Genomic DNA, 125,014 nt, shown 5'->3' on the forward strand with positions numbered 1-125,014 from the left:
ATCTTGGGATCATGATCTCGGGGTAGTGAGATCGAGCCCCAAGTCAAGCTCCACTCTCTTTCTGCCCCTCCCCACCCCGGTCTCTCTCTCTCTTTCTCTTCTCTCTCTGAAAAAAAAAAAAAAAATCTAGTGATTAAGAATCGGTGAAAGCCAAGGACCTTGCCCAGGTAGTTGCCCCTGCCTCAACACATACCTTGACACACAACACTCATTTTCTGGAGCCCTAGAACGCCACGCACCCCAAATGAATGCATTTAAGTTAATGCATTATTTTTACACTGAGCTGAAGCTGCTGACTAGGAACCTACAGAGAAGCAGCAGGGGGTTGGACACCAAACTGAAGCTCACTTCTAAGGTCATAAAGGTCTGATTCCCATCAAGCAAATAATGGCTAAAGGGTTTCTTGGGGCAAAGATAAGTTGGGGTCCTGGAGGAAGAGAAAAGAAATAAAAGGTGGATCCTGTTCTCAAAAAGCTTGATATCTGAAGTATAAGGACATAATAAGAAGCCAGGCGAGGGGCGCCTGGGTGGCTCTGTTGGTTGAGCGTCCGACTTCGGCTCAGGTCATGATCTCACAATTTGTGAGTTTGAGCCCGGTGTCAGGCTCTGTGCTGACAGTTCAGAGCCTGGAGCCTGCTTCGGATTCTGTGTCTCCTTCTCTCTCTGCCCCTCACCCACTTGTGCTCAGTCTCTCTCTATCTAAAATACAAAAAAAATATTTTTAAAAAAGAAGCCAAGTGAAAAATAGTACATATTGTATGATTCCACTGGTATGAAATGATAGAAAATGCAAACTATAGTAACAGAAAGCAGATCAGTGGTTACCTGGGGAAGAGGAGGAGAGAAAAGGGGTAAGAGGATCACCAAGGGGCATGGAAAACTTTGGGGGTGATGGGTATGTTCACTATTGTGATTGTGGTAACTATTACTTATATGTGAAAATATATCAGATCGTATATTTTAGACACATGCAGTATTATATGCCATTATACCCCAACAAACAATACTTTAATAATATATCATTTGTATATGATTAAAGGTATTTCTAAAAATTAGCCTATGTAACATACTGAAAATTAAAAAAAAATATGTCTGGGAAAAAATTAATTCAATAAATACAATGGAGGACAAGACCATCAGGATTTTGGACTTTTATAGAACCTGGAAGTTTCCAGAGATCATTTAACTCAGCAATTGCAGACCTGGAAAACTGTTTTTAAAAATACTCAGGACTGGCCACACCCCAACCAATTAAGTAAGGATTCCTGGGTGCGCAGTCCTGGCATTGTTTTTTAAAGTGATTCTAATGTGCAGCCAGGAATGAGAAGCAGTCAAATCCAAACTCCTCCCTGACACAGGAGGACAGAGAAGCCCAGAGAGAGGGTGGGTTTGCCCCTGACCACACAGCCACTGGGTCCCAGAACCCAGGGAGGACAGCAACAGGATCTCAACGCCACTGGGTCCTCAAAACCACATTTTCAGCTCAAGCTAGGATAGGGCACCCCGTGCATTTCAAGCAAATTCTTGGCATCCAGACACGCTCAGGGCTGACAGCAGGAAGAATTACTCAGAACCTCAAAGGTGCATTATTTAAGGACTGTGCTAACACGTGAGAAGGGATGTTTCAAAACGAAAGCTTCCTTTTGTTCCCTCAAAAATATCTGGTATAAGCCAGATAATACTTACTGAAAGAATCTCAGCAGATGGCACCAGGCGCTCTGTGGGGGACAGGGGCAAGTTGTTACTTTAGAAACTGGCACAGTTCTCAGCGTTGGGACGAGTCTATCTGGCACTACAGGGGCTCTTCATTGTGGTTTCCAGGTTGGCCCCAGGCAGAAGCGTGAGTGGGTGAAGTTTGTCTTCGTGGCTACTGCTGTTCTGTCTGTCTCTCACCTTGGCTCCTGTGTGGGTGCAGGGGTGCCCATGGGACCACACATCTCACCTGCTCTGCCTGGGCCAGCTAGCCAGGTTTTAGGTGGTTTCTCAGCTCCCTTCTCATCCAAACATGTCTGATTTCCAGGGTCTCATCCCCTTGGGGCTTTGCTTATCCATCTCTGGAAAACTAATTAAAGTTATGATGTTAATACACAATAATTGTTTTAATGAGTTATGTCCTCCTCACCCCCCAGTATATTAACTAGATTCTAGCAAGATAACATATCTGGGAATTCTTTGAAATGTTATATAAACATAATTACCATTTGGGGCAATCAGGAGAATCAAAGTTTTAGGCGAAATATATAATCCCTAAAAATTTCCAAGCAACCTGATGGGGGAAAATATACCAAGATTGGGGGTTTGCCGTAGAATTCCTCAAATCACATCCCTTAGGGAATTCCCTACAGACTGTGGGGCCTCACAGAATGCTTTTCCTGAATTTGTCTATTCTTTGTTCACTGCATTTTGTGCTCATTGGAGATGGCAGCATTTATCTTTCTGGGAAACAGAGAGCCACCTTAAAGACACTACAGTGGAGATAAAATGTCAAGAAATTCTGCTCACAGGGCTTTATAATTATTACCTAGTTCCTCTTCTGCATGGAAGGCTGGCACTGGCAGGGCAGCTTGCCTAGCCTTAGGGACAAGGGCCTCCTTCCTTGGGGACTCAGTACTGCAGCTTGAGGCAAGAGGCGCCCTCAGTTCCTGTAACTCTGGGTCCTCCATAGCCCTTTCTTCCATTAGGAAAGCTGAAATTGGAAAGCTCTTGCTGGCAAGTGGCAGCTGCATGTGGTACGTCTTGTCCCTAAAGAGGGGTGTGGCCAGGTATGTAATTAACCTTCCTCTGGGGAAGCAGAGTCTGCAGGCAGCCAGGAGTCCAGAGCCCTCTGGCTTCATCTGTGAGTGAAGCAGCAAGGTGAGGAGGGAGAAGGTAAGCACCATCCTGACTCCTGGGAGACGGGGAGACACGGGGCACTCAAGCTCAGGGGAAAGAATTAGGCTATTGGCACCAGGGTGGCCGCCAACACTGGTCCAATGCTGTTGTTTGGAAGCCTGATGTTTCCTCCTCTTGCCATTCAGAGTTTCACCAAAAATAATTTTTTTTTTAAATGAGTGGCATGATTGCACAACTGGTAAAATAGCTTTGTATAACAGTGACAGAATTTTTGGCTTCTTTGGATGGGTTTTCTTTGAACGTTTCACCTTTGTTTTCACAAATCCTCTTAGTGTGGAATGGCTTAGTTCACTTGGACATTTTTTTTAAGCCTGTGTCATGACCTAACCCAGATTAATTTTTAGATGCTGTCAATGGCTTCCTCAAACTTTTAAAAAGCCAAGTGAATGGGGATGGTCAACAGAAGTATGCAAACATGAAGTTGTTGGCAGAAGGGTGGCATATGGCCCACAGTGATTTATAAAGTACTATCCTGTCTACTTAAAAACCAGCACCTGAGGATCCTGAGGCAGCCCCTGGACCACACCCGTCCCCCATCCTGTCTGCTCGCCTTGGGCAGGCTGGTGGAGACCTGGCTTGAGGCTGCAAAAAGAGGGCTTCTCTTGATGCAGGGGGGTGGTGCACCTGCTCTCTTCCTGGCCCTGGCTCCCTTGACCACTCTACTTTTCAATGCCCCTGATGTGGATTTGGCATCCCAGTACTGTTGTTTCTGAACATACATGGGGTTCGGGTGTGTGGATACATGACCAAAGAGGTACAAGTCAGCCCATCCTTTCTATTTGCTGGGAAACTCCCTTCATCAATCTTCAAGCGATATGTTGAACACTCTTTCACAGAATCCCTGTGTAAACAAGTCCTGCGGAGGACAGCCTGGCCTGGGGAGCAGAAGACGGGTCTCATGTTCAGGAACCTGGGTCCTATTTTCAGCTCTAATTCAGCTGTAATGGAATTTTAAAGCCAGAGGGAGCCGGAAATATCAGTTGTCCCAGTGGATTATTAATAACACCCCTTTCACTTTAAAAAAGACTTGGCCTGAGCAATAAACTATATGTGAATACAATACATGAAAGATCAAGAGTAAAGTGAGTTGTCCTGCATCTCAGGATTAGTTGGTGGCTGAGCTGGGTCTGGAACCCAGGCCTCCCCACACCTCATTCTGGCCTCTCTGCCAAGTCACTCACTCCCTCTGTGACTCAGGTTCCCTGTGGGAAGCACTGTATCTGTACAGCCCAGACGGAGAGCTGGTAGATTTATACTGGCTTGCCAAAGAGAAGTTCAACATGAATGCTAGGGGTTCAGGGGATTGTTCATCACAAGGTCAAGTTACTCTATTTGCTTCAGGGTCTAATGTTAGCTTATGGCCATGTTTGGATAATGATAGAAGCTCTTTTAAAAATAGAGAAGTTAATTTTTACCCATCTTCATATAACTTATTATAATTTGCTTCTGGAAGTTTTGATACAATGTGACCAAACATGAAAACCCAGCCAGATCTTTCAGAACTACTCTGTACTTTGATGTTAAAACAAAACCAGAAACAATCTAAAGCAGACACTGATCTGTTCTAATCTCTTAGTATATACTGGGCACGAAATTAATAGCTGTCATTCTAGCCAGTAGATCTAGAGGATCACGATGGAAGTTTCCTGGAATTCTTAAGGAAATGACAGATCTGCTTAGATAGTCTAGTCTTCACTGATGTACTTTCATTTCCTTCCTGTGTGGTTTCTCTCTAAGAAAACGTATATAAACAATGTCCCTAGCTCTTATATCCCCTCACTCCTTTCCAAATTTCTAGTCTACTGGTTCCCAGGAGTGAAATATATTTTAGAAAAGAACTTTAATTTAATTTTACTTATGCCTGTAAGTGTCTAACCCTTTATTATGTATTCTTCGTGCTCTTTCTGGGGGGTAGAACAGCATCCTTTGGAGATGGCTGGCACTGGGGTGTATGAAGCAGGACTGGAGAAAGTGGGAGGTCCTCTCCTCTTTCATTAACATTATATCCGGTTCAGGTTCCACAATTTAAAAAGGAGGAGAGTCCTTGGAACTAGCTCAGAAAAACTCCTAGATGACTAAATAATAATAAAACCAAATCCATAAGGAGGGGCAAAAGGGCCTGATGTTATTTAACTTGGACAAGACTAGAAACTGATTTGATGATGGTGTTGAAAAGCATGGAGGGTGGTCATGGAGGTCAACCATCAGCCATTCACCTGGACAGCTGAGAGTAGACAAACCAAGCCCAGATATTGGTGGGGGCTACAGCATGAAGGGTATTGAGTGAGTCAGGAAGTAGTCCCTCATTATGCAAAAAAATACCTTAGAAAGAATTATACAGGTAAGGTCTGAAAGATGGGGCAGTCAAATAACCCTTTAATTTTTAAAGTCTTTGTTTTGTTTTGAGGCTCATGTTAACGTATTCCTTAATTCATAGTACACGCAAGACCCTTCTTAGGTTCTTAGGTTTTACATCTTATTCTATTTTTTCTCTCATTCACCCTCTTTCTTGCTCTTGACACCATATTCTTAAGATCTACCTATGTTGCCAATTATATTTCTAATATTTCTAATGCATTGTTTCTAACTGCTTTTTATTGGTTTCTTATTTATATGCACTCTTTGCTTATCGAATCCTCTGGACATTTCTGTTGTCTCCAGTTCTCACAAAGCATGCCATAATGAATATACTCATATGTATAGTTGAATACCCTTTAGATCTGGTTGACGGGGAGCAGGGGAAGGGAAAGGGGTAGGCTAGATGACCTATGTTTTCTTTAAGCAATGCGGAATACTGAATTGTCCATAAGATATGGGGACACATGATCTCACGAGGTCTAATCTAGTATTTCAAATATTTAGAAGCTTTTCTGAGTTCCTTAGTAATTTACTAAGACTTTAATAAGAGACTGAAATAATATTCTGGAACTTAAAGAGTGTGATCTTCAGTGATCTCCCCTTCTCAATGTCATTTTCTTCAACTTGGGCTAGTCAATTCTGGAAGCATTTTATTTCTCTATATTGGTCATTGATTACCTGGACAAAGCAAATGCAATGTTCTAAGAAATCATATTAGTCATAAGGTTGAATAAAGTTTCTAAACTGTTTTGCTATTTTTTAAAGTTTATTTATTTATTTTGAGAGAGAGAGAGAGCCGGCACACATGTGTAAGTAGGAGAGGGGCAGAGTGGGGAAAAGACAGAATCCCACGCAGGCTCCATGCTGACAGCACAGATGTCGGGCTCAAACCCACAAACTTCGAGATCATGACCTGAGCCAAGATCAAGAATTGAATGCTCAACCGACTAAGCCACCCAGGCACCCCTAAAATGGTTTGATATTTTAAATGTTTATTTTTTTTTTTTTGAGAGAGAGAGAGAAAGAGAGCATGAGCAGGGGAGGAGCAGAGAAAGAGGGAGAGAGAGAATCCCGAGTAGACTCCATGCTGTCAGTAAGGAGCCCCTTGCAGGGCTCAATCTTGATATTTTAATGATTGCAAAACCTGATGGCACTCAGTTGCCGGACATTAGATCCGGCAAAACACAGTTGCCAGACATTAGATCCTGAATCACCAGGATAGGGATTAGAACCTTAATAATGATACACTGTATTTATATAGTGTTTATAATTTATAGTGCTATTCATAAACATAATTCATCTGATTGAATCCTACAAAAAAACCTGTGAGATAGGTAGGGGTAGGATTATTATAGGTAGGTAGGGAGAGCTTCAATTGTAGACGAAGAAATGGAGGTTCAAAGCAACCGAGTTATCCAAAGTCACTTGGTGATTTAAGTGACATTGCTGGAAGCAGAATGTGGGTCTTCTGCAGTTCCATCCAGCCTTTCTGCATCATCATGTCTAATGCTCAGAGAAACGACCTACTTTAGATTCAGAGTTATCCCCTGAGATGGACTTTCTGGAGTATCTGTTTTTTCAATTATTTTGTGATGTTAATGAGAAGGCTGTAGCCGCACACCCTCTGTTTGTCCCATTAGTTGAACACCTGTTCATAAAAACAACTCAACTGGGTAAAAAAATAAGGGCTATATAATTGAGTTGCATGGCAACAAGCAGCATGAATGGTTGGACTTTGGCATACTTTGGAGCTCCAGAAAGTACCAAGTGCATGTCATTTTATTCATTACCTAATTACAGTCATAAAATAAGAATGGCGGTTGGACCATTAAAAAAATAATTGATTCCAGTAGGTTTGCACGAGGAGATAATTCCATTCTTCAGAGTCTTTTCTAGACATTTCAAAATGTACAAATAACCTGAGGAAGTTATAGCTGCTTGCATTAGACAGGTTACAGAGGCCTACATGAGCAATACCATGAAACTCCCTAATTATTGTTCCTTGTTATGTAATTAGGGCTCAGGCAAAAATATCGTAGAACCTGGTACACATTTTCAAAAAATTAATCATGGTGAAATGTCCCCAGAATTACAAATGGACAGTCCCTTTTCAGAGTCAGGCACTAGAAATAAGAACCTCTTCAGAAAAAAAAAAAATCTAAAGTGACTAAATGGCTACAGAGCAATAGGACAATTCTACTTGATTCTCAGTTATCTGTGTGTGGCTTCACGGTATGAACCTTTGTGTGTGTGTATGTGTGTGTGTGTGTGTGTGTGTGTGTGTGTGTGTATGTGTGTGTATGTGTGTGTGTGTGTGTGTGTGTGTGTGTGTGTTTTAAATAGGCTTAACACTCAGCACAGAGTCCAACACAGAGCTTGAACTCATGACTCTGAGATCAAGACCTGAGCTGAAATCAAGAGTCCAATGCTTAACCAACTGAGCCACCCAGGTGCCCTTCACTGTATTAGATATTTTAAATACCGGACTGATTTCAGGGTACCTACGTGGCTCAGTTGGTTAAGTGTCAGACTCTTGATTTTAGCTCAGGTCATGATCTTCTGGTTTGTGAAATTCTGCTTGGGATTCTCTCTCACTGTCCCTCCCCCACTTGTACACACGCATGCTCTCTCACTCTGTCTCTCTCTCAAAATAAATAAACAGAATACCAGAATGATTTTTATCATCAGTGTTTAAATTTTTGAGCACCCCTCCTCTTCTATGTAACAAACATACATCTCCCTACCCTGAAGCCTATTCATCTAATTAATTTAATTAATGTTCTAAATCAAACAGAATTAGGAAGCCAAATAAGTTACCACAAATGAATAAAATAACTTAACACATAAAAAGCATATTTATTATCTTCCATTTTGACTTACTTGTGCCATTTTTCCTGTCCACAAACTGTTTAGAAAGTTAATCTTTTTGTTATTTGCTTCTAACATTAGTAGTGTAACTTTCTCTTTATGTTTAATAGTTTTCTTTAGAAAACATTGAGATTCCCTCTGCCCACTGCCTTAGCAGAAATCTATTTGTCTGATTTCTGGTGCATTAGGGCATCAGACATTTTCAAAGAGATTTGATAATTCAATTTACTTCACAAGTCTCTCCCCTCCTGGATTATCTGGTTTGAAAAGCTCTGAGCACATGGCTGTGCCTGGTGGAAATCTCTAGTGCAAGCCGTATTTGTTCCTTTGTTTATATTTGATCATAGGGCCAAACTTTGTTTGAGATGTAATGAACATTCACACTTACTAAGCATTAGCACAACCATAGTAACAATACCCAAAGCAGGCAGAGGCCCCAGCATATTCACCCCATCAGACAAATTTGTATCCTACCCATTCAAACTGGAATAAAAAGGAAATGTCAGGAAATTTGAAACTGTAGTGTATCCTCTTATTTTTAACCACAAAGCTGCAACAATAGGTTTTCTTAAGAGCAAAACGCAGCCTTCTGTTCATTACCATGGTTAGGTATGTATGTTTCCGTCTTCTAAGATTCTAACAGAACTGCATCTTGCTTATCTGTAACAGCAGTACAGATACCTAAATTCAACAGGAATGTTTTTACTATCCCTCACTTAAGTGAGAAGTTTAACATTTTACATATAAGGGGACCAGTATCCAGGTTTGCCTGGGACACTTGAGGTATGCTGTTGCCTTGATGTAATTACTCACAGCACTTCTTTTACACATATGTGTTCTAGATTAGATGGCAAATTATGTGGTCACGTTAATTTAACAGGCTGAATATTAAAAAAGCACCTTGGTTCAAAATGTTTCATGGGCTCCTCAGGTGTCCTTTGAAGTAGAATCCAGGCACAAACTGTTCAGCAAACCAGGGGCATAGCCTGTAATGGGCCACAGCATTCCTCTTTCTTGGGTCAGTGACATTAGTAAACTGTTGATGAGGAATAACATGATAATTTAAACCCAGGCCGTGCTGATCACAGAATTTCAGAGGAGAAATGATCTCAGAGGTCACCTGGCCCAACATCTTCACTTTCCTGGGTGAATAAATCATTACACTTTTGGAAATATAAATGTCATTTTACAGTCTTCTAAGTTGTTTCTTGAGCAGAATCTCACTGAATCACAATTACAGTAAATAGAAAAGGAAGAAAGCTTTTCACCACATTTTGCAGAAAAGAGAAGTAAGTTTTAAAAAAATGAAACTCAGCCAAGGTGATGTGACTATTAAGTAGAGGAGCTAAAAGTTGAAATGCAGGTCTGACTCTTTGCCCAGTGCTCTTTCCAATATCCTATACCAGTTTAATATTTTCATTCATTAATGAAGATTTAAAATATATCCTCTACATATAATCCATTAAAGATATACAACACTCCCTCTCTAACTAAGGCTATACACTCAAAAGAATCTTATTTCGGCTTCTCTCTTTCTCCTCCCACCTGCAAAGAGCTCTGGCCAGCAACTCAACTGTTCTTGTCTGACAGCACCTTTTGGTGGCTGGCCCAGGAAATGCAAGGCACAAAACTTTTCCTATCCCCTTCTTTATTTTGCCTTGGGTAAAAGGATGAGGAGAGGACCATGCAAAGTAATCTCTGGGTTTTTCTTTATTGATCATTAATTATGTCTCAGGTAACCTACATGTCACATCGGTGCTTCTCAACATTCCCCTTTGTCCTCTTTCCCCTTCTTTATTTCATCTATGACATGAATATAGCTCTAATGACTGTGCCTTTATAAGAGATGGGAAAGTCATAGTTCCTAAAGTGAAAATAAAGTTCAACCAGCAGGCACTCAATATGTATTCACTGCACATCCAACAATGTGTCTGGGACTATTCTGGATACTTGAGATACATCAGGGTTGTGCTATAAACCTCTAACTTCCTCAAAGTTTCCTGAAAACCCCTTCGATATCTGCACAGAACCTCATTTCTGTAAGCCAAATCTTAATTAAAACTGCTTTTTCTTAAGTATTTGCTTTCAAAGTAAAATGATATCTTATGAAACTTCTTGAAGATATTTCAACAGGATTATTTTCTACTTTTCTTCTGTAACAAATATGTAGCATTTTAGTTACACTCCCTCTTGTGGGTTAGCCTGGAGTTCTACCTACAATTTATCATGTTCTGTCTAGAGAAAATTTCTTCTGAGTTTGTAACAATCATGGTAGAGATTGACTTTTGGAAAAGCAATCTGTTTACAATATGGAGATCTTCTATAAGGAGATTACAGAAATGGGGTTGCCTTCTTTCATTTGCCCATTTCTTTCTTTCTTTCTTTTTAAAGCTTATTTATTTATTGGGGTTGGGGGAGAGAGAGAGGACTCCAAGCAAGCTCCATGCTGTCAGCATAGAGCCCGTCACAGGGTTTGATCCCATGAACCATGAGATCATGACCTGAGCCAAAATCAAGAATCAGATGCTCAACTGACTGAGCCACCCAGGCCCTCTGCCCATTTATTTAGAAGGAGGTAGACCAATATTCTGCTTATTTCATATCACAAAAAAGCCTGAGGTTTTATTATTATCTTGAACTATTTCCCCATGTTTCTACATACAAAGCTTTGACTTAGAGTATGAGTTGGGCTACCAATGAAAAGAAGTCAATGTGTACACAAAGAATTGTATGTGCAGGGTTAATGATTAGTTCACTGCTGGAAGTCATTCACAGACACTCCCCACACCCGCCCCCACTACTGCCTCCAATATCTCTTTATAATATCTTGCTATTTTCTATAAGTAGCTGTAGAAAGTCTAGACAACTGAGGAACTTGTTTCAACAACAGCTTCAGGAGATTCCTTAATCAATTCAATGTGACACTGTAAATCTAGCAATTAGGTAGCAGCAATAGTCACTAAGATCCAGCTGGCCTGGTTGAAGCCAACCTTTATATTCCATTCTGTCAGATGCCGAAAACTATTCATTTGTACACTATATTATTCACATAATGTCATCTTTCAATTTATGTCTGTACCAATTAAAGAAGAGCATGTGTGGAAAAGAAAGCCAGCCTGGTTGGTGGTGCTGCTGGTATTAACTGAAATCACTAATCCATTTAACTGGGTCAGAGCCATGTTGGTCACCAAGGTTTCGAAACATGTCACAGGGAGGGAGACATTGCTGCCAGGCTGGCTCCACCCCACAGGGAAGCCAGGGTAGACACAGGGCACTGCCTTACTTTTGTCCCAGGAGGTACCACCTGGCTTTACTGCTCCTCTTTCCACAACCACCATCAAGGTTCTTTGGTCTACATGGCTACTTAATGCAGAGAGGAAATACAGTGTAGTGGCTAAGAACACAGATGCAGAAGCTAGACATTCTGGGTTTGAATCCCTGCTCTACTACTCACTACATTTGTATTTGGGGAAAGTTATATACATCTCCTTGGGAAAGGTATAGAAGTTTCCATTTACATCAGTTTCTACATGTATAAAATGGAGACAGTAAGAGTGCCTATCCCATAATGCTGCTTCCTCTGATGATTATATGAGTTAATGCATCTAAGATGTAGGACTATGCCAGGTACATAGTAATTGATCAATAAATATGTTGTTATTGCTGTAGCAGGGATGAGATTTCTGTATACAATTCAAAAGATAGGAATCTACTCCATGCTGTTTCAGGCAGTAAGGACCAAAAGATTAGAAGGCTGGAAAGTTATTTTTTTCCAATGTAATGTTTTGGTTTTGAACATGGTCAGTCCTGGTTGTTGAAAATACAAAACAGTGTTTTTCCAACTTATGTCCTAAATCAAGTCATGCCAGATGCCGATTGGTTAAGTTCAGGTCAGCAAATAATGAGCCCTATTAAGTGCCAGATACTCCTAATGAATGCTGGAGAGATATAAATGTTTAAGAGATGACATACCCCCCCCCCCCACAGAAGAGCATATAATTTAGTGGGGAAGACAGGCCCAGGAACAAATTATTTTTTTAAGTTTATTTATTTATTTCGAGAGAGACAGAGCATGTGCACATGGGGAAAGGGCAGAAGAGAGAGAGAAAATCCCAAGCAGGCTCCATGATGTCAGCACACAGCACGATGCAGGACTCAAACTCATGAACTGTGAGATCATGAGGTGAGCGGAAATCAAGAGTCAGACACTTAACTGACTGAGCCACCCAGGCGCCCTCAAATTATTTTAAAATGATTTCAATTTAGTCATTATTCTCTTACGCCAACACAGCCTAGAAAAATCTACCCACCAACTCATAGAGTATTTGTTCCTACTTATATTTAACTCCTCGCTACTCATCTTCTGATCTATTAATGCTTCCTCATTAATAGATGAAAGGATAAATTGAGAAGTGGTGGTGAGATGAGCAAAAAAAAAAAAAAAAAAAAAAAAAAAAAAAAACCAACAACTAAATTCAAATCAACGCACAATGTAGAAGTGCTAATGAGAAAACATGCTTAAGATATGACATCCTCCACCCTTCTATCCCCACCTCGTTAGTTTTGAAAACTTCCATCCAGAAATACATCTTATGATGGAGCAATATAGACAGGTTTTGCTTTGTGTGTGTGTGTGTGTGTGTGTGTGTGTGTGTGTTTAAGGTTCTGATTTCAACCCTTGTGCTTTACCATTCCAGAAAAATTTTTAAAAGAAATTGGCTCAATAGGTTAAGTGTTCAACTTTGGCTCAGTTGTGAGTTCTTACAGTTTGTGAGTTCAAGCCCAGCATTGGGCTGTCAGTGCAGAGCCTGCTTGTGATTTCCTCTCTCTCTCACTCTCTCTGCCTCTCCCCCACTCACTCATGAATGTGCTCTCTCTCTCAAAATAAACTTTAAAAAAATAAAAAGAAATTGCAACTCAGAAAGAGTGAAACTTATAAACTGTTCTTACCAACTTGCCACCCAAGAGACACTCCACTGAACGCCTAGCTCACAGTTATTTAAAGAACAATATCTTCCATAAGCAAGCACTTTATAGTTTAGGAATACTTCCCTACAATAATATCATATGAACTTTTTTTTTTTAATTTTTTTTTTTTTTTTTATTTTTTTGGGACAGAGAGAGACAGAGCATGAACGGGCGAGGGGCAGAGAGAGAGGGAGACACAGAATCGGAAACAGGCTCCAGGCTCTGAGCCATCAGCCCAGAGCCCGACGCGGGGCTCGAACTCACGGACCGCGAGATCATGACCTGAGATCGTGACCTGGCTGAAGTCGGACGCTTAACCGACTGCGCCACCCAGGCGCCCCATTATCATATGAACTTTACAACAAAGCTGTGAGCTAGGTGAAGGTGTGTGTTACTATATCCCTTCTTTACATGAAAGAAATGGAGGCTCGGCAAAGTGATGTTTTGAATGATCAGTGATGTGGAAATGTTGGGGTTCAGAACCGATGGCCAAGAAAGAATTCTTGAGATGTCTTGTGTGCAAAAACACAGTTTTATTAAAGCACAGGGACAGGACCTGTGGGCAGAAAGAGCTGTACTGGGGTTGTGACAAATGATTAATTATATACTTTCAAGTTGGGAGGGGGTTAGGGATAGCATTAGGTCTCTAAGAAATTTTGGAAGCAAGTTTTCCAGGACCTTGAGGGAGTTAGCTGTTGTTAAGAAAAGGTCATTTATTACTGTTTAATAAAACTTTAGTCATGAGGGGCACCTGGGTGGCTCCGTTGGTTGGGTGTCCGACTTCGGCTCAGGTCATGATCTCACAGTGTGGGTTCGAGCCCTGTGTCGGGCTCTGTGCTGATAGCTCAGAGCCTAGACCCTGCTTTGGAGTCTGTGTCTCCCTCTCTCTCTGCTCCTCCCCCACTCATGCTCTGTCTCTCTCTCTCAAAAGTAAATAAAAATAAAAACCTTAGTCATGAGACCCTTCAGATATATATCAGGGGGCCATATGCTTGGAGGATGATTGCTAACATATATTTGGGGGGTAGAGATAAAGGAAGTTTCCAAAGGAATTTTTATATATTAAAGGAGACTTAAAGGATCTTGGAGGTCGGGATAATGTTAAGCTAATATTGCCTTTGGCCCTGAGCAAAGTATTAACATCCAGGCAGCTGAGTTCCTAGAGGAAGGTCACTATGCCAGGTTCAAAGACTTGTCAGTGGGCTGTAAGTAGCAAGGAAATTTAATTTTTTCTTTTGCCTTTGTTTCCCACATCAGTCAGTATTTGGGATTTCTAACTGCTTGTCCTCAGGACTATATTAACTCAAATTTCATTCTGCTCTTAATTCTGCTGGGTTTCCTGGAAGAGAGGGGCTTCTAAGGCAAGAAGAAAGAGAATTAAGAGGAATGCCTGGAAAGTTGTAAGCTGAATTAGCAACTACACAAAGCACACATAAAAGGACACATCAGGGGTGCCTGGGTGGCTCAGTCGGTTGAGCATCCGACTTCAGCTCAGGTCATGGTCTCACAGTTTGTGGTTCGAGCCCTGCATCAAGCTCTGTGCTGACAGCTCGGAGCCTGGAGCCTGCTTTGGGTTCTGTGTCTCCCTCTCTCTCTGTCCCTCCCCTGCTCGTGCTCTGTCTCTCTCTGTCTCTCAAAAACAAATAAAAATGTTAAAAAAAATTTTTAAAAAGCACACATCAGATATACAGAACTTAGAAGAAGGCAGCCCTTCATATTTTTAAGCCTTGGGTTTCCAGCTCCCAAGAGAGATGTAATCCCAGAGCAGGGCTGAAACATCGAAAACCAAACTGATGACCCCTTTGCCTGACAAACCTTGGTGGGGATAAGAGGTACTTGGAATGGTGTGGCCCCTGGCCACTAGCTGGAATGGCAGGAACTCAAGTACAAGTTGGCATCTCAGTCTTCCTGCCTCATTGAGTCAAGAGCAGCATGTTCTGGGAGAACAGCGTGCTTGTCATTGTGAGCTGGCAGGTGGTTCTGCATGTGCCCGAAGCTGTTACCCTGAGTCAAAATTTAAGAGCTCTGATCTTATGGACAAACTTGAACAAATCTCCCCAATTTATCTGCACCTCAAACAATGGAGTCAGAACAAAAGTTGGGGGGGGGGGTGAGTTACCTTGGTGTTAAGTAGACACTAAGGCTTTCCCAGGAGGCACGTGGAGGTCTGCATGAAGGCTGCAGTAGCAGCAAAGGGGATGACGCTGGAGAGACCACAACAGGTCAGCAGTGCCTGTCCCACGCTGGGAAAGACTGGCTGCTGCCAGCTCCAGTTCTTCAGTAAATAACAGACAATGACTCACATTAGAGCTCAATGATGCAAATAGTTGATTCAGTGATATCTTAGAATCTGTGACATCAGTAGAGCATAAGGAGAATATATTTTAAAGGCATAAATCAATCTTGTTACTCACAACCCCACAAACTGCCTTTACTGCTAGAGCCAGAATTAAAAGTAGAATTCTGAGTCTTCCTCCAATGCTGCAGACAAGTTAGTTAACCTTTCTTAGCAGCAAAAGAGGACTAATTCCATTCTGATTACTAGGAGAGGATTGTGAGAGAAACCAAGAGAACAAATTGCTTTTGAACTGGAGCTCAGCATTCCATGCTCATGGTATGGCAGTCCAAACACTTGAGCACATTATTTGGTTTTACAGGTTTATACCTATTTTAAATCCACCCCCTAGTAGTCTTTCTTAACACTTCCTGTCTATCCCTTCATCCTTTCTTCTTCTTCTACTCAGTCATTTAAAATCCATATCTGTTGTTTCCATTCAGACACTTTGATATGCACTTTGGGTGGCGGTGGGGGAGTGGATAATTGATATGGTTAACATGTTTTATTTTGTTTTGTTTTGGTTTGTTTTGTATTAAGTTCAGAATCAAGTCCTGACTTCCAGGAGCTCTGTAGAAGGGAAAATAGGAACATTTCTAGCATAAGACAGACAAAAGATCTACAATAATTGGTTTTCCATACATCTTTTGTATTGTTTTTTGTGACCCATGGAAATAAACTAGTCTGGAGACAGAGTGTAAACTCTCAAAAAATACTTCAAATCTCCTGCTGGGCTGGAACAGGAAATGCTTTTAAACAGTAAACAGTAAACATATGGAACCTTTTAGCCCCAAGAACTATGCAAGATGAAAACATAAATAGCTGTGAGAGGTTTAGATATTACTCATGGATAAAAAGAATACATAACAATTTTGGCAAAAAATAAGTTTGACAGCACACGTATCAATGAGGATGTAGACCAAAGGAAATGCTAGACACTGTTTGTAGGAGCACAATCTTGTTCAACAACTTTGGAAAAGAAGTTGATATCCTGTTGAAAAGTTAAAAGCCACGTATCTTATGACCTGTTTCACTCATGTATACCCTAGAGAAACCTCTTGGATGTGCTTCAGAAGGCATATGAAAAAATGTTCCGAGAGGCAATGTTCATAATATTAAAAAACTGAAAACAATCCAAATATCCACCAGCAGGAAAGGGACTAAATATAGTATATTCACAAGATGGAAACACTACTGAATATGAATGAACTTCTCTACATGCAGAAATATGGATGCATCTTGAAAACATGTTGATGAAAAAAGCAATTCACAGAATAATTATGTATAGTATAGGGGTGCCTAGGTGGCTCAGTGGGTTGAGTGTCTGACTCTTGATTTCGGCTCAGGTCACTATCCAGGATCATGGTATCGAGCCCCACATCAGGCTCCATACTGAGCATGGAGCCTGCTTAAGACTCTCTCTCCCTCTCTCTCTCTCTCTTCCTCCTTCCCTCCTTCTCTCTCTCTCCTTGCCTCTCTCCCCCACTTGCTCTCTCTCTCTAAAAAAATTTTAAAAAATAATATATATAGTTATATAATATAAAATATACTATATTTTATATTATATACATACTATAAAATATACTATATTTTATATTATATATACTATATACTGTATTACATACAGTATATAGTATATATATACACTATATACTATATTACATATAGTATATATACACTATATAAAAAATATATGGTATATATAAAATATAGTATATATAAAAAATATATATAGTATAGTTTATACTACTTTTATACAACTCAAAAATATACAAAGCTAAAACAAATATGTTCTTTTAGGGATCCATACATAAGTGATAGAATCTAGTTTAAAAGTTAGAGGAATGATTAATACAAAAATCAGAATTTTGATTTCCTCCAGGGGCAAATAAGCCAGAGGGTGGGATTGGGAAGGCAATGCAAGTAGCTTCCATAGTCTTGGTAATGATTTAATTCTTAAATTGAGCAGGGTTCATTAGGGTTAATTTATGCTTCATAACTCAAATGTATATTACAAATACCCTTTTGATACCTAAATGATCTTTGAGTGGAAAATAAAAGTGTACACTTCCCTAATCTTCTGGGTAGACTTGATGGAAAACTTCCATCTTTTCCCTGAAAATGTAATTTGGTACCAATACAGATAAAACTCTGGGCAAGATGGATCATTAGTCTGATCAGGGATGTCTTTTTAAGAAAAAAAAAGTTTCTAATTTCAACATACTAAATGCTTATTATAGAAAATGGGGAAAACCAGAGAAACATAAAGAAAAAAAGGTATAGCATCTGTAGACCCACAATCTAGGTATAATCACTTTTAACGTTTTGTTATATTTTCCTCTAGTTTTTTTAAATATGTAAAACTAGAATTGATATAGCACTTAAAAATATATATTTTCCTATTTCTATTTGGAATCCTGTTTCCCTGAACACAGTAGTGATGCTTTGTGTATACAAATATACATTTGGTGTATTTGTAGTCTAATGTTCGGTTTTAAGTTCTAGTACACAATTCATCCATATAAATGATAACTTAATTTTAGCATTTTTCTGATTGGAAACTTTAAGAAATTAGAGAAGGATAATCATTTGTCAAGTTTTCCCAGTCCTTTCCACTATAATTTTTAACTTCTAAATCAATTACAGATATTTATATGAAAAGACGGAAGGAATCTTTCTTTCGATGATCTGTTGTCTTAGACTCTGATTTCAATGTAAAAATACGTTTTTCTGAAATATTTTTAAAATGGTTTTATATTATTTCTAAAGTTTTGAAAGCAGGGAAAAATTTCTCATGATAATTCATAATTTGAAAGGCATTTTCCCCTTTCCTGACCATACGCACAAAAGATTAATAGCATGGTGTCTAAATGTTTTTTTCCCAAGGTATATATTTTTTATTTTTAAAACTTTATTCCTTTAAAACTACCTCAACCTACACTCAAGTGTTGAGATGATTGACAGCATCAGAGGTAGAAGGTATTTTAATGCATTTTTACAGCTATAAAGTATAAGAAGTTCTAAACACTTATCATTGATTTTAATGATGAAATTGTGAAATCTTATAGGAGCTGAAATACTCTTTATATCTCTCCCACCCTGGATTCCTAAAATTGTTCTGATTCAGAAGGACTGTGGTGACACTGGACATTTAAAAAAAAATTTTTTTTTAATATTTATTATTTCTGAGACAGAGAGAGACAGAGCATGAGTGGGGGAGGGGCAGGGAGAGAGGGAGACACAGAATCTGAAACAGTCTCCAGGTTCCGAGCTGTCAGCACAGAGCCCAATGTGGGGCTCGAACTCACAAACCATGAGCTCATAACCTGAGCAGAAGTCAGTTGCTCAACCGACTGTGCCACCCAGGCGCCCCATGACCCTGGACATTTTTACAGGTGACTCTGAGTCCCCACCAGACATGAGCACTACTGCTCCATGCTTAAGGACATTAATCAAACAAAAAACAAAAACAAATACTCAAACTAAAATTCTCTTTTGAAAGCAGCCCTCATGTTAGCCTGGGAGGCAGATCAATATTCCACTCCTATCTGTCAACTTCTGGGAGACACTGACAGCTTGGATGATGTCCCTTGCACCCTGTCCAGAGTAGTTCTGTAACTGATGAATACGGGAGACTCTAACCCCATCCAAAGACCCTCCAATTCTCTTGTGGATAGAGGAGCACATTATTTTTCTCACTTACGAAAATACTAAATGCTTCAAGAGCCCATTGCTTCCTGAAAGTCCACAGTGAATATAAAGGGGATTTGGGCTAAAGAAAATTGGGAGATGGCCCTAAAAAATGATTCAACGGCTTTTTTTCTCTTTTGGCCAGCTCACCATGGGACTGTTTCTGAGGAGTATCTACCACTGATAACCATTTGGTTTGATATTAATGGCTTTACAAAGAGACCAGATGGCTGGGAGAGGGAGAAAATGGTAAATATGAGCCCACAGCAATGTCAGAAGGTTACCAGTTTGTAGCACTCTCTGTGAGCTAGTTCATATAATAAATACCTTTAAAATAAATAACTACAGGCTTAGGGGACAAGGGTAAAACTGTCTAACCAGGTGTTGGAATTCATTTAGGAAAGAGCCAGCAGTTTTCATTTAACCTCTTGAAAAGATTTATGCATGGCCTTTCCAACCACAAAAGAAAACACAACCACAGGACAAATTACTCTTGGATGTTTCAGAAGATAGAACTATAACCACAGCAACAATAGAACTTATGCAGAGATTAAAGTTTAAGAAGCTTTAAAATATTTTTAGTTCTTTTCATCTGCAAGTGTTTAGACTACCTTCAGAGAAGCTTTTCAACAGTTTCCTCACTGGAAAGAGTTGAGAAGTTTTATAAAGCCAAGGTTACTGGGGTGATTTGGTTTTTAAATTTCCTTTAAAAGAGAGGGAGAGAAGAAACCAGTACCGGCTGCAAACACTTGTCCACCAAAGAGGACTGAGATAACAGAAACTGAGTTTTGTGGAGAAACAGTAGATAGATCTGACTATAGAGGTCAGATCTTTCGTCCTCATTTCTAGAAATCAAGCTTGTTTGTTTGGTGTACCTTGGAGAAATACGTACTTTCAAACGGACTGCCCACGAGTCTCCTTAGCAGCCGAGCAAGTCCAGTGGCCCTCAGCCAAGTAACCCAAGGAGTACTTCAAAGTCAACCGGAAGCTACCCATGAAACCTCATACAAAGTCCTGTAATAGGAAGTCACAAAAATATAAGAGAAAATGCACCTGCTTAAATGTAAGGACAGTAGCAGCCCTTGAGTTATCTAATAGCAAATGTGTAACAGAGAGAAAGAAGTACATGCAGAACAGTCCTTGAACCTGAGTCCAGTTTAGAAATCCATACCTTTGGTTAATACTTCTGAAGGACTGAGGATCCTACAAAGAAGCAAAAATTTCACGGAGAAGAGGCAGTATCATTGTGTCAATGGAATTAGCTGGAAACTTTCTGGGGTAAGAAATCAGAGGCTGTCATTTCCCCTCTCCTGTGTTCTTTTAGGCAAAATGAACAGTGGTGAGTGGTTCCAGTGGGCAGTTTTGGCTGGAACTGGTATTCTAGAAGACAGTCAATGCTCATTCAAAAGCCCCTGCCTTTAAACTGTTGCCCTCCTGATTTTTTCTGCCAAACTAAAGATATAATGGGCTGCTGAGAAGGGTCTCGCAGAGCACAGGACTGACACTGAAGCTAAGGCTTTTCAAACTCCAGGGTGCTGGTCACTCACTGGGCAACGCTGGGAGAGTGAGTCTTCCTGTGCCTCAGTCTCCCTGTGCCAACATCCTGGGCTGTTCCAGGAGAGGACCAGAGAAGTTAATCTCCAAGGTTCTCTCCAGTACTGAACTTCTGGGTCAAAGAAAAGGGGAGATAGGTGCCAACAGGAGAGGAGGCATGTCTGACCTGGCTTAAGCCTGTGAGCACTGTGACGGGAGCCATTGGTACAGATTTTTCAATGGGAGGGCACATAACACCCTAAAAACAGCAAGATTTCACTGTAATAGGACAAGTGCCTTGAGCCCAAGACTCTCTTACAGTAGAATGGCTTCTTGTCCTACCTGAAAGCCTCTTCAAGTGGCCCAGAGGAGAGGTAAAGACATTTATTAGGGAGCACAAGCTGCAGGTCACAGTAGAGAAGGTTGTAACAGCATCAGGTACACTATGCAGGTAGATCAGTGAAGTGTGGCTCCTCTCCAGGCACCAACCACATCAAAACCTACTCAGGATTATGCTGGATGATTTTGCAATTGTTTGTTTAAACAACAAACCAACGTGATTCCCACACTTGTGCATGTCTTTTACTGTCAGCAAAGTCAAGTCCTGACCTGTTTGCACCAAACCCTCAGTCAAGGTCTTCAAGACTGTAACTTCCTACACCTCCCTACATCTTAAATTGTGAGAGGCGGGAGGAGGGGTGCACATCTGCCTTGTTTGTTTGTTTGGTTTTGTTTCGTTTTGCCCCAGCTCAGAGGCCATTTAAGTATGGAAAGGGTGCAGCAGGAAGTCGTGGTACCCAGAATTTCCTAAAGCGATGTTTGGCTCTGAAGTAAGGAAAATACGAGAGACTTTGAAGTTGGTAATGAAGCGGGCTCTCGACCACGTACGCCCTGCTACAATGTCCAGACAGCGCTAGGCAGTGAACCGCGCGTTGAGGGGAGGCTGTGGATTCTCGGCTTTAGTTAGAAAAACGGGGGTGGAGGGGTGGGAGGGATGGCGAAGCAGGCTGCAGACTGACTCACACAAGCCCTCAGGTGAGCATTTCTCCTGATGTTCTCAGCTACCGGCCTTGAGAACTCCAGGAGGGAACGACGTGAGAGCGGGAGATGAAAAGTGCGGCTCCAGGCGCCCCCCCCCCCCCCTTTAAGAAGTAACTGCTGTCCGGGTCATTTCTTTGTAGTAGGGGTGGGGTGTGCAGCCCTCCTAGGCTAAACCACGTTAGAGACAGAACGACGCGTTCCGGTGAGGTGTGTCCCCACCCCCGCGATCTGTCAGGGCTGTCCCTTTGAAGGCGATTTTCAAAATCGCCGCCGAGCCTCCTCCGCTCGTTCCTGGGAGCCTCCGGGCCAGGAGGGCGCGTCATCGTCCTCCGCCTCCCCGGCCCCGGGCCCCGCGGAAAGTTGCCGTGAGAACCGCCGGGCAGGCCCGGAGGCCGGAGGACGCGCGGCTCTGCGGTGGGACCCTTCGGCGCGCCCGGCCAGGAGCCCGGGGACCCGCGCGACCGTGCGCCCGCGGAAGGGGACAGCCCCGCGCGCAGAGGTGCCGAGCCGGCCGCGCCCGGGATCTCCGTCCCTCCGCACTACCCGTCCGCCCGCGGCCTCGCTCACCGCCGCCGCTCCTTCCCTCCCCGCAGGCGCGCCGAGACCATGTCGGCGGAGACCGCGAGCGGCCCCACCGAGGACCAGGTGGAGATCCTGGAGTACAACTTCAACAAGGTCAACAAGCACCCGGACCCAACCACGCTGTGCCTCATCGCGGCCGAGGCCGGCCTTTCCGAGGAGGAGACCCAGGTGAGCCCCGCACGCGCCCCGACCCCCTGCCCGCCGCGGCCGTCTCGCGAATGCGGGGTCCCCCTCGCGCTCCACTCCCACCTCGCCGCCCTTCCCCTATCTTCCGTCGCTTCTGCCGGCACCCCGGGAGTTCAAACCCCGCTGCGCTCCACCGCCGCATCCCAGCTTCCCGGCTCCGGGGGCGCCCCGTCTGCCCCCCAGTCCCAGCTCCCCCAGGAACCATTCAGAAACCTCACGATCACCCTTCCTTCATCCGTGCGTTTCCACTCTCCCCACAGCCCGGGAGAAACGCGCTCTTCTCTCGCCAGGTTAGGAGCTGCGTCCCTGGTCCACTCTCACCGCCCCCCCCCCCCCCAACCCGGCACCGCCACTCAACTTCTCCCCTGGGCTGTGGGCGCAACTTTCGGAAGAGGTGCCTGCTTGCGCTCTCTGAGCCCAGCGCCCTCAAATGTATTCTCAGCCAGAGTCTCAAAGCTGGAAGGGACCTTAAACGATCAGCTATAAACTCCGTCCTGGCTTTGGCAACCCAGGAAACTAAGGTCAAGAGGGAGAGAACCGCCAGGATGGCAAGGGTCTTTAAGCTTGCTCTTTCTACCCGGTCACATTGCAGCTTCCCCTTAGCTGCAGAGCTAACATTGCATATATCGAGGGAGATTTCACATTTTAAAAAATTCCAGTCTTTTTTCTGGAGTTTTCCAAGAAGGTAAGCATCTGACATCACGAGTGAAGGGATGCATTAGATTGATGCATTAGATTGATGTATCTATTTTTAAAAGCACCTGTGTTATTGGGAAATTTGTTTAGGGTAGATGGTGAATGCAATAATGCCCATGATTATTAACCTTCAGGTGCAATGTTGACCCCTTCAGCTGCTTGTTTTTTAAAACCCTGTCCAGAGTTTATCTGATTTCTATTTTCCCTTTGGTCATGGAAAGACAATTAGTTATGCATGAAGATACTATTACTTGGAACCACTCTAGCATCTCTCCCACAGGAGCCCAAAGCACTTCCACACTCCTAGTCTCAACTCTAGAGACATTCTCATTCTTCCCATTTTATAGATTAGAGCATCAAGCACTTTGACCTCTCCTCATATCGAACCATACTTAGGTGAGGCTTTAAAGCTTGTAAAGGGTGCTTCAGTGTATCGTCAAACCAAGACCCTGGACCCCAAGTCTAAAATGACTTTTACTAATTAAGCCAGATGCACTTTGGAGAAATTGCCCATAGAAAATCCGGCTGTTCCTAGGTCAGATAGAAAGTCAAGTGTATCTGTTTTTAGCAAAGGGAATAGCTGTCTGACTAACCAGAACTTAATGGAAGATGACTTACTGTAACCCAAGTCTAACAGTTCATGTTTCTTGGAACCCCCTGAGGAGGCAGCCTGCTGAAGCTTTATCATTTAAAATCCCACACTATATGTAGAAAAGAAGAGTGATCACAGAGATAAGAACTCATCTATTAAAAAGAAGTCTGCGGATTTATTGTGGGCACTGTACCAACTAGGGGTCTGAGCTCTTCTCAGCCTCTAATTCCACCACAGATCACCCTTACCTGTAAGGCAGAATAATTATGTTGCCCTTTGTGATGACTGATACTTGCCAGGTATTGTTCCAGTCACCCTCCAAGTATTAAATCACTTGTCACAACAGTGCTATATGGTAGGTAGTATTAGCTCAGTTGGACAGATAAGAGAACCAGGGCACAGAAAGGTTAAGAAACTGGCCCAAGGCCACAACTAGGAAGTAACTACAATTTGAACCATGGCAGTCTGAGTCACAATCCAGACTCCTGACTACCTTGTTGTCTTGAGAGAGAGAGAGAGAGAGAGAGAGAGAGAGAGGAGAACCAACTTGGAGAGGGAGGGGAGGACTGAAAATTCAATTTACATTGTATTTCTTGCCAGGGGGATGGGGTGGGGTGTGGGAAACCATACATTACACCACAGTCATCCTGGCTATGTTCAATCTTTTCTTGAGATTCACCTTATATGAAAGAACTGAAATGAAATTAGGCGAGGGGCAGGAAGAAAGGGCACCTGATTCTTTCTGTGATTGAGGTCAATTCAGACTTGTGATGGAAGGTTCACCTGCCCCCTTGGGCAGCTTTTCTCCGTTGCCTCTCTTCTGCCCTCCTCAGATGAGCAAATGGTAGATGCAACCCTGAAATGAATGGGTGTGAGGTGAGTCACCTCAGAGCAGGGCCTCTGGCTTCCTTTTCTTGCCATGGGGCCACCACCTTCTTCCTCCCTGAGGCTGCCACAGTTCTGCTTGCCCCACCCCCACCCCCCCCAACAGCCTTCCTGTGTAGATGCACAAAGCATCTGAGACCCCAGAGCTCAGAGGGAGATAAAATTTAGCAAGTTCAGAGGAAGAGTCTTCCTCGGGGTGTCTGCCCTCTGTCACTCCTTCCTTGGTTGGGTCTCATTTTCCAACTTCCCATCCTTTCCACCCAAACTCTTTCCCAGCTCACCCCACCCCCGTGTGCACTGGTTGGTAAGAATGGTTTCTTCTTTAATCTTCTCAAACAACACTTATACTTTGAAAAGTGTCTTCTGGAGATATAGTGCCGAATGGTGAACTTCCAGGTGTATATAAAATTATTTTTATTTCTGGAAGGTTTTGCAGGGACTCTTTAAATAACTCCATGAAGGCCAGGGTCTACTGGGCTTACATATAAGCTATGTCTGGTATCAGCACATCCCCTATTTCTATTCTTTATCTGTATTGCCCCTTTCCACAGGGAAAGATCACCAAAGCCAAAATAGTATTTATTTCTCATGCCTGATCCCTCACCCCTAACACCACCCACCTCAAGAATTGGAATCATATTCTTCAATTTCATAGAACAAGTACTACTTTAATAGAAGACAAAGAAGCATGAGATGCTTCTGTGAGATAGTTAAGTAAAGCTGATTCACATTGCTAACACTTTGGCAGGGGCAAGAGGGACTAGAAGTTTGAACCATTCTCTGGGTGCTCTGATGACCTCTGTATGACTGTCCATCCTAGGACAATGTTCTCTGCTATGGGGAGATACCTGTAGGAATGGAGAGTGAGGTGAATGGTGCTCTGATGTTTAACTTTTTAAGTTGCATTTGCTGGGATCCTAGGATCGGTTTTTCTCATGACAGTAAAAAGATATCTCCTACATTTAAATTAGATAAACCTTACAGAATCCTAACCCCTGTGCCTCTATTATTTTTAAGTTAGTGTGAGAAGGGGCTGGGAAAGCTCTTCTATCAGTCCCGTGGGAGGTCGGGAAGATCTGCCATTTTCTATTATCACTGATTCAAGCTAGTGTAGTTGGCGTTGGTTCTTAGAGAGGTTTCCAGTATTTTTTATCTCCTCTTAATGCCCTGGGACTATTCCCAGAACTCAGTGGTTTTATTTGTTGGCCATTTTATCAGTGGAATAAAAACCTCTAAAGGTCTCCCCGTGAAAAGAAGAAAATGTTAGTTACTAGAGAAAAGGACAGGAACAATATTATTTTGCCTCAACCCCTCCCAATCACAGTGTCTAATTATCATCTCTTCACTCAGAGTAAATAAATCTCCATCAATGGGGTGAGGTAATGAGGGCATTCATTTATAAGCCAGTGAGGGATGAATGTCTTTCCCAGGGGATGACTGAAACAAGGAAGGGAAGGATAAAGCCAGGTGGAAAATTAGTATTGATGCGAGTGAGATGTGATAAGGTTCAGCTCTTAAGGGGAAAAGAAGCAAGCAAGGTGTTTAGTGGTTTTTGTTGGAGAGCAGCTGGCTTGCTAAATTATAATAAACATACTTGATTTAAAATATAAAATCTTTAGAAAAGCGTTGAGCTTTTCTTGAACCTCGTCCCATCCCCCAACACTAGGGTTCACTTTGTTAGGCATTTGGATGCCAACTCTACAATTGACAAATGTGGTCCTTGCTGAAGTTATTTTTGGTAACTGTACATTAATATTCATTACTAGTAGAAAGGTATGGGTGGCTCTTCTGAATAAGGCCAGCTCAATCATTTTGTCTTAAATGAATCCTGATAGAAAATGAAACTTTCCTCCTCCAAGTTTTAATTAGTCAGTCTTGAAAACGTGGCCATTTATTCAGCCCTAGTAACTGGAAATCCTATTGAATCAGACCTTGTCGCCTCCAAACCCCCACAGAGCTACCTCATTAGTGAAACTAGAGCCGTGCTGCTCCCACATCAGATTCCAGAGTTAACTAAACACACGCAGATTACAGAAGAAAATGCACCTACCATTAGCAATAGAACTTTGGTTAAAGCCACCAAAGTTACATGAGTTCTCTTCTCCCTAAAGTTAGTGATCTCCAGGAACAGAAAATGGCACCTGGAGAGCAACCTTCAAAGAGAAGTCTCCCCTACAGGTAGTCTGCTGCCCCTGGTTTTAGATTACTTTTCCCTGCTGCCACCCCACAGTACAAAGTATAAGACAACTGGTCTTGATAGCCTTGTAAGGCATTTTAGTGTGTAAACTCTGTTGTACAATTAGGGCAAGTTATAAGTATGGTCCCATGCTCTTCAGCCAGCTTAGCTTTAGTGCAGAGCCCTAAATGGTTCTGTGGCCCCACTCCCTCTAGCTCTACAGGCCTTGACACCTAGAAGCACTCCTTCCCCAGTGTTTCTCACCCTTTCTTCTGATCTTGGGCTTATGCTGAACTGCCTTTCAGTTCCCTAGATCTCTGCGGAGATGAGACCTTCCCCAGCATGACCCTAGAGCCCACCCTATTTGTCCTGAGGATGAATCTGCATCTGGCCATACTAAGTCTGAGCCCTCTGGATATTTCTTACCATACCATCTCCATCAGCACAGCACAGGTCTGGTGTCCATCCTATAGCTGTGTTCTTTCTGATTCTTTTCTGTGCCTTCATGTGCTTACCTCTAGAATAGGTGAATTTAAAAAACCCCAGAAGGGACAGTAAAGACCCTCTAAGCTTACCTCTCGAGTTGAACTGACTGGCACTGTTTTTAAGGAGCTTCCTCAAGTTCTCATAGCCAGTTGATCACTATAGAGCTTCCTATTGGTAGGACTCGGGACTACAGAGCCCCCAGTGGTCACCTACCCAAGCAACTTGCCTGTTTATACCAGCGTGACATGAAAATATCATCATTCTCAATGTATGCCATGATGTGTGAAAGGCTGGGAAACAGAAGAATAAAGCCTGGTGGTCTGACTTCCCACAGGGCCCTCTGATTCATCCTCTCCCATGAGGATCAGTACATGCTGCTTGTTTCCTCACTAGTTCCTCTTCAACGTTGTTTTTCAGAAATCCCAGTTTCCTCCTGGACAACCTGATCCATACCCTAGCCTATTCCCAACTCTTATCTCCTCTTATCTCCTTTTCTTCTCTTTGCAGAACCCTCCACCCCTCAGTAGCATAATAAAAGGCAGCCCCACAACATAAAAAAGTGTTTTAGGGGCACCTGGGTGGTTCAGTCGGTTAAACGTCCGACTTTGGCTTAGGTCATGATCTCACGGTTTGTGAGTTTGAGCCCCGCATCGGGCTCTGTGCTGATAGCTCAGAGCCTGGAGCTTGCTTCAGATTCTGTGTCTCCCTCTCTGTCTGTCTCTCCCCTACTCACACTCTGTCTCTGTCTCTCAAAAAATAAACATTAAAAAAACTTATTTAAGTGTTTTAGCCCTCACAGGGTATCATGTCTAGAAGCATCCCATCTGGGGCCTTCCCTAAATCCATGGTCTCTTGTGTGAGATGAGAGTATCTGGGTCACACAGAGCTAGAAGATTCTGAGTAAGCTGGGAGGGCCCACTCTACTCTCACTGCTCAGCAGCCCTGCAGCAGGAAAGTTTGGGCTAATCTATTCCATGGATCCCCAAGAAGTGCCCTGAGGTTGCCCAGTACTCTGCTTTCCATTCATTTTATTTAACAAGTACTTACTAAGCACCTCTAATGACCAGGGTCCTTGATGAGATCACCACACATGGCTGAGATATAGTGGCTATAGAGATTTATCTGGGGCATCAAGGAGATGCTTCAATTTCTTTCTTTCATTCAAGAAACACTAATTAATCTCTGTTAAGCCCTTGTGCTAAGGGCCTAAGTATGCAATCAATGATGATAAGATGAATACAGTCTCTGCTTTCATGGATCTTCTAGAAGGAAATGTAGACTGCAAACAAGTGAATAAACATAGTAATTCCAGATATTAAAAATTCTGTGAAGGTAACAAAGTATTAAAATAGAGAATAAGGAGATGAGTGGAGAACCCATTTTAGATCAGGTGGTTAGGGAAGCCTTTGTCGAGCAGGTTCTATTTAAATAGAGACCTGAGGATGAGAGGGAGATCATCAGGTAAAGCATGAAGATAGAACATGCTAAGCATAGGAAATAGCATGTGCAAAGGTCCCAAAGCAGGGAAGACAAGTATCACAATGAGAAAAACCATTCCCATGGACACATTCCTTGCTCCTCCTTTCCAGCTAGACCACAGAGGCTACCTTGTAGAAAGGGAAGGGATGTTTCACTTGTTTAGTATGTGACAAGTAATTTTATACATTTCCCTCCTCCAGAAATGGTTTAAGCAGCGCCTGGCTCAGTGGCGGCGGTCGGAAGGCCTACCCTCAGAGTGCAGATCCGTGACAGACTAAGGAGATGGTGGGCACCAGCAGCTTCCCTCCATGAAGACCATCCGCTGTTTCTCTCCTCAGCTTAACCAACCTTTTTTGGTTTTTCAGTGTAGTGCTGTGTGTTCCATTGTTAGCTGTCCTGCTATTTAACACAATGTTGTATTTTTTAAATGTACATAACTAGAAATGAAAATGACAATAGGAAGCTATATGTAGCTTCTGTGTAAAGAAGTGTCTTGGCTGGAAAGTGGTGGGGCTTGCATTTCCCTTTGGGTCTTGATGATAGATGGTGTGAAAATCATCTGGTTTGCTTCTGACCATCACCTCCCAGTACCAATTTATTTTTGCCATCCATTTCAGAGTAGGCAAGGCCTCTGTTGAAAAGATAACATGACCAAGGAGGGGGAGCATTTCCTTCCAATTCTACTTTCCTAAGTGGTTTTCCTTATGTTGCATTTAATACATTGAAATTAAGTGAGAATACAGAGGGAGATTTGAGTCATTTGGATTTCATAAAGCACTTCCTTGGATTATAGCTGCATTAACTTGGAAAGAACCCAGTTAGGCTGGAAGACAGAAACTCCACCTGGCAGAAGATCAAGTAAGAAAAAAATCCACAAAAGTCTTGAATTTACCTTATTTAAATGCATTTGTTAAATGTATTTTACTAAACAAAATGAACTGCTTTTTGTCTCTGAAATGATATTCTAAATAAAAGCCTTTTTGTTGAAAATGCATTGAGTCCTCTCCAGATTTTTAACCAAATAAGCATATCAAAGAGAAACAGAATAGCTCCAACACAGGAGCAGACTGACAAAAGAGCTGTCATTTTCTAAGTCCTTGCTACTCAAAGTGTGGTCCAGGCTTGGCATCATCAGCATTAGCTGCAAGCTTCTGAGAAATGCAGAATCTCAGACTTCAATCCAGACCTACTGAATCTGGACCCGCATTTTTAACAAGGTCCCCAAGTGGTGTATATGCACATGTGAGGGTGAGCAGCACATTCTCTCAGGCAATTTGTGTCCATTTTCTATTACAGCACATTAAATACCTAAATAGTCTATCAGTTAAGAGTGTATTTGATTACATGGACCAGTAACTCAATTACGACGTATTAACCAAATAGGCTTTTTTATTTAATTGATTACATGATTGTTTTTATATGGGATAGCAGCAGGTAAGTGACTCCCTGATGTTGTCAAGGACCTATGGTCATTCTTTCTTCCTACTTTGTCATCTTTAACATGTAGCTTTTGTGTTCATGGATACCAGGTGGATGGTTGGCCATTGAGTCTGCATTTCAAACAAAAAAAAAAAAGAGGGGGAGGGGCAAATGCCAGCTAAGTCTCTGCCCTTTACAAAAGGTTTCTTGGAGGCCCCCACTTAGCAACTTTCACCTACATCTCATTGGCCAGAATTGAGTCACATGGCCATGCCTAAATGCAAGGGAGGCTAGGAAAGTGAACATTTTTAACTGGGCATATTGCTGCCTTGAACAAAACAGGGTTCTGTTGGTTAGAAAGAAGAAGAGGGTAGATATTGGAAAGACCACTAGCAGGGTCGGCCAACCCAACCTGGAGTGACAGTAGTCTACACTTCTGAACTCTTACCCACAATGCAGGCACAATTTTTTTCGATCTTTAAAATAAAGAGCCCATGGCACAAAAACAGACACATAGACCAATGGAATAGAATAGAAACCCCAGAACTAGACCCACAAACGTATGGCCAACTCATCTTTGACAAAGCAGGAAAGAACATCCAATGGAAAAAAGACAGTCTCTTTAACAAATGGTGCTGGGAGAACTGGACAGCAACATGCAGAAGGTTGAAACTAGACCACTTTCTCACACCATTCACAAAAATAAACTCAAAATGGATAAAGGACCTTAATGTGAGACAGGAAACCATCAAAACCCTAGAGGAGAAAGCAGGAAAAGACCTCTCTGACCTCAGCTGTAGCAATCTCTTACTCGACACATCCCCAAAGGCAAGGGAATTAAAAGCAAAAGTGAATTACTGGGACCTTATGAAGATAAAAAGCTTCTGCACAGCAAAGGAAACAACCAACAAAACTAAAAGGCAACCAACGGAATGGGAAAAGATCTTTGCAAATGACATATCGGACAAAGGGCTAGTCTCCAAAGTCTATAAAGAGCTCACCAAACTCCACACCCGAAAAGCAAATAACCCAGTGAAGAAATGGGCAGAAAACATGAATAGACACTTCTCTAAAGAAGACATCCGGATGGCCAACAGGCACATGAAAAGATGTTCAGCGTCGCTCCTTATCAGGGAAATACAAACCAAAACCACACTCAGGTATCACCTCACGCCAGTCAGAGTGGCCAAAATGAACAAATCAGGAGACTATAGATGCTGGAGAGGATGTGGAGAAACGGGAACCCTCTTGCACTGTTGGTGGGAATGCAAATTGGTGCAGCCGCTCTGGAAAGCAGTGTGGAGGTTCCTCAGAAAATTAAAAATAGACCTACCCTATGACCCAGCAATAGCACTGCTAGGAATTTATCCAAGGGACACAGGAGTACTGATGCATAGGGGCACTTGTACCCCAATGTTCATAGCAGCACTCTCAACAATAGCCAAATTATGGAAAGAGCCTAAATGTCCATCAACTGATGAATGGATAAAGAAATTGTGGTTTATATACACTATGGAATACTACGTGGCAATGAGAAAAAATGAAATATGGCCTTTTGTAGCAACGTGGATGGAACTGGAGAGTGTGATGCTAAGTGAAATAAGCCATACAGAGAAAGACAGATACCATATGGTTTCACTCTTATGTGGATCCTGAGAAACTTAACAGGAACCCATGGGGGAGGGGAAGGAAAAAAAAAAAAAAGAGGTTAGAGTGGGAGAGAGCCAAAGCATAAGAGACTGTTGAGAACTGAGAGCAAACTGAGGGTTGATGGGGGGTGGGAGGGAGGAGAGGGTGGGTGATGGGTATTGAGGAGGGCACCTTTTGGGATGAGCACTGGGTGTTGTATGGAAACCAATTTGACAATAAATTTCATATATAAAAAAAATAAAATAAAATAAAATAAAATAAAATAAAATAAAATAAAATAAAATAAAGAGCCCAGAATAAGAAACACTAACAGTCATTCAATATACAAATGTTTACAAGATCCCATTAAACGTCCTTGGCAAGCTTCCTCTCCCTTTACCTTAAGACATTTCTTCTGTAAACAACACACAGCAACCCAGGGTCTGAAAGAATAGCCTCATCTGGCATGTTCCCCTGCAACCTAATTAGTGGTGCCCTCAGCATCTCTCAGCACCAGGGCTGGATGCTGACATCACTTTCTGGAAAGAATAAAAGGAGAAGGTGGAGATGAGGCAAGGATGTGTGCACATAATAAATACCTGCATAGAGAGAACTTTCTTTACTTTCACAGACAGTGGCTAACAGGAAAAAAAAGACTCTGGGCAAAGCAGATGCAGAGCATAGTGATTTACCCATGTCAGGTCCCGAAAGAGACACTAAACCATGTCTAAGACCCACGTCAGAAGTCTTTCTAGCACACCAGAGACATGATTCAAGAACAATGCACCCAAGACAAGAGGTGTTAACCAGTTGGGCAGAGAGTATACCTTGGCACCAAGAAGCACCATTTGTGACAGAAGGATCACTTCCTGTGTTCACCAGGCCCAAGAGTCAAGAATGGCACATGCTGGGAGAAAATGAAATTCTGTGTCCTTTTAATTAATTAACTAGTTTGTTTAAACAAGTGCCAAGTTTTTTATTTACTCATTTCTTGCATTTGAAGTGCTCCTTAATGGTATCCTTGGCTTGAGAGTCTTTGCCGTAGTCCTGAGCTACCACACAACTGCAACCAACTGTTTTCTGGTTTTCCCTCTCCAACAGTTTTATAGAGGCCTACCCATTCCCTTAGTTTTGTGTTGTCATCAACCTTAATTAGGTGGATTTGGTGTTCAGCACAAAGGGCCTCCACCAACTTGACATACATTGGCTCATCACAGTCGGATGCAAGCACACCAGATGGGCTTGGTGCTTGTCTAAGGCTTCGGCAGCTTGGGAATTCCCTGTGCTAGGCCATCATAGATGAGGCCAGTCTTCAGCACTTCTGGTAAAGCAGTATCAACCTCTATTATACCACCAGCTGCAATGCCTTCCTTGCCCCTGGTGGTGGGGAAGAGGTAGAGGTGAATCTTGAATGTACTAGAGCCTCTGCTTTGGAGGCTCAGCAGTGACAGGGAAAGTCAGTGCCCTTTTAAATACAGATTTGTTAATAATACTAACCTTCCTGAGTTTACTCTTTCAACTGTAATACAAGGATGGAAATACTCTGCTTCAAAAAAAGCATTTTGTAAATAGTAATAATAATTACTATTGCTATAAAGTGCTAACAAGAATGGGGCAAGGATCATTTTGATGCCTGAGAGAAGTCTTAATGAGAACCCAGACCTGTATGAGAACCCAGACCTGTATGTGTCCTCTGTATGGGGACACCCAGGGCCACACACCAAAGTGATAACACCCACCCCAGACTGAGAAAAACTGCACAACCCCTCTTTCTTCACCTGGTGTCCCAGTTCTGCTATTGCATATAGTGTTGGCTGCTTAGACCAGTAATACTCCAAACACCTTTCTCTTTTACCACCTTTCTCTGGCAAGGCTGTAGAGGCTGGAAAATTGAAATACTCATTTTTCTAACCTCACTTGGAGCTGTGGTGGTCATGTGATACCCTCTGGCCAGTGAGGCTTAGGATGAAGATTTGGGTGGGGTTGGGAAGGTGGGAAGCTTGTGGGAAGAGTTTTGCATTTCTTGGTAAAGAGCACAGGGGCAGCAGGCTGTTTTTCCTTGTTTGCCTTGAACCAATTTTAATTGTTAATTGTGGAAGTAGAGATAAGTAAAAAACAGAAACATATAATAAAACCAACAAAATCCATAAAATTTACCCATGATTCCTCTACCCAGAGGTAACCTCTTATTAACTTCAATATTATGGTATATTGAGGGGAGACATGTTTTTAACGTGGTTTTTTAAAAATTGTTTGTGGGGCGCCTGGGTGGCGCAGTCGGTTGAACGTCCGACTTCAGCCAGGTCACGATCTCGCAGTCCGTGAGTTCGAGCCCCGCGTCAGGCTCTGGGCTGATGGCTCAGAGCCTGCAGCCTGTTTCCGATTCTGTGTCTCCCTCTCTCTCTGCCCCTCCCCCGTTCATGCTCTGTCTCTCTCTGTCCCCAAAAAAATAAATAAACGTTGAAAAAAAAATTTAAAAAAAATTGTTTGTTTTGAGAGAGAGAGAGAGAAAAAGGGTACCAGTAGAGGAGGGGCAGAGAGACAGACAGACAGACAGAGATGGAGAGAATCCCAAGCTGGCTCCTCACTCACAGCACAGAGCCTGACATGGGGTTCAGACTCACAAACCATGAGATCATGACCTGAGCCGAAACCAAGAGTTGTCTGTTAACTGACTGAGCCACCTCAGCGCCCCAAGTTTTTGATGTTTTATATCAGAAGTTCCCAGGGTCACCTCCTTGGATGTGATTAATTTCCTAGAATAGTCCACAGAACTCAGGAAAACAGTTTACTTACTAGATGTCCAGTCTGTTGTAAAGAATATATCTCAGGAGCAGCCATATGGAGGATATAGAAGGTAGGGGTGCTGAGCTTCCATGACCATTCTGGGCACACTATACTTCCCAGCACCTCCACGTGGTCACCAATCCTGAAGCTCTGTGAATCCTGTACTTTTGGGATTTTATGGAGGCTTCACTATGTAGGCATGATTGATTAAATCATCAACCTTCAAGAAAGCTCCATTACACAAACGACCTTGCAATGGTGATCCTTTAGGGGATGAGGAAGGAGCTGCTTGAGCTGTGTTTTTGGCACACAGTGGACTGAAGAAACATTTGCTTCTATCTGCTCTCTTCTTCTTGAACCCCTTTACATTTGGGGAACTCCTCCTACTTCATATGGTCCTGGTAGACCAATTACTCACAGCACCACAGAATCCCCACTCTACTCAGAATCAGACATGTGACCCAGGTTGGCCAATCACAATGCCATACCCCAGTGCACACCGGGACCCAAACAAGGTATGGGCTCTTGACCTCATGTGGGCCAAAGTCCTTCACCAGAGTTTTCCCAATTGGATCTGGAGGGGTAGTTCTCTATTATGCTCTTGCATGGGGAGTTATGAGGATAGAGGCCTAGGGTTGCAAGCAGTCATCTACCCAACCATATGAGAAGGGCACTCTATAGTGGAAGAGAATGAAACCAGGCAGAGATGGGAGTTTCAAAGAGAAGGCAAGAGGGAGATCAGGTCCTGAGGCCCTGGTTTCCCACTCTTCCCCTGGGCTACCCAGCCTTCCTGGCTCTGTGAACTAACGAATTCTCTTCTTGCAGTATATCTGTCATTTGCAGCAAAAAGAATCCTGACTAATGCCAGAGTGAAGAAAGGGAGAGAGGAGTGTATAGGAGAAGGAATATCTGCTACTAGAATAATCAAGAGTCCAGGAGAAACAGGAAATCAAAGTAAAAAACTAACCAGGAATATATAGTCCAATAAACCTTGAAAATAATTGGGCAGAGTACCAGATTATTCTCAACTGATGGGGACTTGAGAAAAAAAATAGTTTTGCACATTAAAGGACAAGATGACAAGTAGATAATTTATGGACATCAGAACATAGCTCTTTGAACTAAGTGCAAATGTATATTAGACAGGAGTTAGTCACCTTCGTGGGGACAATTTGCTACTCTCTCTTAACCCTTGCCATCTCCACATAGAAATTTTGCTCCACATATTCCACTGTCCACTAAACGGTCATTTTAAAACCTGATACCAACTGTTCCAAATGTGTCCCTGTCCAAATTCAATGCCAAAGTAGCTAGTCATAACAATGGCAATAAGAAAAATAATTTGAAACTTCACATTCTTTTCCCATGATGGAAGTACTGAGAGGTAGTGAAGTGGACATAAGTCAGGCAAGGATCTGGGACATCAGCCACTGCTTATGTTGGCAAGGCAGCAGAATAAGATTTGGGGTTTTATGAAGCCTGGTGCTATGTTGTTGTGCTCTTCATAAACAATTATAGGCATGAAGAAGTATTGGTTTCTAGAGACCTTCTCCTTTCTCCTTCACCATCATTTGTATGCTTACAGATATTTAATTTTTTTTTCAACATTTATTTATTTTTGGGACAGAGAGACACAGAGCATCAATGGGGGAGGGGCAGAGAGAGAGGAAGACACAGAATCGGAAACAGGCTCCAGGCTCTGAGCCATCAGCCCAGAGCCCGACGCGGGGCTCCAACTCACGGACCGCGAGATTGTGACCTGGCTGAAGTCGGACGCTTAACCGACTGCGCCACCCAGGCTCCCCATGCATGCTTACAGATATTTAAGTGCTGCCACACTGGGGATGTGCTCCTATGAATATAATTTTCAGTGTGGGGGCACCTGGGTGGCTTACTTGGTTAAGCATCCAACTCTTGATTTCAGCTCAGGTCATGGTCTCACAGTTTGTAGGTTCAAGCCCCATGTCGGGCTCTGTGCTGACAGCACAGAGCCTGCCTGCATGGGATTCTCTCTCTCTCCCTCTCTCTGCCCCCCACTCTCTCTCAAAGTAAATAAATAAACTAAAAATTTTTTTTAATTTTTTTTTTCAACGTTTATTTATTTTTGGGACAGAGAGAGACAGAGCATGAACAGGGGAGGGGCAGAGAGAGAGGGAGACACAGAATCGGAAACAGGCTCCAGGCTCCGAGCCATCAGCCCAGAGCCTGACGCGGGGCTCGAACTCCCGGACTGCGAGATCGTGACCTGGCTGAAGTTGGACGCTTAACCGACTGCGCCACCCAGGTGCCCCTAAAAAATTTTTTTAAAAAGATTTCAGTGTAGCGGGGTACCTGGGTGGCTCAGTCAGTTGAGCATCTGACTTTGGCTCGGGGCTTAGGTCATAATCTCGCAGTTCATGGGTTTGAGCCCCGTGCCAGGCTCTGTGCTGACAGCTCAGAGCCTGGAGCAGCCTGCTTCAGATTCTGTGTCTCCCTCACTCTCTGCCCGTCTCTTGCTCATTCTCTGTCTGTCTCTGTCTCTCAACAATATACAAATGTTAAATAAAATTTTTTAAATTTCATTGTGTCTTTTTATGAGTTTACCACCTTAACTTGGAAAAACATAAGAAACATTAGATTTGAATCTCAATTTATGTAACTCCTCCAACTACTTACATATAATGGCAAAATGACTCATAGTTCATATGACTCATTCTTAGAGTTCCAGATTAGCAATGCAGAAGGATTTTCCTATTCTTTCTTCCAGATGGAAGCTCCCTCTCCCCACTTGTTTCTTAAAAAGCTTTTTACATGGGAATTTGGCCTTGTCTGGGAGTGAAGAAGACAAATTTCTGGGGCTAGTGACCCTAAGGATAAGAATCCTCTGGAGCATAGGAACTACGATCCAGAAGCCTAGAATTTTTTTAGGATACAGACTGTATATTCATGTATGAGAAGGCAAGTGCACATGTATACTTGTGTGGCTAGAAGAGAGTGTGGAGAATTCTGTGTGTCCCCTTTACCCTTCTCCCCTTCCAGTTTCATCTGAGGAGATGGCCGCCCAGCTATAGATGAACTTTTCTCACCTCTCTTACTGTTAGGTTTTTTTAGCCATCCTCCAAGATGCCTCTAACAATTTCTGCCTCCTGGTATTCACTCCTTTGCATAGTCCCTTCCCACATTGTACCAGTGTTGGTCTGTGTGATGATGTGTCACTTCCAAGATTAGGTTAAAAGACACTGCAGCTTCTCTCTGTGTCTGTCTGTCTTTGGGATTATTTGCTCTGGGGGAAGCCAGCTGCCATGTGAAGCAGCCCTGTGGAGAGGCCCATATGGCAAGCAATTAAGGCCTCCTGACAACAGCAAGTGAGGACAGAGGTCTGCCAACAACTATGTGAGTGAGCTTGGAAGTGCATCCACCAGCCCCTTTCGAGCCTTCAGATAACAGCAGCCCTTAAAATATAACTACCCAGCTAAGCTGCCCCTGAAAACTATTTGTTGTTCTAAAATGCTAATATTTTGGATCATTGGTTTTGCAGCAACAGATAACTAAAGCACTAGGTATGCCAAAGGAAGTGATGTGTGCTATTTCTGGTTAATGCCTCTAAAAATAATATGTGTGCCCTCTTGTTCTCTTCCCACTTCCCTGAACTAGAATGTCACTATGGTAATGAGCTGTCTCAGATTGTGTAGGTGGCAGCAGCACCTTAGAGTTTGGAAGGCAACAAAACAAAAGGAGCCTGAGTCTCCATATTACTCAAAAATACCTGGTACAGCTGCATTAACAATCAACCTCCAATCTCAGTGGCTTAAAAGCAGTGTTTTATTTCTCACTCCCACAAATATGCTACAGCTCTGAGAAGTTTTTCAGGATGGCTGTCCTTCATATTAATAATGCTTCCATGCAAATTTCAGTGACAGGGAAAACATGGGCAAGTAAATGATTCTGGCACATCCCACACTTACATTTCACTGACCAAAGCAAGTTGCATGATACCATCTAACCCCAAGGGGGCAGAGAAGTACAATCCTCCCTTATTTCCAGAGAAAGGAGGCTGGGAGTATTTTTTCAACAGAACTAATATCTACCAAAGCCCTCAACACCATCAATCACATCAGCCCTGGACTCCTATCCAGGAAGGAGCCTAATAGAGAAATAAACATTTGTTTGGTTAAGTTGCAGTGTTTGGGGATCTCTTATTGCAGAGCCTAGGCAATATCCTAAACATAAAAGCATATCGCTATTAAAGAATGGATCTAGGACCTGCCTACATATTAACTGGTTCTAAAGTTATTGACAAGGAAAATGAAGGCACACAAATGGGTAGCCCTATTTGCTCTTCCAGATCTACTGTCCATCCTTTTCTACCTTATTCTGTGGCCAAGGAGGGTGACATTCACTGACTGTCTCAGCCAAGCTCCTTTCCCTCTGACTATTGGTAGAGTTTAGCCAATGATAGTCACTAGTAGGAAGATCAGAGTAGGAAGATAAGAGTAGAGTAATGTCAGGGTATTTTTTCCCTATATATCCAGAGTCACAGTTTGACAGTGACTATGTTCTTCTAGCAAAGGCCACAGCTGCTGGCAGGAGGCTCTCTCCAAAGCTATCAATCTCTCCAGTTTCCAATAATGTCTCTCTCCCTTTGACTCATTTGACCCCTAGAAATAGTGTTTTTAGCCTTAATGTTTCACTGCCCCTTGTTGGTTTCTCTTGATACTCTCACATCTTTGTAGAACCCTTTCATTAATCATCTGCAATAACTTCTGCCATCTTTTTCCTGCCAGTACCCCAACCAATACAATACATTTTTCCCTCAAATTATAGCTATTAGTCAAAACAGCCAATGACATAAGAAATGGACAGACATGAAAGTCTCAAAAGGATGATTATCTTTTGGATCAACGACATAATAGTCAAAGCAAACAGGCATTAGCACTCAAATCTTACAGTGCATGGGAGAGATAGCCCCTTTATTGACATCATCAACATAGTGAAAGCCAAGTGGCATCTTAAATATTTGTGACTATCCCAAATCATTCTAGCAAAAAGCTATGTGACATACTTATTCTAAAATTAAAGCTTATCCCCAAATATCTCCATTATTCATTTCAAATATCACTGACTTACCAACTTAATTCCTTAGTTGGAGTTCCATTGAGTTCAGCCAGGAAGCTCTGAATTAGAACATGGAATTTGCCAGGTTTCTGTTTCAACAAGATCCAGGGAGCCTCCAAAATCCCACAGGCCACAAAGAACACTGCTTGCAGCCCAACTTATTCCATGGTGAGAGAAGAAAATAAAGAGAGAGAGAGAGAGAGAGAGAGAGAGAGAGAGAGAGAGAGAGAGAGGGAGGGAGGGAGGGAGAGAGAGAGAAAGAGAAAGAGGGAAGGGGTAAAGGAAGGAAGGAAGAAAAGGAAGGACGGAAGGAAGGAAGGAAGGAAGGAAGGAAGGAAGGAAGGAAGGAAGGGGGAGAGAGAGAGAAAGGAAAAGGCACAAAGAAAGAGGAAGAGAAGAAGGAAGCAAGAAATCTGCCTATCAATTTCATCATCAGCAAATAAGGAGCTTCCTCTTCCAAATTAAAAAACCAACCCCTCCCCCCAAAAAAATCCTCTCATGTGCCCCATCTCAAGGGCACAAAGGTAGGGGACCTAGAAGAAAAAGTGGCTTTGCTTTCAAACACATCTACTTCCAATGGGGCATCTGCAGTGGCCAAAGGAGGAGCCAATAAGATTATGGAAGATGGTTTTTATTCAGAAAGAGATCTGGGATAGAAACTCCTCTATGATTGAACAACACAGTTGAGAAGAAAATGAAAAATATCAGATTCTTCATCCATTCATTAAATATTTTCCGGGGTGCCTGGGTGGCTCGGTCGGTTAAGCGACCAACTCTTCTTGATTTCGGCTTAAGTCATGATCTCACAGTTCATGGGATGGAGCCCCATGTTGGGCTCTGTGCTGACAGCAAGGAGCCTACTTGGGATTCTCTTTCCCTCTCTCTCTCTGCCCCTCCCCCATTTGCATGTGCACATGTTCTCTCTCTCTCTAAAAATAAATAAATAAACTTAAAAAAAACATTTTCCTATTCTAATCCAAAACAACGCCAACAAAATCATGTGTATTTCTTTAAATGCTTCTGGCTATAGGTGACTGAATATCCAGTTGAAAGTGGTTTATCAGGCTTTCTATTGTCTCGTATTAAAAAGGCAGGTGATTCCAGGTTTGCTTAATTCAATAGCTGAAGTTGGCTAGAGCTCTAGGTTATCCTCTCTTGGATCTTTTCTCCATCACCTCATGGTCCCAAGACACTGATCTAGTTCCAGGCATCACGTCCCACATAATATCATCCAAACGCAAGAAGGAAAAGCCCTGGTTTTCTCCTTAGACAACTCTCATTTTATCAGAGAGGAAAGCCTTTTCCCAGAAGCCCCCTTTCCCCTCATTATCTAGAATTGGGCCACATGCTCCATGAACCCCATGCCTATAATTGGTGAAAACAGCACTTCGAACAGAATGACACATAGCAGGAGCTTATTAAATATTTGTTGAATGAATGAAAGGTGAACTGGATTACCATGGTTGCCTTAGACTAATTACAGTCCATCTCCTGGAATCCATTTTTGCAGCAGACATTGTCACTTGATGGCTCAAGAAAAGTGTCATTTTCTTATCAAGGAAGAGGGAACGAATGACTCTTGGGCAGTAAGCCAATAGCGAATGCCACATTGGGCCATTTCTTCTTAAAGCAGGGAATAAGAGCAACCCAGGAAAGGGCTTATTATTTTCTAATGGTTACTTTGAAAAAAAAACAACTGTTTTTGGATTTAAACAAATCATTCATGCAAGAAGGTACCTCATTAGCAGAAAAGTTACCATATTCTAAAGGGAAATTGGTTTTCTATTTTTTGCCCCACCTTAGGCCTCAATTCCTTCAGCATATTCTCTCTTGGCCCACCCAAACCCAGGCTAGGTTAAGTGTATTTCCTGTGTATTATCAAGTACTGCTTACCTCCTCATAGTACAGCACTTACCACACCGATTATACTTCCTGTTTATTTTTCACCCCTGCAGTAGCAGCTATGATAGGTACACCAAACTCTGTTTCCTTTCTTTTGCACCCAGCTACATTTCCCAACCTCCTTTGCAGTTGGGTGTGGTCACTGACTCAGTCTGGTGGAGGCAATGTGGGTAAAGTGGTGTGAGCCACTTGCAGGCTTGGCCATAAAAATTAGCCATGTGATCTCCTAGTTCTTTCCTTCCCACCTGCTGGCTGAAGGGAGAGGGCTCTGTGGGCACAGAGGAATGTGGGACAAGGAATAGCTGCCTGGAGTGGAATACCTGTCCTCTTTCCAACCTGAATCAGACTGAGATGAAATGCTGAAGAGTATGGTTTATTACTGTGCTAAAGCCACTAAGAATTAGGTGCTCATGAGTGTGTGTGTGCTTTTGTTACAGCACTTACCCCCCACCCCCGACAAATACAATTACCAATTAGAATGAAAGCTTCTTGAAAATAGAAGCCTTTGCCATCTTGATTTTTTTGTTTGGCTCAAGAGGTGGGATGAAGCGGAGGGGGATGGGGAGAGATGAGGGGAAAGAGGTGGGATGAAGTGGGCTGTGATCCACAGGGAGGAGTTAGTGGCAGCGAGTCAGGTGGCTGAAGAGGGCCAGAGAAGGGCCTCCAGGGGCCTCGGGGGCAGAAGGTCAACGTGAGGTGGGAAGAGGAAGATAGCTTTGTGCAGGTTTCAGCTAGCTGGGGTAGAGGGGTGTTTGTCTCCTCCTTTTTGCATGGACTTTGTATGTACTTTATATGGGTATTCCTTGGCCTAGAATAGCGTCTGTCACGTAATTGGCACTTAGTACATTTTTAAATGAAATTAATATAATTCTTTCGACTTGTTATCAAGGGGCCACCATGTGCCAAAATTGCTTTAACTTTGTAATGTTATCTTGGTAATTTTTTGTATCTCCTCCTAGCTCAACGTTGAAACTTAATGGTAAATCTCTTTAAAAGGGGATGGAGTTACCTGAGGTGATCGTCCTCCTTGGCAGCAACAGAGGGAGAGAAAAAGCTGCCTGTCAACTTTTGAAACTGCATTACTGGGAAGAAGACACCCCCTATCCCCACCCTGGGATAAAGTGAATGGTGGAAGCTTTTCTTCAATTTTTAAAAAATTTATGTATGTATGTATTTATTTATTTATTTAAAGAGTGTGAGCAGGGGAGAGGCAGAGGAAAAGAGTGAGAATCTTAAGCAGGCTCCATGCTCAGCATAGAGCCCAACTTGGGCTCCATCCCATGACTCTGGGATCATGACCTGAGCAGAAATGAAGAGTCAGATGCATAACCTTAACTGACTGAGCTACCCAGGTGCCCCTTATGTGTTGAAAAGGACACTCAAAACATTAAAGATCAAACGGACAATGTCGACAAGGTGCCCTAATGTAAAGTCAAGTGAGAAGGGAATATTCCTGCTGTTATTCCAGGCACACATATGTGCTGGCATTGCTGAACCTCTAAACAGTATTTGTTAGTGGCTTTTGAAATACCAATGATATCAACTAGAGTATCTCTTTAAAAGTGTAAATTCTGAAAAAAAAATAAATAAATAAAAAATAAAAGTGTAAATTCTGTATTTTTAAACCAGCTCTCCTGCTCAGAGAAGCAGGAGAAACATTGCTACCTACCCTGCTTTTTCTTTCTTGTATTATTGTTTTTCACTAAGTTAATTGGAAAAAAAATTTAGCATCTCCCATTCCATCAAATCCCTTTAACTAGCTAATGTCCATGCTAGGAAAAGACCCAAAACCAGCTACTGGATTTCCTTCCTGCTGGCAGTGGTTGGGGTGGGACAGTTACAGGCACCCTCTCTGGCCTCTGTTTTTATTCATTTTCTTTCATCCCTCAGCTGCAAAGCATTGCTGGTCCCCTATCTTACAGATCTTCACAAATTTCATGCCGCAAGGAGTTTGGCTCAGGTTAGGTAGTTGCTGACTGCTTTTTCATCTCAAAAATGACCACTGGAATTCTCACTGTTGGTAAGAGTGAAAAATGATACAACCACTTCAGAAAAACCATCTGGCAGTGTCTGCTAAAGTTAAACATATAAGTGACCTATCTCCCAGCAATTCTACTCCTAGACACATCCCAAGAAAAGGGAATGTTTTGTCCACAAAAAGGCATGTATACCAATGTTCGTAGCAGCTTTATATATAATAGCCCCCAAACGAAAACAACTCAAATGTCCATTAACAGGACAATGGATAAACATTATGGCATATTTATATCATGAACTACTACACAGCAATATCATAAGAACAAACTACAGATACATATAACAATACACATAGCTCCCCAAAACATTACCCTATGCAAAAGAAGCCATACACAAACCAATAAATGCTGTATAATCCCATTCATATAAAGTTCAAGAACAGACAAAACTAATCTACGGTAATATAAATAAGAACAGGGCTACTTCTGAGTGAGGGAAGGGGGCTATTGACCTGGAAGGGTTATGAGAGAATTTCTCTGGGAAGAGGGAAACATTCTAAATATTGATTTTGCCTGTGGTTTCACAGATTTTTATATATGTAAATCACTCAGCTATTTTTTTAAAGACTTGTGCATTCTACTTTATTTAATTCCAGAAAGATAGATGGTTTCCATGGCTCTCCAGGAGCAGATCCACACATCTGCACTTTCCACTTCCCTACCCATTCTTGTCTACCCTTCCTGCACTCCACAGGCCTCTGCAATTTTTTGTGTTCTTACTTACTGGAAGCTTCTTGAAGTAGTCAGTCCCTGCTTAGTCTCCTTTCTAGAGTTGCCTGTCATTGCTATTGTCGTGAATGGTGCCAAGGCTGATGGTCCTGTGTGTTTACTGGCATCACCCGCCCCCCTCCCCCAAGAGTAGGTTACCAGCTAGAACAGCACAGACTTGGCCTTTATAGCCTAAAGTAGCTGTTGCTGATCTTTTTTTTCAATAGTTCTTTTAAATCTTCTAATTTTTATTTCTTCACCAATTTGTATCTTTTTCACAAATTGCCTATAGCTTTTCGGGGTGAATGAAAAAAAAAATACCAATGCTTTGGTTGGTGAATTTAATCAGGACCACTGTGATTTGGGACACAAGCCCAGATAGGTTTGCCAAACAGAGTGATTGTGGTGCCAGAGGAACTTGGTGATCCACTAGCAGTGGAGGATTTACAATACCAAAGGCTGGGACTCCGGAAGGCCAAGATTAAAGCCGGTTAAATAAACCTGAGTGTTACAGTCAGAGAAGAAACACAAAAAATAGAGCATAGGCCCAGTGTAAAAGGCCTCACATTTCTAGCTCCTTGCATCTGAATTTTTTGCTCAGAACTTCACAAACTATAAAATCCAGGTTTTTCAGGGCAAAAGTGCCAACCCATTTGGACAGAATCCAACTTTTGTTCCAAAGTGGAAAAATGATTGTCTGCCCACAGTTGAATCACAGTAACCTAACCCAGAGAGAGAAAAAAATATGTTAAGCCTAAAGTATGCCCTCTTTAAAGTACTGAACATTCTGAGTCACCCACAGAAAGGAAAATAGCAGTGAATTAGAGGAGAGATTAAGGAGCCATCTTGATTTGGAAGAAGACCTGTCCTTAAGGGCAGGCAGCTTTCTTTGCCGATTCCCGTTACTGGAAGGAAGATAGAGAGGGCAAACGGTCACTTTTTGAGTGAAGGCAACTTGCTAAGGAGTCATGATCCTCTAGGCTGCTGGTTCTCCACCCTGGCTGCACACTGGAATTATGTGTGGATTTTTGAAAAGCTCCGAGGCCTGGATCCTACCCCAGAGATTCTGGGGTGTGACCTGAGCATCTGGATGTTTCAAATCTCCCACCTGGCTTTAATATGCTGCCGAAGTTGAAAACCAATGATATGTAGACATATACAAACCAATGAGATATAATTTACCTATAAAATTCACCACTTTAAAGGCATACAATTCAGTGGATCTTCGTATATAAAGAGTTGAGCAACCAGCACCACTATATAATTTCAGAACATTCCCATTACCTCAAAAAGAGCCTCAGTATCTATTCAGTGCCTATTCCCCCTTCCTTCAGTGTTTCTCCTGGAAAATATGAATTTTCTGTTTTTATGGATTTACTTATACTAGATGTTTCATCTAAATGGAATCATATAATATGTAGCTTTTTTGTTAGGCTTTTTTCACTCATCATAATGTTTTCAAAGTTCATCCATGTTGTAGCACATACTGGGACTTCACCCCTTTTTATGGCTGAATAATTTTCCATTGTACGGGTAAAATACATTTTGTTTTTGCATTCATCAGGTGAGGGACAGTTGCATTACTTCTACTTTTTGGCTATTATGAATAATATGGCTATGGACATTCACATACAAGTATTTTTGCAAGTGTATAGCTTCATTTTTCTTGGGTATATACCCAGGAGTAGCTTTGCTGTGCCATGTGGTAGTTCTATATTTAACTTTTTTGAGGAACCACCACAGTGGCTACACCATTTTACACTAGCAGTGTATAAGGATTCCAATTTTTCCAGAGCCTTGACAAAACTTGCTATTTTCCATTTTTTGTAAATATAATATGAATGGAGTGGCATTCATTGCGGTTTTGATTTGCCTTTTCCTAATGATTAATGCTGTCAAGCACCTTTTAATGGACTTATTGGCCAGGTGTACACCTTCTTTACAAATGTCTATTTAAAAAAAGAAATGACTATTTAAATCCTTTGCATATTTTTATATGAGGTTATTTGTCTTTCTATTGTTGAGTTGTAAGAACTCTACATATTCTGGATTCTACACCCTATCATATATATGGTTTGTAATTTTTTTCTCCCATTCTGTGAGTTGTCTTTTCACTTTCTTTAAAAAAAATTTTTTTTAAATGTTTATTTATCTTTGAGAGAGAGAGAAAGACAAAGCATGAGTGGGGGAGGGGCAGAGAGAGAGGGAGACACAGAATCTGAAGCAGGCTTCAGGCTCTGAGCTGTCAGCACAGAGCCCAACGCGGGGCTCTAACCCACAAACCATGAGATCATGACCTAAGCCAAAGTCAGACACGAAACCAACTGAGCCACCCAGGTGCCCCGTGTTTTCACTTTCTTAATGCATAAAAGTCTTCAGTTTTGATAAGTCAAATTCACCCACCTTTTCTTTCATTGCTTGTGTATTTTGTGTCATATCTAGGCCACATGAATTTTGATAACACGTAAAATGGTCACTTCTTTTTCTTTAGCTGTTTTAGGCAGCATCTAAGATGGCTCCAATGATCCCTGTCACCGGATGTTCATGCTGTTGTGGAAACCCCTTCCCTTGACTGTGGACAGGACCCTATCACAAAAGTGATGGGATGTCACTTTGAAGATTAGGTTCAAAAAGACTATGACTGTCTTGCTCTCTTTTGCTCACTCTCTTACTCACTCTGAGGGAGGCTGCTGCTATGTTGTGAGCTGCCCTCTGGAGAGGCCCACCTACCAAAGGACTGAGGGAAGTCTCTGGCCAACAGCTAAATCACCAGGAGCTAAATCACCCACCTAAGCTGTACCACGATTCCAGATTCCCAGAAGCTGAGATGATAAATACTTATTTTAAGCCACTGAGTTTTGGGGTAATTTGTTACATAGCAATAGAAACCTCAAACAATGACTTTTTGCAAAGGCAAAATGAGGGAAATTACTAAGCTAAAGACCTGGCAGCAAAGCACTCTTGCCTGTAAAGTTAAAGTGAATGGAATTCAGCTGATCAGCCAAACAGTATTCACCGAGCCATCACTACACAGGTGGTGTTATTTACTAATGGGATTTCCAACCAAAAAGATATATAACATATATTTAATATAATGTATGATATGCATGATAGAATGATATAATAAACTACACGTAACTAATTTTAGTTCAGTAAACACCTGTATCTCTGAAACACTCATTCAGAACATCTGAACCATTTTCTCTCTTCCCTTCTTCCCCTTATTCACAGCTGTTTTCACTACTTCAAACTGTGAAGTTACTGAATACAAGTAATTATATCTACATAAGCAAGACCAGGTTAGAGAAATAACTTAGTTATCTAAATAATATACACAATAAATAACGTGACTATATCACTCGCTCCCATGGCAGTCTTGATTTCAAATCTTTCTCATGGTCTGAATGTGTCCTGTTTGGGGTTCAGAAAACAGGGCTACCACATATATACCGTGAGGTCAAACAGTAACTATTTGGAATCTCTTACAGGTTTATATACTTCACTTCTATTTCAACTAAGTCATTTCATTTGCACCAACAATTGGGAGCTGTGAGTGTTACTGAGTGAAAACTTTACCAAGAATTTGAGATGCTGTAATTAATAAATAAATCATAGACCATCTTCAAAGCCCAGAAAGTTCCAAAACAGGAGCAGCAACTTAAGAGGTTCTGTGTATGGATTTAGCTGAGTCTAAATAAGGATAATAAGGAACTTGCCTTACACTGTCTGAGGGAAAAGCCAAAGCAGGGTCACTTCTAACACAAATCCCAGACAGATGGGTTGTTTTCCTTTGAGGAGCTGAGCTGCTGGCTGAAGAGAAGAGAAAACCTTTGACATTCCTGTCCTTGACAACTGTTGTTCCTTTCATCTTCTCTCATAAGGAATCTGCTATGTTGTCCAGTCCTGATGCAAAATACTTATTCCAAAAAAGCACATGAGTGTCTGGTCTGGCAATAAGAAGGGGCCTTTCCTTTCACTTTCTGCTTCTTTGTACCATGCGCTCTTTAATGCTTGGTGGAGGTGTGGGGGGCGGGGAGTGGAGAGCAATTAGAAATGGAGAGACAGGAATTTGAACCTTGAGTCAATTAAAATTAATCTGTCTTTTCAGAGCCAGAACGTTATTTGGGGATGTTAAAAAGCTTGGTAAGGTAGAACCCGGTTCCATAAATGTGGACTAAATGCAATTTTGTTTCAGCACAGTAAGCATTGACTGAGTGGCTGTGAGGTGGCAGACACAAGGCTGGAAACTGGGGTTCAGGAATGAATTATCCTGGACCTGCTCTCCCTTGGTAGATTGCCCAGCATCCAGCCCCAGCATTTTAGCTGAACTCCCAAGGGCCATGTACTCAAACCTCATACAGTACAATTGCACCCCCCCCCCAAGTCTGCATGCACCTTCAGAACCGAACTCAGCTTCAGGATCAGACAGAAGCTCAGATAGGGTTTCAATAAGGTCTTTGCCTTCCTTGATTTTAAGAGGTGCAAAGTGTACAAGCTCACCCCATTGTGAGATGTCCCGGCAAGATCTTCTTGGCTGCTCTGCAGCTCATTTGGGATCAGGGATCACCCCAGAGCTACTTAAATGGGAATTGGAGAGGGAAAGGTGATCATTCCAAGTACCCAGTTCTCCATTTTCAGCACACAACAGAAGGCTGGCTACCAAAATATCTTGTTGTGATCCAACTGTGGCAGTATGGACCCCTCTTTAGAGAGAAAATGCTAGAGGAATAGAAAAGTTTAGAATGAACGGGTTAATGGCCTTGACAAGATTTAGGGCTGCAGGGGGTGATAGAGAACACCTTCAGTCCCTGCTGGTGGAAGCAGGAGAGAACTGGTAGAAGAGTGGACAGCCGAAGCGAAGAGCTTATTCTCCCTTCTTCATCAGCATGGCACCTTCCAGTGGTGAGCCAGCCACCAGGGGCCCTGGGACTCCAGCCCAGCCAGCTGTAACACTGGGGAAGATACCCCTACTGGATTGAGTGGAGAATGAAAAAAGCTCTCATTGAACAACTCCCATAAAAGAAAGTTGATATGGGGCACCTGGGTGGCTCAGTCAGTTGAGCATCTGACTTCAGCTTAGGTCATGATCTCACGGCTCATGGATTCAAGCCCCACATCTGTCTCTGTGCTGTCAGCACAGAGCCTGCTTCAGATCCTCTGTCCCCCTCTCTCTGTCCCTCCCCTGCTTGTTCTCTCTCTCTCTCTCTCTCAATAAATAAATAAACTTAAAAAAAAAAACACAACAAAAGAAAGTTGATAGGCTCATACAATACCATTTCCACAGAAATAGGGCCTATGTATCCTGGACAAAATTATGAACTTTTGTACTGGTTTCTGAGGCCCTTTCATACTTTATTTTTTTAACTTTATTTTTAGAGAGAAGAAGAGCATGCAAGCGGGGGAGGGGCAGAGAAAGAAGGAGAGAGAGAATCCCAATCAGTCTCCACACCATCAGCACAAAGCCCGATGTGGGGCTTGATCTCACAAATAACAGGATCATGACGTGAGCCAAACCAAGAGTCGGATGCTTAACCAGCTAAGCCACACAGACACCTCTTATACTTCATTTCTAATTTTAATTTCCCTTGGGAGATTATGATCTTTTCCTTTTCCAATTTTCAATTTTTTCCATCAAAACTTAACTGTCTTGTATCTCATTCCTTCAGGGTTTGCACTCTGCTGAGTAACTACCAAGGTAATCTAAGACATCACCAAATAGCACATTTACATTTTAAGATTGACTTTGTTGCCTCAGCCTAAAGGTTTTTGGATGTGAAAATTTTGGATGTGGCATTTTGGTGTAGCAGCCTCAATGCATTAAGGTTTCTGCCTCTTCTCCACCCCCACCCCCAGCACAGTAGTAGTAATATGATGATTTCTATTCCTGCCCTATTTAATGATTTGGACCAAAACTGTTCCACTTGATGAAAAACAGTTTTAAAATTCCATCCATTCTGATGAACTATGTTCAGATATACCCAATATCTCCAAAGGTGAACCAAAAATGTAATAGTTGGCATCGACTGAGAAGGGAAGTCTTACGATTTAGCAGCAGGGATGTGACCATCATGACCCTACAGGATGAGAACTTTCCTCAAAACTGGCGAAGGTTTAAGGAAGAACAGTAAGAGATTGTCAGAGGACACACCTTCTCACTCCACAGGTATTGTGGAGGACACAAGAGAACATACTATCAGATAGCTTAAAATATACTAGGGGAAGTAAGGCAAATAAAATATATGACCACATAACATTTTGAAAATGTGGATTTCTTCCTTTTCCTCTGTAGGGCCCCTTTCTCTTCCTTCCATCCCAGGAGGCTCTGATCTCATTGCCTTGGGGAACGGATGTAGCAAGGAAGAAAAGAGATACAGTTTGAAAGTAATTTTGCTCCTTGTTCCGAAATCTTAAGCCCTTAGGAAATCCTCAGGGTGTGGCATTGTGGGGGAGATTAAAGAAAGAGAGCCTGTGTCATCCCCAGACTAGAAAGGTTTGTTTATAGATGGGAGTAAGGGGGCAAAAATGAGAGGTCACGGATTCCAGGAGCAGAAAGGATCTGTTGCAAAACAGTCACTTACTAAGGAAAGAAAATCCCAGAGAAAATGGCTGTGTCTAGGCAGGCAGGATCACAGGCAGTCCTGGCAGAGACTCCCATATCCCATTCACAGCAGAAAAGCAGCAGAAAGCTGGAGGATCTGTAGGGAACATATGGAAAAGGGATAACATGTCTTGGCAGTAACTGTGTGGACCAAGCCCAGAGGACCTTCCCTGCCCCACCCCACCCTCAAGCCCCACCATGCAACATCTTGGCACTGGGAGGCTCCTGGAACCCCAGAAAGGTGTGAGGCTGTTTTTCCACCAGCTCTGTGGAACAAAGCTCAAGGTTAGAAAGTAAGCTGAGTTACAGAGAAGAAAAGCATGTTTTACATAGACTGAGTTTATATCCACGATTCAAGGCAGAAAAGGTGGTGAGTGTCATGAGGGAGAAGTCTGTGAGTGGCCCCAGGGCCAGAGGAGGTTGGGGTCAGGTTGTGGAGAGCAAGTTTGAATTCTCCTAGATTACCAAATTTCCACCACAGAGGGAGTTAAGAAGCTTGTTCTTTGCCTGAGCAAAAACTGTGTGTTCTGACGAAGTTAAACGAGTGATTGCTGATCAACGAGATACTAACAATAAAGCACTTTGTTAAACACCTTCATGTATGTTTATTGATGTGGTGAATCCTTTAATGAGAATCACTAAGATACAGCCTTTATTTACGGAATCAACTGAGGGAGATTTGGAATTTCTCCTATAAGGCTGAGATTTACTTCTCTGAGTAGATTGATTGAATGTTCATGATTGTTAACCTAATGAGAAAGCTTATTTTGGCAATGGGTGTGAGACATTCTATTGCTCTCGTTTTGTTCTCTTATTCCCTTGCAAAATAAACAATGCCCCTTTATGCAAAGTAAATGAAGAATCAAAAGCATGTTTTAGCCTGATTTGTGTTGGATGATTCATTTCCCCCAGGAATGTATCTACCATGTAGCAATCTCCTCTTCCACCAATTTACTTTTTCTCATTAATTAATAGACTTTAATTTTTTGGAGTTTTAGGTTTTCAGAAAACTTGAGTGGCAAGTAGAGAGTTCCCATATACAGGGATACCTCCTTTTATTGAGCTTCACTTTCTTGAGCTTTGCAGATACTGTATTTTTCACTAGTTGAAGGTTTGTGGCAACCATAGGTAGAGCAAGTCTACTGGCACCATTTTTCCAACAATATTTTCTCACTTTGTGTCTCTGTGTCACATTTTGGTAATTTTTACAATATTTCAAACTTTTTCATTATTATTATATTTGTTATGGGTGATCTATGATCAGTGATCTCTGATGTCACTATTATAATTGTTTGGGCCACCAGAAACCCTCATAAGATAGTGAACTTAACCAATAAATGTTGGTGCGTTCTGACTGTTCCACCCACCATCCATTCCCCAGTTTCTCTCCCTCTCCTCAGATGTCCTTATTCCCTGAGATACAACAACAATGAAATTAGGTAGACTAATAGCCTACAATGGCCTCTGAGTGTTCGAGAGAGGAAGAGTCACACATCCCTCACTTTAAATCAAAAGCTGGGAATGATTAAGCTTAGTGAGCAAGGCATGTTGAAAGCCAATAGGCTGGGGGCGCCTGGGTGGCGCAGTCGGTTAAGCGTCCGACTTCAGCCAGGTCACGATCTCGCGGTCCGTGAGTTCGAGCCCCGCATCAGGCTCTGGGCTGATGGCTCAAAGCCTGGAGCCTGTTTCCGATTCTGTGTCTCCCTCTCTCTCTGCCCCTCCCCCGTTCATGCTCTGTCTCTCTCTGTCCCAAAAATAAATAAACGTTGAAAAAAAATGAAAAAAAAAAAAAAAAAAAGAAGAAAGCCAATAGGCTGAAAGCTAGGTCTCTTGCACCAGTCAAGATGTGAATGCAAAAGAAAAGTTCTTCAAGGAAATTAAAAGTGCTACTCCAGTGAATACACAACGGATAAGCAAAATAGCCTTATTGCAAATATGGAGAAGGTGGATAGAAGATCAAAACAGCCACAGCATTCCCTTAAATCAAAGCCTAATCCAGAGCAAGGCCCTAACTCTCTTCAATTCTGTCAAGGCTAAAAGAGTCAAAAAGCCACAGAAGAAAAGTTTGAAGCTAGCAGAGGTTGGTTCACAAGGTTTAAGAAAGAAAACTGTCTCTGTAAAATAAAGTGCAAGGTGAAACCACAAGTGCTGATGTAGAAGCTGCAGCTAGTTAGTCAAAAAATCTAGCTAAGAGAGTTAATGAAGGTAGCTAGAATAAACAACAAGTTGTTAATGTAGATGAACAGCCTTATATTGGAAGAAGATGCCATCTAGGACTTTGATAGCCAAAGAGGAGAAGTCAATGCCTGGCTTCAAAGCTTCAAAGGACAAGCCTTCATTGGCCTGTCAAAAGTTTGGCCTTTAAGAATTATGTTAAATCTACTCCACTTATGATCTATTAATGGAAGAGCAAAGCCTGGATGACCGCACACCTGTTTCCAACATGGCTTAATGAATACTTTAAGCCCCCTTTTGAGACCTAATGATCAGAAAAAGAGATTTCTTTGAAACTATTACTATTCACTGACAATGCACCCAAGAGCTCTAATGGAGATTCACAATGAGATTAACATTGTTTGCATGCCTGCTAACACAACATCCATTCTTCAGCCCGTGGATCAAGGAGTCATTTTGAGTATTATTTCAAGTCTTATTATTTAAAAAATACATTTCATATGGCTATAGCTGCCACAGGTAATGATTCCCCTGATGGATCTGGGCAAAGTCAATGGAAAACCTTCTGGAAAGGTTTCACCATTCTAGATGCCATTAAGAACATTTGTGATTCATGAAAAGAGGTCCAAATATCAACATTAACAAAAGTTCAAAAGAAGTTGATTCTGACCTTCATGGATGACTGTGAGGGGTTCAAGACTTCATTGGAGGAAGTTATTGCAGATGTGGTGGAAATAGCAAGAGAACTAGAATGAGAAGTGGAGCCTGAAGATGTGACAGAATTACTGCAATCTCGTGATAACTGAATAGATGAGGAGTTACTTCGTATGGATGAGCAAAGACAGTGGTTTATTGAGATGAAAGCTACTCCTGGTGAAGATGATGTGAAGATTGTTGAAATGACAACAGATTTAGAATATTACATAAACTTATAAAGCAATGGTAGGGTTTGAGAGGATTGACTCCAATGTTGAGAGAAGTTCTACTGTGGGTAAAATGTTATCAAATAGCATCATGTGCTAGAGAGAGATTATTCATGAGAGGAAGAGTTGATCAATGTGGCAAACTTCACTGTTGTCTTATTTTAAGAAACTGCCACAGCCACCCCAACCTTCAGCAACTACCATCCTGATCAGTCAGCAGCCATCAACATGGAGTTAAGACCTTCCGCCAACAAAAAGATTACAGCTCACTGAAAGTTAAGATGATGTTTACTATTTTTTAGTAATAAAGTATTTTAATTAAGATATGTACAGTATTTTTTGTACATAAATGCTATTGTACAGTTAATATACTGTAGTGTAAACATAACTTTTATAAGCACCGGGAAACTAAAAAACGTATTTGTCTCACTTTATTGCAATATTCACTTTATTGTGGTGGTGTGGAATGAAACCTGCAAAATCTCTGAGATGTGCTTGGACATCAACACAGCTTACTTTTTATATTAACATGACAGTTACTATTCTACTGCTTTCAATAATAAAGTTTTAAGAAACTCTTGCCCAAAAAGATGAAGTTGCAAATAACTTTTGTTATTGACCTGAAAGTATTCCACTGGTCTCATCAATTCTCAAAGGCTCCTTCCGAAATTCTTGCCTTGCTGTGTCTATCAATCTCTTTCCCAGTCCTAATTGAGCTCCAAACTCATAAATACCTCGCTACTGCTCTTTCCTTATTAGATTCAGTTAACATTCTATGAAGGTAGAGATCTCCCTTACCTTAGTAAGCTATAAACTCACCTTTGCTTTGTTCACAAGCTCTTTGGTAGTACTTTGAGGAGAAGCATTTGACAGTACTATTCTTACTACCATTTTATAAGAGAGGAAATTGATGCCCAAAGAGTTTAATTTATCCAAAGACAGAGAGCTAGTAAGTGGTAGTTCCAGATTTTAAATCCTGCCATTCTTCTTCTAGAAAGTACACTCTCAGCTACAAGTCTGTACTTCCTCCCCATATATTTGAAATCATACAATACAGTCACTTATTCTTTCTCTACCCATGGTCAGCCATGTGGTAATCATCCAAGAGAAGCCAGAATTCAAAATGGCTTCCTGAGCTAGGCTATGTTTTAAGCTTGCTGAAGCCAGGAATGTGCCTTCAAACTATCTAAACCCTGATCCACCTCCACTTGCTTAAATTGTTACAAAAAAGAGGTGTGTTACCTGGGGTCTGTTATTGCTTTCCTTTGATGTCCACCTGCCTGAGCCACAGCCATTCCGGCCCTTTTTACACAGTGGCTGCCTGACCACCACCATTGTGTCCCTGGTATCCTGGGGTGACTTTGTTCCCTGCCTTGCACTGAAAACGAACTGCTTCTTTCTGCGCGCCCCCCCCCCTTCACACAGCCACCGTTCTCTGTCCCCAGTCTTGTGCCTGCCCTGTCTTGCAATCCAGCCCACGATGCTCAACATCCTGGAAGTTCTAGCAGACCACGCCTTGGCAACAGAGAGCAGGCAGGCAGATGCATGCTGCTTCGGGTGGGGAAGTTTCCCATCTGGCAGCCCCTTCCAGATAGAAAAGAAGAACCAACACAAATTATGAAAGATTATGTGTCTTCAGGCTCTCTCTCCTTATGCTTGTGGTATGTCTCTGCTGCCAAGGGAGGTCATGGGCCAGGACTTCCTCAGATGGGTCCTTAGGAAGCAAAACCCTCTGGAAGGGGGACTGGGGAGTTAGGTAAGGTGGAAGGTTCAGCTTTGTCAACAACCAGTATACTCCTTTGCCTCAATTCATGTAGGTTCTTACTGGCCAACTGGTTTAAAGGTCAGGTCTGCTGTGGGATGGCTGTGGGTTATCACACAAGTTGAAAAAAGGGGCTTAAAACACCTAATTGAGGGAGAAATGTCTGCCAGATCATTTAGCAGACCAAAACCAAGGACATCTCACGAACCTATGGAAATCAGTCTGCTGCAGTCAGAACCCCTTGCCCCTCCCCAACCCTTATTGGCATCAATCTGCTGCTCCACCAGCTTATTTATTGCCTGTTTCAGTTAACTATTGCTGAATAACAAACCAACCCAAAACTTACCCCAAAATAACCATTTTCCCCCTGACAATTCTGTAAATTAGCTGGGCACTTCTTCAGCTGGTCTTGCTGCAACTTTAGTGGGTGCACTCAGCAGAGGGTGAGCTGGAGGAGGGGCCCAAAGATGAGGTCTGAGAAGGCTGAACTTCTCCATGAGGTCTCTTAAAGAGCCTGTGTTTCTTCCCATGCAGCATTCCAAGAAGGCAGAGCAGAAGTCACAAGGCCTCTTGAGGCCTGGGCTCAGAAGTCATACAATGTCACTTTTGCCACATTCTCTCAGTCTAAGCAAGTCATGGGCCAGCTCAGACTCAAGGAGTGGGCAAGTAGAACTCCACCTCTGGATAGGGTTGTGTTTCACTGGGACTATAACTGGAATCACCAGAGGGAGTAAAATCCATTATCCAGAAAGACATGAGAAGTTTCTTAATACCCACTAATAATGATTAAGAAAACAAAACCTCCTTACTATGTACTGGATATGTACTTCACAAGAACCCAAGGAGATACATGTTACAGATGAATATTTCGCAGTGCTCCTGCTCCATGTGGAGAGGAAGAATTCCCCAGGAAAGAAATTCCTGCTTTTAGCCTTCAGCCACCCCTATTTCTTTCTACCTATGGGAGCAGTGACTCCTCTCCTATGCATCTGGGAGAAGGAGTGCATTTCTTCTTTCTTGAGATCTCAGATCCATAGGCAGAGTGCATTCTATCTGCTCTGGGGATAGGTGTGCCCTGTGGAGTAGTCCTGCCAGGGGCTCAATTCAACTAAGGAGGATGGGTACATTAGCAAATCCATTTGGTTTACCAAAATCACATTTCCAAACAGCTCTGTCCTTTGTAAATGAGTTATTTTGAACTCCAACTGCCTGGGTTTCTCAATTGTTTCTGAATTCAGGGAAGAAAAGGAGGGGTGTAATTTATTGGAAACTTTCCAATCCCAACCTTAAACACTATTAGCTCCTTGTCACTGAAAAGGTAATTTGTACAAGGTTGCATAGCTAATATTTGGTAAAACCTCATTCCAGGACAAGCCTCCTTGACCCCCTCTCTCCCTGACTGCAGAAAGCCATTTAACATTTATGTCACCATTTTCCTTCCTTCAACCAAATCCAGGTTAACAAGTCTTCAATATCTTCTTCCCACTTATTCTTCACATCTCCTATGTCAAGGAGGCATGCTGACCTTTGAAGATTCAAATAGATTTATCTTGAAACCCTCCTGTGCCATAGTGTGATGAAAGTCCTGAGTTCTTCCAATACCCCTGGGTTTGGGGTGAGAGCACCAGTTTATCTTGTAGACCTTAATTCACCATTTTGTACATGCTATTGCTTCACACTCTCCCTGGACATGGAGTACAGACATGTTGCCTGGATTTCCCCCTTAAACAACCCTAATACCAAACACCTGGGAGCAAACCAAACCTGACTGAAAGTACAGTGTTGGGGAAGTTTTGCATTGTCCAGGCTCCAAAAGCCTCTGCTAAGACCTGTAACTGTCCATTCTTGCTCCCATTCCACTTTGCACTTTATTATGTAAAGCTTCAAGCACATCTAATAGAAATGAGAACACTATAATGAACCCTCTGTTCCAATTGCTTAGTTTGAACAATCAACTCACACTCTTACCCACTCTTTTGTTGGGATTATTTCAAAGCAAAGTCCAGATATCCCTTCATGCACAAATGTTTCAGCATGCTTCTCTAAAGAACTGCTTTTGAAAGCATAACCCCCATATCAGTATCATCCTAAATATAATTAATAGCAATTCCTCAATGGCAGCAAATATCAAGTCAAAGTTCACACCTTCCCGGTCCCTCTTCTCTCACACACAACCTCCCACCTGGGGCTTCAATCACACCTAACAGTGACAACATGCATGTGTTAATCTTCAGCAGACAGATCTACTCGCCTCAACACAGACCCATTTAAAGACTGCCTACCTGAACAAGGCTGACTGTCCTACTGGGCACAGTAGGCTCAAGGCTTACAGCTCACGGTATTTTCAGAAGATCACAAAATGTTGTAGTTTTAAGAGAGAAGGAAAAAATAAAGCTAGCAAAAATGTTTTTCAATATGTAATGATAGTATGTCCATCTTTATATGAATTCAGTCATAAAATGTAATTTTTCTTATTATTTTAAGGAAGAACCCAGAAAGGCAAAAATGTCTAGGATCCATGGAGGTCATAATACGGCCCCTACACCTGGTACCTCCTTTGAGGCATCTCAACGCCATCCTCTAAATCTAAGTGTCCAGAACTGAACACATGCTTCTCTACTCTCTTCTTCTGGCCCTCTCGCAGGGAAGGTATAAATTATGGAAATAAAGATTATCCAAATGAGGACACACCCAGGCCATTTATTTAGAGCTTGTTATTGGGAGTCAGCCATCATCACTTGCATTTGGCAGAGACTCAAAGGCAGAGGAGTCCTAAAGCTTTGCAGGGGCGGGGGGGAACAGGGAGAGGTGTGGAGGAGGATTTAAGTATGCTCTGACTCAAGGCTGCTGGCATGCGGAAGTTGGGGATGACCTAACTAGAAACAGGGCACCCTATGTGACTGGCTTAGGGAATATATTTGTCTTTCTCCAGTTGGCCCTATGTTGGAAGTGGGGGCAAAAATAGGCACCAGTAAGGACCATTGACCAGATCCTGATCATTCTGTTCACTACAAAGGTTGTGGTTTAGATTCCTGACCTGGTTGCTACAAAGGTTGTGAGTCAGAGTTCTATTGTCATATTTGGACAGACTATTGTCCATCTGTATATTCAGACTCTTACTTCTATCTTGTTTCATAAGCTAGAAATCCAGGAATTATCGTAAATGATTCCCATTTCCCCTCACCATATACAACCCATCACCAAATCCTCAAATATCTCTGAAGTTTGCCACTTTTTTCCATCTCCACTATGGTACCACCAAACTATTTTCATCTTCCATCTGATCTACAAAATAGCTTCCTAACCTGGTCTACATACCTCTACTGTCTCCTCCCCAATTTATTTGTCAAAGGCAGTTTCCTAAAAGGCAACCCTGATTATATTATCCCTACACATAAATTACTTCAACAGCTTCCATTGGCTTTAGGATAAAGACTAAAAGTCAACATGGCCTCCAGGGCCCTTCTTGGTCTAGCTCCCATCCTTCTGCCTCTTCTTGCATCATACAACCCCAATTTTTCCTCTCTGTTTGAGCCAAATTTTCTTTCAGTCTCCAACACACCTATCCACCTGCCACAGGGGATTTACTAGAAGGCTGTGGGTAGCTCCTGAGTCAAAGGAATAGGTGAAGGGCCAGGGTGGCTCCAGGGACACAGGTGGTAGGAGCAAAATGAAGTCTCATCAGGGTACTGCTATTGGGAACTATCAGCTCCAACTATACCCCTGACCCCAAGCAGCACTCTGCACAAGATCCAAAGCCCCAGAGGACAGTTCAGTGGGCTTGGCCAGTTTAGGTCACATGCTCATCCCTTGGCCAGGATACCTTGAATACAAGTCCCGGTAAAGCTTAACAATGAAGACAAAGTAATTCTCCAAAAGAAAATTGGGAGTTCTTACCAGAAGGAGGAGAAATCGATGCAGGATGGCCTTCAAATCAACAAATGTCCACTAAACACATGCTCCCACTACATGGACTGGCTTTCTATCTCCTCCTATTTGGTTAGTTAACCCTACTCAATTTGTAGATTCCAGCCCAATTGTCCCTTCATTAAAGAAGCCTTCTTTTGGGGCGCCTGGGTGGCGCAGTCAGTTAAGCGTCCGACTTCAGCCAGGTCACGATCTCGCAGTCCGTGAGTTCGAGCCCCGCGTCAGGCTCTGGGCTGATGGCTCGGAGCCTGGAGCCTGTTTCTGATTCTGTGTCTCCCTCTCTCTCTGCCCCTCCCCCATTCATGCTCTGTCTCTCTCTGTCCCAAAAATAAATAAAAAAACGTTGAAAAAAAGAAGCCTTCTTTTGTCTTCCTAAGGGGAAACAAAGTTCTCTATTCTGTTATTTCATTGCATTATCACCTCTTCATCATAATACTTACTACTGCTGTAATTTTATATTTATTTGTGAATTTTTGAATTCTATCCCTCTCAGTTGGCTAAACAGTCCATGAGAGCAGAGCCCACAACTGTTTGGGTTAGTATGATTACCTCCAATGCCTGGTACAGTGCCCGGCAAAGCAAAGAAACTCAACAAACATTCATTCATTGTATGAATCAAGCCATAAAGATATTTATTTTCCCAGTGATATAAACTATGCCATTCCCCCTTACAGGGCAAAAGGAGCTAAATTTTAAATAATATTTTTCCAGTTCATGCTTTATTACATAATTTTCTTATTTAATCTTTATAAAAATGCAGCAGGAACCCATTTTACACAAAGAAACAAATACAGAGAGTTAGGGAATTTGTTCAAAATCACAAAACTGGGTGCCTGGGTGGCTCAGTCGGTTAAGCGTCCGACTTCGGTTCAGGTCGTGATCTTGCAGTCCATGGGTTCGAGCCCTGTGTCAGGCTCTGTGCTGACAGCTCAGAACCTGGAACCTGCTTCTGATTCTGTGTCTCCCTCTCTCTCTGACCCTCCCCCCATTCATGCTCTGTCTCTCTCTGTCTCAAAAATAAATACATGTTAAAATAAAAAACAAAAAAACAAAATCACATACCTGGTAAATGATCCATGGGGGATACTAACCCAGATATGCCTGATTCAAAAACCCAAGTTCAACGTTTATTTATTTTTGGGACAGAGAGAGACAGAGCATGAACGGGGGAGGGGCAGAGAGAGAGGGAGACACAGAATCGGAAACAGGCTCCAGGCTCTGAGCCATCAGCCCAGAGCCTGACGCGGGGCTCGAACTCACGCACCGCGAGATCGTGACCTGGCTGAAGTCGGACGCTTAACCGACTGCGCCACCCAGGCGCCCCTCAAAAACCCAAGTTCAAAACTACTATATGGTATTGCCTCTCCATAACACTAGTTATCTCCTTAACACAAAGCATTGGAGATAGAACTCAGGCATCTATAAAACTGGTTTTCAGATAAATTCATTTTCATGTAAATCTAGATATATATTAAAATTTAATTTCATTTATAAAATACTTATCCATGGAGAGAATAAAACAATTAAATTTTAAAAACTCTGGGAAGATGAAATTTGACAGAGAATTACAATGCTTACCAAATACCTTGCTTTTTCTGTCATTCATGATAAATGACATGAAGTAACAGAGATTGGTGCAGGTGTGATTATTTAAGGTAACCCATTCTCTAAATTTCATCTAAAGATTATAAAAAGCATTTCAAGTTGTCTCAAAAGGCTTCACCATTTCAGTGTTATTTCTTGGGTAAGGAGGGGAGACTGGAAAAGCAACACAAAGAATTATTTCAATTCTCAGGACTTATTAGAGAAGGGACTGAGCAGAGATCAGCTGCTGGGGAACACAGATCTCTCCGGGAAAGGGAAAACAAACCCAGCAAATACAAGGAGTGTTTCTACAGGTCAGTCAGAGCAATGAGACAGCCAAGATGCTTGTGAGGAGATACAGTAAGGATAAGGCAAGCTCTCATTTTCTCTTTTATTGCATGCTCAAGTCCCCAAACCGGCTAAAGACAGGATTACAGGTAACAGCAGGAATTACTATCGATGGTGTTACTAACAGTGGTGTTCTCTGGAGGTCTCACATGGTTTTTGAGGGGATGGGGAATACAAACTGACAGGATCAGAAATGGGAACTAAGTCACCTAATATGTTTTCTAGATACATAACTACAGTGCGACTGATGTGGCTTTCTGTGCTTAACGCATAAGGGGTTCTGCCAACTCGTGGATCCTCGGAGAACACTGTGTTTTCAGAGCAGCTGGCTTGACTTTAAAGACATTTGGATCGTAATATACAATATGCACAGGAGACCTGAAATGGGGGAAAAAGAATGCAACCTGAAAAAAGATGAACAGAAAATGGAACTCACATTCCTCAACCATCCACTACATGTTAGGCTCTATGATATTATGCATTTTTGATTTTCATAAGCACCCCACGAAACAGGTGTCATAACCCTCACTGTACAGGTAAGGACAAGAAGGCTCAAGGAACTTATAAAAATGACCTGTGGTCAAATCCAGATTCATGTTATCTATCAGATTCCAAAGCCTTTGCTCTTTCCACAGAAAGTTAATTCTGGAAATTTTTCAGTAACTTGCCAATGTTAAAACCAGCCCAACAGTTCTCTGGTGAACTTGAAGAAATCAAACTTTTGAAATTTCCACCCTCAGCACCTTACCACCAAATAATAACTTTGCCACTTGGGTAAATCCTGAGGACTTGATCTTACTCTTCCCTTTCCTTTGTCAATGAACAGAAAATGAGCTTCATTTCATTGTTGTTGGAATTTATTTCTTTTAAGGAAAAACACTTGATAAATATTTTATTATGTAAGAATTAACATATTTCCTGTTCCCTAAGCTGAAGACTTCTATGACTTTTTCAGTTTCTCCTAGGTTTTCCTGATGATGCTTAAAAAGGGGTGTCAGGTATTATCTCATGAAGGAAACAAAATGAACTGAGGTTCAGGCAAATTAAGAAATCTTCTAGGAAGTAAGTAAGAATTAGACACAATTTCTTCTTTATTAAATGTATTTTCTTATCTATTTCAAATAGGTCGCATGATGCAAAACATGGAAAAATATAAAAGCCTATTTAGTAAAAAGTAAATCTTTGTCCTATCCCATTTACCTTGGGCCCCCACAAGTAACCATTGTTACTAGCTTCTTGCATACTTTTCTGAGATGTCATAGGTACCTGCAAGCCAATACATGGCATATGTGTATTTTCTTACACAAACTGTAACATATTTCGTGCTCTGTTCTGTAACTTGCTTCACTTAACAATATGTTAGATAAATAATCCCACATCCATACTTACAGAGTTGTTTCCTAGATCTAAATTTCAATACTAGTCCACTAACCCTTTAACTGTTGCCTTAGATTTGCGGTAAAACCACAGATTTGTCACAACTAATGTAACAAGTGAGATGTTTTTGAAAATTTCCTATATTCTTACAATTCTTTTTATTGGTCTTATTAGGTCAATTTTTCCCTCTCCCTAGCACCCCCAGCCTTCCTGCCCCATATTAGTTTTAAAATGACATACCTTGTATTTGGATTAGCTAGTTCCTGAATTCTGGCAGATATTTTGTAATGGATAGCAGCATAAGATACTGGCCAATGGGCATCACGGACAGGTAGATAATCTTGATGAAGAGGCTTGGCCTCAGCTAGAGCTATTATTCGAGGGCTAGGTTTGGTTAGCAAGGCAGCACGGGATATCTGTAGTAGAAGCAAAAACATGCAAAAATAGATTTCAATTTTCACATCTCCCTCTCTTTACAGCTATGCCCCGAACTGAGTCACCATCAGATACAGGTTCTCTCCTGGATTATAGCAGCAGACTCCTCCCTGGTCTCCCTGCTTCCATTCTTGTTCTGTATGATCTAGCCTTTTCTACCAATTACTGAGGGAGAGAATGAGCATTTTAATGAGTGCATTTCATGGGCCACACAGTGTTCTAAGTAGGGCACCTATATTATTCCCACTCAATCATCATAACAACCCCATGAGATACATACTTTCTAAAGCCCAGCTCAGATTATGTCACTCTCAGGGTTTAAAACCTTCCAGTGGTTTCCCATTTTGCTATGAATAACATTTAGACTCCTTACTGTGACCTCGAAGGCCCTATGTGATCTGGCTGCTATCCCTATTCCTCTGACCTCATCTCCTTCCTCTCCCCACCTTGATCACAGTGACCTTTGTTACATGAGGCCCGTCTGGCCCAGCTCTTTCCACGTTGGGATTTTTGCACCTGCCAGTTCTACTTGAAATCCTCCTTCCTCCATCTTGTCATGGCTGCTTCTTCATCATTCAAGTTTCTAGATTCAAACATCATGTTCTCAAGGACATCTTCCCTCACCATCCAAGATACATGAACCTTTCTAATAACTCTCCTCTACAGTACACTTATTTAATCTTCTTTATAGCACTTACTAACACCTGACTTAGCTCTCTTATCTCTTTGTTGGTATATTCATTGTCTGTGTCTCCCCATTAGAATATAAGCTTCTTGAATGTTTGCCAAAAGCTAGAATAAGTATATAACTAGTGCTGAATATGTGTTGATTGACAGATGGATCTACTCCTTCTGGTCTTACTTTGAAACTGCATCTGCCAGGTTGCCTTTCTGTTATGTTGTTTAATTGGTAAAACTGGGAGGATGACATATAGCTCCTATTCTCTCTCTTATGTGCTCATTAAAAAGAATTAGGATGGACAACAAACACCACTCAATTGCCCTGAAAGGACTGTGCTGCACTGGTATAGACTTATTTTGGGTTCTAAAAGTATGATATCTGTAGGGGCATCACTTTTTAAAAATATTTTTTATAAACTCCCAAACAATCCTAGCAACTGAAGAAAGATACCTGTAACTCCCATTTTATATACCAAAAGAACTGAAAGTAAAGTGATTTGCCCAAGGGTCACAAGGAAGTCATGTCAGCAAACTCAAGATGCTTGTCTGAGGGGTTTTGATTTCTAGACTAGATTTCTTTCCTAATAGAATTCCATATCAAATCCTCAGGTTCTTAGAGAATAAAATGTATCCAACCTCCTTGGCAACATGATTTACATATTTATTGAAAACTCAACTGAAATTGGACACCAAGTTGCCACTACAATGAATGGAGGGGAGTGTCAAAGAGGAGGAGGGAGGGAAGCCACTGAATGTGCCAGCCTCTGTTCCGAGCACCATGCCTTATCTATTATTTCAAGTCACATCACCCTCCAAGTAGGAACTGTTAACTTTATTTAAAAAAATTTTTTTACTAAATTTTTTTCTAAATGTTTATTCATTTTTTGAGAGAGCAAGAGTGAGCAAACAGGGGAGGTACAGAGAGAGAGGGAGACACAGATTCCAAAGCAGGCTCCAGACTTTGAGCTGTCGGCACAGAGCCCCCCTGTGGGGCTCGAACCCACGAACTGCGAGATCATAACCTGAGCCGAAGTTGCAGGCTTAACCGACTGAGCCACCCAGGTGGCCCAGAACTGTTAACTTTATAATCTCCTTGCCCACCTGGTTCCACCCAACTTCAAGGTCTTCTCAAATTTAAGACTTTGGTATGTGCTCTTCCCTTTACTAGAATATTCTCCTCTCAGACCTTCACTTAGCTGACTCATTCAAGTTTCAGATCAAATATCCCTTCCTTAGAGGGGCTTTCCCTGACTACCATATGCAAAGTAGAGTATTCTCCACTCTCACCCAAAGTCAATCATTTCCTATTTTATTGTCTTCATAGCACTTATCACTACCTGACATTATCTTATCTGTTTATTTTTTGTCTCCCTCCATCTTGTTCACTGGGAATGATGGCTGGCACACAGTAGGCATTCAAATACTTGAATGAATAAATAAGGCTCAGGAACACTGCCACAATATCAAAGAGCTAGTAGTAGTGTTGAGGCTAGAATTTGAACCCAGTTCTTACTGATTCCAAAGCCCATGCTCTTCGTCCTCTTTCCCCAGACTCTCCACATATCTTGCAGCTAGGTCTTCCTTCATGCCAGAATCTTGAAAGATTCTCTTTCCCAATGACTTTGGCCTATGCTCTGTAGTGGCAAAGTAGTACCCTAGGAACAACCAAAAAGTGAGGTGAAGGATGCCAAGGAAGTGGTGGCTTACAGGACGGATGGGCATTTCACATCTTTCTCTTTCAAAGCACAGACCCTCTATCTTGATCCTTGGATGGGCAAGGTCTATAATTCTTGGAGTTGCAACAGCACTCAGGGCAGAAGCTGCAATCTTGGTTTCAATCTAGGGGAAAAAAATAAAATAGTGTCTGTAAGTATCAAATAATAAACATGGTACAAAGTACATCTGGCCTCTGAACCAGACTTCTCAGCAAATCCAGCAGAAAGGATAAGAGTCTTGTAGTAACCCATGATCATAGATGAAATTATCAATTTCCATTTTTTTCAAAGCAGGTTGTATGAATTCCAACCCAGATTTTCAGGAACTTGCTGTTAAACTAAAGATGGGGAGGGAATGGCAACCTTACATAGTAACCAAGAGATAAATGGTAACACTGATTTGTGGAATGATAAACTCAGCCAAGAGGGAAGGCTCAGGCCTACCATGTAACAATACTGTAAGAGGGAGAGCTGTGCTTTGTTCTTAACTATTTTCTTAAGATTATTTATTTATTTTTTGAGAGAGACAGAGAGAGTGAGCAGGGGAGGGGCAGAGAGAAAGAGGGAGAGAGAGAATCCCAAGCAGGCTTTGCACTGTCAGCATGGAGCCCAAGGCAGGGCTCAAACTCACAAACCATGAGATCATGACCTGAGCCGAAACCAAGAGTTGGACGCTCAACCGACTAAGCCACCCAGGAGCCCCTGTTCTTAACTATTTTTGGCCTTTGGAAATTGGGACTCACATTATCACAAATTCCCATACTTAAAGTGAATTCAAGGGGCTCTCTTCTAATTGGAACAGATAAGAAAAAGAAACCAAAGCCAAGAAGAAGAAAGGCAGAACCACATTCTCCATACACAATGCTGAGCTAGTCCCCCAAGTCATTCCTCACTATCTTAATTATGGAAATGTGTTCAAATTATATGGTCTTCTATTTTAATTACTAGTATTCAAACTCAAAACTTACCACAAGACTTTAAGAGGAATATAGTCAATAAAAATAGGGTTTTAACTGTGAGCAGAAAAATAATAAACAAGATATGTTCCAAATCCCTTTTTGTGTTAAGACGTTGATGATACTAACGCTGACAGTGTTTTACATGTACTCACTCATTTTTTATCTCACCTGGTATATAATTTTTATTTGTATTTCACTTATGGGGAAACTAAGGTTCTATATGAAGTTCAGCAATTTATTTGAGCTTATATAGTGAATAAGTTGCAAAGTTGAGAGTGAAACCTAAGGTCCTATCTGTCTGTACAATTCCATGATAAGAGTATTTTTCTTGGGTTTTCCCACTCTTCTTCTGGTATCTCTCAGTACCTTATTTATTCTCTTTTATGAGTATCAAATAATCTTAATTATTTACCTATAGGTCTATGGTTTCTTCTAAATTGAAATTTACTTTAAGGAAAGGAACTGTTTTATTATTCTTATTGTGTCTTACATAATATAATTAAGAAATATTTGTTTAATGAATTGGATTAACAAGTGATCATTTTATTTCCTTTTTAATTGTAAGCCTTAACTGAAAGCAGTGGTTGTCATATATTTCTCTGATTTTCCCAGAACCTGATAGTAGGCAAAGTTTTATTCATTGTAAATGATTAATTAGCCCTTCATGGAATTGTACAGACACTGAGCCTGGATTGCTTCAATGGTAAATTCTATCAAATGTTTAAGACAAAAAAAATAATGTAAGTGATGTACAAACCTACAGAGAATATAGATGCTAAGCCCAGATTGCTTAGACGGTAAATTTCTTTCAAATATTTAAGAAGAAATAATATAAATCTTATATAAACCTACAAAGAATAAGAAATACTACTAACCTATGGTGATAGAAATTTGGAAGTGGTTGACTCTAGGGCAGGGGGTAGAGTGGAATTGACTAGAAATAGTCAGGAGGAAACTTTTTGGGATAATGTTTTATATCTTGATTGAGGTGATTATTGAATGGATATATACATTTGTTAAAATCTTCTTAAACTATACACTTAAGATCTATGCATTTTATGTAAATTATAACTCCAAAATTGCAAAATATATGCTGGAAAAAATAATTTATATATATATATATATATATATATATATATATATATATACACATATATATGTGTGTGTGTATATATATATGTGTGTGTGTATATATATATAGCAATATTATATTATATTATATATACATATATATAATGAAGAATATCTATAATATGTAAAGAACTGTTATGAATCAATACAAAATGTGCAGACCATTAGAAAAATAAAAAGCCATGAATAGACAAATTTATAAAAGAAAAATACATAGTTAAATAAAATGTTGAGAATTACTGAATTTGTTAATCAAAGAAATGAAAGTGTTTATTAATGAGATAGTATTTTTATTATAAAATTAATATTTTGTAAAATAATATCTAATGTTGGCAAGAATGCACTGCAAAAGTCAGCCCAAATAATGCAACTGGCTATGTAAATCAAAATCACTTTTGTTGGAACACATTTTGGGATAATATATAAATCACCTCAAAAATGTTCATACCCTTGATCTGGTAACTTTACTTCTCAAATTTTTGTTCTCAGAAAATAATCAGATTGAGAATAATGGTGGGGAGACATGTTGATAGAATGACTTCATAAATTAGGACAACAAGTCAGACAAAGTCATGTGAGGTATCCAGAGTACATGTGTTTAATACTCAAAGATATCTGCTAAATATAAAATAGGAGTCTTCAAAGCCAAAATCTCTCAAGAGTCAAAGATTTTAAAAATCTAAACAGTTTGATTAGTCTTAAGTAGGAGCTGCAGACATCTGCAAGTAGAGAGAGAATGATGGATATGCACTAAGTGAGCTATGAAACCAACTCTTTTTAAGTTTGTAGTGACAAAGTTACCATAAAAAAGAGACTCAGTAACACATTCATAGAAGGGAAAAAAGATTTTTTACAGTTCATCCATCCAAAGTCTCTGGTGGCAAGTAATCTCAGGTACCTGTGAAAGTAACTTGGCTTCCTTTGTGGGCATGTGTATTTTTTTTTTAAGTTTATTTATTTATCTTGAGAGAGTGTGTGTGTGTATGAGAACACACATGTGAGCAGGGGAGGGGTAGGGAGGGACAGAGAGGGAGAGAATCCCAAGCAGAGCCCACACTGTTGGCATGAAGCCTGATATGGGGCTCCAACTCAGGAACCATGAGATCATGAGCTGAGCCACAGTCTAATGCTTAACCAACTGAGCCACCCAGGTGCCCTAGTGGGCATGTATATTTTTAAACTCTCGGAAGGTTCAGCATTAACTGCAAAAAAGCTAAGAGAAATAAAATCATATAATTAATAATACCTGGTACTAAGAATAAGTATGCGCTAGAATTGATGACATTTGGACATGGACTATGGAGTGGATACAGTATCTATCAATAAAACTTCCTCATTTTGATAACAATCCAGTGGTTACATAAGATGATGTCCTTGTTCTTGGGAAATACACACTGAAGTATTTAGGAAAATGACTATATGATATCTGTAACTCTCAAAAATGATTCAGGGAAATAACTAAATACACACACACACACACACACACACACACACCCCACATGGAGGAGACAGAATGATTAAGCAAATGGAATAAAATGTTAATTCTTGCAACTTTTCAGTAAATTAAAAATTATTATAGAAACAAAAACTATGTATATTATTAAAATTAAAAAGCACGTACATGGGGGTTCCTGGCTAGTTCAGTTGGTAGAGCATGTGAGTCTTGATCTTGGGTCATGAGTTCAAGTCTCACACTGGGCATAGAGCTTACAAAACAAAAAACAAAAAACAAAACAAAAAAAACAAAAACAAAAACAACCATGTGCATGTTTAAGAGAATTTGGCCTTTTAGAGTGATCACCTTACAACTGCAACTTGAAGCATATATGTGAGTTATAACATTAGATTGAAATCTTAAGTTTATGTCATTCTTACAACATTGAAAACTTTAAGTTCACCATATTGATAAGTTTAATGCAGATTTTTAAATAGTTATTTAATATTTGAGATTTTGTTCATTAATGTAGATGGCTGAAGTAAAAGGCTTACAAAATAAATCAAATTTAATATATTAGTAAATATGATATAAGTTATTTGGAGGCATTTGATTAAGTTTAGAAACCAAATCAAACATTATTCAGGACTCTTAAAAGTTATTGTTAAACTTCTGGAATTATAAACAGAGTAATAAAACTTATGCATTAAATTTAAAAGCCTGAGAAAGAAAAAGATATTTTTACTGTTTATTTATTTTTGAGAGAGCGAGAGACAGAGAGAGAGAGACAGAGTGTGAGTGGGGAAGGGGCAGAGGGAGAGGGAGACACAGAATCCAAAGCAGGCTCCTGCCTCTAAGCTGTCAGCACAGACCCTGACGCAGGGCTTGAACTCAGGAACCATGAGATTATGACCTGAGCTAGAGTCAGATGCTCAACCTACTGAGCCACTCGGTCATCCCGAAAGAAATAGATTTTTAACTTCAAGTTTTAAAAATTGACTACTAATTATTTAAATCAAGAACATACCTCTGAACAGTCTTTTCTATATACAAAAACCATGCTCAAGGATACCAAAAGACTCACATCACTGGATTTGCAGGTTCTTTTCTTAAGTGGCTATAAATTCTTTGAAATTATTCTTCTCTCAGTGAGAGCTGGGGTTTGTATCCCTGCCCCCTTGAATCTGGCCAGACTTGTAACTCCATAAATCAACAGAATATGACTGTAGTGACATTATGTGACTACCAAGGCCAACTCAAAAAAAATTATGCAGTTCTACCTGGTTCTTTTGGTATGCTCACCCTTGAAACATTCCATTTTAGAATATTCCTTATCAGAATACAGCTGCTATGCTGAGAGAAGTCTAAGCTATATGGAGAGGCCAAAAGAAGGTGCTCCTGTGGATATTCCCAACTGAGTCTAGCATTTAAGTCATATCAGCCAAGGTACCACACACAGATGTTGTTATGGACTGACTGTTAATGTCCCTCTCAAATTCATATGTTGAAGTCCTAGTCCCCAGTGGGTTAATATTGGGAGGTGGGGCCTTTGGGAGGTAATTACGTTTAGATGAAGTCATGAGGTTAGAACCCTCATAATGGGATTGGTGTCCTTATAAGAAGAGAGATAAGAACTCCTCTTTGCACACAAAAAGAAGTCATGTGAGTACACAGCAAGATGGTGGCTGTCTACAAACCAAGAAGAGGACCTTCATCAAGAAGAGAATCTGCTACACCTTGATCGTGGACTTCTCTGTCTCCAGAACTGTGAGAAATAAATGTCTTTTAAGGCATTCAGTCTATGGTATTTTGTTATAGCAGCCCAAGCTGATTAAGACAAGTATAAAGGAACTTTCAGCCCCCTACCATTTCAGACACCCAAGCCACTAGAGATATACTAGCTGAGGGATTTCTAATTCATAAAATGCTTGAGTGTAATAAAATGCTTATTGTTTTACACTACTAAGTTTGGGGGTGCTTTGGTATGAAGCAACAAATAACCAAATCCCAACTTTAAGAATTGGTTCTCTGTATTGGTTCTAGATTATCTGGAATTTGTTTTTTGAGTATTTGGATTTAAAGTTATTCATGATTCTGTTGCCAGAAGTTAAGAAAAAATCCTGGTAGTCCATAGCATGCAGTGGCAAAACAGAAAGCAAGACTTCGAGTGACCAAGCAGCTGCTACCAGAAAATATTTTAGTGAAATAAAGAAGTATAGTGGGATTATTTGGTTGTTTCTAAGTACACTGGAGAAAGTGAGTTAAGAAATGACTGGCTCAGGCATTTAAGCTTCCACCTTAAGGTCTGGGTAAAGGACCAGAAAGTTTCTGTGACTTCCATAAAAGAAATCCTTATAGTCTATGATCACAGGGCTGAAAATTCTGAAAACCAAACTCGAAATCTAATTCTGTGAGTGGGTGAATTATAGTGCAAATTGAATTACCAAATTTGTCTGGTCTCCTACGTTCAAGTTAAAGCAATGATTGAGAAGGAACAGGACCTTGAAAATTGGAATGGGAATATATGAGCAGATTCCAATGAAGATGGGGACCCCTAAATACGGCTGAGCCTTTCTTATGAATACAATCAGCCCTTTCTCTCCTGCCTGAGGAGGTCAGATTCCACCTGCCTGAATAACTTGTATTGGGTTGCCCTGAAGTAGATACTTTCCAAGTAAGTGCTGGCCTACCCTTACTATCTCTCATTGCTTCTGGGTGTATAACAAGACCCAAGTTCCAACTGCCTAAACAGCCTTCCATAGACTTCTCTATCAGCTTCCACAATTGCTTAAATTCTGCATAGCTGTTCTGCTTCTCTGATTAAATCTTGGCTGATAAATTAGGCATAGAGGAGATAGTAAGAAAAGTTCATTTGATGAGAGGGAAACATAAACGGGAAAAAGGAAGATACACCCAGAAATAAGAGGACAGCATGCTACAGTTATAAACATGTTACATGTTGCAAAATCAATCAGGAACTGTTTCTTTCACATGGACCCACTTACCTTTTTTGGAGGAACATAGTTTGGATTTATGGCTTTGGCTATTGACAGTTGTAATAAACGGGGTGAAGGATCAGAGATTTGATGAGAACTTCTTGTTAAGTAATCACTGTAGGGCCTATATACAAATGGAACATGAAATATTATAATCATTGGAGGAAAAAAAACTGCATTTTTTCATTGCTATAATCAACCTCTGATCAATTATATATATTGTTTCTATCTTAAAAACTTCTTTTCCCATAATCATAGTTGGGTTTTTTTTTTAAATATCAGATTGGTGTTTTCTAAAAATATTTGTACTATGAGCCACAGTAAGAAGTGCATTTTATACTGATACAGTATATGTAAATCTGTGTGTGTGTGTGTGTGTGTGTGTGTGTGTGTGTGTGTGCTGTATATCCAAAACAAAATTATCATGAAACAATGCTTTACCTGAGTAAGGTATTCTGATTTTTTAAATTCCATTTGATTTCATTAAAAAAAAACTGGAATCCATTTTATGATCCACTGATGGGTTGAGACTTGCAGTTTAAAAAACACTTCACTTGAGGAGAACGGACTCTCCAGAGCCAAGCGTAGACAAGAGGCCCATGGAAGAGGGTAGGAAGGGCGGAGAGGCGGTGCGCGCTACATGGACTGGCAGGAGGGAGCCGGGGCAGAGGGACAGCCCACCAGCAAAGCAGAGCCCCTGAGTCTGGCTTGCAAAAGCGGAGGTGCCAGACTCCGTGAGTTCTGACAGCCAGCAGGACTTAACATCTGGAATGTTAAAAGTCAACAGCTCTGCTCGGAGAGTGGGAGGGTGAGAGGACACTGGGAGGGAGAGTTGTTGAGCCCTGGAAGACAGAGCTCAGCTCGGCCAGAGTCATCTCCCTCTCCCATCCCCCGGCAGAAATCCCAAAGGGAACCAGTTTCTGTCACCAAACTTGCTTGCACTGCACAAACACACAACGATGTGCTTCTGTGGATCCAACCCTCTGACGGGTCTGCCTCCCTCCTGGTGCTGCAGGGCCCCTCCCACAGGGGACCACCTACAGCAAAGCAAGCTAAGCCTGCCCCTCCCACCCTGTGCACCCTGCGAATCCACCTCAGCTAATATGCCAGATCCCATCAAAGCAGCACCACAAGCCTGGTAGTGTGCAAGTAGCCCAGACAGGGGCCACACCACTCCACAGTGAGTCCTGCCCCTGGGAGAGGGTGAGATAAGGTACACACCAGTCTGACTGTGGCCCCAGCAGTGGGCTGGGGACAAACATCAGGTCTGACTGCAGCCCTGCCCACCAACACAAGTTACTCCAGACAGCACAGGGGAAGTGCCCTGCAGTTCCGCGCCACTCCAGGGACTACCCAAAATGATGAAATGGAAGAACTATCCTCAAAAGAAACTCCAGGAAGTAGTGACAGCTAATGAATTGGTCAAAAATGATTTAAGCCATATAACAGAACAAGAATTTAGAATAATAGTCATAAAATTAATTGCTGGGCTTGAAAAAAGTATAGAGGACAGCAGAGAATCTATTGCTAAAGAGATCAAGGGACTAAGAAACAGTCATGAGGAACTAAAAAATGCTATAAATGAGGTGCAAAATAAAATGGAGGCGACCACAGCTCGGATTAAAGAGGCAGAGGAGAGAATAGGTGAATTAGAAGATAAAATTATGGAAAAAGAGGAAGCTGAGAAAAAGAGAGATAAAAAAATCCAGGAGTATGAGGGGAGAATTAGAGAACTAAGTGATGCAATCAAACAGAACAATATCTATATAATAGGAATTCCAGAAGAGGAAGAGAGAGAGAAAGGGGCTGAAGGTGTACTTGAACAAATCATAGTTGAGAACTTCCCTGATATGGGGAAGGAAAAAGGCATTGAAATCCAAGAGGCACAGAGAACTCCCTTCAGGCATAGCTTGAATTTATCTTCTGTATGACACATCATAGTGAAACTGGCAAAATACAAGGATAAAGGGAAAATCCTGAAAGCAGTTAGGGATAAACACACTCTAACTTATAAAGGGAGACCCATAAGACTAGTGGCAGATCTATCTACTGAAACTTGGCAGGCCAGAAAGGAATGGCAGGAAATCTTCAATGTGATGAAGAGAAAAATATGCAGCTGAGAATTCTTTATCCAGCAAGTCTGTCATTCAGAATAGAAGGAGAGATAAAGGTCTTCCCAAACAAACAAAAACTGAAGGAATTCATCACCACTAAACCAGCCCTATAAGAGATCCTAAGGGGGATTCTGTGAGTGAAATGTTGCAAGGACCACAAAGTACCAGAGACATCATTACAAGCATGAAACCTACAGACATCACAATGACTCTAAACCCATATCTGTTTATAATAACACTGAATGTAAATGGACTAAATGCTCCAAACAAAAGACGCAGGGTATCAGAATGAATAAAAACACAAGACCCATCTATTTGCTGTCTACAAGAGATTCATTTTAGACCTGAGGACACCTTCAGATTGAAAGTGAGGGGATGGAGAACTATTTATCATGCTACTGGAAGTCAAAAGAAAGCTGGAGTAGCCATACTTATATCAGACAAACTAGACTTTAAATTAAAGGCTGTTACAAGAGATGAAGAAGGGCATTATATAATAATTACAGGGTCTATCCATCAGGAAGAGCTAACAATTATAAATGTCTATGCACCCAAATATATAAAACAATTAATCACAAACATAAGCACCTTATTGATAAGAATGTGGTAATTGCAGGAGACTTTAATACCAAGGATTAAAGCAATAAATACCCTATGAGCAACGGATAGCTCATCTAAACACAAAATCAATAAAGAAACAAGGGCCCTGAATGATACATTGGATCAGATGGACTTGACAGATATATTTAGAACTCTGTATCCCAAAGCAACAGAATATACTTTCTTCTTGAATGCACATGGAACATTCTCCAAAATAGATCACATACTGGATCACAAAACAACCCTTCATAAGTATAAAAGAATTGAGATCATACCATGAACACTTTCAGACCACAATGCTATGACACTTGAAATCAACCACAGGAAAAAGTCTGGAAAACCTCCAAAAGCATGGAGGTTAAAGAGCATCCTACTAAAGAAAGAATGGGTCAACCAGGCAATTAGAGAAGAAATTTAAAAATATATGGAAACAAGTGAAGATGAAAATACAACAATCCAAATGCTTTGGGATGCAGCAAATGCAGCCCTGAGAGGAAAATAAATTGCAATCCAGGTCTATCTCAAGAAACAAGAAAAATCCCAAATACAAAATCTAACAGCACACCTAAAGGAAATAGAATCAGAACAGCAAAGACACCCCAAACCCAGCAGAAGAAGAGAAATAATAAAGATCAGAGCAGAAATAAATAATATAGAATCTTAAAAAAACTGTAGAGCAGATCAATGAAACCAAGAGTTGTTTTTTGAAGAAATAAACAAAATTGATAAGCCTCTAGCCAGGCTTCTCAAAAAGAAAAGGGAGATGACCCAAATAGATAAAATCATGAATGAAATTGGATTTATTACAACCATTTCCTCAAAAATACAAGCAATTATCAGGGAATACTATGAAAGATTATATGCCAACAAACTGGACAACCTGGAAGAAATGGACAAATTCCTAAGCAACCACACACTTCCAAAATTCAAACAGGAAGAAATAGAAACCTTGAACAGACCCATAACCAGCAAAGAAATTGAATCAGTTATCAAAAATCTCCCAACGAATAAGAGTCCTGGACCAGATGGCTTTCCTGGGGAATTCTACCAGACATGTAAAGCAGAGATAATACCTATTCTTCTCAAGCTGTTTTAAAAAATAGAAAGGGAAGGAAAACTTCCAGACTCATTCTATGAAGCCAGCATACTTTGATTCCTAAACCAGACAGAGACCCTGCAAAAAAAGAGAACTACAGGCCAATATCCCTGATGAATATGGATGCAAAAATTCTCAATAAGATACTAGCAAATCGAATTCAACAGCATATAAAAAGAATTATTCACCATGATCAAGTGGGATTCATTCCTGGGCTGCAGGGCTGGTTCAACATTCACAAATCAATCAATGTGATACATCACATTAATAACAGAAAAGAACCATATGATCCTGTCAATCGACACAGAAAAAGCATTTGGCAAAATACAGCATCCTTTCTTAATAAAAACCCTCGAGAAAGTCAGGATAGAAGGAACATACTTAAACATCATAAAAGTCATTTATGAAAAGCCCACAGCTAATATCATCCTCAATGGAGAAAAACTGAGAGCTTTCCCCCTGAGATTAGGGACATGACAGGGATGTCCACTCTCACTGCTGTTGTTTAACATAGTGTTGGAAGTTCTAGCATCAGCAATCAGACAACAAAAGGAAATCAAAGGCATCAAAATTGGCAAAGATGAAGTCAAGCTTTCACTTTTTGCAGATGACGTGATATTATACATGGAAAACCCGACAGACTCCACCAAAAGTCTGCTAGAACTGATACATGAATTTAGCAAAGTTGCAGGATACAAAATCAACGAACAGAAATCAGTTGCATTCTTATACACTAATAATGAAGCAACAGAAAGACAAATAAAGAAACTGATCCCATTCACAATTGCACCAAGAAGCATAAAATACCTAGGAATAAATCTAACCAAAGATGTCAAAGATCTGTATGCTGAAACTACAGAAAGCTTATGAAGGAAATTGAAGAAGATATAAAGAAATGGAAAAACATTCCGTTGTCATGGGTTGGAAGAATAAATATTGTTAAAATGTCAATACTACCCAAAGCTATCTACACATTCAATGCAATCCCAATCAAAATTGCACCAGCATTCTTCTCGAAGCTAGAACAAGCAATCCTAAAATTTGTATGGAACCACAAAAGACCCTGAATAGCCAAAGTAATTTTGAAGAAGACCAAAGCGGGAGGCATCACAATCCCAGACTTTGGCCTCTACTACAACGCTGTCATCATCAAGACAGCATAGTATTGGCACAAAAACAGACACATAGACCAATGGAATAGAATAGAAACCCCAGAATTAGACCCAAAAAGTATGGCCAACTAATCTTTGACAAAGCAGGAAAGAATATCCAATGGAAAAAGACAGTCTCTTTAACAAATGGTTCTGGGAGAACTGGACAGCAACATGCAGAAGAATGAAACTAGACACTTTCATACACCATTCACAAAAATAAACTCAAAATGGATAAAAGACCTGAATGTGAGACAGGAAACCATCAAAACACTAGAGGAGAAAGCAGGAAAAGACCTGACCTCAGCCGCAGCAATTTCTTAAACTTGACATATCCCCAGAGGCAAGGGAATTAAAAGCAAAAATGAACTATTGGGACCTCATGAAGATAAAAAGCTTCTGTACTGCAAAGGAAACAATCAACAAAACTAAAAGGCAACCAATGGAATGGGAAAAGATAGTTGCAAATGACATATCGGACAAAGGGCTAGTATCCAAAATCTATAAAGAACTCACCAAACTCCACACCCGAAAAACAAATAATCCAGTGAAGAAATGGGCAGAAAACATGAATAGACACTTCTCTAAAGAAGACATCCAGATGGTCAACAGGCACATGAAAAGATGCTCAACGTCGCTCCTCATCAGGGAAATACAAATCAAAACCACACTCAGATATCACCTCACGCCAGTCAGAGTGGCCAAAATGAACAAATCAGGAGACTATAGATGCTGGAGAGGATGTGGAGAAACGGGAACCCTCTTGCACTGTTGGTGGGAATGCAAACTGGTGCAGCCGCTCTGGAAAACAGTGTGGAGGTTCCTCAAAAAATTAAAAAATAGATCTACCCTATGACCCAGAAATAGCACTGCTAGGAATTTACCCAAGGGATACAGGAGTGCTGATGCATAGGGGCACTTGTACCCCAATGTTTATAGCAGCACTTGCAACAATAGCCAAATTATGGAAAGAGCCTAAATGTCCATCAACTGATGAATGGATAAAGACATTGTGTTTATATACACAATGGAATACTATGTGGCAATGAGAAAGAATGAAATATGGCCTTTTGTAGCAGCGTGGATGGAACTGGACAGTGTTGATGCTAAGTGAAATAAGTCATACAGAGAAAGACAGATGCCATACGTTTTCACTCCTATGTGGATCCTGAGAAAATTAACAGAAGACCATGGGGGAGGGGTAGGAAAAAAAAGTTAGAGAGGGAGGGAGCCAAACCATATGAGAACAAACAGAACAAACTGAGGGTTGATGGGGGGTTGGAAGGGGGGGGTGATGGGTATTGAGGAGGGCACCTGTTGGGATGAGCACTGGGTGTTGTATAGAAACCAATGTGACAATAAATATCATATTAAAACAAAAAATAGGGGTGCGTGGGTGGCTCAGTCAGTTAAGCGTCCAACTTCAGCTCAGGTCATGATCTCGCGGTTTGTGAGTTCAAGCCCCGTGTCGGGCTCTGTGCTGACAGCTCAGAGCCTGGAGCCTGCTTTGGATTCTGTGTCTCCCTCTCTCTCTGCCCCTCCTCTGCTCATGCTCTGTCTCTCTCTGCCTCAAAAATAAATAAAACATTTAAAAAAATAATAAAGATAAATCAATCAATAAATTAATTAATTTTAAAAAATAAAAAACACTTCACTTCCTACCAAAACCTCATATTAAGTCCCTGAGATAAAAATTCCAGTCACTATCAGGGGCCCCTCTGTGATGGCCAGTCTCTTCTGCAGTGCAGTTTGAAACTGCTAGGTATAATGCCCAGCAACTTGACCAATTTTCATAGGCTGTTCCCCAAATATTCCTTTCCTAGTACAAAAACTTACCAACCAACAAAACTACAAACCTAATATGAAAACAGTTTTCCACAAATAAATATATGATTACCCTCTAGAGGTAGTCTGTTAGATTTCAAAATTGATATAAAATTAGCATACCATAGAATTTACCTTTTTAAAATGTACAATTCAGTGGTGTCTAGCATTTTCACAAAGTTGTGTAACTACTGTCACTATCTAAATTCAGAATGTCTTGGGGCGCCTGGGTGGCTCAGTCGGTTAAGCGTCTGACTTCGGCTCAGGTCATGATCTCGTGGTCTGTGGGTTTGAGCTCCGCGTCGGGCTCTGTGCTGACAGCTCAGAACCTGGAGCCTGCTTCTGATTCTGTGTCTCCCTCTCTCTCTGACCCTCCCCCCATTCAAGCTCTGTCTCTCTCTGTCTCAAAAATAAATAAACGTTAAAAAAATTTTTTTAAATTCAGAATGTTTTCATCACTCCAAGAGAAACCCCATACTGATTAACAGTTCCTCTCCATTACTTCATTTCCCTCCCCCACCCCCAACCACTAATCTACTTTCTGTCTATGGATTTGCCTATTCTGGACATTTCAAATAAGTGGAATCATACCAAATATGCAGCCTTTTGTATCTGGCTTCCTTCACTTGGCCTATTTTCAAGATTCATGTATCAGTATAACAGATTCATGTATCAGTATAACATTCCTTTTTATGGCTGAATAATATTCCGTTGTATGGATTTGTCACATTTTGTTTATCCATTCATCCATAGTGAACATTTGAGTTGTTTCCACTTTTTTTGCTTTTATGAAATGCTGCTATGCATATTCATGTACAAGTTTCTGTGTGAACATTTGCTTTCAATTCCCTTGGGGACATGCCTAGGAGTAGAATGCTGATCATATGATAACTTTATTTTTTTTTACTGATTTTTTTAATGTTTATTTACTTATTCTGAGAGAGAGAGAGCATGCATGAGCAAGGGAGGGGCAGAGAAAGAGAGAGAGAATCCCAAGCAGGCTCCATGCTGTGAATGCAGAGCTCAATGTGTGGGGTTCAATCTCACAAACTCCGAGATCATGACATGAGCTGAAACCAAGAGTTGGGCACTTAAACAACTAAGCCACCCAGATGCCCCTGATAACTCTATTTTTTAACTTTTGAGGAACTAGAAAGTGGCTTTCCACATAAACTGCACCATTTTACATTACCACCAGCAATGTATAAGGGTTTCAATTTCTCCATATCCTCACCAATACATATTATTTCCTATTAGTTATTATTATTGCCATTCTAGAAGGTGTGAAGTGGTGTCTTTGTGGTTTAATGTGTATTTCCAAGATGATTAATGATATTTAGTATCTTTTCGTGTGTTTCCTGTTCACCTGTATGTCTTCTTTGGAGAAATGTCTATTCAAATCCTTTGCTCATTTTCTAAATTGTGTTGTCTTTTTTGCACTGTTCTAAATATTTTATATATATATTCTGAATACTACTCTTTTATCAGATATATGACTTGCAAATATTTTCTCCCAATTGGTGGGTTTACTTTTTACTTTCTTGATGATATCCTTTGATATACAAAAGCTTTCACTTTTGATGAAATCCAATTTATTATTTTTTGTCACGTTTTTGTTGTCATAACTGAGAAACAATTGCCTAGGTCACAGAGATTTATGTCTATTTTTTCTAAGAGTTTTATAGTGTCCAACTTCAGCTCAGGTCATGATCTCACAGTTCATGAGTTCAAGCCCTGCATAGGGCTCTCTTCTGTCAGCACAGAGTCTGCTTCAGATCCTCTGTCCCTCCCTCTCTCTCTGCCCCTCCCCCTCTCTCTGCCCCTCTCCCATTCATTCTCTCTCACACACAAAATAAATAAATAAATAAACTTTAAAAAAATCCATTGACCATAAATATAAGGGTTTATTTCTGGACTTTCAACTCTGTTCTGTAGATCTATATGTCTATTGTTATGCCAGTAACATACTGTCTTGATTACTGTAGCTTTTAAATAAGTTTTCAAATAACTGTTATTTTTCAAGGTTTTTTTTTTGTTGTTGTTTTGTTTTGTTTTGCTCTTCTGGGTCCTTTGCTTTTCTCTATGAATTTTAGATTGCATTGTCAATTTCTATCAAAAAAGGCAGCTGGAATCTCAATAGGGATTACACTATGTTGATCAATTTGGAAAAATGTACCATCATGACAAAATTAAGACTTCCAATTCATGAACAGGAAATGTCTTTCCATGTATTTAAGTCTAATTTCTTTCAACAATTTGAACTTCTCTTGTTAAGTATTTTGTTACTTTATTATTTTTCACTGTAGTAAAATACATACAACATAAAATTTACCATCTTAACCATTCTTAAGTATTTGCTACAGTAATGTTAAATGCATTAACATTGTTGTGCAACCAATCTTCAGAACTCTTTTCATCTTGTAGAACTCTATACCAGTTAAACAACTAATTCCCCCCTCCCCCCCAGCTTAGTCCTTGCCAACCACCATCCTACTTTCTTTCTTTACAAATTTGACTACAGTTGGTACCACTTATAAGTGGAATCATACAGTGTCCTTTTGTGGATGACTTATTTCATTTAGCATAATGTCTTCAAGGTCCATTCATATTGGAGCATGTATCAGAATTTCCTTCCTTTTTAAGGCTGAGTACTATTGCATTACATGTATTATTTTGTTCTGTTTGGTGCTACTACAAATAGAATTATTTTCCTACCTTCATTTTCAGATTGGTTAATTGCTAATGGAAATACAATTGTTTTTGTATATTGCTCTTGGACTCTGTGCCTTCCTGAACTCATTTATTAGTTCCCATAGTTTTAATATGGATTCCTTAAGATTTTCTAATCATGTGAACTATGAGTAGAGAAAGTAGTTTTACTTTTTCCTTTCCAACCTGAATGCTTTTTACTTCTTTTTCTTGCCTAATGGCACCCTGACTAGAACCTCCAATATGATGTTCAACAGAAGTGGTGAGAGTTGACATCCTTGTCTTATTCCTGATCTTAGGGGGAAAGCATTCAGTCTTTTACCATTAATTATTATGTTAGCAGTGGGTTTTTTTTTTTTACAGATGTTCTTTATCAGCTTGAGGAAGTCCCCTTCTATACCTAGTTTCTTAAGTATTTTTATAGTGTGTTGAATTTTGTCAAATGATTTTTCTGAGTCTATTGAAATGATCATGTGGTTTTTGGTTTTCTTATTCTGTTAATTTGATGTATTATATTGATTATAGTAAGTTGAATCCAACATATTCTTGCATTCCTGGACAAATTCAACTTGGTCATGAGGATTTGTTAATTTTATTTCATTTTTTTTTCTTTCTGTTCCTCAGATAATCTCAATTAACCTATCTAAGTTTGCTGACTCTTTCTTCTGACTGTTCAAGTCTGCTGTTGAGCCCCTCTAGTTAATCACTAAAATACATGTCCCAAAGTTCAAGCTCATGTAATACATTTATTGGCAAGCCTGGTGTGTCTTCATTAAACACTTGCTTTTTTTCCTCCTCACACAATTCTAACAAGCTTAGTTATCTGTTTCTAATACATAGAATCAAAAAAAGAGGCTAGTCAAAATTATGCAAGCAGGGGTTCCTGGGTGTCTCAGTAGGTTAGGCATCCAACTCTTGACTTTGGCTCAGGTCAAGATCCCAGGGCCATGGGATCAAGTGCTGCATCAGGCTCTATGCTGAGTGTGGAGTCTACTTAAGATTCTCTCCCTCAGTATTACTCGCAGTCAAAAAGAATGAAATCTTGCCATTTGCAACTACATGGATGGAACTGGAAGGTATTATGCTAAGTGAAATCAGTCAGTCAGGGAAAGACAAAAATCATATGACTTCACTCATATGAGGACTTTAAGAGATAAAACAGATGAACATAAGGGAAGGGAAACAAAAATAATATAAAAACAGGGAGGGGGACAAAACAGAAGAGACTTATAAATATGGAGAACAAACTGGGGGTTACTGAGGGGTTGTGGGGGGGATGGGCTAAATGGGTAAGGGGCACTAATGAATCTACTCCTGAAATCATTGTTGCACTATATGCTAACTAATTGGGATGTAAATTTAAGAAAATAAAAAATAAAACTAAAAAAAAAAAAAGATTCTCTCCCTCTCTCTCTCTCTCTCCCTCCCCCCTCTGCCCTTCTGCCCCTCTGCCCCTCTCCCCTGCTCATGCACACTCTCTCTCTCAAATTAAAAAAAAAAAAAAATTATGGAAGCAGCCAAGTGTCCATCAATGGATGTGAGATATCCATGAATGAAGATGTGAGATATATATATACACACACACACACACATATATACACACACACACACACAATGGAATATTATTTGGCCATTAAAAAGAATGAAACCTTGTTATTTGCAACAACATGGATCCAGAGAGTATAATGCTAAGTGAAATAAGCCAGAGAAAGACAAATACCATATGATTTCACTCATATATAGAATTTAAGAGACAAAACAAACAGTAAAGGAAAAGAGAAAGAGAGATAAACCAAAAACAAAAAATACAAAACAAAACAAAAAAACAGGCTTTTAGCTATACAGAATAAACAGATGGTTACCAGTAGGGAGGTAGGTGGGTGGGTGAAATAGGTGATGGGGATTAAGAGTACATTTATTATGATGAGCACTGAGTAATGCATAAAACTATTGAATCCCTATATTATACACCTGAAAATAATATAACACTGTATGTTAACTACACTGGAATTAAAATTAAATTAAATTTTTAAAAAGAGGCTAGTTAGAGACTATTCCCCTGTTAAAAAAAGAAATGACAGGAAAACTATAAGAAACAAATATCTAATAATCTAACAGCAAGAAGTCAGACCACTTAGCCTAATAAAAAACTGTACTTCATATTTAAACAGCTTCTGGGAGGTTTTCAGTATTGAAGTACATAGTTGATGTTCATAATAAAGATCTCAAGCCAATGAACAAAGGTTATATGTATGTTTAGTAGCAGAGACGTCTGCTTAGGAAAGTAGGGAAACAAACTTTTAAAAATAAAGCAAGTTTTAGCATTCAAGGGGGTTTCACTTATATGAAACATCAAATTCAGGTCTCTCAGAAAGTGGTGAAATATTAAAGTATTCCTCTGGATTATAAACATAGATAAAGAAAAAATAAAAGTAAAAATAAATAAGTAAATATAGATATGTAACTACAAATTATATATCTATTTTAACTAAATCTGCAGATTTTGTTGCACAAACTGATAAATAAGGAAATGAAATTTTGTAGGAGGAATTGGGCTTCTTTTGCTGGATTCTATGATGGAAAAAGACTCAAGTTACCCAGTTCAATCTCTCCCTGAAATGCAGGAATCTTTTAAAATTCATGTAAAGTCATAATTCCAGCTTATGCTTGAACACTTTCAGGGATTATGGGAATGATGGCAGTTGATTTTTCCAGGTAAACATTTCCATTATTGGCTAGCTAGTCAGAAAGATTCTCCTACACTTAGCTGACACCTCCTGCTCTGTAAATTCCTTGTTCTACATCTAGTTTTAGGATCAACACAAAGTAATTTTACTTCTACCTCCTTTTCCTCATTCAGATGCTGACCCTTTAAATATTTGAACACAGCTATCACTGCTTCCTTGGTCTCTTCTCTAAGCTACCCATGTCATTTCTCTTAACTATTTTTTAGGTAACATATTTCCAGAAGCCTCAAAATATCATGCAGCTCCTTCTGCATAGTTTCAAGTTTAATATCATTTTTTTTAATTTTTAAAAATGTTTTTATTTATTTTTGGTTTTGTTTTTTTTTTAATATGAAATTTATTGTCAAATTGGTTTCCATACAACACCCAGTGCTCATCCCAACAGGTGCCCTCCTCAATACCCCATCACCCACCCACCCCTCCCTCCCACCCCCCATAAACCCTCAGTTTGTTCTCCGTTTTTAGGAGTCTCTTATGTTTTGGCTACCTCCCTCTCTAACCATTTTTTTTCTTCCCCTCCCCCATGGTCTTCTGTTAAGTTTCTCAGGATCCACACAGGAGTGAAAACATACGGAATCTGTCCTTCTCTGTATGACACTTCACTTAGCATAAGTATCATTTTCTTAAAGAATAACATCCATAAGTGGAAACATCCACCTACTATGTCTTGACTAAAGTAGTATAGGCTAGGACCATCACCTCCCTGTAACTGTACACTGTATATATTCCATTAATGCAACTTAGCATTTTTCCAAGAACCATATCACAATCTTAGCTGCCATATGGAAGTATCACCTAAGCTGTCTTTTACTTAATTTTTTTTAAGTTTATTTTATTTATTTTGAGGGGGAGGGGCAGAGAGAGGGAGAGAGAGAATCCTAAGCAGGATCCACGCAAAGCCCGATATGCAGGGCTCGATCTCATGAACCGTGAGATCATGACTTGAGCAGAAATCAAGATGCTTAACTGACTGAACCACCCAGGTGCCCAAAAATTGTCTTTTAAAGACAAGGAGCGGGGCAACTGGGTGGCTCATTTGGTTGAGCATCTGACTTCAGCCCAGGTCATGATCTCGCAGTTTGTGGGTTTGAGCCCCATGTTGAGCTCTATGCTGACAGCTCAGAGCCTGGAGCCTGCTTCAGATTCTGTGTCTCCCTCTCTCTCTGCCCCTTCCTTACTTGCACTCTGTCTCTCTCTCTCTGTCTCAAAAAAAAACAAAAACATTAAAATAATTTTTAAAGACAAGCAGAAATTCATCATTCAAAGCAAAAGGAGCAACATTTGAAAAGTCACAGAGGCATAAGAGAAACATCAAATTCTACAAAATGCAAAAACTTGTGATTTTTCATTTGCATATTTCCTTTTAACTGACTAATGATGCTAAGTTCAGTGCATAGTTCAACGTCACAATTGAGTCCAATGTAATTACTGATGATAACCTTCTGATTACCTACAATTGCTGCAAATATTTGATCTTTTTACCCTGATTCTTTGAACATAAGTGGACTTCTAGTTCATAAAACCACATACACTAAAATAGATAAAATATTGTGAGATTTAACCAAATTAAGTTAGAATTTATAGAGATTGTCAAGGTACTTTACCTATTTAATAGATATTCTTTCTTGAATCTGTTGGGCAGTGCCAGCTTCTGGATCCTTTTGGATGGCTGGCTAAACAGTGCAGCAGAAGGGATCTCCCAGATTATAGACTCTCTACCACAGCTGTAGTAATATTGAGCCCTGAAAGTTGTAGAAGAGAAAAGAACTGAGTGAAGTGAATATGAATTAGACTTATCATAGTAATTTTTAACACTAACCTCCAGCTCTAGGCCTAGGAGCAAGTATGATAGTTTACCCCTTTACTGCTGAGCCATTTTCCACATAGGAAGAAATCAGAAATAGTTGCAGCCATCAAGTTTCAGCTGGCTTCTAATATCCTATTCCAAAACAGATTAATTTTCTGTAATAAATAAATTGCATCTTCTAAATTCTTTTTTTTAATGTTTGTTATTTATTTTAGAGAAAGAGATAGAGCATGAGGGGGAGAGGGGCAGAGAGAGAGGGAGACACAGAATCCAAAGCAGGCTCCAGGCTCCGAGCTGTCATCACAGAGCCTGATGAGGGGCTTAAACCCACGAACTGTGAGATCATGACCTGAGTGAAAGTTGGACACCTAACTAACTGAGGCACCCAGGCGTCCCAAATTGCATCTTCTAAATAGACCAAAAAATACACTAATGAGAGGAGGAAATTTACTACTTTTAAAACCAAATACTTTCTTAGTCTCTTATAGACAATCACTAGAGATTGGACAGATAGTAAGTGAAAGGAAAATAAAAGAATATATGAACAACTTTATGCCAACACATTTTAAAACTGAAAGATACACATTACCAATGCTCATTCAGAAAAATATAATCTTAACAGCCCTTGTCAAGAGTTTAACTAAGCCCCTCCATGGTACTCCTGCCTCAGCACCCATTTTGTTTGGCCAAGCAGCCTCTAGGGACCTTAAAATGATACAGGCCCCTCTCACAAGCACATGCCCTAGATAACAGTCCACAGAGGCATAAGTAAATATACATTCCTGATAGGACTTCAGCAACAGTCCTCGTCACCTGACCCTCAATGCCTTCCTTTTATGCATCCTTCAGATATGACTCCCAAGGAGCCTACCAACACCCTGCTCTTTTGGTTTGAATTGATGAATCTGGCCTTTGCCTGGGAAACCCAAAGCACTCCACCTACAGGTTCTAATAAGACATGTGCCCCAGGTCCTGCCTCTCTCTGCCCTCTGTCCTAACCTGCCCATGTGACTCCTTGAGGCATGCTGGGTACTTCTTCTAGGATCTGTGAGTAATAATCTTCTTTATTTCAAATTCTGTTATGATCTGTTGTTGAACTGTGACCCCATGCTCCACTTAACAAGTGTTAATTTGACAAATTTATAACAGCCCTATAACTATTACGTGAATTGAATTTATAATTAAAAACCATCCTACTCAAAAGCTCCAGACGCAGATGATTTCACTGTGGATTCTATGAAATACATAAACAAGAAATGCCAATTTTATATATTTTCCAATTGATTCTATGAAGACAGCATTACCAAAAATGAGTAAAGACATTCATTACAAGAAAAAACGTTACCACAAAGACACTACAAGAAAAATACAGAATAATCCCTCTCATAAACATAGATGCAAAAATTCCAAAGTTTTATTGGAAGACAGACATGTTCAGTTTATATAAAATCTGTGGCTGCTTCCTACTACAGTAGTGGAGTTGGGTAGTTGAAACAGAGACTTTATGGTCAAATTTACTATCTGCCCCCTTCCAGAAAAAGTTTGCTGACTTTTGACTAAAGTTGTATCTCAAAAAGAGAAAAGTGGACACATCAATTATCTTGGAAACCAAACTTCAGGTAAATAATGGTATCTTCAACTTTTTCTTGTTACTTTAACCTCCCTCACTACTTGAGTCCATTCCTCCCTTGCTCCAGAGTCTTCCCTCAAAGAGCCAACCAACAGAAAACCTGGTCATTCAACAAATATGCATTAAAAACAAACTGGCAATGGGTATCAAAAGCCTTAACAATATTCTAACCTTCACATGTAGTAATTAATTAATGGTAATCAAGCCCACGGGTGGTATACAAAATCCACGAAAAGTTGCACATATAAATAGTTCATGTACAACAATGTTATATATGGTACATACCCTGCTGTAATACTACCACTTTATTAAAAACTCAAAATCCTGGTAATCTAAAACATTATACAGTATAATACAAGTTTATAATGGCTAATATTAATCTTGCTCTGGAAAAGTTTTACTGTAGAATCAGATTAGGAAATACATAGAATCCTTAATCCTCAATAATTTTCTACTATAGTTTGGACAATTTATCATTTTCAGATAAAACGGCTAGATTCTGTGTCATTTTCCCTATGGACTCCTGCTAATGTAACCTGATAGCACACAAACACTAACTAACCTGTTAGGTACATATCGGTGGGAGACTTCCTTGGGATGGGCAAGGTCCTCAAGTCTTTTGGTCAGCTGAGCCTTCAAAGCAAACTGGGAAACAGGGCGAATAGGATCTTGATTCCCCCAAAACAGTTTTCTATTAAAAAGCAGAAAATCAAATAGTAAGGAATTCACTACTAATGGATATCTTAGAAATGGCTCTTGGTGGCTTCTATACTGATGTTGCTTCACTTCCAGAACTATCTTGATTACAGAATGTAACAGTTTCCAGGCATCAGAAACAGATCAACTATTTATGGTAGTTAAAATAAGATTGTTTTACCTCCTGTCCTAAAACGTGGTGACCAAAAATTAGAAAGAGTTCTGTTTCTGCCATCGTATAATTAACACTGTAATTTATAATCAGGTCAACATAAAATGGGCATGCCATCTATCTCCATTGAGCTTCCATTGTGGGTGAAGCCCTGTACCAGGAAGTCAGAAAACAAAATAGTATCAGGGTAATATTAATAGCTTCCATTTCTGAAATACTGTGGGCCAGGCAGTGAGCTAAATGTTTACTGACATTAGATTTTTTAGTCTGTTAAATAGGCATGATTACTGTGCAGAGGGGGAAAAGAAAAGGAGAATCGGTGTGGAATTCACCTGAAAGGCTTAAGGAAGAAAGTAAAAGGCACAGATTGCCAGAAATGAGGCATGTTCCATGTTGGGGTAACCATGAGAAATGGGAATAATCAAATGTTGATCAAAGCATGTTTAGACAGTATTGGTCAAGACAATGTTTGGACAGAAGCAGAAAGTCATGCTGGGAAATAATTAAGGAGCATTGCTGCAGCAGTGGGTGGGGCAGGCAGGAGACCCTAAAAACCCCACCAAGGAGTCAGAAGAAGGTGCCTCGGTAACCTAACTTTGCACATAACTAAAATTGCCAATTAATTGAGCTTATCTATTTAGAAGGCCCTGTTTTTGGGTGGCTCAGTCAGTTAAGCATCCTACTCTTGATTTCAGTCCAGGTCATGATCTCATGGTTCGTGGGTTCGAGACCCGTGTTGGGCTCTGCACTGTGTCAGCATGATGCCTGCTTGGAATTCTCTTTCCCTCGCTCTCTGCCCCTCCCCCACTCATGCACACGTGCACACATGCACATGCTTGTGCTCTCTTTCTCAAAATAAGTAAAAACTTAAAAAATAAAACATAAGGCTCTATTTTTTAACTTTGTCAATACTTTTGTACACAATATTTATTTCTCTACTTTGTAAGCATTAGCCAGAGTCACCATTAGAAATATTAATCAATGAATTGATATCCCCATCCCCTACATTCTGTGGATTCCATTTCCTAAATATGGCTTAAATGTATCCATTTCTCCTTATCCTCGTGGCTGCTTTCCTTGTCCAGATCCCATCATCCCCACTCCTTTGTCCACACCCCTGCAAGAGTGGTCTTCTAAACTCCAATTTGATCAAGTCACCTCCTTGTTTAAGACTCTAAAGGTCTTCACTGACTTTACAGTGGAGTCCCAGCTCCTTACCATGGCTTACAAGGTCTTCCACAGTTTTGACAAAGAGTGCCTGCCTCTCCAGCCTGTATGTTCATCCAAAGGAGGGAACATGACTTAATCTTTTGGAGCTATCCCACTAGGATAGTTTAGTGCTGTATATGACAGGTGTTCCATCATAGTTTGATGAATCAAAGAATGGTGAAAACTGGGGACTCACTTGATGGTAATGTGAAACAGGGTGGAGAGGAGAGAATGACTGCAGGGAGAAGAGGCTACAGCAGAAGTTGGGGCCTCAGGTGATGAGGGCCACAGTGGGAGTGACATTGGGGAAGACAGTAACTATGCTTCCAAAAGAGAAGATTTGGTGGATAGAGGTAAGAGCCCCATGGAATGGGAGAGGAAGACTGCAAGACAAGTTGCATCAAATATTATAAGAAAGTGTTAAATATAACTTAGACATCAAGAATGGAAACTGAAGAAAAACAAAAACAAAAACAAAAGACAATAGGACTTGGCCAGGAGGGTATCAGTGGTAATAGAAAAAGTGAGGAGCATCTTAGGGGTAAATACCAAAGCTCTGGTGAGAAAGGCTAAGGGAGTCGGGGATTAGGAAGCAAAGGTGACATATATAAGTTGACCCTTTAACAATGAGGGGTTAGGGGCACAACCCCCATGCAGCTGAAAAATCTGCATACAACTTTTGACTTTCCAAACAACTTAACTACTAATAGCCCACTGTTGACCAGAAACCTTACTGATAACATACATAGTCAATGAACACATACTTTGTATATGTATTATATGTTGTATTCTTACAACAAAGTAAGCTAGAGAGAAGAAAATGTTATTAAGAAAATCATATGGAGGGGCGCTGGGTGGCTCAGTCAGTTAAGCATCCGACTTCAGCTTGGGTCATGATCTCGCGGTTGGTGAGTTCAAGCCCCACATAGGGCTCTGTGCTGACAGCTCAGAGCCTGGAGCCTACTTCGGATTCTGTGTCTCCTTCTCTCTCTGCCCCTCCCCTCCCTCTCTCAAAAATAAATAAACATTAAAAAAATTTTTAAAAAGGAAAATGATAAGGAAGAGAAAATATTTTACAGTAATTTTATAGTATGTATCCAAAAAAATCTGGGTACCAGTTCAAACCTGTGTCGTTCAATGTTAATGTGTATATATTGGTTTTGTATTCACTGTTTCAAATTCAAAGCAAAAGGTATTTTAGACACAGCAATTAAACCAGGCTCATAATATATGGTCCTCATGATGCCTCCCAGGAACTGAAACCTTATGAGATCATTATCTGCTTGAAACCTTGGCCATTAAAAACTAGAAAACACATAGTATGAACTAAAAGCATTGAGAATTATGTAAAAGGCAGGAGATCTGGTTCAAAGTAAGCTGGAAGAGAAGGATCAGTGGGAAAAGAAACAGCAGAGACTGTACAGTGGAGAAAAACGTGGACACAATGTTTATCAGAAGGTAGGGAGAATAACCAAATGTCAAAGTAACATATTATGCAGATGACTCTTCACTCTACTCTGACAGCATTTAAAAATCACTTATGTTTAGCTGTTACATAGCTAATAAAACCAAGGAAATAAGTGTTTTATCTTCTATGGTCCACGATGAGGACTTGACCCCAGAGCATAGAATTCTTATCCATATCATAAGATTTGATGGATCTATGAAATATAACAAAAATCTGGCACAATTACACCCCTAGAATTCTAGAATAAGGGACCTAGAATGGGTTCTGGAGAATTCTGTGTTCAGTCATCCTTTTCTGAACAGCTAAATCTCTAGTCTTACCTATTTCCAGAGTCAGAAAACACAAAACAGCTTTCAGTGGTCTATTTCCAGAGTGTAATTGTTCTGAAATTCTTATAATTTCTCCTATTATAACAAATATTTATTTAGCTTTCATCCGTATAAACTGCTTTATGTACTTGAAGATTTATGAGTTGGTCTCTAATCTTTCTTCGTCAGTCTGGTCAACCACAAATTCTTTAAATGTATCCTCAAAGGTTCCACTTTTCTTTTAATAATTTTCTTCCTTGGCTTTTGAGGCCCTCTCTGTCCTGATTCATTCCCCCCCCCCTTTCTCTCTCTCTCTCTCCCCCTCTCCCTTTCCCTCTCCCTCTTCCAGTTTTATTGGGAAATAATTGGCATACATCAATGTATAAGATTAAGGTATACAGCATGTACTGTGAAATGATTACCACAATAGGTTCAGCTAACATCTGTCTTCTAATTCTCTAGCCTACTCCTTCTCAGTTTCCTTAGGCAGTATCTCTTTAGCAATTTAAACAATGGCATGTGCCCCAGGGTTCCCTCTTCCTCAATATTAAAAAAAAAAAAAATACATCACTAAATACTGATGTTTCCAAAATAGTATCTCCAAGAATTCTCAAGTATTCTCCTGAGTGTTAAATCTACACTTCCAAATACTTACTGAATGTCTCAAAAGCATCCCACATGATTAAGTCTACCTTCCTCCCAAACCTGCCCCTGTCTTGTGCTTCCTTTTGCAGTTGTAATAGCATTTTCCACCTTGTTTCTAAAAGCAGAAACCTAAAGGGGCACCTGGGTGACTCAGTCGATTAAGTGACTGACTCTTGGTTGCAGCTCAGATCATGATCTCAGGATTCCTGAGCTTGAGCCCCATATCAGGCTATGTGCTGACAGTGTGGAGCCTGCTTGAGATTCTCTCTCTCTCATTCTCTCTCTCTCTCTCTCTCTCTCTCTCTCTGCTTCTCCCCAGCTTGCATGCACACACATACTTTCTCTCTCAAAATAAATAAAAATTAAAAAAAAATAAAAATAAAAACAGAAACCTAGAAATCATATGTGACTCCTCCTCTCCCTCAGGTTCTTCATTTGTCACTAAGTCCTGCCCATCTTTATCTTGACTTTAACCTTTCTTGTAACCTTAAAAGCCACTCTCTTAGGACAAGACTTCATTATTTGTCTCCTACATTTTGTAACAGCCTCAAATAAATCTTCCTGGCTCTAATTCTCCATGCCATCAAAGGGACCACATCTTTCTAAAACAGCCACTGTGATATAATGTAAGTAAATGGATTTTGTGGGCTATGAACATAGATTCAAATCCCAATTTGGGTACCCCCAAGCTGGGTTACTTAGCTTTTCTAAGCTCAATTGTCTAATTAAATCACTCCTTCAAATTTTTTTAATGGAAAAGGAGCAGGTTGGAGAGAAGTGTTCTAAGATTACTAACAGTTCTAGCAATATTCATTAACACATCTCTTATCAGTGCATGCCTCTCATCAATGTATATGAGTATGTACCCGTCCATGAAAAAGAGAGTATTTTTACAAATATTAGACAAAAGACAGTCTTTTCAGCAAATGGTGCTAAAAAAATGGACATCCACATACAAAAAAAAAAAAAATCTAGAAACATACCTTACACCTATCACAAAAATTAACTTGAAATGTATCTTAGATATAAATGTAAATGCAAAACTATAAAATTCTAGAAGGTAACATAAGAGAAAATCTAGGTCATCTTAGATTTAGCAATGCAATGCATTTTAAAATACAAGCAAAACATGATCCATGAGACAAAAATTGATAATCTGGACTTCATTAAAATTAAAAACTTTTGCTTTACAAAAGACACTGATAAGAGAATGAAAAGATGAGCCACAGACTAGGAGAAAATATTTGCAAGGCACATATCTGATGTCCTAATCTATTCAGGCTACTACACCAATACCATAGATAGGGTGGCGTATAAACAACAGAAGTCTATTCCTCACAATTCTGGGGGTTTGAAAATCCAAGATCAAAGCATCAGCAGATTTGGTGCCTGGTGAAGACACGCTCTCTGGTTTATAGCCAGGCATGTTGTTGCTGTGTTCCCACATTGCTGAAGGGGTAAGGAGTTCTTTGAAGTCTCTTTTATAAGGACATTAATCCCATTCATGCATATGCCATCCTCATGATTTAATCACCTTCAGAAGGCCTTACCTCCTAATACCATCACACTGGGGATTAGGTTTCAATATATGAGTTTTATGAATTCAATATATGAATTATTCATATGAATATATGAATTCAATATATGAATATATAGCATCTGATAAAGGATTGGTATTGAAAATATACAAAGAACTGTTACATTTCAACAATAAGAAAACAAATAACCCAATTAAAAAGTGGGCAAAAGAGCTCAACACACACTTCATCAAAGAAGATACACAGATGGTAAATAAACATGTGAAATATGCTCAGCATCATGTCATTAGAGAGTTACAAATTAAAACAATGAGAAAGACACCACTACACACATTTAGAATGGCTAAAATACAAACACCAAATGCCCGGTAAGGATGTGGAAGGAACAACAGGAAGTATTATTCATTGATGGTGGGATTGGCAGAAACTTTAGAATATGTTTGGCAATTTCTTTTTTTTTTTTTTTAATTTTTTTTTTTTAACGTTTATTTATTCTTGAGACAGAGAGAGACAGAGCATGAACGGGGGAGGGTCAGAGAGAGAGGGAGACACAGAATCGGAAGCAGGCTCCAGGCTCTGAGCCACAGCCCAGAGCCTGACGCGGGGCTCGAACTCACAGACCGCGAGATCGTGACCCGGGCTGAAGTCGGACGCTCAACCGACTGAGCCACCCAGGCGCCCGTTTGGCAATTTCTTACAAATATAACATATTCTTACCATATGATCCAGAAATTGCATTCCTAGGTGTTTACCCAAACGAGTTAAAAACTTTTATCTACATGAAAACCTGCATATCAATGTTTAGAGCATCTTTATTCATAATTGCCAAAAATTGGACGGAAATAACACATCCTTCAATAGATGAATGGATAATCAAATTAGTGCTAAAAAGAAATGAGTTATTAAGCAATGAAAAGACATGGAGGAATCTTAAATGCACGTGAAGTGAAAGAAGTCAATCTGGAAAGGTTGTGTACCATATCATTTTAACTATGCCATTCTGGAAAAGGCAAAACTATACATACAGTAAAAAAAAAAAAAAAAAAATCAGTGGTTTCCAGGATTTTGGAAAGGGGGCACAGAAGGAAAGAGATGAATAGGTAGAATACAGATAATTTTTAGGGCAGTGAAACTATTTTACATAATACTGTAATGGTGAACACATGACATGCATTTGTCAAAGTCCACAGAATTGTATAACACACAACACTGAACCCTAATGTAAACTATAGGCTTTAGTGTATGTCAATATTGCTTCATCAGTTGTAACAAATGTACCACACTAACACCAGATGCTAATATGGGAAACAAGAGGAGTGGGTAGTAATACAGAAACTCTGTGTACTTTTGGCCAATTTTTCTGTAAACCTAAAATTGCTTTAAAAATAATATGTATTATTTTTCTTTTAAGCAATAAAAGATGAGGAAAAAAGGAAAAAAATTAAGGCTTTACTCAGGAGCCAAAGAAGAAAAGGGGGAGTCCTGTGGCCAAGGATAGGAGGACAGTGGGTCCAATCGGCTGGAAATTCAGAGAACAGGTGTTCTCTAGGCAAAGGCTTAGAGACAGCGTGTTGGGAGCAGCAAAGTTGAACCCAAAGGATGAACACAAGATTTTCAAAGTGTTTTTCAAATCTGTATGCTTATTAGAATTATCTGGGGAGCTTTTAATGCTCCCGATGCATGGGCTGCACCCTAGACAAAGTAAATTAGGATTTCTGGGGATGGGGCCCAGGCATCAGTGCTTTATATGTCCCCAGGTGATTCTATGTGCAGACAAATTTGAGAACTACTGACTTAGGGTTAGCCTTCCATATGTTGACTTAACTGAGGGGAGGATACTGGTTCAGTGGATTCAGCTGAGCAGAGAGGTGACTAAACCTAGGATACAAAGTTAGTGGGCAAGTAAGAATAATACTTACCTATCTAATGTAAGGAACACACTCATCACAAACAAGACTATGTAATGTTGTCTTACCTATCTGGGGTTCCCCATTGTTTTTTAGGCCTAGAAAGGTCTTGGATTCTCTTCCTAGAAAAAAAACTAACAAATACCAGCTGATTAATTCAGAGAAAATGCTTAACAAACATGGTTATATTAGATGACTCCTACTCAAACAAATCCCATCTTAGGGGGGAAAAACCCAAAGCACTAGATGATGTGATCTGAAGAGTACTGAAAGCTCAAAGTATTCAAAAATATTGTGGACCCAAAATTCTCTCTCCTAGAATCATGGCTAATATAATACATACTGGAACAAAGACAATAAATCTGCAATAAAACCAAGAGCATATTGTCTCCAGAAGACCCCAGATAAAACGCACACTTAATGGGAAAAACCCTCAATTCTCATATTAAGTTAATTTTTAAATGGCTTGATGGCACTGGATTCTGAAGAGATCATACAGATAAATTTCAGAGAGAATATTTGGCTTTGGGAAAACTATGAAATAGGCAAAGTATACTTTGAGTACCACTCAACCCTTTTTCTTCCCTACTCTGCTCCTTTGAACCTTCCCTGATTGTTCTGAATCTACCTATAGCAGAGTTTGTGCTCACCAAGTACCCATGTGTTCCTCCATATTTCCAAGCTTCCCTTCAGTTGTTTACAGCTATGTGAATAGTTATGTCTAATTTCAACAGAAGTGTTCAGTATCAATTCCAGGGCCAATGTGCCTGCTCCATTCCCTTCTTCCCTTATTGCAGTGATTCTGTAAGCCACATATTCTAGATGGTATAGCTAAAAGACAGAAGAGGCCAAGCCATCTCACACTGGACTGTGACAGGAGGGAGAAATAAATGTTTATTGCTTTAAGTCATTGAGAGTTTTGTATCTTATTTGTTACTACAGCATTGCCTATCCTGTGCAGACTAATACACCACCTATGGTGTAGCTCATATTGTAATTATTTATTCACTTTCTTGGAGTTTGAAGGTCCTAACAAATAACAACACTTTTTTGCCCACAATTAAGAACTAACTAAAAACAGACACAGGAGTCAGATAAATAGAATAAAAATACTTTCTCTATTATTGATTAGATGATACTGAAGACAGTAGTATGTATCCCTGACAATCCTGAATTGAACTTGTCCCCCAAAGCTGCAAGCCTCCCCCCGCAGGGGCTAAGTTTGCTATGTGACAGAGAACAGATCACAAAGATCACTTCCTATTGATAGACAGGTCCCAAAGAAACTGGACCCAGAAGAAACCAGTTCTCTCTTGCTCAATTCCATCAAACAGAAGTTACTTCCATCCCTCTCAGGAGTCTAATTAAGGGATAATAAGGTAAGAGGTCAGGAAAATTACTCAAAGGAAGTACTTCTTGCACAAAAAGTAAAATCATTCTTCCTAAAATTCGCCTGAACTCTTTAACAGACCCTTTTCTTTTTTTTAAGTTTCAAGTTTTTGTTTAAATTCCAATTAACATACAGTGTAATATTAGTTTCAGGTGTATAATTTAGTGATTCATCACTTACATATAACACCCAGTGCTCATCACAACTGTCCTCCTTAATACCCATCACCCATGTAACCCATCCCCCGGCCCACCGACCCTCCAGCAATGCTCAGTTTGTTCTCTATAGTTAAGAGTCTGCTTTATGGTTTGCCTCTCTCTCTTTTTCCCCTATATTCATTTGTCTTGTTTCTTAAATTCCATATGAGTGAAATCATATGGTATTTGTCTTTCTCTGACTCACTTATTTCACTTGGCATAATAGTCTCCAGCTCCATCCACATCATTGCAAATGGCAAGATTTCATTATTTTTGATGGCTGAGAAATATTCCATTGTATAAATATACCACATCTTTTATCCATTCATCAGTCTGTGGACATATGGGCTCTTTCCATAATTTGGCTATTGTTGATAATGCTGCTATAAACATCAGGGTGCATGTATCCCTTCAAACCAGTATTTCTGTAAATACCTAGTAGTGCAATTGCTGGATGGTAGTGTATTTTTAACTTTTTGATAATCCTCCAAACTTTCTTCCAGAGGAGCTGCTCCAGTTTGCATTCCCACCAACAGTGTTAGAGGGTTCTCCTTTCCCTGCCTCCCCAACATCTGTTGTTTCTTGTGTTGTTGATTTTAGCCATTCTGACAGGTGTGAAATGTTACCTCATTGTACTTTTTGATTTATAGTTCCCTGATGATCAGTGATGTTGAGCATCTTTTAATGTGTCAGCCATTTGGGTATCTTCTTTGAAAAAATGCCTATTCATGTCTTCTGCTCATTTTTTAACTGGGTTATTTGTTTTTTGGGTGTTGAGTTTTATAAGCTTTTTACAGATTTTGGATACTAACCCTTTATCAGATATGTCATTTGCAAATATCTTTTCCCGCTCTGAAGGTAGCCGTTTAGTTTTGTTCGTTGTTTCCTTTGATGTGCAGAATCTTTTGATCTTGATAAAGTCCCAGGAATTCATTTTTGGTTTTGTTTCCCTTGCCTCCAGAGACATCTAGTAAGAAGCTGCTGTGGGCCAATATCAAAGAGGTTACTGCCTGTGTTCTGTTCTGGACTTTTATGGTTTCCTATCTCATATGTAGGTATTTCATGCATTTTTAAATTTATTTTTGTGTATAGTGTAAGAAACTGGTCCAGTTTCATTCTTTTGCATGTTGCTGCCAAGTTTTCCCAACACCATTTGTTGAAGTCACTGTCTTTTTTCCATTGGATATTCTTTCCTGTTTTGTCAAATATTAGTTGACCATATAGTTGTGGGTCCATTTCTGGGTTTTCTATTTTGTCCCATTGATCTCTGTGTCTGTTTTTGTGCTAGTACCATATACTGTCTTAATTCACTAAGGTTTGTAACGAACTTGAAGTCTGGAATTGTGATGCCTCCAGCTTTGCTTTTCTTTTTCAAGATTGTTTTGGCTATTTAGAGTCATTTGTGGTTCCATACAAATTTTAGGATTGTTTGTTCTAGCTGTGTAAAAAATGCTGGTAGTATTTCGATAGGGGTTGCATTAAATGTGTAGATTGCTTTGGGTAGTATAGGCATTTTAACAATATTTGTTTTCCCAATCCATTAGCATGGAATGTTTTCCCATTTTTTGTGTGTCATCTTCAATTTCTTTCATAAGTGTTCTATAGTTTTCAGAGTACAGATCTTTTACCATTTTGGTTAGGTTTATTCCTAGGTATCTTATGGGTTTTGGTGCAATTGTAAATGGGATCAATTCCTTGATTCCTCTTTCTGCTGCTTCATTATGGGTGTATAGAAATGTAACAGAGTTCTGTACATATATTTTGTATTCTGTGACTTCACTGAATTCATGTATCAGTTCTAACAATTTTTGGTGCGGTCTTTTGGGTTTTCTAGAAAATTGTGAAAGTTTGACTTCTTCCTTGCCAATCTGGATGCCTTTTATTTTTTTGTTGTCTGACTGCTGTGGCTAGGACTTCCAGTACTATGTTAAATAACAATGGTGAGAATGGACATCCCTGTCTTGTTCCTGACCTCAGAGGAAAACCTCTTCAGTTTTTTCCAATTGAGGATGATATTAGCTGTGGGTCTTTCATATGTGGCCTTTATGATGTTGAGGTATGTTCCCTCTATCCCTACTCTGTTGAGGATGTTTATCAAGAATGGATGCTGTATTTTGTCAAATGCATTTTCTGCATCTACTGAGAGGACTGTATGCTTCTTATTTCTTCTTTTATTAATGTGGTGTTGACTGACTTGCAAATATTGAACATTTTACAACCCAGGAATGAATCCCACTTGATCGTGGTGAGTGATTCTTTTAATGTACTGTTAGATTCTATTTGCTAGTATTGTGTTGAGAATTTCTGCACCCATGTTCTTTAGAGATATTGGCCTGTAGTTCTTTTTTTTTCGTGGGGTCTTTGTCTTAAAATAAGCCCTGGCCCTGGTGTCAGGCAGGATTCAGGCCTGACACAGTGAGGGCAAATCCTTATGTGAAACACATGGCCTCCCTCATTAAATGGTGACTGATACATCATGAAGCTCCTTTCAGGAAAGTGGGGGGAAGCAAGGGAAAAAACCCTTCAATCAGATTATCTGTTTCCATGTTCCCCTAATTCATTAGCATTGCTTCAGCCTTTAATTACAACTTATTTGCCCCTTAACACCTTGCCTAGGCTATGCTAGGGGAATAATGTAAGCAGGGATTCAATGCACACAAACCAGGCCACAGTGTTAACAGTGGACAGTTTCCTTGAGGCCAGTGTGGTCCTGGCAGCAACCAATCTTGGGGACATAGAACACTCAATCCAATAATTCTGCTCATCTAACAAATTATTATTCCAGCATCCATATTGGAGATTCTGGGTTTGTATTATTTTAAAATGAAATGCCGTGTTCTTACACATGGGCAAGTTATTTAATTCCTTGAGCTTTCAGGAGTGTGCGGTGGGGAGAGGGTTGCAACTTAAAATAGGGTGGTCAAAGAAGGCATTACTGATCAGATTATATTTGAAAAATAACTAGCTACACAGATTTTTCAAGGAAAGATTTTCCCATTCCAATAGTTAATTAGCAAGAGCAAAGGCCCCAGGGAAGAAGCATGCCCCAGAAAAATAATAGGTGACCAGCGTGGTTAGCCTCATCTATAAAGGAAAATAACTATATCCATCTCAAAGGGTTGCATACCTAGCAACTTCTAACCATGGAGTGGGTATTCAATAAACGTTAGTTCCTTTTTCCTTTCCCACCCACAACACCTAGTATGAAACTCTGTATGTAGTCAATGCTCGGCCAACGCTGAGTTGAACTGAATTGGTACTTAATTGTTTAAAATATAAACTTAGTTTAAGTGTCTTATACAGGAAAATCATTAAACTATCAGTAAGCTTTTATCACTTGAAGAGGTTTCTAGATAAAATACAGACTTGAAGTTGTAAGAATAGTACCCCACATCCACACTCTTTCCTCTCCAATGTCTAATACTCTGGACCCTTCTAATTTACCCCTTTGCTATTGCAAGCAACCTATCTGCATTTTGTCCCTCAAATTTCTGCTGCTTAATTCAAGAGTTCCCAGCCTGAAGTTCTCAAATACTTAAGGGATCTACAAATACAATAATGGGAGTCCACAACCTTTAGAATATTTCAAAAGGTCAAATGGCACCCTACACTATCCACAGTCAGTACAGGCTACCTCAAATACCCAATTTGTTTCTGAATTATATCATCTCCATGTTACCTCATACTGATAGGAGACTCTGATTAATACTTACATCTGTCCTTAATTAAAAAAAATTACCAAATGTAGTTTGTTTTGTGAGCAATAACAAAAAAAATCTTTCAAAACATGAGATTATGGTCATGGATAAAGATAACTAAAAGGTACTTTGGTGGTAAAATTTTTGGGATCAGCTATATAATTGATAAGATGCAACCCCCAAGTCATGCCTTTTAATATCTAGAAACAATGAAGATACTGTCCCTTGCCAGGAAAAAAAAAATCTACATCCATATTCAACAGAAGAAGGGCTTCATCATGTAAGCACTGCATAAGCCCTGCCGAGAGAGCCTGAGCCAGCTTTCCAGAAAGGGTGGCTAGGTGGAGGAAAAAGAAAGCCAGAGTTGCAGACAAAACATTTTATATACATTAATCTTTTAAAACAAGTTAGCTTCTGGCTTCCATCATCACTTCCAAGCCAAGTTTTCCCTCGCTACCTTTTTCTTCACTAGCTAAATAATGTTTTTTTAATGTGTCACTTTATAGACTGACAGTTTCCTAGTTTATTCCTATAGACACTTTAATTGGGTTGTTACTTCAACTGGAAATAATCTCATTAACATTTGCTTCTTCTGTGTGGAGGTCTGACTAACATCCGTCCTCTTCATTCACTTCTTGTGTATTATGTCACCACAGCTACATCTCTAACCTATCTCTTCATCTTAACACAGGCTTCCCCCATCTTTCATGTCTTGCATTACCTCACAATGTCTAGTCATTGTCCTGTGCAGAAACGAAAGAAAGTGGTTGAAGCATTTTCACGTTTGAAGGCAGATTTTTTTTAAATGAGGATTACATTGCTGTCCCATGTCTTCATTGATTATTAATCTCCTATGGCTTGCCAACAGCTCAGAAAGTTTTTGAAATCCTTACCTTGGGTGCAGAACAATAAATATACCTTAATATAACAATAATTATGGAAATGATTAAAGGCCTGAAGTGATTAATACAAACAATTTTCTCAGTCAAAATGCTCTTCTACATTTAACTATGTTGATTATATTCAGAGAATATTTTCTTTCATAACAATCAGGCACATCATATTTGTTTACCAATAATCTTTTTAGACGATGGGGATATGATTAAGTAATAAAGATAGCACAATTTCCTTATAGGATCAAGCCAAATTAACCAGCCAAACAAAAGCAAGAAGTGGTATAACACCACGAACAAAAATATGTGTTTTAAGTATAAAAACTTATCGGGTATAAACTATTTCACTGTGTGTGTTTAGCCCCAGGAGAGTTTGCTTACCCAGCATACATTTATTTGAAGTAATGTGGTATGTTAAGTGGGCACTTGGTAATACTCAGTAAATGTTAGTTTTTCAACCAGCTCTTCTGAATTTCATTTTCTCTCAGTTAAATCTACTTGATTGTATTTGTCCTATCAACTTCTCATGAGTCTTGTGAGAAAAGAGAAGTTTTTTTAAATGCAAAGCATTACATAAAGATAAGGTGGTGGTATTTACTGCCTGGACGAGTTGAAAGAAATAAACCCCTAGAAAACATAGCAAATAAGAAATCCAAGAGTTGGGACACCTGGATGGCTCAGTCAGTTAAACGTCCAACTCTTGGTTTCAGCTCAGGTCATGATCTCACTGTTTCATGGGTTTGAGCCCCATATTGGGCTCTGTGCTGTCAGCACAAAGCCTGGTTGGGATTCTCTCTCTCTCTCCTTCTCTCTCTGCCCCTCCCCCACTTGTGCTGTCTCTGTCTCTCTCAAAATAAATTTTAAAAAAAACTTCAAACATCCAAAAGTCTAAATAATAACAATAAATGTAAATGTTAAACAATAACAATAAATTTGAATGATTTAACCCACTTATTAAAAGAATGGATACAAATAAAATTATTATTATTACTGACTTCTCATCTATATGAGCCACTGACATGAATCCTTGATATTTCTCTTTAATGATTCTACTCTGTTACTTCTTCTAGCTCCATCTTAGCCAAACAGAGTAAGCATCGATTGTTCAGGAGGTATCTACTTTGTGCACTCTATGTACACTTTCTTTTTTCTATTGATAAATTTCATTAGCTACTGTACTTGAAATAGAGGTGAGGGGATATTGGGATACATTGACCTGGAGCTTCACAAAATCTGTCACAAGATTGTCAATGCAGCATCCCAAGTCCCTTAAAGGTTCAGGCCTAACATGTAACATACACCTAGTATTTAGCAAACAAGTAAAACGCTGACTGAATCTAAGGAGAGTTCTACATCTCCATCTTCTTCCCCCATCTCACTTCTTAATCACTTTAACCCTCTTGTTTCCTTTTTCTGTGGGAATTAGAAAAGGGCCTTATGACCAAGAAAAAGCACAGGAACCCCCAAGATAGGCTTTCCCTTCAGATGCTCCAGATTGAGTCTGCACCATCAGCTAGTTAGAGTCTGGGAGAATAGTAGTACACCTACAATCTTACCATTTCCTTGCAATGCCAAAGGGACCAGTATCTATAAGAAGAAAAGTAAAAGCAAACATTATATTCAATAAGAATCAAAGACATGATAAAGACAGCATCACAAATCAATACAAAAAGAGACTGTGAAAAATAACTATCTAGGGGAATGGCCAAATTAAATATGTCACAGCATGTACCAAAATAAACCACAGGTAAATCGAAGAGTTAAATACTTTTTTAAAAAGTTGAATTAGAGGATGCCTAGGTGGCTCAGTCGTTTAAGCGTCTGACTCTTGATTTTGGCTCAGGTCATGATCTCAGGTTTGTGGGATTGAGCCTTGTGCACTGTCAGTGCAAAGCCTGCTTGGGATTCTCTCTCTCCCTCTCTCTGCCCTTTCCCCTGCTCTCAAAAATAAACACTTTTTTTTTAAAGTTGAATTAGAGCAAAAGTAAGAGAATATCTACTTAATCACTGGATTTTAATCTCAGTTAAAGGCAACAAAAGATATAGAGGGAAAAGATAAATAGATTAAAATATTTAAAACTTAAAACTTCTGGGTGCCAAAAATTAAAACTTAAAGAGGAAATGAAAATATTTGGCAACAAGATGACAAAGGGTTATTAAAGTCTTAATACCTGAAGATTATAAAAGTGTAGATGAATACGAAAACACCAAGGTATGTGTCAAAAGTTGAATGGACAAAGGATAGAAACTGAATTAATATAGGAAGACATAAAAACATATATGAAGGCATAAAGACATATAAAGATGTATTTGGTAAGACATAAATAAAAGAAAAAGTTCATGTTTACTTGTAATCAAAACAATGTAAGTAAAGGATGAGATTTTTTTTTAACTATAAAATTAGCAAAAGAATTTTGCAAAGGATAATGAAATTAGAAGAGTAAGACAAAGGGTGCCTGGATGGCTAGGTCAATTAAGCGTCTGACTCTCAATTTCAGGTCAGGTCATGATATTGCAGTTTTTGAGTTTGAGCCCCAGGTCAGGTTCTGCGCTCCGTGCTTACAGTGTGGAGCCTGCTTGGAATCCTCTCTCTCCCCTTCTCTCTCTGCCCCTCCCCTGCTTATGTTTTTTTTTTTTTTCTCTCTCTCTCAAAATAAATATATTTATAAAAAAAAGAAGAGCAAAATGAGATGAGTATTTTTGTGTACTGCTGGTAGAAATCTAAACTAGTACACTTTATGAAAAATAATTTGGCAGTATAAGTCAGCAATGTTTATGTCCTTAATCTAATTCTACTTGTAGAAATGTACCCTAAAGAAATCATTCCAAGTGCAGGCAAAAATGGATGCACAAACATGTTCATTGCATTATCAGTGGAAAATTGGGTCCACCTGAAATGTTCAAAACAGAAGAAATGGTAAAGCAAATTAAAAATCATGTTTAGTTTTTTTCTAAATGTGGGAAAATGTAGGCGATCATACAGGCCAAGCTATGTGAAGGCCTATTATAATAGGCCACAGAAGGACAGATTGTTCCAGTTTCTTCTTGGAGTTTTTAATCATATCTGAGAATTCTGAAATATCATTTCCTACCCTCTGAAGTGTTTTGGGTAACGAAAAGTGAGTGTTCTCTGGCATCAAACATGACTCAAACCCCAGTTCTGTGACTCAGCTATACAACCTTGGATAAGTTACTTACCTTCTCTGAGACTCAGTATCCCTTCTCAGATAGGAGGGTAATAGGTATTTCTGTATAAAGAGTACTGACATATGTGTAAAGTACTCTGCAAATAGTAGATGAATGGTAGTCAGAATTATTAGTTACTACTTTAGCGTTATCAAGGTAGGAGCACTACAGGAAACACAGCAACCAAGTATTGATTGGGCTCCCACTATGTGTAGCAGTGCTCAGAGAACAAAAATGAGCAGGACATGTTCACCTCTCAAGGAGTTTACAGCAGAGTAGGAGATAGGCTACAAACTTAAAAAAAGAAAAAAAAAAGTAAATGGAATTTTTGAATTGGGATTTTTTCTATTACTCTACTTTTTTTTTTTTTAATTTTTTTTTTCCAACGTTTATTTATTTTTGGGACAGAGAGAGACAGAGCATGAACGGGCGAGGGGCAGAGAGAGAGGGAGACACAGAATCGGAAACAGGCTCCAGGCTCTGAGCCATCAGCCCAGAGCCCGACGCGGGGCTCGAACTCACGGACCGCGAGATCGTGACCTGGCTGAAGTCGGACGCTTAACCGACTGTGCCACCCAGGCGCCCCTACTCTACTTTTTTTAATGTTTACTTATCTTGAGGGGGGAGGGAAGGGCAGAGAGATAGGGGGAGAGAATCCAAGCAGGCTCCACACTCAGTGCAGAGATGCACGTGGGGCTTGATCCCACAAACCATGAGATCATGACCTGAGTTGAAATCAAGAGTCTGATGCTTAACCTACTAAGCCACCCAGAAGCCCCCTATTACTCTGCTTTTTAAGGCTAAACTGATTCAGACCTAAGGAAAAGGGAAGAGTAGCCCTACAAATACACCCTTTGTGCCCAGTCATGCTTGTCCCATGGACTTTTCATGTATCACCAAGCTTGGTTTTCAGCTTTATATACACAGGTCAGAAAGTCAGTATAACCCTAAATAAATCTTTTAAAAAACTCTACAAATATTAATAATATGAATGAAAACACTTTTCCTATTGCCCTATCATGGTAGTTTCTCCCACACGTAGAGACTGCACTCTTATTTTGGAAATACTTTTGATGTTATCTTACCAATTGGCAGAATAGAATAGCTCTCAGGTGGCTATTGTTAGCTAATGTCCCAAGCAAGGCAGTGTTACCATGGTTTCCAAACTAGAATCACCCTGGGATGTTTAAAAATTGTAGGGCCCAGGGGCACCTGACTGGCTCAGTTGGTTAAGCATCAGACTTTGGATCAGGTCATGATCTCATGGTTCATAGGTTTGAGCCCTGCATTGGGCTCTGTGCTGATAGCTTGGAGCCTAGAGGCTGCTCTGGATTTTGTGTCTCCCTCTCTCTCTGCCCCTCTCCTGCTCAGTCTCTCAAAAATAAATAAATGTTAAAAAAAAAAATTGTAGGGCCCAGACTACACCCTAGACCAATTAAATCCACAATCTTTGGAGGTGGAACACAAGCACTGGTATTTTTCAAAGCAGACAAGTTTGGGCTCTACCACATATTGTTTAATGAGTAAGGCTACTGGCTCTGGAATCAGACAGCCCAGAACCAAATCCTGACTCTCATCAGGAGAGAGAGGGAAAGCATTTCAGACAGAAGAAATGGCAAGCGTAAAGGTTGAGGTGGAATCAAGCAAAAGGTACAGAAGGATAGTTGGTCAGGGTGGCTGGAGAGAAGCGAGCAAGGGAGAGGACAGCACAATTTGTGGTTGGGCCAGATCCAATGAGACCTGCCAGAGTTTGGAGCAAAATGATGAATATCATCTCCCTCTAAGAGATAATCAGAACATTATGGCTGTTATACGCCTTAAATGTCTGTATTTTATTCTGTAACACACAAATCACATCACACACATTGCCACCTCCAGCTACAAATGGGATGGTCCAAGCCATTTAAAAGAGAAGGCTGCCATCTGCTGGGAGAGAGCATGACTAAACCTGTTCCCTGACGGCAGTGACGAGGCATTGTTCACTGTGAGTCCCACTGCAAGCACAAGTAAAGTATTCTGTAACATGACAAGGATGAAATATTAAAGTATAGCTGTTCTCCACTTTGTCCTCTACCCTGACTCCTAAGGAGCCCATGTTTGAGATGCTCAGCCTCTAGTCCTGGGTTGTACCAAATGGTGTACAACTGACCTACAAAGTAAAGGCAGGAAGCACATCTCAGAATAGATCTAGGGGGCACAGGAAGAGAAGGTAAGAGAGAGTCAAGGTGGAGTTTGAGAGAAATAGGAAAGGTATTTTTGGAGATTAGCTGTCATGATGATTGGGACCTGGGAAGAGAAATGCTTCAAGAGCATTTTAGCAGGTTTTGCTCTTATGTATCCCTTCAAGATACTTCAGTAAGAGACCTACTTTATTTTTCAAGTCTTTTTGAAGTAAAATTTGTGCTTGTTTTGTGTACACTATTGTTTTGAAGATTGGTCTTGAAGCAGTCCATTTCTATTTTGGGTGTGACTATGTAAACAGTGGGATGTTCTTTGATATGACATAATAAGCTATGTGATCCATTACTACTGTTCATTCTTCTTGATCCTCTCCTAAGCATGGCTCCCTAGCACTGTGCTCCCCACTGCCTTAGCTCTGGGTCATTGGGCAAGAGATAGGAGAGCGTGGGAAAGGGTTTTGCTTGAAGGTGAGAAGATAGAGGCAGGAAAAAGGGCAAGTCCTTCCATTTGGTTAAACTATGACAATGACGACAACAGAAACCAGGGACTTCTGTGCAAACCAGAGATCAAAACTAGCACTTTTGTGACACATTTTCTCAAATTTCAAATCTATTTTTCATGTTCATTTTTACCCAATTTCATCTATGTGAAGACGGCACTGGCAACTGGTAGCTGCTAAGAAAGCTGTATTTATAACCCCCACAAGGGGCACCTGGGTGGCTTTGTCAGTTAAGCATCAGACTCTTGATTTCAACTCAGGTCATGATCTTGGGGTCATGAGCTTATGGTCGTGAGATCAAGCCCCACATTGGACTTTGTGCTGAGCATGGAGCCTGCTTAGATTTTTCTCTCTCTCTCTGCCCCCTCCCTGGTCCATGCTCTCTCTAAATAAAAATAAATAAATAAATATAGATAAATTAATTAATTTAAAAAAACACTTTAAAAACACTTTATAACTCATACCAAAAACCACAATAAATTCCAAAAGGATCAAAGATTTAAATGTTTTTTTTTTAAAGATTATAAAAGAAGACACATGGGTAATTCCTTCATAACCTGCAAGGGAAAGAAGGACTTTCTAATTATGATTCCATACAGAAGCTAAAGAAGAAATGACTGATAAATGTTATTATAAAAATATTTTTATGGCAAAATAAAACAAAATAAAAATAAGCAAAGACAAAGAGACCATTAATAAACAGAAAAAATAGGTCATACATATCCCAGACAAAGGGCTAATCCTGCAAGTAAGAAAAATATCTAGCAACTCAAAAGGAAAATAGAATAGGCAAATGACATGAAAAAAATATATATATAAAAAGATGCTTAATGTCATTCAGATGGTAAGGTAAATGCAAATTAAAACTTAATTGACATACTAGTTTTTCATCAATTAGATTTTCAAAAAGCCAGTAGTTCAACCACACACTACAATGGTGAAGCTATAGAGAAAGAGACAATTCCATTGCTTGTGGGCATCAACTCCCATGGAGGGTGATTTTGTTAAATCAAAGTTCCAGATGTGTTTACCCTTCAGTGATCTCACTTCTGGAAATTTATTCTACAGATATAACTGCATGACATGTACTAAATGATATCATATACAGGTTTATCTATTACAGCATTGCTTATAATAGCAACATCCTGGAAACAAACAAGGTGTTAAACTAGTAGTGGCACAACTATGTAACAAAACATGGGGCATCTGTTTTTCTTTTTCTTTTTTTTAATGAAAAAACTCTATATTTAGTTATATGGGAAGATACACTGTCAAGTAAAGAGTGAAGAACAGTATGGCTTATGCTACCCTTTGATAAGAAAGGGGGAACACATACATAAGCTTGTACAGTATTTTCTTGAATTTATATAAAGATGCATAGAAATGAATAAAAGTGGTTACTTATAAAAGGGGAGAGGGGCGCCTGGGTGGCTCAGTCAGTTAAATGTCCAACTTCAACTCAGGTCATGATCTCACGGTTTGTGAGTTCGAGCCCCGCACTGGATTCTGTGCTGACAGCTCAGAGCCTGGAGCCTGCTTGGGATTCTGTGTCTCCTCCTCTCTCTGTCTCTCCTTCCCATGCTCATGCTCTCTCTCTGTCTTTCAATAATAAATAAACATTTTAAAAAATGATTAAAAAACTAAATAAACATTTTAAAAAAGGGAGAGAGGGAACAGAGTGGGAGGTAGACATTTCCTCGTAGTCTTCTATTTGTTTTGGTTTTTTAATCATGTAAATATCTTACAAATTTCAAAATAGCTTTAAATTAAAAAAAAAATTTACTCAATATGATTTCCCTCCATACCCCCTCACTTGCCTGAGATTCTTGCTTTTATTACTTCTCTAATCCCTTATAAATCCAAGTTAAGTACTCTGAGTTCTGTATGCTTGAGATTAAGTATTTAATCTCTATTTCAGCCTATTTTAGGTAAGTAGCTTAAATGAATACTTTGTTCCTATTTTTTTCTGAGCCTTTCTTCTCCATTAAAAATAGAAGTAGTATTGCCATTAAACTCAGAAAAATGAAGTATCCCGTAGGATACTCCAATCACTTTGCTTTGTATGTTATACGGATGTGTTATTGTTATCAACATGTTCAGCCTTCCCAATCACACTGACAGTCCTTCAGGGACAGGATCCTTGTCTTACTCATCTACAACTCAGTGTCTACACCCTGAATATATTAAGTGCTCAATAAATTTTAACAGTGACACCCATGATTAGGTGATGATATATTAGTAAGATGATCGGCCCTATACTATAAATTTTTAAAATATGCACACAACCAAACTGCCATGTCTCAGTCATCTTTACACCCCCACAGGACACAAAGAGTGCTTTAGTAGATGCTCAGCAAATGTTTGTTTTTAAAGTTTATTTATTTGAGAAAAAGAGAGCAGGGAGGGGCAGAGAGACAGAGAGAGAGAGAGAGAGAGAGACAGAGAGAGAGAGAGAATCCCAAGAAGGGTCTGCACTGTCAGCACAGAGCCCAATGCAGGGCTCAAACTCACAAATGGTGAGATCATTACCTGAGCCAAAACCAAGAATCAGATGCTTAACCGAATTGAGTCACTCATGTACCCCAAATGTTTGTTGGAGGAAGAAATCTTATTGTGTGAACAGAAGCATGGTGACATGTTGGCTAAATATTGCCTAATAGTTACACTATTTTATGTAAATATTATGCAAATATGCTGGATGCTTATTTAGCTTTACTAAGGGAATTGATGTAAAGACTTAGAATTTTTAACAAGGAAAATCTAGAAAACAATTGAGAAGATTGGGAGTTTTAAAACAGTATTTATTTTCTAAAGCAGAGTCTGAGAACTTTTGAGAGTCTCATCATCACACTAGTTCAGAGGGGGCTACTTTAGGCATCATGGACAGGGAAAGCCCTCTAAGAGCTAGGCTTTCTCACCTTTTAAATGTGGACTGGCAGAGAAAGACAAATACCATATGATTTCACTCACATGTGGAATTTAAGAAACATAACAAACAAACATGAGGAAAAACCAAGAACCAGACTCTTAACTATAGAGAACAAACTGATGGTGACCAGAGGGGAGGTGGGTGGGAGGATGGGTTAAATAGGTAATGGGGATTAAGGAGTGCCCTTGTGATGAGCACCAGGTGATGTAAGTGTTGAATCACTAAATTCTACACCTGAAACTAATATTTCACTTTGTTAACTGTAATTTTTTTTTAAGATTTTTAAGGAAAACCTTTTAAGTAATCTCTACATCCAGTGTGGGGTTTGAACTCACAACCTGGAGATCAAGAGTTGCACGCTCCACTGACTGAGCCAGCTAGGTGCCCCATAACAAATTGGAATTTAAATATAAACTCGGCTGAAAAAAATTTTTAAGAAAAAGAAAAAACCCAACCAAAACAAAATAAAATAAAAATGTGGACTGGGATCTGAATAGGAATTAATCATGAGACAAAATCCTAAAACACAGTATCTTGGGAGACAAAACCACAAATATAGATTCTGAGGCCAGAGCAGGTATGGGATTGGCCTTTTAGAGAACAGAAAAGAAGCCAGTATGACTGGGGCAGAGTAAGCAGGAGGAAGAACAGAAGAAGGTGAGGTTAGGGGACCCATGGAACTCTAGAGACCCTTGCAAAGGTTTGGTTTATCCTAAGAGCAACAGGAAGCCACAGGCAGGATTATATAGCAAGGGTGGCATCCTTATTTTACAAAATAGCATCCAGTTTGACTGAGCCAAAAAAAAAAAATTACTATTTCTCCAACCCTTCTTCCTTCACCTTCAAATCCAGTGCCTCCAATGCAAGTTCAGAGGAAAAAGCCAAATGAAATGACCATGAGATGGGAGCAAGGAGGTCCACGTGGCTTGAGACTAGAGATGGTGTGGAGAGTGGTGGGACACTTGGTTGTGGAGGTAGCCAGGGTCCAGATCATGTGGGACCTTGCAGGCCTGCTAAGGACTTTAGATTACAAACTAAGTGAGATGAGAACCCCCCTCTGGAGAGGTGAAAGCAGAAGAGCTGCATATAATTTATGTTCTAAAGATCTGTGATTACTATATGAACAATAAACTGGGGCAGGGGGCGGGGGGCAGGCAGGATAGGACCAGAGTGGAAGCAAGAGTAAGCTGAAAGCTACTGTGGTAGACCAAGCAAGAGATGACAGTGGCTTACAAAGGTGATGAAGCTTTAGATGTTAATAAATGGTCAGTTATGATATATCTCAAAATTGGGGTTTGCAAATGGTTTAGAGGCTGAGTGTAAGAGAAAAACAGGTGTCAAGAATGACTCCAAGGTTTTTTATCCTAGCACCTGGATGAATGAATGATGGTACCATTTGCTGAAAAGGGGAACAATAAAGAAAGAACAAGCTTGAGTGTGCAAGTAAGAGCTCAGTCATGGACACGTTCAATTTTACATGCCTACTAGATATTCAGGTACAGATATTAAATAGACAATGGTTATAAAACTTGGGAGCTCAAGGGAGAAATTTGAGAAGTTACCAGCATACAATTAAAGCCATGGAACTGATGACATAACCCAGGGAACCTAGAGGCTGGGAAGAGAAGGAGGATCTAGGAAAGAAAACTGAGTCAGGAACAATTGATGAGGTAGGATGACAATGAAGACAAATAAAGACTTCCAAGAAAGAGGGAGTGAATGTGTCAAATTAATAAGATGAGGATAAAGAATTAACCATTGATTCTGGCAAGGCAGAGGTCATTATGACCTCAACAAAAGTAACTTCAGAGAAATAGAGGAGATGAACATTTAAATGGGTTCTCAAGAGAATGAGAAGAGAGTATATGGAGATAATGACTTATAGACAACTACTGTTTTTGAGGAATTTTTCCTCAACATGGGGTTAAGGGAGTTTTTTTTTGTTTGTTTTTTTTTTTAGACAGGAGTTATTGATGCATGTTCATGTGCTGCATGACCCAGTAGAGAGAATAAAATGATGCAGGAGAGAAGAGGGGCTAATTTTAGGAGCAAAGAGCTTAAAGTTAGATAAGATGTGATCCAACATACAGGTTGAGAGAATGGCCTTTATTAGGAATAAGGACAGTTTATCCATTTTTAACAGGAGGAAAGGTAGAGTATATATATGTACAGATGCTGGGAGTTTGGTAGATTCCATGTTGGAAAATAGATTGACAGGGGAAATGTAGTACGTTTGCGCTGAGAGCCCATTTGAATTTCAAGGTCATTAATTTAAAATCAGTGAGGATAGTTGTTTTTCTCTTGTCATTGGTTTGAAAACCAATTGAAAGTGCAGGCAAGAACTGGACTGAACTGGGCAAGAACGACAGGAGAAGCAAGGGAGGTAAGGATATTTGCAAAGGAGTGATTCCACTTGTGGACCATGGATTATCAAGTTAAGTAAAGGGAGACAGAGGACAAAAGTAGTGATATATATACAAAAGGTAGTGAATGGTTAATAGCATCAATAGGTTAGAGGACCTTTTGAAGTTGAAGAATTGACGGGGGGTACAAGGAGGAAGAGTGAGCTGGAAAGATATGATATGGTTAGAGATTAGAGTGCTTGATAAGGAAATTTTGGAAATGGCACAGCAATTGACATTACAAAGACTAGAGGAGTGGGTGCCTAAGATGGGATGAAGGACACCATCATTCAAAGCGAGGAGGTCAGGGGCGCCTGGGTGGCTCAGTCGGTTGGGCATCCGACTTCGGCTCAGGTCATGATCTCGCAGTTCGTGAGTTCGAGCCCTGCGTCGGGCTCTGTGCTGACAGCTCAGGGCCTGGAGCCTGCTTCGGATTCTGTGTCTCCCTCTCTCTGACCCTCCCCCGTTCATGCTCTGTCTCTCTGTCTCAAAAATAAATAAGTGTTAAAAAAAAATTAAAAAAAAAAACAAACAAAGCGAGGTCAAAGAACTGAGAAGCCAAGTGAATAATCCATGTGAATACTGAAATTTCATGCATGATAAGGTTGGCAGTGGAGAGTAAGCCAGTAAATTAGAGCAGTTTCAGTGGAGTGGAGGGAAAAGAAGCCTTACTAGGTGGGTTGAGGAGAGAATAATGGGTGGAGAAATGGAGTCAGTGAGTACAGACAATTTTTGGACAAGTTTTGCAGTGAAGAACAGAAAAATGATGGCAATGGGGGGGAAAAGAGGGGTCCGAAGAGGACATGGGGTCAAGGGTTTTTTTTTTTAAGATGAAAGGTTCTAGAGTTATGTTTATAGAGTATATGTGAGCATTTGTGGGACTGATTCATTAGAAATGGAGAAATTAATTCTGTAGGAGACAGGGGTGATTGTGGCAAGAACAAAGTTCTTCAGGAGACAAGAGTGGAATCCAAACCACAAATGGAAGACTTTGCTTTTCATAGAAAAAGGCACATTTCTTCTCTGAAATATGGAAAAAGAATCTATAAGTATAAATTTGGGCAAGGCAATAGATTAGTGGTAAAAAAAAAAAAAGAAATAAGAGAGCTCATGACTGATTGCTTCTATTTGCTCAATAAAGTGTAAGGCAGTCTTCACCTGTTTGGAGGCCAAAAGTATAACATTTGGAGGAAGGTAAAGAGGACAGTCACCTTCTCAGAGACTAGGAGAACTAACTTACTAGTGAATAAAGTGGGATTGCTAGAAGTATCAAATGATTGACTAAGATTTGTGGTCATGTTGAAATAAAAGCAATTATATGATTGTGTGATTTTGTATAGCAAGAGTCAGCTGCTCAGGTGCATGCAGAGGGTGGATGGTTAAGTTTAACCTGGGTTGGGGTTTTGCCAGGAGAAGTATGGTAGATAGCCAAAGAGTAAATGGAGTGGGGAAATATGTGAGCCCCTGAGAGACCATAGAATGGAAGCTGATAAAGAGGAGTCTAGGAGAACATGAGAGTAAAAGTGGTCAGCTGAGGGACTGGAAGCCCAGTTTGGACAAAGAATTGTTCTGGGTGGGGTCATCAAGGAGAGGTCATAAGTGAACCAATGGGGTTAGAGCAAGGGATGTTTCTACCCAAGATCCGTCAGCTCTGTCACTTTGTGAACTTGGTGAGGACTATAAGCATTTAGTAAATGTACATTTTAAATTCCTCTGGAGTATTTTGTTACTACAACTTTAACCATGTAATAGCTAGCATTTACTGAGTACCACCATGTGCCAAACACTGACAAAAATATCCTCCCTTCAAGGATGCCATCTTTTAATTGGGGAGAAAGATAACGATGTAGTACAAAGTCTTAAGTGCTATAAAGAACTAATGTTTGAAGTGGCAACCCAGAGAAAATGCAGTGACTAACTGTAGTGAAGAATTAAGGGCTTCAAAGAGAAGTTACAATGAATAACCAAGGCTAGGAAGTTATCAGGTGAAGAGAGGGAGAGAGTGAAGAGATTCAGTTTCTCTTTACCAGAGTCTCAATTACTCATCAGATGACTGCAAAGCAGCAGGTAAACGACACAAAAATTACCTTCCTTTAAAATAGGTGAGCTCTTGCATGCAAAACATCCACATTAGAACCCCGAGTTCTACATAGGGCGGGGTTGCTCAGTGTCTCTGGAAAGGGCCCCAGCACCTACCCCTCAGGCAAGATAGCAGAATCCGTGGCGGGAATCTGGTCACCAGAGAAGGCGAGGTCACGACGGCGGCGCTGGGAAGCAACTCGGCTTTGTGGGGCTTGTGGGTCTCGCGGGAAGCAGAGGGCCCCCGGGGCTTACGGGATCCCAGGCGTTTACTGTGATTGCGCAGTGCATGGGGCTCGTAGGCTTCGTGGGGCTCTTGGGGCTCATAGAGTTCGTGGGGTTCATAGCGCTTGTGGGGCTCATAGGGTTTGTGGGGTTCAGATGTCTCCTCGGACCCATAAAACTCAATGCCCCGGTATCGCGTGATCTGCCCGTTGGCCTCCCCCGGTTCCTCCTGCTCCTCGGGTTTCTCCGGCTCCTCGGGTTCCTCGGGTTCTTCGGGTTCCTCCGGCTCCTCAAGCTTGTGCACGTCGAGGAGCCTGACTACAAAGGGCTTCGGATGGGCTTCGCGGGGAACGGCTATTTCTGTCGTCTCCTGCCCATCCGAAAACGCTGATGAGCCTAAATGTTCTTGGTTCTCCATTGGCGCCCACCCTCTCGACCGGACACAGGCGCGCTGTTTGTCTTCTGCGCGACCCGAGGGGCCTGGGGTGGGCGGCGCCCAAGCCCCGCCCCAGCCCGGCCAGTGCCCGGCCAGCCCCGCCCTGGGGCCCTCCCGGCAAGTTCTCCGGTTGCCAAGGGGACGCGCCTGCTCCAGGCGCCCACCTGCGCGCGCTAGCCGGCTGAGAGAAACCTGCGAGGTCCTGAGCCGCAGCTCCCGGTGTTACCGGCGAGGACTCCCGAGCGCTCTCGGTAGCTCTGTGTTACTTGCCGAGGCCTTGAGGCCGAACATACCAGCTTTCAGTGTAGTTACAGCAACGCTCAGGCAGCAGAGCCGGGTCCCTTTTCGGTTCAGAGGTTCTCTGGCGCCGGTTCTCCTTAGGCCTTTGTTCCCTAATCACGCTGGGAGGAGTAATAGTCTAAGGCCCTAGATCTCTAAGATTGATTTCCATCAGTGTCTAGTAAATGCACAACAATCATAATGTGGGTGTGGGAGATGGGTGAGACCAATATGTCATTTGGTCCAAACTTAATATTCAGAAGAAATCTCAAATTTAGATTTTTTAATTTGCCTTCACGTGAAGTTCTACACACAAGTCACAAAGAAACACAGGATTAAAAGAGATTATATTCATCTACATCTTGTGTCCCGTTATAGGGCACACTGTCTACTGAAGTGTACTATAAATCGTTTTTTATAAATCCTGTATTAGCTTGTGAACAGCACAAGTTTAAGTGTGGTATGCGTGTGTGTGTTAACATTAACTTGTTAAATGTGGTATCTTTTAAACACAATATACCAAAATTTTTATAACCCTGTTTTTGGCAACCCCCTGTCTCTTTTTTATCATTTTTAAACTAAGAGATTTTTAGAGGTAAGTGATCTTTGGACATCTCTCAATCCCAAGTATACTTTTTGTACACTACTTGGTATTCCTTGGATATAATTTGCCTCACAGCACAAAAAGTTAAAAGAGAGACATTTTGGATTGTGGATGTCATCTAGAATGGAACAAGAAGAGAGTGGCATATCTCAATCAGGAAATCTCTCTCCCTTAGACATGATATAGACATGTGCAGTACTGTATGGAAATTCAAGAAGTATATCTCAAAAAATTGGGGAAAGGAGAAATAAAGCTATCAGAGAGTTTTAACTCAACACATGAACAATCAGGCAAGAGTTATGTAAATTCGCCTTAAAGAGGCACCCCAAAACAGTACTAGTCTACCACTAAATAGAATGCCTTCAAATATCCTATCTTAGTGGTTATGCCTATTCAAAAATTGTAGAGGGGAGAGGGTCCAACTCCAAAGACTGCAAATATTACATACAGCTAGTTCTTCAGGCCCTCTCATGATGGATCTCTGACATGACACCACTCTGTATCAATAGATCATGCCTCACCAGGCAACTTTCTGACAGGACCGGCTTTCCAGGGATTTTGCTCACTGGTAGGGATTAGCATCACAAAGGATGGATTCTGGTCCACATCGCAATTATATATTGGCATTCTAATTTTATAAACCAATCTCATAAAAATGACTTCTGTCTTTCTAGGGAGAAATTTAGGAATTGATCTGGATTCTCTCTTTCCCTCATCTCCCTCTCTACCCACAGGGCATCAGCAACTCCAGTTCATTCTTCAAATGTGTTTTTAATTCATCCTTTTCATCTCCTTTGCCAGTACATCTCACAAATGCCAGTCCAGGCCACCATCAGCCCTCAAACTGGTGTAATGACAATTACGACACTCCAAACTATTTAGAATAAACCTCAAGTGAGGATCTGGAGAAAGGGGAACCTTCTTACACTCTTGGTGGTACTGCAAAATGGTGCAGCCACTCTGGAAAACCATATGGAGTTTCCTCAAAAAGTTAAAAATAGAACTACCCTCCAATCCAGCAATTGCACTACTATTTACCCAAGGGATACAAAAATACTAATTCAAAAGGATACATGCACCTCACTGTTTAGAATAAATCTGAAGCTTTGCATCATAAGATGCCCCAGAATTTTTGTCCTTGCCTCTCTCTCCAGTCTGTGGGCTCCTCCACCATTGCTGTCTACATTCCAGCCTCCCTATTCTTCTCTAACATGTCAAACTCTCCCATTTCAGCATGTTTCTACACCTGTCCCTACTGCCTGGAGCCCACTTCTCCCTCACTTCACATGCTGGCTCTTTTCCATTCTTTAGGTCTCGGCTTAAATATCACCCACTCAGGTCTTTCCAGCCCACAGTAATTTTATTTTCTGCCATTATTTTCTATCTCAGATCCTTGCTTCAACACAATTTATAATTATTTCAACTGCTTTTTAAATTTGTGTGTGTGGCTCCTCAGCTAGAATATAAGCTCCTTAATGACAGGGACATTCTCTATCCTGGTGGCTGGTGTATGCCCTGTGCTAAGCACAGTGAATGGCTATGAATACCTATCATTACTTTTGTTTTCCTGCCTAGCAACCCTTCCCTCTTCTAAAAGTAGAACTTGTCCTTTCTGTGGGGAACTCATTCCATATGGTTTGAGGGGGCTAGTCCTGCTCCCCCACCAGGTCTGGGCAATTTGGCCACAGAGATTGGTTCAGAGATCAATATGTGAGCCCAGCAGAGCCAATCCTGTCCCTCCATGAGATTTGCTGAATGGTTGCTTGGAAAGAGAGAATTCATGGGGCCCCTGGGTGGGTCAGTTGGCTAAGTGTCTGACTTTGGCTCAGATCATGAACTCAAGGTTTGAGTTTGAGCCCCAGATTGGGCTCCATGCTGACAACTTGGAGCCTGCTTGGGATTCTCTCTCTCCCCCTTTCTACCCCTCCCCCACTCAAGCTGGCTTTCTCTCAAAAGAAAGAAGGAATAAAATAGAGGATTAATTTTACTCTGGGATCATAAGCTACATGAATGTTGAAGGCTTGGTGTTGAGAGCGGTTCCTTGCAGAGGGAATCTGAGTGAAGCCAAATACAATAAAACCTTGGTTTGAGAGCATAATTTGTTCCGAAAGCATGCTTGAAATCCAAAGCACTTGTATATCACAGCAAATTTGAAGAACCATTAGTTCAGTTGTGATCATGTGACATTCAGCGTCACGTATTACTTGTATTGCAAGGCATTGCTCATTTATCAAGTTAACATTTTTTAGAAATGCTTTTGCTTGTCTTGTCGAACACTCGCAGAACAAGTTACTCGCAATCCACGGTTTTACTGCAGAGGCTAGCAGGACCAAGAGATGGAAAGACAGCCTTGTTATCTTTGAGCCCTTGAATCTGCCCATGCCCAGATAATAGTGCCCTTTTTTGACATACAAATTTAAGTTGAATTTCCATCATTTTTAACTGCAAGAGTTCTGGCACATAGCTGGTGCTCAATAAATGTTGACTAAATGAATAAATGAAAAGACAGATTCTACTCTTATTGTGCTAACTACACTTAACAGTTTCTGGGCCTGGAAGGCTGGCAACAGACATTACTCCAAGGTAATCCATGCCACCTGTGAGGCCTGTTGGGAAGACTGACAGCCAGGCAGCATCTTTGACAACACACAAACCCATCTTGGCTGAATGCCAATTCATTAGAAACCCATGTGACATGTACCTCCCTCATTAGCCTGAGAGCATCCCAAGTCCCTGCTTTAATCATACTCAAGCAGCCACCACCATGCTGGCACTCAATAGCTTTTCCCTGAGGGAAAAACTCCAGCCACATCACTTACTGCCAAAATGCAGAAACTAGTGGTGCCTGGCTGGCTCAATCAGAGGAGTATGCAACTCTTGATCTTGTGTTCATGAGTTCAAGCCCCACGTTGGGTGTAGAGATTACTTTAAAAAAATACAGAAACTAAAATTAGAATGTGAGGAAAACAAGGCTGAACAGAGAAGAACAGAGTTATCATTCCATATGGTGGTTGGCATCACCTTTGAAATAGGTATCCAGCAACTATCTGCCCTCAGCTACCTTAGAAAACATAAGGAAGAGATGGAATCAGAGTTTAGGGCTGGAAGAAGTCTGCATTTGATTTGATCCTTTTCCAGAGTGAAGACCAAGTAAGACAATATCATTAAGGAATCTGTCCAAAGACCAGTACATGGCAGTCTTTAGGGCAGAGGCTGAAATCCAGGGTTTCTGACAATCTTGAATCATTGAGTGATGAACCTTCATAGGCCAGACAAAAGATCTGACATTAGATACCCAAGTGGCTGTTGTGATATGATACTGTTCAACAGTATTCTGTAGCTCTGAAGCTGAGAAAACCAGAGACCTTAAAGTATCACACTCTAATGTCTCATCTCTCAGAGGGCAATTAACATTTTGCACATGTATGCCTAAGTTCAAGTGCATTCCATTTCAAACCCAAACTTAGATATGTGCTAACATTCAAAGAGGCTAATCATCTTCACCAAATTTGTTTTTTTTTATTTTGCCACAGATTCCAAATTTTAAAAGGAAGGATTTGCATAACAAATCCTTTTTTCAAATCTTCTTTTTTAAATTCAGAGTATGGGGGTGCCTGGGTAGCTCAGTCGGTTAAGTGTCTGACTCCGGCTCAGGTTATGATCTTGTGGTTTGAGTTTGAGCCCCACATCTGGCTCTGTGCTGACAGCTCAGAGCCTGGAGCCTGCTTCAGATTCTGTGTCTCCCTCTCTCTCTGCCCCTCCCCTGCTCATGCTCTGTCTCTCTGTATCTCTCAAAAATAAATAAACATTAAAAATTTTTAAATAAATAAATAGATTCAGAGTACATATTCTTAATGTTTTTAATATAGCCTATTATTTTTGACTACTAAAAGTTTTTATTGCTACTTGTATGTATTTACAACTTTAATGCAATATTTTAACACATAAATAGTTAACTTAAGTTTAACATATAAATATTTACAAAATACTACGCAGGGAAAAGTAGGTTGATGAAAATTCAGTTTAAATGAAAGGTTAGTCTCTTAATCACTGCTAATGGGAGGAAACCCAAATCCAAATCATTGCTAATGTGATGAGAAAGAAAGTCCCATACTTCCTGGTATGTTCTAGTAATTCCAATATTCTTTAGATTGGAGAAATCAATAGGCAGAAGCTGACTGCTGTGTCCAGCATGTGAAGGTGTAGAAAATCCAGCGAAGGAGGGGGATCCCCTGGCTCCAATCCACTGACCACACTGACCCTCTGATGGATCAGGTGGGTGAACACAGCCTGGTGTGTGGGAGGTCTCTGTTTAGGGGAAGGAGCAGCCTTGCTTTAGGACCCAGGCACACTCCTGGGAAAGGGTCCATCAAGTCTTAGCTTTGGGTCACCTGGAAATGTGAAAGCTCCTTGTGATATGCTGATTCTCAGTTTTGGTTTTAGGCGCTTGAGCAATTTTAGCATCTCTCCCTTCTCCCTTGTTGTTTTGACTAGTGGGAGCTCTCTCCCATCAGTTCCTGAAGCGAGGAAGTAAATTCCTCCACCAGTATCACGTTGGTCCTCTTCATCTTTCTGTAAGAGTGATATAGACTATTTTTAAAGCAGTTTTAGGTTCAAAGAAAAGTTGAGCAGAACATAGAGAGAATCCCTGTATATCCCCCATTCACTCATAGCCTCCCTCATTATCAATATCCCCCACCAGAGTGGGACATTTTGTTTCCATCGACAAACCTACATTGACACATCGTTATCACCCAAAGTCCATAGTTTATATTAGACTTCATTCTTGCTGTTGTGTATTCCATGAGTTTGGACAGGTGTATAATACATGTATTCATCATTATAGTATCACACACAGTTTCACTGTCCTAAAAGTCCTCTGTGCTCTCCACCCATTCATTCTTCCCCCACCCATCTAGCCCTTGGCAACCACTGATCTTACTGTCTCCACAGTTTTGCTTTTTCCAGAATGTCATTTGGTTGGAATCATACAGTATGTAGTCCTTTCAGATTATCATCTTTCACTTAGTAATATGCATTTAAGTTTCCTCAGTGTCTTTTCATAACTAGATAGCTCATTTCCTTTTAGCACTGATTAATATTCCATTGTCTGGATGTATCATAGTTTATTTATCCATTCATCTACTGAAGGACATTTTGGTTGCTTCCAAGTTTTGGTAATTGTGAAAAAAGCTGGTATAAACATCCATACGAAAGTATTTGTGGGAACATAAATTCTCATCTCCTTTGGGTAGATGCCAAGGAGTGCAATCATGTGGTAAGAATATATTTAACACTCTCAAACTGTCTTCCAAAATGGCTGTACCATTTTGTATTCCCACCGACAATAAGTGAGATTTTCTGTTACTCCACATCCCCACCAGCATTTAGTGGTGGCACTGGTCTGGATTTTGGCCATTCTGACAGGTGTTTTAACTTGCATTTCCTTTATGACGTATGACGTGGAGCATCTTTTCATATGCTAATTTGCCATCTGTAACTCTTTTTTGGCAAAGTGCCTGTTTAGGTCTTTGGTCCATTTTTCAGTTGGGTCTTTGGCCCATTTTTCAGTTGGGTTGTTTGTGTTGTTATTGTTCAGTCTTAAGAGTTCTTTATATATTTTGGATAAGAGTCCTTTATCAGATATTTATTTTGCAAATATTTTCTCCCAGTCTGTGGCTTGTCTTGATAGTGTTGCTGGAAAAGCAGAAAGCTTTAATTTTAAGGAAGTCCAGCTTATCAATTCTTTTTTTTCATGGATTGTGCCTTTGGTATTGTATCTGAAAACTCATCACCATACCCAAGGTCATCTAGGTTTTCTTCTATGTTATTTTCTAGGAGTTTTATAGTGTGTGTGTGTGTGTGTGTGTGTGTGTGTGTGTGTGTGTTTAATAATTTATTTAGTTTTTAATTTATATCCAAGTTAGTTAGCATATAGTGCAACAATGATTTCAGGAGTAGATTTCTTAATGCCCCTTACCCATTTAGCCCATCCCCCCTCCCACAACCCCTCCAGTAACCCTCTGTTTGTTCTCCATAATTAAGAGTCTCTTATGTTTTGTCCTTCTACCTGTAAAATTTTTTATATTATTTTTGCTTCCCTTCCCTTATGTTCATTTGTTCTGTGTCTTAAAGTCCTCATATGAGTGAAGTCATTTGATATTTGTCTTTTTCTGACTAATTTCGCTTAGCATAATACCCTCTAGTTCCATCCACATAGTTGCAAATGACAAGATTTCATTCTTTTTGATTGCCGAGTAATACTCCATTGTATATATATACCACCTCTTCTTTATCCATTCATCCATTGACGGACATTTGGGCTCTTTCCATACTTTGGCTATTGTTGATAGTGCTGCTATAAACATGGGGGTGCATGTGTCCCTTTGAAATAGCATACCTGTATCCCTTGGATAAATACCTAGTAGTGCATTGCTGGGTTGTAGGGTAGTTCTATTTTTAATTTTTTGAGGAACCTCCATACTGTTTTCCAGAGTGGCTACACCAGCTTGCATTCCCACCAGCAGTGCAAAAGAGATCCTCTTTCTCCGCATCCTTGGCAACATCTGTTGTTGCCTGAGGTGTTAATGTTAGCCATTCTGACAGGTGTGACGTGGTATCTCATTGTGGTTTTGATTTGTATTTCCCTGATGATGAGTGATGTTGAGCGTTTTTGTTTTTTTTTTTTTTAATTTTTTTTTCAACGTTTTATTTATTTTTGGGACAGAGAGAGACAGAGCATGAACGGGGGAGGGGCAGAGAGAGAGGGAGACACAGAATCGGAAACAGGCTCCAGGCTCTGAGCCATCAGCCCAGAGCCCGACGCGGGGCTCGAACTCACGGACTGCGAGATCGTGACCTGGTCGAAGTCGGACGCCCAACCGACTGTGCCACCCAGGCGCCCCTGTTGAGCGTTTTTTCATGTGTCGGTTGGCCATCTGGATGTCTTCTTTGGAGAAGTGTCTATTCTTGTCTTTTGCCCATTTCTTCACTGGATTATTTGTTTTTTTGGGTGTTGAGTTTGGTAAGTTGTTTATAGATTTTGGATACTAGCCTTTTATTTGATATGTCGTTTGCAAATATCTTCTCCCATTCTGTCAGTTGCCTTGTAGTTTTGCTGATTGTTTCCTTCACTGTGCAGAAGCTTTTTATGTTGATGAGGTCCCAATAGTTCATTTTTGCTTTTGTTTCCCTTGCCTAGGAGTTTTATAGTTTTGCATTTTACACTTAGATGATTAATGTTAGATCTTTCTTCTTTTCTAATATATACATCCAATGCAATAAAACTCCCTCTAAGTACTACTTTTGCTGCATCCCACTAGTTTTTATAATTTGTTTTTTCATTTTCATTTAGTTTAAAGTACTTTAAAATTTCTCTTGAGAATTCTTCTTTGACCCATGTGTTATTTAGAAGTGTGTTGTTTAATCTCCAAGTATGTGGGGATTTTCCAGCTATCTTCCTATTACTGATTTCTAGCTTAATTCTGTTGTGATCTGACACTAGATATTGTAAGGTTTTTATTTTTTTAAGTTTGTTAAAGCGTGACTTATGGCCCACAATGTGGTTTACCTTGGTGAATATTCCATGTGAGCTTGAGAAGAATGTGTATGCTGCTTTTGTTGGATGAAGTAGTCTAAAGATATCCATTATATTGGGGCACCTGGGTGGCTCAGTTCGTTGAGGGACTGACTTCGGCTCAGTTCATGATCTCACAGTTTGTGAGTTTGAGCCCGGCGTCTGGCTCTGTGCTGACAGCTCAGGGCTGGAGCCTGCTTTGGATTCCGTGTGTCCTTCTCTCTCTGTTCCTTCCCTGCTCACACTCTGTCTCTCTCTCAAAAATAAATAAAGATTGGGGCGCCTGGGTGGCGCAGTCGGTTAAGCGTCCGACTTCAGCCAGGTCACGATCTCGCGGTCCATGAGTTCGAGCCCCGCGTTGGGCTCTGGGCTGATGGCTCAGAGCCTGGAGCCTGTTTCCGATTCTGTGTCTCCCTCTCTCTCTGCCCCTC

The 125,014-nt window shown here is 40.4% G+C and overlaps 2 protein-coding genes and 1 pseudogene across 8 annotated transcripts in view; 1 reads left to right on the top strand and 2 right to left on the bottom strand.

Annotated features, from left to right (window-relative positions):
* Positions 1-29,761, top strand: part of HOPX (HOP homeobox) — a 31,042-nt gene extending 1,281 nt beyond the window's left edge. For 2 of the 4 annotated variants that reach the window (XM_040482795.1, XM_040482789.1), the window contains exons 2-3: positions 22,279-22,435; positions 28,968-29,761. In XM_040482795.1, the coding sequence (XP_040338729.1) occupies positions 22,292-22,435; positions 28,968-29,045 (222 nt within the window). In that variant the 5' untranslated portion in view covers positions 22,279-22,291 and the 3' untranslated portion in view covers positions 29,046-29,761. Of the gene's footprint in view, positions 1-21,586; positions 21,680-21,776; positions 21,893-22,278; positions 22,436-28,967 lie in introns of those variants that run through there. The other 2 variants (XM_040482810.1, XM_040482802.1) reach the window with 2 other exon arrangements.
* A 2,392-nt stretch (positions 29,762-32,153) lies between these two features.
* Positions 32,154-33,263, bottom strand: LOC121032492 (40S ribosomal protein S12-like; annotated as a pseudogene).
* Positions 33,264-61,672: 28,409 nt separating this feature from the next.
* On the bottom strand, positions 61,673-116,179 carry SPMAP2L (sperm microtubule associated protein 2 like). 4 transcript variants are annotated; one of them, XM_040482828.1, is made up of 9 exons: positions 115,581-116,179; positions 103,744-103,774; positions 96,078-96,143; positions 88,629-88,757; positions 86,234-86,371; positions 72,398-72,512; positions 65,860-65,991; positions 63,277-63,452; positions 61,673-62,037 (listed from the first exon to the last, which is right to left on the bottom strand). In XM_040482828.1, exons 1-9 carry the CDS (start codon positions 116,104-116,106, stop codon positions 61,923-61,925), a joined length of 1,428 nt encoding a protein of 475 aa, XP_040338762.1. In that variant the 5' UTR covers positions 116,107-116,179; the 3' UTR covers positions 61,673-61,922. The 4 variants fall into 4 exon arrangements, with proteins under 4 accessions (XP_040338762.1, XP_040338766.1, XP_040338770.1 ...); XM_040482832.1 differs by having other exon boundaries at positions 61,673-62,063; XM_040482836.1 differs by lacking the exon at positions 88,629-88,757.
* Positions 116,180-125,014: the final 8,835 nt, after the last annotated feature.

Source organism: Herpailurus yagouaroundi, unplaced genomic scaffold (genome assembly GCF_014898765.1).
Source record: "Herpailurus yagouaroundi ecotype Mexico unplaced genomic scaffold, PumYag 28, whole genome shotgun sequence".
In the NCBI taxonomy this organism is placed as follows: domain Eukaryota; kingdom Metazoa; phylum Chordata; class Mammalia; order Carnivora; family Felidae; genus Herpailurus; species Herpailurus yagouaroundi.

What these genes read in the sequence shown, in the direction of transcription:
- SPMAP2L (XM_040482828.1), bottom strand. Translation starts at nt 116,106, where the DNA reads ATGGAGAACCAAGAACATTTAGGCTCATCAGCGTTTTCGGATGGGCAG. An exon ending in CAATGGGGAACCCCAGATAG is followed by an intron (nt 88,758 to 96,077) that starts GTAAGACAACAT and finishes GCTTTTTAATAG; the next exon opens with AAAACTGTTTTGGGGGAATC. An exon ending in CTAGCTAATCCAAATACAAG is followed by an intron (nt 62,038 to 63,276) that starts GTATGTCATTTT and finishes CCCCCATTTCAG; the next exon opens with GTCTCCTGTGCATATTGTAT.